The sequence below is a fragment of the Ovis canadensis genome, chromosome 5 (genome assembly GCF_042477335.2).
Source record: "Ovis canadensis isolate MfBH-ARS-UI-01 breed Bighorn chromosome 5, ARS-UI_OviCan_v2, whole genome shotgun sequence".
In the NCBI taxonomy this organism is placed as follows: Eukaryota; Metazoa; Chordata; class Mammalia; order Artiodactyla; family Bovidae; genus Ovis; species Ovis canadensis.
In genome coordinates, this window is record NC_091249.1 from 19848017 (window position 1) to 19987905 (window position 139889).

At 51.4% G+C, this 139889-nt stretch overlaps 5 protein-coding genes across 22 annotated transcripts in view; 2 read left to right on the plus strand and 3 right to left on the minus strand.

Annotated features, from left to right (window-relative positions):
• The first annotated feature begins 9437 nt into the window (after positions 1–9437).
• On the plus strand, positions 9438–26329 carry JAK3 (Janus kinase 3). The gene is made up of 24 exons (XM_069589082.1): positions 9438–9563; positions 12093–12289; positions 12752–12875; positions 13198–13309; positions 13565–13710; positions 14107–14401; positions 15003–15125; positions 15231–15388; positions 15805–15916; positions 16131–16317; positions 17113–17240; positions 17471–17602; positions 18308–18392; positions 19187–19314; positions 20023–20155; positions 20239–20390; positions 20530–20680; positions 21298–21437; positions 21509–21698; positions 22295–22419; positions 22941–23113; positions 23524–23641; positions 23961–24071; positions 25020–26329. Exons 2-24 carry the CDS (start codon positions 12106–12108, stop codon positions 25125–25127), a joined length of 3315 nt encoding a protein of 1104 aa, XP_069445183.1. The 5' UTR covers positions 9438–9563; positions 12093–12105; the 3' UTR covers positions 25128–26329.
• A 1352-nt stretch (positions 26330–27681) lies between these two features.
• On the plus strand, positions 27682–29688 carry INSL3 (insulin like 3). The gene is made up of 2 exons (XM_069589083.1): positions 27682–28329; positions 29147–29688. Exons 1-2 carry the CDS (start codon positions 28140–28142, stop codon positions 29350–29352), a joined length of 396 nt encoding a protein of 131 aa, XP_069445184.1. The 5' UTR covers positions 27682–28139; the 3' UTR covers positions 29353–29688.
• An 18440-nt stretch (positions 29689–48128) lies between these two features.
• B3GNT3 (UDP-GlcNAc:betaGal beta-1,3-N-acetylglucosaminyltransferase 3) lies at positions 48129–67225 on the minus strand. Of its 3 annotated transcripts, XM_069589086.1 has the most exons (5): positions 67065–67115; positions 54572–54822; positions 53969–54028; positions 51699–52315; positions 48129–49707 (listed from the first exon to the last, which is right to left on the minus strand). In XM_069589086.1, exons 4-5 carry the CDS (start codon positions 52263–52265, stop codon positions 49156–49158), a joined length of 1119 nt encoding a protein of 372 aa, XP_069445187.1. In that variant the 5' UTR covers positions 52266–52315; positions 53969–54028; positions 54572–54822; positions 67065–67115; the 3' UTR covers positions 48129–49155. The 3 variants fall into 3 exon arrangements, with proteins under 3 accessions (XP_069445187.1, XP_069445186.1, XP_069445185.1); XM_069589085.1 differs by lacking the exon at positions 54572–54822 and having other exon boundaries at positions 67065–67225; XM_069589084.1 differs by lacking the exons at positions 53969–54028; positions 54572–54822 and having other exon boundaries at positions 67065–67200.
• A 3753-nt stretch (positions 67226–70978) lies between these two features.
• FCHO1 (FCH and mu domain containing endocytic adaptor 1) lies at positions 70979–100825 on the minus strand. Of its 16 annotated transcripts, none has more exons than XM_069590638.1 (28): positions 99750–99842; positions 94969–95017; positions 94155–94225; positions 89915–90006; positions 88761–88835; positions 87319–87460; positions 85452–85604; positions 85113–85217; positions 84015–84113; positions 83832–83928; positions 82198–82242; positions 82004–82082; positions 80986–81010; positions 80555–80612; positions 79687–79865; positions 79559–79583; positions 79128–79179; positions 78451–78542; positions 77806–78081; positions 76018–76130; positions 75822–75909; positions 75559–75667; positions 74491–74646; positions 74066–74198; positions 73415–73614; positions 72490–72545; positions 71803–71967; positions 70979–71261 (listed from the first exon to the last, which is right to left on the minus strand). In XM_069590638.1, exons 3-28 carry the CDS (start codon positions 94179–94181, stop codon positions 71239–71241), a joined length of 2664 nt encoding a protein of 887 aa, XP_069446739.1. In that variant the 5' UTR covers positions 94182–94225; positions 94969–95017; positions 99750–99842; the 3' UTR covers positions 70979–71238. The 16 variants fall into 16 exon arrangements, with proteins under 16 accessions (XP_069446739.1, XP_069446740.1, XP_069446742.1 ...); XM_069590639.1 differs by lacking the exon at positions 99750–99842 and adding an exon at positions 96493–96585; XM_069590641.1 differs by lacking the exon at positions 99750–99842 and adding an exon at positions 96392–96524.
• A 9885-nt stretch (positions 100826–110710) lies between these two features.
• The window catches only part of MAP1S (microtubule associated protein 1S), a 31842-nt gene continuing 2663 nt past the window's right edge, over positions 110711–139889 (minus strand). The window contains exons 3-7 of the mRNA XM_069590628.1: positions 139607–139689; positions 138489–138629; positions 135486–137847; positions 111814–112049; positions 110711–110942 (exon numbers count right to left, since the gene is read on the minus strand). Coding sequence (XP_069446729.1) covers positions 110787–110942; positions 111814–112049; positions 135486–137847; positions 138489–138629; positions 139607–139689 — 2978 coding nt within the window. The 3' untranslated portion in view covers positions 110711–110786. The remainder of the gene's footprint in view (positions 110943–111813; positions 112050–135485; positions 137848–138488; positions 138630–139606; positions 139690–139889) is intronic.

Sequence of the window (139889 nt, forward strand, 5' to 3'; positions counted from 1 at the left end):
ACATATACAAACATCTCAAGAGTATAGTGGGGAGCTCTAAAAGAAAAATCCACCCAACTGTTGTCAGGCCTATTATGTTTCACTGAATATTAAGTTCTAGCTTTGTTAATTAAGGTCTGTATTTACTAAGACTCACTTCTAATATAGTTCCTTGTGGTTACGTTACATGGCTAGGAGGTTTAATTAAGTTATTAAAAAGGACACTCTTAAGTTTGTTTCTAAAGCTTATCTCAGTAACCAGTCTTTAAGTAAAGATCAGATGCTCCAGGATCTACAACCAGGAAATTAACAACAAGCTATAGTCCTTTAACAAACTAGGTCAGATGACGTAAAGATGTCACTGGACTATATTGAAGGATAGGCTCCTCCATCCATGGGATTCTGCAGGCAATAGTCCTGGAGTGGATTGCCATTTCCTTCTCCAGGGGATCTTCCCCACCCAGGGATCAAACCCAGCTCTCCCGCATTGTAGACAGACGCTTTACCGTCTGAGCCACCAGGGAAATCCACTTATGATTTGACTATTATGCTAACTGTATTGTATTCTATACTGCCTGTTTCAAAAGGTGTCGTCCCCTACATCATGTGCGTGTAGTCACAAATGTGTGACTGAGACACTGATATAATGATGGTATACAGTTCCATATAAAATCCATAGTTATAATGGATAGAACTCGTATATCTTCCTTTGGTAAGCTGTCTTCTGTACATGTGACTATTAGTAATAGATGGACCACTACTCAATCCAGTGAGACTACAAAACATGTACAAAGACATTGACACGCTTGTTTTGCTGTTATAAAACTACCAAAAACTATAAAAACTGATAATGGCCCTGTTTATGCCAGTGGAACATTCCAACAATTTCTTAAAATGTGGTCTATAAAACATTCTACTGGCATTCCCTATAATCCACAAGGACAGGCTATAGAGGATAGGGCTAATCAATCACTTAAACATATGATACAAAAAAAAGGAGGGGAGATGTCATAGGACAACAAACAATATTGAATCAAGCTTTATTCACCCTCAATTTTTTGAATATTTCAGCACAAACTATGGAAACTGCAGCCTGAAACATTTTCAGGCTACATCCACAAATACAACTAAGCCTGTGATTTGGTAGCAAGATCCACTAACGAATGCTTGGTCACCGGGGAAGTTGATTACCTGCGGAAGAAGGCTTGCTTATATCTCCCCAGGAGAAGGTCTAGAACCTATGTGGATTCCAGCTCATGGAGTAAAACTGAGCAGAAACAACCAGTGACTCCGGGCAACCTGCCCATGGCTATGTTTGCCCTGATATCACAGTGAGTATACCCCTGGCTTTGGCAGAAGCAAAGACTTATACCTATTGGGCCTATCTATGTACCAAATCCCCCACTGCCAATGCCTGTTAACTGGGGTGAGGGATCCATCCCTGTGTATGTCAGTGACTCTTGCTGGATCCCTGTTCCAGAAGACGAGCATTTGCCCACTCATAAAGAGGAAGAGGAGACTCCCTTAAATAGTACTTTGGGTTTTGACACTTGGCCTATTTGCTTGGGTGTTGGCCAGGGCTGTTTTAATCTATCAACGCAGGCTTGGCTTTCTGTAAATTCTTTAAACAGAAATCACACTAAGGTTCAACTGCATTTACTTTCTGGATTGATCTTTGGCTATCAAGAGACTAATAAATTAATCTGACCAAGCCAGATAGACCCCTGTGTGAGAACAGCATATGGGCCAACAGACAAGACCAAATACGCAGGGATAATTGTCGCGGGACGGAGGGGGTGATCTGACTTAATGGCTCCTATGGAAGTGTCTGGGATTGGTCCCCTAAGGGGTATGCAGTCTTTAATTGCTCACACCATAACTCATCCTGCAATCCTTAAAGAAGTTGCGTTGACGTGTGTCTGAATACAATCACACTAATATTACTGCACATTCAGAATATCCCATTATCTGGCATGTCTCCGCCATAGCCACAGCTCAAATTAGGTAGGGCTCAAACAGAAATATGGAAGTTGGCCATAAGCCTGAAAAAAATATAAAATTTGGGATGGAGATTATTCTCATTCCATGAATCATACTCTGTCATTCAATACATCAACAAATTGGACATTTTATACTCAAGCTGGCGTTAGGAATCCATATGTAATTATGATTGGCACTATAACTATTAATCAGACAGAAAGGAATCTGATCTGCCAGGATTGTAAGCCATATACCTGCTTGAACAGTTCATTATTTAACTCTAATCATTCCTATGTGATTTTGCGCAGACGTTTAGGAGTTTGGTTATCAGTAACTCAAAGTAGGCCTTGGGAACTCTCCCCTGCCGTGCGGTACTAAATACCATTCTGAAAAGATCCAAGCGTTTCACTGGCCATAATGAGCATTATTGCTATCACCACCGCAGTGGCAGTGGGGGGCGTAGCTCTCCATCAGACGGCACGAACTACCACTTCTGTGCAGGAGTGGCCGCTTGGGGAGCCCAAATCCATATAGATGAGGAGATTAACAACAAGTTGGTGGATTTAGAAAATGCAGTGCTACTCTTAGGAGAAGAAGTGCAAACTCTTAAATTAAAAATGCATCTAAAGTGTCACTGGAACATTACTACTTTCTGTGTGACCCCTCAGGAATATAACCAGTCTGAACACACCTGGGAAGATGGTAGACGGCGCTTGCAAGGTCACACAGCCGACAACCTTACTCTAGATACTAAACAGCTACAAGCAAGGATTATTGGCATACAGCATGCTTCTCTGAGGCTATTACCAGGTACAGATACACTTCAAGGGATGGCAGAAGGCCTTAACTCATTAAATCCTCCTGAGCGGATCAAAGGTATTGGAGGTGTTCTCATCGGAACACTAGCTATGTTTTGCTGTTTCAATATAATCTTCTGTTTAGTCCTCAGATGCATGCGAAAAGCCCTCTGAAAACTCATGAAGAAAGGATTTGTGAGATAGACACATTTTCTGCCACAAAAACAGAAAGAGGGAAATGCAGGGGTTAACAGTCAGCTGCCTGTTGCTCTGGCTAAGCCATGGGAAAAGAACAAAAGCAAAATATAGCAATACAGTATAATGTAAACAAAAGTACATCAGGTTGATTAGTTGGGGTTGTCATACCCTGCTGCTGCTGCTGCTGAGTCGCTTCAGTCGTGTCCGACTCTGTGACCCCATAGACAGCAGCCCACCAGGCTCCCCTGTCCCTGGGATTCTCCAGGCAAGAACACTGGAGTGGGTTGCCATTTCCTTCTCCAATGCATGAAAGTGAAAAGTGAAAATGAAGTCGCTCAGTCGTGTCCAACTCTTAGCAACCCCATGGACTGCATCCCACCAGGCTCCTCCGTCCATGGGATTTTCCAGGCAGGAGTACTGGAGTGGGGTGCCACTGCTTTCTCCGCATGCCCTGCTAAGTTAAGGATAAACATAGTGTGGACCTTGGAACAACGGGTCAGCACAAATTCAGAATGCTGCTTGTGCACACACCAAGATGTTTTCCCGAGGCATATGTGGGTCTATGACCTCCAGTTGGGTGATACCCCTTGTACAAGAAAATAACAAAGATAGTTCAAAGCAATCAATAGAATGGGAAACGTGACTGGGGACACAGGAGGCTGATTTTACCATAGCACAACAGATACTTTTTGTTTGCCAAGACACTAAATAAAAGTGTTGTCACTCCGAGGAACAGGGCTCTTGATCCTAGAGGTCTTGAGTCTCCTGGTCCCATCTTTAAAACTTTAATTCTGTCTCTAGTTTCTTTTTCCCAAACTGTGTGTCGACCACTTTAGATCCCTACCTGCTGCACTGGCTGTAGCATCTGGGAGGTCTTCCCACACAGTCAGCATTAAGCTACCTTATTCGTTTGCATAGCTGCATAATATCCAGTGCTGAGAATGGCAATAGGTTATTCAATGAACCCCCTGTGGCTGGACATCTAGGCGGTTTCCAACCGGTTGCTGTTATAAGAGTGCTTTAATGGCTAAATAATACTGTAAAGGTATCATTCTTGGAAGTCTCATTTGCTAGAAGGAGACTTACTGGGTCTCAGGGCAATTTCTTCACCTTTGTCTGCTCCCTTCCATAGGGCTAAGCCATTTCCACTTTTTCCTTTTTGGCCACACCACATGGCTTGTGGGATCTTAGTTCCCAACAAGGGAAATGAGGGGATTCCATGGTGGTCCAGTGGTTAGGATGCCACAATTTCATCGCCAAGAGCGTGAGTTTGATCCCTGAATATACAGCCTAAAACTATAAGACGTCTAGAGAAAAACAGAAGAAAAATTTTTGCAAAGTTGTCTTAGCTAGAAAACATCGATAAATTAGACTTCTCCGTTTTGCTCTTCAAAAGACACCACTGACAAAACAGAAAGGCAAGACACAGATTGAGAGAAAATACTTGCAATGCCAGGCTTTCATTCCCAGGTAACCCTGATCTGCTTTCCGTCACTAAGATGAGTTTGCAAGGTTCAGAATTTTATATGGAAGCTTCGTGCTCGGCTTCTTTCACTCAGCATGATAATTCAGCGATTGTTCCATGGTGTTGTGTTTATCATAGTTGATTCCCTTTTATTGCTGAGTCATATTGACCTGGATGGCTGGACCAGCTTGTTCATTCATTCACCTGCTGATGAAGTTTTTGGGTGTTTTCCGTTTAGGACTATGACAAATAAAATTGCAACGAATGCTGGTATACAAGGCCTTGCAGGGACATCCATTCTATTTTTGCTAAATACCTAGGAGTGGAGTGACTGGGTCAGATTGTAATTCTACGTTTAGCTTTAAGAAACTGCCAAACTGTTTTCCAAGGTGGCTGCATCACCTTGCGTTTTCACCAGAAGTGCACTGTCAACACCTATTACTGTCTTTTTAATTTTTCCCATTGTGTGGGTGTGAGATGGTATCTTCATGTGGTTTGGATTTGCACTTCCCAGGCTAGTTTCACACGTTTCTTGGCCACTCATATATCCTCTTTGGTGAAGTGTCTACTCAAATCTGTTGCCCAATTTCTTATTGAGTTGTGTCTTTTATTACTGAGTTGTAAGAATTATTTATATATTCTGTATGCAGGTATTTTGTTTATTTAATACATACATTGCAAATATTTTCTCCTGATCTTCGTACTGCCTTTCTGTTTTCTTGATGGTGTCTTTTGAAGAGTAAAATGATGCAGTCTAACTTATAAATTTTCTAGCTAAGACAACTTTGCTTACCAGTTTGCAAAATTTTTTTCTTCTTTTTTTTTTCTGGATGTCTTAAGAGTTTTAGGTTACACATTCAAGTCTCTGCGATCCATATTGAGTTCATTTTGTGTATGATATAAGGTAAGAGTTAATGTTATTTTTCACACGATGTCTAGTTGTTCTGATACTATTTGTTGAAAAGGATTTCCCTTTCTCCTTTAATTGCCTTAATATCTGTGTCAACAGTCAACTGGCTATATTCATACGGGTCTGTTGCTCTAGTCTATTCTGTTTTATTGATCTATCTATCTTTTCACCAATACCAAACTGTCTCATTATTCTAGCTCTATAATAAGCCTAGAAGTTAGACAGAATAATTACTCGGATTTTATCTTATTTTAAAAAATCAGCTTGACCCTTTGTAATTCTATATGAATTTTAAAGTCAGTGCCAGTTTCTAAAAAAAAAAAAATTCTGCTGAATTTAGATTGGAATTACATGGCTCTGTAGACCAGTTTCCCTGATAGCTCAGTTGGTAAAGAATCTGCCTGCAATGCAGGAGTCCCTGGTTCGACTACTGGGTCTGAAAGATCCCCTGGAGAAGGGATAGGATACCTACTCCAGTATTCTTGGGCTTCCCTTGTGGCTCAGCTGGTAAAGAATCCACCTTCAATGAGGGAGACATGGGTTCAATCCCTGGGTTGGGAAGATACCCTGGAGAAGGGAAAGGATACCCACTCCAGTATTCTGGCCTGAAGAATCCATGGACTGTATATCCATGGGGTTGCAAAGAGTTGGACACGACTGAGTGACTTTCACATAGACCAGTTTGGGGAGAACTGATATCTTAATAACACTGAGTCTTCCAATCCATGAATATGGTATTTCTTCACATTTGTTTATGTATTCATGAGTTTCTCTCAGCGATATCTTTTAGCATATCTTTTAGTATAACAGTCTTAGACTTCCTTTGTTAGATTTATTCCTAGGTATTTTATCTTTTTTGGTGCTGTTGCAAATAATATTAAAAAATTTTTTTTCATTTTCAATTGTTTCTTACTGGTATATAAAAATTCAACTGAATTTCATACATTAATTTTTTAAACTGTGAACTTTGAACTAATAAATTCATTAATAATTCCAGTAGTTGTCATAGATTTCCTTGGATTTTCAATATACACAATCATATCATCTGCAAACAGGGAAAAACTTGCCTCCTTGTTTTCAGCCTTTAAGCCTTTTATTTATTTTTCTTGCCTCATCACAATGGTTATGAACTCTAGAACAATGCTGAATAGAAAAGGTGAGAATGGACATTCTTGTCTTGTTCCCAATCTCAGAAGGACACAATTTAGTCTTTTATATTAAGTATAATATTACTTGTAGACTTTTTTGGCAGGTACTCCTTATCAGATTGAGGAAATTCCCATTTGCACACAGTTTGCTAAGACTTTTTTTTTTTTAAATCATGAGCAGGTGTTGAATTTCATCATTTCCTGAGTCCATTAAAATAAGCATGGTTTCACTATACTGTTGATCCTGAACAACTCTTAGGGGTTGGGAGTGCTGACCTCTGTGCAGTCAAAAATCCATGGATAATGTTATATACAGCCCTCCATATCTGAGGTCCCACTGATTCAACCAACCGCAGAATGTTGTCTTCTAATTGTTGCTTGTGCTTCCCAGGTGACACAAGTGGTAAAGAACCTTCCTGCCAATGGAGGAGACAAAGAGACGTGGATTTGACCCCTGGATTGGGAAGATACCCTGGAGGAGGGCATGGCAACCGACTCCAGTATTCTTGCCTGGAGAACCCCATGGACAAATGAGCCTAGTGGGTTACAAGGTTGCAAAGAACTGGCCATGCCTAATGCAACTTCCTAAAGGAGATCAGTCCTGGGTGTTCACTGGAAGGACTGATGGTAAAGCTGAAACTCCAATACTTTGGCCATCTCATGCGAAGAGTTGACTCACTGGAAAAGACCCTGATGCTGGGAGGGATTGGGGGCAGGAGGAGAAGGGGACGACAGAGGATGAGATGGCTGGATGGTATCACCGACTCGATGGACATGAGTTTGAGTGAACTCCGGGAGTTGGTGATGGACAGGGAGGCCTGGCGTGCTGCGATTCATGGGGTCGCAGAGTCGGACACGACTGAGCGACTGAACTGAACTGAACTGAATGCGACTTAGCACTCATGTATGCAGGAAAGATATTTTATCCATGACATGAGTTTACCTTTGTCTCCAGTTCCATTTGTTTATTCTTTGCATTTGTGGGCTTTATGCCAGGAGGAAATTTAGGATGTTTGCATCAACAAAATTTCCAACTTATTCATGGGCAAATTCTGGGTTGTGCCCCTTGGAATCACCTCATGGAGACCTCCCACACCCCTCTCTGGGACTGAGGGTGCCTTTGCCCTCACTCTGCTCCCCTTCTGCTCATTCTCAGTATACCACAGTGACCACCCCGCTAGAGTTGTCAGTGGCCTAGAAACTCACTCTTTGCATTCTTCTCTACTGAAGCCACCCCGGAAGTGAAAGAAAAATACTCTGGCTAAGCCCCCATGCAGCACTTCCTGCCACAAGCCTGCTCTGGCTCCCGCTGCACTGAGGACGAAACTCATGTCTCTTCCCTCTCCACCCACAAAGCCCACAAAGGCCCCACTGATGCCTCCAAACAAGGCTCAGTACACTTTTCCCCTGCCACCCTGCCCTCAGGAACACTGTGACCTTACCCAGCTTCTCAGCCTTTGCCTGGGTTGTTCTGCCAGAACTCCCCATGCCTCCGGATCACTGGTTAATCCTACTTGTCCTCGGGTTTCAGTATATCAAAGTCACTTCCTCCAGGAAACCCTCCCAGACTTAGTGTCTCTCCTAGAAGCCTGGCACCAAGGGCCACTGAAACCCTGACTGGGTACTAATTTATTTTCACCTTCCCTGTTGGCTCCACCAGGCAGAGACGAGACGGGATCTGTGCTGTACCCTGCTGTGTGGCCCAATGCCCTGTACACCAGAAGTGCCCAGTGTCTGTGGGTGACTGAACTGAAGTCAACAAAATATGTACCAAAGCCACATTTGTGCCACAGCTTGTGATGGGATTACAGAGATGAAAGTGAAGTGTTGGTTACTCAGTCGTGTCTGACTCTTTGGGACAGTAGCCCACCAGGCTCCTCTTTCCATGGAATTCTCCAGGCAAGAATACTGGAGTGGGTAGCCATTCCCTTCTCCAGAAGAGCTTCCAGATCCAGGGATCAAACCCTGGTCTCCTGTATTGCAGGCAGATTCTTTACCACCTGAGCCACCAGGGAAGCACAGAGATGAAAAGGTGCTCTAAAATTTATCCCATATCCTTCAATAAAAAATAAATTAATAAAAAAAAATTTATCCCAAAGCTCTACTTTCTGGGGTTTGTATCCTACTAAGGGCACTGCCCTGGCCTCCTGCCTTCTCCACTCATGACAGCCTCAAGTGTGTTAAAAAACCTCAATCAGACCTGGCTCTGTGAGCTGGCTCCTGATGACTGCCAAACCATCCCCCTCCCTCCCCACTGCATCCAGTCAAGCCCTCTGAGCCTTAAATAGCTCTGTTCACTCTCACCTCTGGGTCTTTGCCCCTATGGTGTTCTTGCTTCACATCCCTGCTTGATCCATCTTGTCCTTTACACAGAACCCGCCCCCTCCCATCCCCCAAGCTCCCTGCCCCTCATCCCCTCCCTTCAGCTTCAGCCTGTGCCTGTCCCATCATCTTGGTTTTCTTGGTTATCCATAATGATTAATTGCCTCCCTGCCAGACCAGACAGTGAGGTGACCCAGTCTGTCTGGTTTTCACAGATTCTAGGTCTGGGCTTGGGGCATGGAGCACAAAAAGGGACCACCATACCTTCCAGGGTCTCACTGGAAAAATACTGTAAAGGAGAACTTCACTTTCGTTTGGGGCAACTTCCCTGCCTCCTTCCTGGGCAGATTCAGCCCAGTTCTCTTCCTTAGGTGTGAAATCAGTTCCTTAGGTGCCCAACACATGAACACATGCCACAAATGGGTAAACTGAGGCCAGAAGAAGCCACAGTGTTGCCAGGGCCCCACGGAGACTGAGTCCCGGAGCCTGCTGAGACCCCCTCGGGGTGACCTGGGCCCTTCTCTCTGCTGTCACTCCTTCCCTGAGGTCCAGGGTCTTCAGCAGCTTGAGCAGGACTGCTGCTGCAGAGGCTTCCGGAACTTTCTGCCCCTCCCCGTCCCCGGCCCTCACATGGCCATGACTTTCGGTAAGTGACAGCAGCTCAGGAAGCCGAGGGGCCCACACAGGAAAGAGCAAGTGGGACTTTCCTCCGGCTGCTGCCCGGCTCTGCCCTCCTGTCGCTGGCCCAGGGCCCTCACCTCCAGGTAAGAGCTGGTGGAGCCACTTGGCTCGTCGGGTCGGAGGCGGGGGTGGGGGAACACTGTGTGGACGGCCGCCGCTGGGGACAGGAAGGCCGCCGCTGGTGACAAAGGCAAGTTTGCCTTCTAGATCTCAGAGAAAAACCTTCTGACATAAGCTGGGACAGCTGGCGGCGCGGCCTCTGGCAAAGCGCTTCCCCTCTGAGCCTCAACTTTGTCCCGCACACGAGGCTGCGAATTCCCAGCTGCCTGACCTGAAGGAATCCTTGAGTATGCGCCCGGGGCTCCACTCTCTGGGGACACACTTCACGTCTCCCACACTCCCAGGTCCCAGGCCCGAGCACTGGGTGACCAATCAACCCTCCCTTCTGGGCATGTGGAACTTTTGATGCTAAAACCGGGACGTTTCTCTGGGGGCCAAACAGACTTTCTATTTTTACTTTCGATATTTTAAAAATCATGGTTGTTTTTTTTTTAAGATTTATTTTAGACAAAAGACACTGCTTTGTGGTAACATTTACATAAACATGCAAAGATCAGGGCAACTGTTTGAAATAAGGTTTGGGGCATCTCTGTGAGAAGTGGCACAGCCGGGTGGGGTGGGGAAAGTTCCAATTCCCGGTCTGGGAGCTGGTAACACTGGAGTGTCCCTAGGGGAAAGTTCTCTCTCCCCTACGTCCTACCTCCCTGACGGTAAGCCTCAAACCACTGTCCTAAGGGACCTTCCCATTTGGTTTGGCTGACATTTGTCAAGTGCTTGCTGAGCATGTCACCAAGTGTTTGTATCATTTAGTGGGGATTAAATGTGTTGATGGGCTTTTCTGGTGTTGATGGGCTTTGAAGGTAAAGAATTCAGAAGGTAAAGAATCTGCCTGCAGTGCAGGAGACCTGGGTTCAATCCCTGAGTTCGGAAGATTCCCTTGGAGAAGGGAATGGCTACCCACTCCAGTATTTTTGCTGGAGAATTCCATGGACTGAGGAGCCTGGTGGGTTACAGTCCATGGGGTTGTGAGAGTCAGACACAACTGAACGGCCAACACTCTCACTTTTGAACGTGTTGACAGGTCGGACTGGACTCCGTAAACTACCTCACTGAAGCAGGTGGGAGTCAGTGCATTTCACAGCTGAGAAAACTGTGTCCCAGCTGTGGGAACCCTGCTGGAGTCACAAAGCCAGGATATGGTGGGGCTGGGACTTGAACCCACAGCCTGAAGTTTTCACTGATCCTCGGTCCCAGGCTTATATTCTGAGTGTGTTGAAATCTCATTTACACTCTCCGCCCCCCGCCCCCACTATTATTTTGGAACGGAGTTTTTGTTGTTGTTTTACACTTTTTGGCCACATCCAGCGGCACATGGAATCTTAGTTTTCCCACCAGGGATCAAACCCACATCCCCTGCATCGGAAGCGCAGTCTTCACCACTGGACTGCCAGGGAAGTCCCTGGAACATAGTTTTTATCCAATATTCTCTTTGTATCGTCTTCATTTGGGTCAACTGAAGTAAATCTTCTTCATCTTCCTCCTTTTCCTCTGGCATGTGAAACCCAATTCCCTCCTCTACCCAACCCAGAGTCCTGAGCTCTAGGTCCCCCAGGGCGAGAGAGATCTGTAAGGTGGCTGGTGTAGAAATAATGTGGCTGGTTTCCTCCTGGACCTAACCCAGGGAGGACTTCCCACTCTGGGGAACTAATGGAACAGAGATGCAGGGATCAGGGGAGACAGAGGCAGAGATCTCTGTTGATTGAATCTGACGATGACTGAGTCTGATGTCTGGGTCAGCCCCCGAGGCATGCATTAAACCAGCTGCTAAAGCTTCTTTTCCCAGCCTCAGAAGTGCTAGAATCCTCCAGCTTCACAAGGAGGGGTGGCCACTTCTATCTCCTCAAACACCCATGTGCACAGGCCAATGGGTTTCATAGGTGGCGCTGGCCAGTGCAGGAGCCTCAGTAGTCCTGAGTTGGATCCACAGGCCAGGAATATCCCCTGGAGGAGGGAATGGCAACCCACTCCAGTATTCTTGCCTGAAGAATCCAATGGACAGAAGAGCCTGGAGGGCTACAGTTCATGGGGTTGCAAAGAATCAGAAACAACTGAGTATGCACCCTTGCACAGGCAGATAACTATCTGCTTGCTGGTTAGCAAATCCCTATATCTGTGATTGATTGATCATGCCTGTCTGGAGAAGGGGTTGGAGAGTGGGTATATGTGGAGGCTGGAGGTTGGTTAGAGATGTTTGCCCTGGGCACCAAGAGTCTGAAGTGTGAGTTCGCACAAATTTGTTGTGAATGTCTTCCAGCTTCCCAGCACAGCCCTCACAGGGGGTGGTATGGCTCCTCACCCACCTTGCACACTCAGCTCCCTCTCTCTGCCTTTGCCCATATCTGTCCTCTTTCTGTTGCTCTCTCCTCCTTATTTCTCTGGTTTCATCCCTACCTCACTCAGTCATATTTCTTTCACCTCCCCACTCCTACCTCAGAAGATCTGCAACCTTGTCCTATGATCACAGCTGAGGGGCTACCTTTTTCTGTATTCAGGCAGGCTGCATTCATGGCACCTCCAAGTGAGGAGACACCCCTGATTTCTCAGCGGTCCTGCAGCCTCTCCTCTTCAGAGGCTGGTGCGCTGCACGTGCTGCTGCCCCCTCGGGGCCCTGGACCCCCACAGTGCCTGTCCTTCTCTTTTGGGGACCACTCAGCTGAAGACCTGTGTGTTTACGCTGCTAAGGCCAGTGGTAAGTGCATCCCTAGAAGGCTTGGTCAGAAGGAGGGTTAGGGTTGTGTGGAACACAGATTGGGAGCTGGAATAGCTGTCAAGCAGAGTCAGCACTGGATCTGGGGCTTTGAGGGATGAGTAGGAGTTTGGTAAGGGAGGAGGGTGCACAGGGAATGGCATGTCCATAGACTCAGAGGCATGATAGACTGTTAGAAGAAACAGATGGTCATCCCTCGAGGTAAGCTGTTAAGTGGAAAGAGATGCTCTGGAGAGAGGCAGGGAGCCCTGAGAAGCAGGCTGAGTCCATGACTTTTCTCCTCAGGGCACTGAGGAGCCCTGGAATGGGTGCAAGCAGGGGTGGGACATGATGTCAGAGCTGAAGGTGAGAAAGAGCCTGTGGGGCTGCATGAGGATAACATGGCAGCCCCGCAGAGGGCAGATGGGGAGATTTGAGAGGGAACTGATGCGACCGCCCCCTCAGGCATCCTGCCCGTGTACCACTCCCTCTTTGCTCTGGCTTTGGAAGACCTGTCTTGCTGGTTCCCCCCGAGTCACATCTTCTCCGTGGAGGACACGGGTACCCAGGTCCTCGTCTACAGGCTCCGGTAGGAAGTGTCTCCCCCCACCACCCCCAAATGTGCGTTAAATAATACCGGGAGGGCATGCCTTTTGCTGAGGGCTTGGAAAATGGGAGTTTAAAACCACAGTAACCCTTGGATTATCATTTCCCTGCACCTCCTGGTGGGTGCCCTGAGGGAGGGCATGAGCACTGCTCATTTCACAGATGAGAAAACTAATGTCAGAGAGGGTGGTTCACTTGTCCAACATCACACAGCGAGTCAAGGGTATAACCTGGGCTCTGTGAGGTCTTGGCACAGTCCCCCCCTCATCATATCCCCTACTCCAGGGTTCTCCCCTCCCCCACAGCTTTTACTTCCCCAACTGGTTTGGGCTAGAGAGGTGCCACCGGTTTGGGCTACGAAAGGACTTGGCCAGCGCGATCTTGGATCTGCCAGTCCTGGAGCACCTCTTTGCTCAGGTAGGTGTCTGCACGGGGATCAGCTCAGGGGTGGGGGTACCCAGGGCAATGTCAGGGCTCATGTTTGGGCAGCCTTGGCTGACTCTCCTGTGAGGAGGGCGGAGCGAGGAGGTGGGAATGAATTGGGCGTTATGAAGAAGGAGGGGCTAGTAGGGTGGGCGGGGCTCAGAGTGGCAGCCCCAAGGTGAAGATCGGCCAGGGGTGGGGGTGTTTTGACATATCAGGGCTCATGGTTTGGCTGTGACTGGCTCCTAGCACCGCCATGACCTGGTGAGCGGCCGCCTCCGGGTAGGCCTCAGCCTCAAGGAACAGGGTGAGTGTCTCAGCTTGGCTGTTCTGGACCTGGCCCGGATGGCCCTCGAGGAGGCTCAGCGGCCCGAGGAGTTGCTGAAGACGGTCAGGTGAGGGCTTCCAGGCTGTGGCGCCCAGCCTCTACCTGGGAGCGAGCCAACATGACTCCACCAGGGGATCACGAGCCCGGCTCCCCACCTACAAGCCTACAGTGTGTTCATGGGACCCAAGCCCTCCCCTTGAACCCAGCCGCCCTGAGACTCCATAGCCAGACCTCAGGCAGCTAAAAGGACTATGTCTCTGTCTCATGGACCGCAACGGCCCTTCCCATGGAGGCCCTCCCTACCCCCATGCCGATCTCCGAGTGTGTTTCTGTGTGTGCTGTGTGGCCCCCTACTGAGGCCACACTCCAACCCCTCACCTAGAGGCTCGGTTGATGTGCAGCCTCGGTCCTCCCTGGCGGAGACCCCGCCCCATACTGAGGGCCCCACTCCGCGCACTTGCAGCTACAAGGTCTGCCTGCCCCCTGGCCTACGCGACCTGATCCAGGGTTTGAGCTTCGTGACTCGGAGGCGCATCCGAAGGACAGTGCGCCGGGCCTTGCGCCGCGTGGCGGCCTGCCAGGCTGACAGGCACTCGCTCATGGTCAAGTACATTATGGACCTCGAGCGGCTGGATCCAGACAGGGCCGCCGAGACTTTCCGCGTGGGTCTCCCCGGCGCTGCTGGTGGTCAGGATACGCCGGGGCTGCTCCGTGTGGCTGGTGGCAGTGGCATCGCCTGGAGCCCAGGAGAACACGAGGTGTGTGGCGGGGGCCGCTGAGCGGGGCCAAGGGGAGGGGCAGGGTCGTGGGCGGGGACTGGGGCGGGGCCGAAGGAGAGGAGGGGCAGTGAGGGGGCTTGGGACCGAGGGGCTCGCTCCCGGCTGAGTGAGGCGTGGGTGGGGCTGAGCGAGGAAGCGGAGATGAAAAGGGTGAGACGTAGAGGGAGGGGCTAGTAGGGTGTGCGGGGCTCAGAATGGGGCTAACAGCAGGTGGAGCGAAGAGGCAGGACTCGGGGTGGGTGAGGCTCCCGACTGGACTAAGAGACACCAGGAGATAAAGTGGAGTTAAGTGAGGGAGGGGCTCGGGGCGGGGTGGGGGACCGGCCGAGAGAAGGACTCCGGGGTTGGCAGAGGTGAGGGGGCGGATATTTGGGATGAGCAGGGGAGAGAGTTGAGAGGGGCGGTGTGGACAGAAGGAGGCGGGGCTTGGTGGGGGCTTGACGGGAGAGGGATGGGACTCGGTGAGGCTGGGAGGAGCGGGTCTCGTGAGTGGGGACTGGTGGGGTCCCGGCTTCCAAAACAGGACTGGGGGCGCGGAGGGAGCGGGATCCCCAGCTTCAGCCCTCCGCCTTCTTCACAGGTCCTCCAGCCCTTCTGCGACTTTCCAGAAATCGTGGATATCAGCATCAAGCAGGCGCCGTGCATTGGCCCGGCTGCGGAGCATCGCCTGGTCACCATCACCAGGACAGACAATCAGATCCTGGTGGGTGCTGGAACCCCCTCCCCTCCTACCTTCCCCATCCCTGACGGCGGGGACGCGGGATTGTCACCCTCGGACCGCGGCGGGCCCTGACACCGGTCCTCACAGGAGGCCGAGTTCCCGGGGCTTCCCGCAGCGTTGTCCTTCGTGGCGCTCGTGGATGGCTACTTCCGGCTGACCACGGACTCGCGGCACTACTTCTGCAAGGAGGTGGCGCCGCCGCGGCTGCTGGAGGAGGTGGCTGAGCAGTGCCATGGCCCCATCACGTAAGGACTCACTGGGGACCAAATCTCTGGCACGCCCTTTCTCGGTGCCTCGGTGTCCTTGCTTCTCAGGAGCCCTTCAACAGCACCAGATGCATAGCTGGCGCTCAGTGAATCTGCAGTCTCACTTCTGCAGCCGCTTCCCTCCCTTTGGCTCCTTGAGGTCCCAGAGCCATTTCCTGGGATGCTCGAGGTGCCCAGGTGTGGAGCTTCACCTGCGGTTTCCTCTTTGATCCCCTAGGCAGAAGCCCAGCTTTTGGTTCATTTTACAAATGGGAGGGAGTGAGGGAATGTTACCTGGTGAGGTTCCCAGGGCTTCAGAGTGACCAAGATTAGAGCTCCAGTTCAGTTTGCATTCTCTGCCTCCATCTGCTTCTCACCATCTTTGACTCTCAGTTCTCTTCCACCTTTCCCCACAGCCTGGATTTTGCCATCAACAAACTCAAGACTGAGGGCTCACGTCCCGGCTCCTATGTCCTCCGCCGCAGTCCCCAGGATTTCGACAGCTACCTCCTAACTGTTTGTGTCCTGGTCAGTCTACCTCCAGGGGCCAGGAGGGCAAGGAGGGCTTCCTGGAGGAGATGATATTTGAGCCGAGCACTGAAATATGAATCAGCATGGCTTCCTGAAGAAGGGGAGGAAAAAGGCATTCCCAGTGGAGGGAATAGAATATGCAGATACTTGGAGATTTGAGGGGGAGAGTGCCTCCCACTTCTACTCAGAGACCACTCACTCCTCTTTGCAGACCCCGCTGGGCCCGGATTATAAGGGCTGCCTCATCCGGTGCGACCCCACAGGAACCTTTTCCCTGGCTGGCCTTGGCCGTTCCCACAGCAGTCTTCGAGAGCTCCTGGCAGCCTGTTGGAATGGTGGGTTGCATGTGGATGGGGTTGAGCTATACCTCACCTTCTGCTGCAACCCCAGACCTAAAGGTGAGCCTGCCTTCTCCCCCAAGCTGAATAGGCAATCTGGGACCCTGCCTTTCTGTGTCTGTTCCAGCTCTTCAGTGGCAAGTGACAAAGTCTGCTGGTCAAAGTAGTCTAGGAGGGAAAAAAGGTGATCTAGGGCTTGTGGGATAGAGGCTGCTTCCAGGGATGGCTGAATCCAGGCATAGCTGGATCTGAGTGATGTCACTAGCACTTAGCCTCTGTTCATCGCTTGCCTCTTGCTCTGGGTGAATTTTGCTCTCAGACAGACCCCTGGGATGGGACAGCTTTGAGGTGTGAGCTCTCCAGATTTTTCCAGAATCCCTAGTAGGACTTGAGACCAAACTGACCACAGCATCACCTGCTCATTTGTACCACTTGCGGGGTTCCTGCCATCTCATTCTCTCTCCCTCCCCTCACTGGGACTTCCTGGAGTTTCCTTTCAAATAAGCCACGTGCCCTGGAACCCTCATCTTAGTCCTGGCTTCTGCAGAAGACCCCACGCTGAGACAGTTTAGTGTTTGCCACTCAGCTGTGTCCGGCTCTTTGTGACTCCACGGACTGTAGCCCACCAGGCTCCTCTGTCCATTTTCCAGGCAAGAATACCAGAATGCGTTGCCATTCCCTTCTCCAGAGGATCTTTCTGACCCAGGGATCAAACCAAGATCTCCCTCACTGCAGGCAGATTCTTTGTCATCTGAGCCACCAAGGACAACCCCACACTGAGACAGGGAGTGAGCAATCCTTTGAGGACCTTTCACCTTTGACCTCTAGTTTTCTTTCTCCTTCCACTCCCCATAGAAAAGTCCAATCTGATTGTGGTCCGGAGAGGCTGCAGCCCACCCACATCATCCCCTGTTCAGCCCCAATTCCAGTGCCAGCTGAGTCAGATGACGTTTCATAAGATCCCTGCTGACAGCCTGCAGTGGGTAAGGGGCCCCAGGAAATGGGGGAAACATACTTCAGGTGGGATCCAGAGACCAGGTCTGCATCCATCTCTGCTGTGTGGCCTCAGTCATGTGATACAACCTCTTTGTGCCTCTGTTTCATCATCTGTAAAATCGATCCATTACCTGTGCCTTGCTTGGGCCAGAGCTAAGGGACAGGATCCCATGGGAGCCCTGTTACTGGCCTTTCATGTTGCCTCCTCACTTTCCAGCATGAGAACCTAGGTCACGGGTCCTTCACCAAGATTTATCGGGGCTGTCACCATGAGATTGTGGATGGGGAGGCCCGAGAGACAGAGGTGCTGCTCAAAGTGATGGATGCCAAGCACAAGAATTGCATGGAGGTGAGCAAGGTGGGACCAGACCTTCTGGGTTAGGGCCTAGCTGGAGAGGGGGTTGTGGATTCAGAGAAATTTAAAAACACACAGGGTCGGACTTCCCTGCTGGTCCAGTGGCTAAGACTCCATGCTCCCACAGCAGCAGGTGCAGATTTGATCTCTGGTTGGAGAAGATGCTGCACCCTGCAATGCAGCCAAAAAAAAAAAAACAACCAGAAAAGAAACCCAAAACCAAAACAAAGAGAATACACACAGGGTCTTAAAATAGCAGAAAGGTAGCCACAGCATCTCCATGAAATACAGAAGGGTGGAGAATTTAGATGCGAACAGGCAGAGTATAAGGGAACAGCCAGCGCAAAAGTCCTGAGGCAGGGCCAAGTCTAATAGCAAGAACAGCGGGTCAGAGAGGATGAGCAAAGGAGAAGAGAGGAATGATGTGGATGGAGGCATCTTCAGGGGCTGGGCAACACAGAGGAAGGTTTGAGCCAAAAGGTGAGTGACTCAAGGTAGACTACAGCAGGGACTTCCTGCCTCCATTAAAAAAAATCACAATACAGAGTGCTGTGTGCATTAATGGTGGACTCCAAGGCCAAGGGAAGCTGGCGGCCAGGTCTCCTGAGGCAAGTTTGTGAGCAGCAAGTTTGGGGTTCATTGGTCTGACCCAGGAGTGGAAGAAACCCATACATGTTCTCTCCATTCTTTCCTCCCCAGTCATTCCTGGAAGCAGCGAGCTTGATGAGCCAAGTGTCATACCAGCATCTCGTATTGCTCCACGGCGTGTGCATGGCTGGAGACAGTGAGAGACATTCCCCATCTCTGCCCTGCCTCACTGGGCCCACCTACAGCAGCAATAGCAGCATACACTCAGAGCCTGCCCTGGCTGGGGCTCCATTCCACCAGGGTCTATCATCTTGTACTCATGTCCTTCCATCATCACTCTTTGAATAAGCAGCTCCAGGCTCCCCCCAATACTTAAGCCCCCAGAATTATCTCAAGTCAGGCAGACCTGGGTTCTGATCTATTGTGTACCATCTCCGCAGCTTTGCAAGGTCCAGGCTGCCTCTCCAAGCCTTGTTTCCATCAGTTCAGCTCAGCAGCTGTTTATTGGGAGCCCAACATGTGCCAAGAGCTGGGTGCATGGCATAGAACATGACAGGCTGAGCAGGATGATAAGTGATTGTGTGTGGTGGGGCAGCACAGGTCATTGTGGGTGATCAGAGGCTGCTAACCCAGCTTGGAGGTCAAGCAGTGATTCTGAGTAGGTAAGGATACATTCTAAGCTGGAAAGGCAAGAATAAATAGACACTAGGGAAGTGAGAGAAGAGGGGCGTTCCAATCAGAAACACAGAACTTGCAAAGGGTAGGGAGTGAGTCATGGAGAGAGCGGACACCTTCCAGGCATTACAGGCAAATGGTTCTGAGATGGGAAATGGGGAAGCAGAGAGGTGAATAGGGTAAGGATGGAGGAATAGGGGAGAGAAAAGTCAGAGCTGAGAGTTCAAGCCGCCCTTGAAGGTGGGGTTGGGGGCAGAGCCTGTTGAATACAATATAGTCCCACCTCCCAACCCTGCCCCTTCCTACTTCCACCAGGTATCATGGTTCAGGAATTTGTACGCCTGGGAGCGCTGGACACATATCTACGCAAGTGTGGCCACCTAGTGCCAGCCAGCTGGAAGCTACAGGTGATCAAACAGCTGGCCTATGCCCTCAACTATCTGGTGAGTGCTCCTCTGCCTGCTCCATCCTCCATTCAAGAGTGGATGGGGCTTTGAGAGTGGGCTCTGTCGTGTGAATAGGAGTTTGGCAAGGGTGGAGGGCATTTGAGACTGAGGGAACAGCATACATACAAGCTCAGAGGTGTATGAGCAGAAGGAGACAGCTGATCATTCATGGAAGTTGAGGGGACTGGTGAGCCACAAGGCTGGCCCCGGGAGAGGCTTCCCCAGAAGAAAGAACATTACAGTTGGGGTCTTGGAGATTGAGTAGAAGTTCATTAAGAAAAAAAAGGAAGGAGGGCATGTTAGGCTGAGAGAAAAGCCTGGGCAAAGGCTGCAGCTTAGATGTGTTGCTTGTCCAGGAGTGTATCAGGTCTGTCCGCCTGGCAGGAGACCAGAGTGGAGATGTGGGCGAGAGAAGCCCATGGGAAGAGTGACCAAGAGTTGGATTTCAAAGGGCCTTGAGTGCCAGTCTGAGGACCTTTGACTTTATCCTGAAGGGATTAAGGAGCCATGGAATGAAGGAGCAATGTTTAAGAAGAGGAGGGACACAGGAGGTGTATTGCCTAGGTGTATTGTCTAGGAAAGATGTTGAAGTGTGGTCTGAGCAGTACCAGGTGGGCTTTGAAGGATGTGTAGGAGTTTGCCAACCAGCATATTCATTCATCCCCACCACCACCCCTGGCATTTCCCTGTGCTTGGTCCACTTAGGAAGACAAAGGTCTCCCTCATGGCAATGTCTCAGCCCGGAAGGTGCTCTTGGCTCGTGAGGGGACTGATGGGAACCTGCCTTTCATCAAGCTGAGTGACCCGGGTGTCAGCCCCACTGTGCTAAGCCTGGAGAGTAAGTGCTGAGGGGTGAAGGAGGGAGGAACCTAGTGGGGCAAGGAAGCGGATCCCTGATCCCATCCTTGCCTCCTGCACCAGTGCTCACTGACAGGATCCCCTGGGTGGCCCCTGAATGTCTCCAGGAGGCCCGAACACTTGGCTTGGAAGCTGACAAGTGGGGCTTTGGAGCCACAGTCTGGGAGGTGTTCAGTGGTATCACAGTGCCCATCAGCACCCTGGAGCCTGCCAAGGTCAGAGCACCAGCACTGGCTTCTAGAGCTCTCATTTGACACAAGGATGGAATGAAGTCCAGCTTGGGGAGGATGGACGGGTCTAGGGGGTACCTCTGAGGGTTCACTGGGGGTCACCAGCCCTTCATCCTGCCTTTAGAAGCTCCAGTTTTACCAGGAACGGCAGCAGTTGCCTGCCCCCAAGTGGACGGAGCTGGCCCTGCTGATCCAACAGTGCATGGCCTATGAGCCAGGCCAGAGGCCCTCTTTCCGCGCTGTCATCCGTGACCTGAACAGTCTCATCACTTCAGGTGCCCACCTGGGCCAGGCAGGGTGGGCAGGGCTGGGATGTCATATTGGACCCAGTAGCAGAGTAAGATTTGTATATGGAGCCTGCCCTGCGTGCCAGGCAAGGTTGGAATGATTGATGACTAACAGTCAGTATGAGTTTCGACAGCTATTGTAACAAACAAGCCCCTCAGTTCAAGGCCACACACAATGGATGTTTAGCTCTCATTCTGTGAGGGTGTCCAAGTCGCAAGAAACTCTCCCTTTGTGGTTCTACCCATCCTATGGCCTTAGGCCCCTACTGGGTCCTCTGCAAGCAGGAGAGAGAGAGTATTGAGGGTCCCACTCTAGGTTTTCATGGGCCAGGCCTAAAGGAGCTTCCAGTGCATCTCTCTCCCCTGCCACCCCCTGGCAGTGAGGTCTGGGAAAGGCCTTCCTGTCTGTGTGCAGCATGTGCACTGCATAAGAGGGCTGCCTTTGCCAAGAGGCAGCTTTTCCCAGCCCTACAAATACTTCTTGGCTTGCAGTGGCCCTACCATAATGCACAGAGAGGGTAAGCATTCAGATGGAGGTCACACAGCAAGTTAGCTTAGGAGCAGGGGGCCCAGGACACTGCTCACTCACTGCCTGTGCCCCCCAGATTATGAGCTCCTCTCAGACCCCACACCTGGCACCCTGGCGCCCCGTGATGGGCTCTGGAATGGCACCCAGCTCTACGCCTGCCAGGACCCTACCATCTTTGAAGAGAGACACCTCAAGTACATCTCACAGCTGGGCAAGGTGAGGTGGGTGAGGCTGGGGTGGGTGGGGCAGCACTCACGCATGTGAACACCAGCCCCGCTGTCCCCCAGGGCAACTTTGGCAGCGTGGAGCTGTGCCGCTATGACCCGCTGGGCGACAACACAGGGGCCCTGGTGGCCGTGAAGCAGTTGCAGCATAGTGGGCCAGAACAGCAGCGGGACTTCCAGCGGGAGATCCAGATCCTCAAAGCCCTCCACAGCGACTTCATTGTCAAGTACCGGGGTGTCAGCTATGGCCCAGGTGAACCCCTCTTCAAATTACACACCCTCACCCTTCTGCACGACCATTTTAGGTGGTCTGAGAACACCAGCAGGGGCGCTACTGACTGATCTTGTTTATCCAGATCTGCCTTGTTGTTCAGTCACTCAGTCTTGTCTGACTCATCTGTGACCCCCCTCCTAGACTGTAGCCCACCAGGCTCCTCTGTCCGTGGGATTCTCCAGGCAGCAATACCGGAGTGGGTTGCCATTTCCTACTCCAGGGGATCCTCCCCATTCAGGGATCAAACCAATATCTCCTGCAAGTCTCCTGCATTGCAGGCTGATTCTTTACTGCGGAGCCACTGGGGATGCCTAAGACTACCTCGGCATCGTCAGTTTTCCCACCTGAAAAAAACGGGTCGTTATGAGGTTAAAAAGAATTAATGTATATTATAGAAAGTACTCAAATAGATTAGCGATACGTGTCACTGTGGCCGTTCCCATTTTATAGAAAGCAATATTGAGGCCCGGAGGGGACACAAGGTCCCACTCTGATCGGGGAAGAAGAATGGGGAAGGGAAGGAGACGAAGTTAGGCCCTGTGGTGACTCCTCCCTGCCTCCCCCGCCACCCCTAGGCCGCCAGAGCCTGCGGTTGGTCATGGAGTATCTGCCCAGTGGCTGCCTGCGCGACTTCCTGCAGCGGCACCGCGCCCGCCTCGACGCTGGCCGCCTGCTCCTCTACGCCTCACAGATCTGCAAGGTGCGGGGCGGAGGAGAGCGGGGCGACCGTGGACCTGCCGTCCACAGAGCTGGCTTGATGGGCGGGGTCTGCATGGATTCGCCAGGAAGGCTGAGGGTTGAAGTTTGGGGTCCAGGTTAGGTTGGAAATGCGGTTGAGTCAGGGCTAAGGTCAGGGACTTCGCTTGTGGCTCAAACGGTAAAGAATCTGCCTGCAGTGCGGGAAACCTGGGTTCCATCCCTGGATTGGGAAGATCCCCTGGAGGAGGGCATGGCCATCCACTCCAGGATTCTTGCCTGGAGAATCCCATGGACAGAGGAGCCTGGTGGGCTACAGTCCATGGTGTCGCAGAGTCGGACACGACTGAGCGACTAACTCTTCTAGTAGGTCCAAAACAATAAGAAGGTGAGGACTGGAGTGCAAGATGGGTCAGCGGTAGGGTTAGGCTTGGGGTCTGGGTTGGGGCTGCTGCTGGATTCCATGTCAGACTTGGGGCCCCTGCGGAGTCATCCTGGGGGTCCACACCCCACGCCCGCCCATAGGGCATGGAGTACCTGGGCTCCTGCCGCTGCCTGCACCGCGACCTGGCAGCCCGGAACATCCTGGTGGAAAGCGAGACGCACGTCAAGATCGCCGACTTCGGCCTCGCCAAGCTGCTGCCTCTCGACAAAGACTACTACGTGGTCCGCGAGCCAGGCCAGAGCCCCATCTTCTGGTAGGGGCCTCCTCCCAGCCCCACCCTTCCTCCGTACTACCCAGGCAGCTCCGCCTCTCGCGCTTTTCGGTTCCGCCCTGCCTCCCGCGGGGATGGGGGCCTGCTGTGGCCACGCCCCCATAGCCCTGGCTCCTCCCCATCACGCTCCTTTTCTTGTTCTGGCTCCACCCCTCCCTGGCCCTGCTCCCCATCCCGGCTCGGCCCGCCCCGCCCCGGCCCGGCCCCGTCCCGGCACCTCACAGCTTTGGAGCACCTCCCATCCCACAGCCAGGGAAACTGAGACCTCAGAACTGGCTGGGACTGACTTTCTCATAGTCACCTACCTGGACCACCTACCCTAGTCCAGGGCTGCGCCCTTTCCTGTCCTCTGCCTTACTGTCGCATCCCAAGACCTCCCTGGCCCCCTCCAGGTATGCCCCAGAGTCCCTCTCGGACAACATCTTCTCGCGCCAGTCGGATGTCTGGAGCTTCGGGGTCGTCCTGTACGAGCTCTTCACCTACAGTGACAAGAACTGTAGCCCCTCAGCCGTGAGTTGGCACCCCTGGTTTCCCCATACCCTCTTCCCCCTCAGGTCAACCCCTGTCCTCTGTGCTGAGGGTCACCTGGTCCCAGCCTTAGATGCTCCGGGAGGACCTCTTTTTACTATGACTGATACCGCCCGCTCCTCCCCTCCAATCACAGGCAGCCCCCTTCCCCATCCATCACAGACAGCTCCTCCTCCCCAGTAGGAGGGCCCCCTTCCCTTCCTGCCTTCACTGTGGCTGACCCGCACGATAACGGGCGGCCCCACCCCTCTCCCTGCCGGATGGCTCCTCCCCCACCTCGGACCCTCCCCCTTGGCTCCAGGAGTTCCTGCGGATGATGGGATGTGAGAGAGATGTTCCAGCCCTCTGCCGCCTCCTGGAGCTGTTGGCCGAGGGCCAGAGGCTGCCCGCACCTCCTGCCTGTCCTAGTGAGGTGAGCTCTGGAGGGCCTGCCTCAGTTTCCCACTTTGTAGATTCACCATGGTGTCTCTTGGGCAAGCCTGCTGATCCCTCTGAATTACTCTCCACCGAAGATATCTCTTGGTTGAGAGCAGGGATCAAGGGAATGAGGCTGAAGGAGATTTCTGGCCTCTGCTTTGCTGCTCTCTCACTGTATGGTAAAGCACAAACACTTTCAGAGCCTCAGTTTACCTGTCTCCAAAATGGGAATAACAATGCCTTATAGGGTGGGGGAGGACCAATTTGCTAACACCTCTCCAGTGCTCATCTCAGAGTCTAGCATACAGTCGGTGCTCAGTAAATGATGATTCTTACAGTTTCTCATTAGAGCTTTTGTAGAAGTGTCTGACATATGGTTGGTCATTCACAGACATTGTGAATGGCTCAGGCCACAGACATTTATTGAGCTCTGTGTGCTGGGCTTTGTGTTGGGTGCTGGGGACCCAGTGGAGGACAGAACAGATAATACCCCTCCTTCTTATAACCACCAGAAGCTAACAAGAACATTCTGGTGGTGATCAATATCTAGAAAGAGTTGAGGGAGGTATAGTCAGGAGCAGCTTCCTAGAGGGGGTGGTGCCTGAGGGAGGAAGAGGATACCATCCAAGGGGAAAGCTGGGAGAGAGCATTTTCAGTGGAGCGCAAAACAGATGCAAAGGCCCTGAGGTGGAAATGAGTTTAGTATTTGAAAAATGAGATGGGGGCAGATGTGGCTGCATGGAACACGAGAGGAGGTGATGGAGGGGGTGGTGGAGGGAGAGAGATGGGAGGGGATGAGATTTTTTTCTAAGACCCATAGGGAGCCATGGGAAGCTTTGGAGCAAGAGGGATGGAGTCTAGTTTATACTTTAAAATTGCAAACAAGAGTCATGTCCTTTCTACCACTCCCATGTGACCCTGTTGTCTCTTCTCCACCCCTCAGGTTCATGAGCTCATGAAGCTGTGCTGGGCCCCTAACCCTCAAGACCGGCCATCGTTCAGTGCCCTGGGCCCCCAGCTGGATGCACTGTGGAGTGGAAGCCGGGGATAGTGTCCACAGGCATGAGACTCTCACCTTCCCTGCTTGCCCAGAGGGAGAACACCATTTTCTGTCATTTTTCATATCTCCTGCACACAGACCTCTAGGTTCTGGTCTCCATGGACTTGCTGTGTGACCTTGAGCAGGAACCTGCTCCTCTCTGGTCCTCCTGCTTCACAGAGACCCCTCATAGGGTAACTGACATTGCACTTGGGGGAGCAACCCTGCCTTGCAGGGCAACAGCAGCCTTGGGGCTCTTTGAACTTGGAAAGATTCAAGGCAGATGTCATGATGGGGTCTAATGAGCTCCATCCACTCCCCAGAATCAAGGGACCACATTTAAGACCCTTCCATCTTCCCAACCTCTCAGGGTCTGGCCTGCAGCTTCCTGTTCTTATTTTCAGAGGAGACTTTATGTAGCTTTAAATATGTCATCTCAGGCTGCTCCCTCTTTAGCTGGAGGAAGCCAAGGACAAGAGCAACTGTCCAGGCTGAAAATCCACTCTTTGAGGGGGAGACTGTGGGACTGTTTGGAACTGTGTAAGAGACCAGGAGAGGCTGAGGTCCCCAGCCTCTGAACCTGAGTGTCCCAGGGCTTTTGTACACTGGGGCCCTTTCTGTCTGGACAAGAGGATCATACAATTGATGACAATGGAGCCTAACAGGAGCTTTTCATTAATTGAAGGGAGGAAAGGCATTCTTGGCAGAGGAAACGGCATGGTGAGAGGAAAAGGCTCAGAGTACAGGGGTTAGGAGCACGGGGGTTGGAGCCCACGGTTCTGCCACTTACTTGCTGTGTGATGGTGGGCGAGTTGCTTCCTTTCTCTGGCTTCAGTGCCACCCTCTGTATAATGGGCAATAGTGTTGGCCCTTGGGCTCCACAAAGTCAACTTCTGGAAGTTTGTGGGAAGGCATCTAGTGCAGGCCAGCCCCTGCCACTCCTTCATAGCTGCCTGCAAGGTTTTTCTGCCACTTTTCCTCCCTGGAAAACTCTTACTCAACTCTCAAAAGCCCAGCTATCACCTCCTTGCAGCCTTCCCTGGGATTTTCCCACTACTCCCATTCAGCCCTATACTTCCAGCTCTAGGGCTGGGGTACGTCTATATCCAGCTCTGTCTCCTCTGACCTGGAGGCTCCTTAGGGAGCTGGGCTGGGGTGGGCACAAAGAGGACTCTGGGAGTGTTCATTGAATGAATAAAGACGTTCAGTGGAAAGGATGGTTTGTTGCTGGACTTGGGCAATGGGAATTCTTGGGGATGTGTGATCCAGGGAGGAATGTGATCAGAGTTCGGGGATAGGGACCCCTGGGGCCTACAGTGGGAGGCTTAGGACATGCTGGGGGCGCAGGGACAGGAGGGTGAGGCCCTCAAGGCCAGAAGCCCTCCCCCAAACCCCAGCTGCTGGCCTTGGCTCTGTCCTGGGGAGCTGATTACAGGCTCTTGGGGGTGGAGGGAACAGGCTGCTCTAGGGGAGATCAGAGGGCAAGGCCCTCTTGGGAGGGTTAGGCTATGGAGATGGGTCCCACATTACTGGGGGCCAAGGCAGCCCTCTGTTTGCTCCTCAGGACTGATGGAAAGATTTGGAGAGTGACGGAGACAGAGAGACATAGAAAGAGACTCAGAGAAGGACACAGAGAGCATGGGAGAGACAGACAGAGATCTCTGTACCTACTGTCATAGGCTGCTTTGGTGAAAAGTGGTAGAGGGCTGCAACACAGGGTTTTCAGCTCAGGGTCTCCCTTGCACTGGATTGAGTAACCTTTATGCCTTAATTTCCCTCCTGGGTAAAACTGACACCCAGTAGAGGCCTCGAGCCCCTGTCCAACCCAAAGAGACCCTGATATGGAGGCAGAACCAACAAACACCCCCAGCCCTGGGGCCTGCCCTCTTGTGACCTTGGGCAAGTATGGGGTCCCCTCTCTGAGCCTCAGTTTCCTTACCTGTACAGTAACAAGGATAACAAGATTCTGAATGTCCTTGGTCTCGGTTGATTGGATGCTCACCAGCACCATCCCAGGGAATTATTATATCTAAGTTTATTTCTCCTCTTTAAAAGAGTTTAAAAAAAATAGACTCTTCAGTGGTCCCCCTGGGAAAGATATACCCAGGAAGACAGACCATGGCCATTTTGTGTGGGTCTCAGCCTATCAATGGGTTTCCCAGGTGATGCTAGTGGTAAAGAACCCACCTGCCAATGCAGGACATATGAGACATGGGTTCCATCCCTGGGTCAGGAAGATCCCTTGGAGAAGGGCATGGCAACCCACTCCAGTATTCTTGCCTGAAGAATCCCGTAGACAGAGGAGCCTGGTGGGCTATAGTCCATGGGATCACAAAGAGTTGGTCATGACTGAAGCGACGTAGCATGCACACACACAGCCTATCAATAATCAATGTTGTGGTTAGACTGGCCCGGGGAGTTCTTACTACGATTCCAAGATTCCTTTCAGCAATAACCATCAGGAAAGTTTGCAAAAATAAAGGTTTATTACCTATAAATTACACGGCACACCTGGAAATGACACAGCACACCCAGGGCCGGGCTCTTGTAGAGGAAGCAGGGTTGGCCTGGGTTCCTGCTTTTGTTGGGGTCAAGCATGGGAGCCTGGAGGTTCGTGGGCTCATTCTTATTGGTGAATTTAACATGGGTTGGAGTTTGAAGCATAAGAGAAGAACAAATGAAACAAAAACAAAGCAAAAAAGCTCAAGTGGCCCCAAAGGTAAGATATTGAAGTCAAGATGTCCATAACAGATGTGGGAAGAGGTGGTCGGGCTCTGGAGTCACATTTATCAGACAGCCATGGTTGAAGCTGATGCCTGGGCAATCAAAGGATGTCAGGCACTCACATCATAAAAATAAGAAAACTCAACTATCAGAGGTTCCACGAGGCTTGCCCTGACCCTGCCCTTGACCTCCCTGGGCCGTCCGTTGGGAAGGCTCTGTCCCCGCTCCAAGGCTCCCAGCTGGGGCAGGCCGGGCGCCTATAAGGCGGATCCCCGCTGGGGCCCGGTGCCTCTCACCGCCATGGACCGTCATCCGCTCACCTGGGCTCTGGTGCTGCTGGGCCCGGCCCTTGCGATCGCCCTCGGTCCTGCAGCCGCGCAGGAGGCGCCGGAGAAACTGTGTGGCCACCACTTCGTGCGCGCGCTCGTGCGGCTGTGCGGCGGCCCGCGCTGGTCTTCCGAGGACGGGCGACCTGCGGCTGGCGGCGACCGTGAGTGGGGGCGGGCGAGGACTGTGCGCTGGGGTCTCTGGGGCGGGGTAGGGGTGCAGGTGTCTGCAGACGGATTTGCATGCATGTTCTGGCTTCCTGCTCTGGCCTGCGCGAGTCTGCGGGGAGGAGCCCCTGCCTGGCAAGGGAATCAGTGCGAAGCGAGGTAGAGTCTTAAAAAGTGCAAGATCAGATCTGATCCTATCTTTATTTACAACTTCAATATTTTGATCTTCAGGAATTTTTGCGTTAATTTTACTAGTAAAATATTCAGTTATAATAGGAGTGATCTTGACTGTTGAGTGTTCCTGGCGCCCCTTAAATTGCTTGCTCTGGGTCAGCGCCTAGCTCTCTTCACCGCAGACCCGACCCTGGGGCAGAGGGTATTATACACAACATCTGTCACAGGTGTCCTATGAGTGTGAATCTGTGTGACCTGGGTCCAGAGGGGTGTGCCGAGATGCACGTGGTGGGGTCGGGGAACTGGAGGGGCTACAAGGGCCAGTGGCTGGGTCCGGTGTGTACATACATGCACGTATCACAGGCCACCCTTACTGTCTTCTGCTCTGTGAAGCCTCTGTGCCTTCTTACTGTAGGTGGCACATGGGAGTGTGCACGGCTGGGGACTTGAGTGTGGGCGTGGGTCGAGAGTGTACATGTCTGGACGGGGTGATTCAGTCTGGGCCTGGTATAGAGTAGGCACTTAATAAATGCTTACTTTCTATTTGTGTGCATGATGCATGTCTGGCTGCCATGCCCACAGTGTGGGTGGGGTCCTCTGGCGTTCCTCCCTCTTTGCTGAATTCCTCCCTGTTCCCAGGTGAGCTCCTACGGTGGCTGGAAGGACAACATCTCCTCCATGGGCTGATGGCCAGTGGGGACCCCGTGCTGGTACTGGCCCCACAGCCCCTGCCCCAGGCTTCTCGCCATCACCACCACCGCCGTGCAACTGCAGTCAACCCTGCCCGCCACTGCTGCCTCAGCGGCTGCACCCGGCAAGACCTGCTGACCCTCTGTCCCCACTGAATCCTCCTGGGGCGTGGCCTTGGGGGAGCCTGAGACCCACAGGAGTCCAGTCTGGTGAACTCCTGATGCCACACAGCACCATGAAACCGCACATCTAGGGGGATGTTGTTGATTACCTTCTAGGACAAGGTGCTCACCACCTCACCCAGGCCACCTGTCCTCTAGGGGACCAACTAGGGATACCACCAAATCTGGCTTGGAGGATCCTTGGTTTTGCAGAGATGCCAGACACTCTTCTCAAATGTGCTCACCTCAGAGGAGCCCCAGGTGCCCCGCTCCCTGCCTTTGACACCCTTCTTGTTGTCTCCTCAATAGTAAATAAATAAGATGCCTGCAGAATCTGAAGCAATGTTGCATTTTCTCACAAGAAAAAGGGGTAAGCCAAGGTCAATCCTCATTTGGAATTTTTCCCTGACAGCTGCAGACACACCAACACTTCTAGAAACTTAATAACAGTTGGACAGTCATCACAATACACAGTGGGGAAACTAAGGCCAAGGGAGCTGGCTGCTTGCTTAGTTCAGACAGGGAGGGAGCAGCCAAGTTCAAGATTCAAATCCAGGTCTGTGTCATGTCTCAAGCCTTAAACTCATGTAAGGTCCACTTATCAGTGAACACAACGCATGAGTGTGTGAATGAGTCACAGTGGATTTTTTTTTTTTGGCCATGCTGCATGGCACATGGGACCTTAACTCCCCAACTAGAGATTGAAACTGTGCCCCCGCAGTGGAAGCATGGAGTCTTAGGCACTGGACTACCAGGGAAGTCCCCTCACGGTGGATATATTAAAAAAAAATTCAGGGTGTAGTTGCTTTACAATGTTGTGTTAATTTCTGTTGAACAGCCAAGTGACTCAGCTATATGTATATCCCCTCTTTTTTGGATTTCCTTCCCCTTTAGGTCACCACGGAGCACTGAGTAGAGTTCCCTGCGCTATTCAGTAGGTTCTTGTTAGTTATCTATTTTATACATAAATGTATGTATATGTCGATCCCAACTTCCCAGTTCATCCTACCCACTCTTCCCTCTTTGGTACCCATACATTTGGCGTCTACATCTGTGTCTCTATTTCTGTTTTGTGGAGAAGTTCATCGGCATCATTTTTCTAGATTCCACATATAAGCGATATTATACAATATTTGTTTTTCTCTCTCTGACTTACTTAACTCTGTATGACAGTCTCTAGGTCCATCCACTTCTCTACAAATTGCACAATTTCATTTCTTTGTGTAGCTCAGTAATATTCCATTGTATATATGTAGCACAGCTTCTTTATCCATTCTCCTGTTGATGGACATTTAGGTTGCTTTCGTATCCTGAGTATTGTAAACAGTTCTACAATGAACATTGGGGTGCCTGTATCTTTTCGATTTATGGTTTTCTCCATGTATCACAGTGGGTACTTATTGGTCCAGCCCTCACCATTCTTTTCACTTGCCTCCTCCCTTAATCCTGAGATGGAAATTATAATATGATTTGACTCTCTTGGGGAAAAAAAATGGTATTTGACTATGTGATCTGTTCACATGTATATTCGTTTCCTAAGGCTGCTGTAATGGCCGCAGATTGGATGGCTTAAAATAGTAGATATATGTCCTGCCAGTTCTACAGGCCAGAAATCAAGGTATTGGCAAGGTTGGTTCTTTTTGAAAGGCCCTCAGGAAGATTCTGTCCCCTGCCTCTCTCAATTTTTGGTGGCTACTGGCTAATTTTTTTTTTTTTTTTTGGCTGCACCAGGCCTTAGTTGCAGCATATGGGATCTAGTTCCCTGACCAGGGATCAAACACCCAGGCCCCCTGCATTGGGAGCTTGAAGTCTTAGCCACTGGACCATCAGGGAAGTCAATCCCAGCTACTGGCAATCTTGGCTTGTAGGTGCATCTCTCCAAGCTCTGCTCCCATCTTCACTTCATCCTTCTTCCCCGTGACCCTCTGGGTTTTCAATCTAGTCTCTTATAAAAATGCTCTCGTTGGATTCAGAGCTCACCCTAATCCCACACAATCTTGATTTCGGACGTGCACAGCACTCAACAGCAGCTTGCAGCAAACAGCAGCGAGGTGTAACTGGAAGCAAGGTCTTAGTTCCCCAGACCGGGAGTCCTAACCACTGGGCCACAGGAGCCAGCAGTTAGGGCTAGAATCCCTAGTCCTTGCCTGCTAGTCAGAACGGGTTCAGGCGAGGAGGCAGAAGGTAAAGTAAGAAATTTATTGAAAAGTACATGCGAAAAGGCACACAGTGAGTTCAGAGAGAGTTGCACTTTCGGGAAGTTTAAATCCTTAATAAGGAGGAAGTTATTAGGCTCTTTGTCTTCGGTCAGGCCAGTCTCTTGCTTTGTCCCTCCCCTGGTTATTTGTCTCAGGACCTCCCCCGCCCCACCCCTCCCCACCCGCCGCCGCCCCCCCCCCGCCCCCCCGGGATGAGCATGCACCCCTTAGCCAAGACGGATGTCTAAGTGAATGCTTCTGGGAGGAGCAAGATTCATTACAACTTGGAATTATCCTCTGACTTTTGACCCCAAGGAGCCCTTCTGTGCATGCGTAGTGTCTCCCTTATCCTAAAAAGGAGGTGGAGATTCCTTAATCCTTTACTCCCTTATCCCTCAATCTCTTTACAAAGAGAGGCAGGCTTTTGCCTCTCTCTGTCCTTTGCTGTTGCAGTTCAGTGTCTCCGGCTCTTTGCGACCCCATGGACTGCAGCGCAGCAGGCTTCCCTGTCCTTCACCATCTCCCAGAGTTTGCTCAAACCCATGTCCATCAAGTCGGTGATGCCATCCAACCATTTCATCCTCTGCCGTCCCCTTCTCCTGCCTTCAATCTTTCCCAGCATCACAGTCTTTTCCAATGAGTTGGCTCTTGGCATTGATCGATAGCTTATGGTGAACGATGTCGGATTCGTGATCTCTGAAGAAAAAGATTTAGCTTCGGGACCAGGGACCAGGTTTGATCACTCAAGAGCTTTTGTGTAGCAATAGTTTTATTAAAGTGAAAAATAGACAGAGAAAGCTTCCGACACAGACATCAGAAGGGGGATGAAGAGTACTCCGTCCCCTAGTCTTAGCAAGGGAATTATATACTTTTTAATTGGTTATTACAATAAGTCAAAAGGATGTCCCAAGACTGTGAAGATCTTACTAGACCCGCTCCCATAAAATACATTTTAAGATAACAGGATTAGTCAGAAGGTTTTCAGGAAGGAGAAACATGTCCTCAAGCAGGGTACATTATTGTTCAGTTGAGTTCAGTTCAGTCGCTCAGTCGTGTCCGACTCTTTGCGACCCCATGAATTGCAGCACGCCAGGCCTCCCTGTCCATCACCAACTCCCGGAGTCTTCCAATGAATATTCATGGTTGATTTCCTTTAGGATGGACTAGTTTGATCTCCCTGCAGTCCAAGGGACTCTCAAGTCTTCTTCGGCACCACAGTTCAAAGGCATCAATTCTTCGGCATCAGTCTTTTTGATGATCCAGTTCTCACATCTGTACATGAGTACTGGAAAAACAATAGCTTTGACTATTCATACTTCTGTAGACAAAGTAATATTTCTGCTTTTTAATATGCTGTCTAGGTTTGTCATAGCTTTTCTTCCAAGGAGCAAGTGTCTTTTAATTTCACGGCTGCAGTCACCATCTGCAGTGATTTTGGAGCCCGAGAAAATAAAGTCTGTCACTGTTTCCATTGTTTCCCCATCTATTTGCCATAAAGTGATGGGACCAGATGCCATGATCATAGTTTATTGAATGTTGAGCTTTAAGCCAAATTTTTCACTCTCCTCTTTCACTTTCATCAAGAGGCTCTGTAATTCCTCTTCACTTTCTGCCATTAAGGTGACGTCATCTGCTTACCTGAGGTTATTGATATAACCTGTTGGTTATTGTCAAGGTTATTGTCCTTGCCATGGTTATTTACTTGAGATGTTTACAAGAGACAAAGACTGGCTCTGTTTCTGTTGTTACTTCTATTTTGGAGAGCAAACAGGCGGCTGATTGTAAATTCTTCAGCTGGAGTGCATCTGTCTCTTGCCTCAGGAAATGCAAACAGAAAGATGGCTGATTGTAAATGCTCAACCTGGAGTCTGTCTCCTACCTCAGTCTTCTCTGAGCCTTACCTTAATGACACCTGCAAAGACTATGTTCAGATAAGACCATATTCTGAGTTTCTAGGTGGATGGGAAATTTTGTGAGACACTGTTCAATCCAATGTAGCAGGATTTTGTGGCTTTCCCAAGGGCAGTGGGGAACCACAGAAGGTGTTTGAGCAGTGGCAGGATGAGGTCAGATCTAGCTGGTAGAAACCCCTGCAACCCCTGACTTACCTCCTCTGGCTTGGATGCTGTCTCGGCCTCCGCCTTCAACAGTCTCCACAGCGGCCACAGTGCTTCTTAAAACTTAAAGCCAATCATGCCACAAGCTTCCCTGGTGGTCCAATGGTTAAGAATCCGCCTGCCAATGCAGGGGACACGAGTTTGATCCTTGCTCTGGGAAGGAACCAAGTGGGGCAACTAAGCCCGTGCACTGCAACTACTGAGCGCATGTGATGTAGAGCCCGTGCTCCAAAACAAGAGAGGCCATGGCCACAAGAAGTCTGCACACCGCAACTAGAGAAAGGCCATGCGCAGCAACAAAGACCTAACACAGCCCACTCCCTGCAAAAAAACCTCAGTTGTGTAATTTCCTTGCTCCAAAGGCACCATAACCCTCAAAACTACCCTCTCCTCAGCCCACAAGGTCCCATGTGACTTGTCTCTATGATCTATTCCATCTCCTCCTTACTCACCCAGCTCAAACCACAGCTTCCTGGCTGCAATTGAAATGCTCCTGTTGTAGCCATGCATTCCGGGAAACAAACTTACTCAGAAGGACAATGCATATAGTGGAGTGCAGTTTATTACACTGGTGGGCCCAAGGCAGAGTCTCCTCTTAGCCCAGGACCCAGACCAGTTTTTGTGAAAACCTTATATACCCTAACCAGTGATGCCGAAGAAGCTGAAGTTGAACGGTTCTATGAAGACCTACAAGACCTTTTAGAACTAACACCCCCAAAAGATGTCCTTTTCGTTATAGGGGACTGGAATGCAAAAGTAGGAAGTCAAGAAACACCTGGAGTAACAGGCAAATTTGGCCTTGGAAAGCAGAATGAAGCAGGGCAAAGACTAATAGAGTTTTGCCAAGAAAATGCACTGGTCATAGCAAACACCCTCTTTCAACAAAACAAGAGAAGACTCTACACATGGACATCACCAGATGGTCAACATCGAAATCAGACTGATTATATTCTATGCAGCCAAAGATGGAGACGCTCTATACAGTCAACAAAAACAAGACCAGGAGCTGACTGTGGCTCACATCAGGAACTCTCTATTGCCAAATTCAGACTTAAATTGAAGAAAGTAGGGAAAACCGCTAGACCGTTCAGGTATGACCTAAATCAAATCCCCTATGATTATACAGTGGAAGTGAGACATAGATTTAAGGGACTAGAACTGATAGATAGAGTGCCTGATGAACTATGGAATGAAGTTCATGACATTGTGCTGGAGACAGGGATCAAGACCATCCCCATGGAAAAGAAATGCAAAAAAACCACAATGGCTGTCTGGGGAGGCCTTACAAATAGCTGTGCAGAGAAAAGAGGCAAAAAGCAAAGGAGAAAAGGAAAGATATAGGCATCTAAAGGCAGAGTTCCAAAGAATAGCAAGAGATAAGAAAGCCTTCTTCAGTGATCAATGCAAAGAAATAGAGGAAAACAACAGAATGGGAAAGACTAGAGATCTCTTCAAGAAAATTAGAGATACCAAGGGAACATTTCATGCAAAGATGGGCTCGATAAAGGACAGAAATGGCATGGACCTAACAGAAGCAGAAGATATTAAGAAGAGGTGGCAAGAATACACAGAAGAACTGTACAAAAAAGATCTTCACGACCCAGATAATCATGATGATGTGATCACTAATCTAGAGCCAGACATCTTGGAATGTGAAGTCAAGTGGGCCTTAGAAAGCATCACTACGAACAAAGCTAGTAGAGGTGATGGAATTCCAGTTGAGCTGTTTCAAATCCTGAAAGATGATGCTGTGAAAGTGCTGCACTCAATATGCCAGCAAGTTTGGAAAACTCAGCAGTGGCCACAGGACTGGAAAAGGTCAGTTTTCATTCCAATTCCAAAGAAAGGCAATGCCAAAGAATGCTCAAACTACCGCACAATTGCACTCATCTCACATGCTAGTAAAGTGATGCTCAAAATTCTCCAAGCCAGGCTTCAGCAATACGTGAACCGTGAACTCCTTGACGTTCAAGCTGGTTTTAGAAAAGGCAGAGGAACAAGAGATCAAATTGCCAACATCCGCTGGATCATAGAAAAAGCAAGAGAGTTCCAGAAAAAGCAAGAGAGTTCCAGAAAAGCATCTATTTCTGCTTTATGGACTATGCCAAAGCCTTTGACTGTGTGGATCACAATAAACTGTGGAAAATTCTTCAAGAGATGGGAATACCAGACTACCTAACCTGCCTGTTGAGAAATCTGTATGCAGGTCAGGAAGCAACAGTTAGAACTGGACATGAAACAACAGACCGGTTCCAAATAGGAAAAGGAGTACGTCAAGGCTGTATATTGTCACTCTGCTTATTTAATTTATATGCAGAGTACATCATGAGAAATGCTGGACTGGAAGAAACACAAGCTGGAATCAAGATTGCCAGGAGAAATATCAATAACCTCAGATATGCAGATGACACCACCCTTATGGCAGAAAGTGAAGAGGAACAAAAAAGCCTCTTGATGAAAGTGAAAGAGGAGAGTGAAAAAGTTGGCCTAAAGCTCAACATTCAGAAAACTAAGATCATGGCATCTGGTCCCATCACTTCATGGGAAATAGATGGGGAAACAGTGGAAACAGTGTCAGACTTTATTTTTTTGGGCTCCAGAATCACTGCAGATGGTGACTGCAGCCATGAAATTAAAAGACGCTTACTCCTTGGAAGAAAAGTTATGACCAACCTAGATAGCATATTCAAAAGCAGAGACATTACTTTGCCAACTAAGGTCTGTCTAGTCAAGGCTATGGTTTTTCCTGTGGTCAAGTATGGATGTGAGAGTTGGACTGTGAAGAAGGCTGAGTGCTGAAGAATTGATGCTTTTGAACTGTGGTGTTGGAGAAGACTCTTGAGGGTCCCTTAAACTGCAAGGAGATCCAACCAGTCCATTCTGAAGGAGATCAGCCCTGGGATTTCTCTGGAAGGAATGATGCTAAAGCTGAAACTCCAGTACTTCGGCCACCTCATGCAAAGAGTTGACTCCTTGGAATTCTGGGAGGGATTGGGGACAGGAGGAGAAGGGGATGACAGAGGATGAGATTGCTGGATGGCGTCACTGACTCGATAGACGTGAGTCTGAGTGAACTCTGGGAGTTGGTGATGGACAGGGAGTCCTGGCGTGCTGCGATTCATGGGGTCTCAAAGAGTCGGACACGACTGAGCGACTGAACTGAACTTATATACCCTAAGTGTATAAGGTTCCCTGAATCTAGTCTGAACAAAGGAAAAAGAAAGATACAATCAAAGTTAACCCGTGATTCATATGCGTTAAGCCTATGAAGTTAACAGTGGACAATTATTAATAGGCCTGTGGTCATACCCCAATAAGCGTAATAGAATGTATAATTCTGTTTGGTTACACAGATAATTAAGGCATTCTTTTAGGTGATGGAGAGCCCTGGGACTCTTCCTTCTGGGAACCTGGTTTTCCAGTTGGGCCTGGTTTTCCAGTTGGGCCTGGTTTTCCAGCTGGTATGTCATTTCTGTAGATACTGGGCATATAGCTCAAAGTCCACAGTCCGGCCCAAGATGGAGTCCTACTTTGTTTCCTCCTTCACTCCAAGATCATCTCATTTTTGGGCCTTGGTATATGCTGTGCCTTCTGCCTGGAACATCCATCCTCCCAATTCTCCCCATAGCTTCTGCCTTCAGCCCCCATCTTTGCAGATCCAGCCCTCTGACCTCCTGACCCATTACTGTGTGTCCAGTTGAAACTGTTAACCACAGACTGGGATTGAACTCATGTGCTGGGACTCAAACCCGGCCAAAACCCAGTTTAGGACTTGAACTCCTGTGGCTGGGACTCAAACATAGCCAAAATCCTGCTTGATACTTGAACCCACATGGTTCAACCCAGCCAAAACCCATGGTACCTGGTTTCAGAACCTAATGAAGTTCAGGTTCTTGATGTCTCATCACAGAAAGAATCCAATGAGAGACAAAGTGAAAGGTAAGAAGTGGATTTATTCAGATAGAAGGAAGCACACTCTGGAGTGTGGGCCATTGCAGAGGGTGAGCACAGCCCTGAAATTTGGCATGGGTGGTTTTTATAGGCTGGGTAATTTCATATGCTAATCAGTGGGAGGATTATTCCAACTATTTTGGGGAAAGGGTGGAGATTTCCAGGATTTCAGCCACCTCCCACTCCTTGGTCTTTTAACAGTGCCTTGGAACAGTATGAAAGGCAAAATGATAGGATACTGAAAGAGGAACTCCCCAGGTCAGTAGGTGCCCAATATGCTACTGGAGATCAGTGGAGAAATAACTCCAGAAAGAATGAAGGGATGAAGCCAAAGCAAAAACAATACCCAGCTGTGGATGTGACTGGTGATAGAAGCAAGGTCCGATGCTGCAAAGAGCAATATTGCATAGGAACCTGGAATGTCAGATCCATGAATCAAGGCAAATTGGAAGTGGTCAAACAAGAGATGGCAAGAGTGAACGTCGACATTCTAGGAATCCGCGAACTAAAATGGACTGGAATGGGTGAATTTAACTCAGATGACCATTATATCGACTACTGTGGGCAGGAATCCCTTAGAAGAAATGGAGTAGCCATCATGGTCAACAAAAGAGTCTGAAATGCAGTACTTGGATGCAATCTCAAAAACGACAGAATGATCTCTGTTCGTTTCCAAGGAAAACCATTGAATATCACAGTTATCCAAGTCTATGTCCCAAGCAGTAATGCTGAAGAAGCTGAAGTTGAATGGTTTTATGAAGACCTACAAGACCTTTAGAACTAACACTCAAAAAAGATGTCCTTTTCATTATAGGGGACTGGAATGCAAAAGTAGGAAGTTAAGAAACACCTGGAGTAACAGGCAAATTTGGCCTTAGAATGTGGAATGAAGCAGGGCAAAGACTAATAGAGTTTTGCCAAGAAAATGCACTGGTCATAGCAAACACCCTCTTTCAACAAAACAAGAGAAGACTCTACACATGGACATCATCAGATGGTCAACATTGAAATCAGATTGATTATATTCTTTGCAGCCAAAGATGGAGAAGCTCTATACAGTCAGCAAAAACAAGACTGGCCTGTGGCTCAGATCATGAACTCCTTATTGGCAAATTCAGACTTAAATTGAAGAAAGTAGGGAAAACCGCTAGACCATTCAAGTATGACCTAAATCAAATCCCCTATGATTATACAGTGGAAGTGAGAAATATATTTAAGGGACTAGATCTGATAGATAGAGTGCTTGATGAACTATGGAATGAGGTTCGTGACATTGTACAGGAGACAGGGATCAAGACCGTCCCCATGGAAAAGAAATGCAAAAAAGCAAAATGGCTGTCTGGGGAGGCCTTACAAATAGCTGTGAAAAGAAGGCAAGCAAAAAGCAAAGGAGAAAAGGAAAGAAATAAGCAACTGAATGCAGAGTTCCAGAGAATAGCAAGAAGAGATAAGAAAGCCTTCCTCAGTGATCAATGCAAAGAAATAGAGGAAAACAACAGAATGGGAAAGACTAGAGATCTCTTCAAGAAAATTAGAGATACCAAGGGAACATTTCATGCAAAGATGGGCTCAATAAAGGACAGAAATGGTATGGACCTAACAGAAGCAGAAGATATTAAGAAGAGGTGGCAAGAATACACAGAAGAACTGTGCAAAGAAAATCTTCATGACCCAGATAGTCATGATGATGTGATCACTAATCTAGAGCCAGACATCTTGGAATGTGAAGTCAAGTGGGCCTTAGAAAGCATCACTATGAACAAAGCTAATGGCGGTGATGGAATTCCAGTTGAGCTGTTTCAAATCCTGAAAGATGATGCTGTGAAAGTGCTGCACTCAATATGCCAGCCAATTTGGAATACTCAGCAGTGGCCACAGGACTGGAAAAGGTCAGTTTTCATTCCAATCCCAAAGAAAGGCAACGCCAAAGAATGCTCAAAGTACCGCACAATTGCACTCATCTCACATGCTAGTAAAGTAATGCTCAAAATTCTCCAAACCAGGCTTCAGAAATATGTGAACCATGAACTTCCAGATGTTCAAGCTGGTTTTAGAAAAGGCAGAGGAACCAGATATCAAATTGCCAACATCTGCTGGATCATGAAAAAAGCAAGAGAGTTCCAGAAAATCATCTATTTCTGCTTTATTGACTATGCCAAAGCCTTTGTCTGCGTGGATTACAATAAACTTGGAAAATTCTGAAAGAGATGGGAATATCAGACCACCTGACCTGCCTCTAGAGAAATCTGTATGCAGGTCAGGAAGTAACAGTTAGAACTGGACATAGAACAACAGACTGGTTCCAAATAGGAAAAGGAGTACGTCAAGGCTGTATACTGTCACCCTGCTTATTTAACTTCTATGCAGAGTACATCATGAGAAACTCTGGGCTGGAAGAAGCACAGGCTGGAATCAAGATTGCTGGGAGAAATATCAATAACCTCAGATATGCAGATGACACCACCCTTATTGCAGAAAGTGAAGAGGAACAAAAAAGCCTCTTGATGAAAGTGAAAGAGGAGAGTGAAAAAGTTGGCTTAAAGCTCAACATTCAGAAAACGAAGATCATGGCATCTGGTCCCATCACTTCATGGCACATAGATGGGGAAACAGTGGAAACAGTGTCAGACTTTATTTTGGGGGGCTCCAAAATCACTGCAGATGGTGCTTGCAGCCATGAAATTAAAAGACACTTACGCCTTGGAAGGAAAGTTATGACCAACCTAGATAGTATATTCAAAAGCAGAGACATTACTTTGCCGACTAAGGTCCGTCTAGTCAAGGCTATGGTTTTCCAGTGGTCATGTATGGATGTGAGAGTTGGACTATAAAGAAAGCTGAGCACTGAAGAATTGATGCTTTTGAACTGTGGTGTTGGAGAAGACTCTTGAGAGTCCCTTGGACTGCAAGGAGATCCAACCAGTCCATCGTAAAGGAGATCAGTCCTGGGTGTTCTTTGGAAGGAATGATGGTAAAGCTGAAACTCCAATACTCTGGCCACCTCATTTGAAGAGTTGACTCATTGGAAAAAAGTCTGATGCTGGGAGAAATTGAGGGCAGGAGGAGAAGGAGATGACAGAGGATGAGATGGCTGGATGGCATCACCGACTCAATGGACAAGAGTTTGGGTGAACTCTGGGAGTTGGTGATGGATGGGAGGCCTGGTGTGCTGCAATTCACAGGGTCGCAAAGACTCAGACATGACTGAGCTACTGAACTGAACTGAACTGACCCTCTATTAAACAGTTAATTGTGTGATCCTGTCTATCTCTATCCATAGGCTTCAGCTTGTAATTCCAGCTTGCCTCCAGGACAGCATCATTTCCCACCTGTGCACTGCGTGGCTCTGTCGGGCTCGGGCTGCCAGCTCGTCTGCACGGGCTCTGCCTGCCACTATTATACCCTGCTTTTTCTCAAAGCTGTGATTTTTCCAGTAGTCATGTATGGATGTGAGAGTTGGACTGTAAAGAAAACTGAGTGCCGAAGGATTGATGCTTTTCAACGGTGGTGTTGGAGAAGACTCTTGAGAGACCCTTGGACTGCAAGGAGATCCAACCAGTCAATCCTAAAGGATATCAGTCCTGAATATTCATTGGAAGGACTGATGCTGAAGCTGAAACTCCAGTACTTTGGCCATCTGATGCGAAGAGCTGACTCATTCTGTTGTAGCCATGCGTTCTGGAAAACAAACTCACTCAGAAGGACAATGCAGATAGCGGAGTGCAGTTTATTACACCGGCGGGCCCAAGGCAGAGTCTCCTCTTAGCCAAGGACCCCGACCAGTTTTTGTGAAAACCTTATGTACCCTAAGTATACTTGCTCAAACCCACCTCCCCAAATTCCTTGAAACTAGTCTGGACCAGGTAAAAGAGAGATATGATCAAAGTTAACCCATGATTCATGTGTCTCAAGACTAGATAAACAGTGGACATTTATCAATAGGATTGTGGTCATATCCCGATAAACATAATGGAATTTACGACTTTGTTCTGTTACAGAGATAATTGGCATATTCTTTTAGGCAACAGAGAGCCCAAGTACAAATCCTGAGGCTCTTTTATCCAGGGGGTCTGGTTTCCCATTGGTGTGCCATCTCTATAGACACTGGGCACAAAGCTCAGAGTCCATTGGGAGGGTGACCATACATGTAGCCTAATGTTCGCAGCCTGGCCTAAAATGGAGTCCAGCTCTGTCTGTTTCCTCCTTCAAGTTGAAAAGACCCTGATGCTGGGAAAGACTGAAGGCAGAGGAGAAGGGGACAACAGAGGATGAGATGGCTGGATGGCATCACCAACTCGATGGACATGAGTTTGAGTGAGCTCCGGGAGTTGGTGATGGACAAGAAGGCCTGGCGTGCTGCAGTCCAAGGGGTCACAAAGAGTCGGATATGACTGAGCGACTGAACTGAACTGATTTCCTCAGGGGTGCAGCAATGGGATAGTAAGATCTATAAGTCCTCCCAGGTGAGGTCAAAAGATCTCACTAGTCGAGCATACTCTTTTGTCAAATGTTTAGGATCCTCGGAAAAGCTTCCCAACTTGTCCTCTGCCATACTTAGACCAGACATTGAGAAAGGTATGTAGACTCATTGTTTCTCAATTTCCACCAGGAACTTCTTTCAGAGGCAAAACTGTAGGGACAGCTGGTTGGTAACTTATATCATTGCCAGGCTAGCTGAGCTAAGGATGGGCCCCGTGGGAAACTCAGGGTTCCAAGAAGAGGTTTCAGAATATGGGTGGGGCCTCTTTTCTTCCCTAGCTGTGTCTTCCCCTGAGACAGTGGTTCCTCACTGTAGGTGAGGAGTAGCTCTGGCACTCTCTTGCAGATGATTTAACCTTTGGATGGCTCCATAGGGTAGGTCAGTTAAAATGTCTTTTGTCTCCTTACTAGAATTATCCCTCGGAGCTAGACACATCTTAAATTCCTTTTGGGTCTCATTGTCTAAATACAAGGCCATGAAAATTTGAATATATGGAAAAAAATTTTTTTTGAACATATGGAAGCTCACTCCATTTAAATTTCCTTCTACAATATAAATCTAACTGCAATGTAGTATCATAACTCAAGGACCCATTTAATGGCCATTTGGCTTGGCTTCCTAGCTCATACTCTGGCCAAACATGATTACACAGCCTAATGAGTTTCTTTGTTTTTAATCTCAGTAGCCTGAATCTTTCCCAATCCTGGAAGATAAGACCCAGAGGGTTATTGGTTGGGATAGATGCTGCCTGACCCATTTTCACACCCAAACCAGAGATGATGTCTCTAACTCCCGTTCTATCCAAAATTTTACCCTTAAGTCAAAATCCACCACACAGTTTGGTCAAGATTTGCATTTACAATTTCAGATGCTATCCCTTCCAAAGGAGTCTCCCAACCGGTTGTTAGTGCCCAAAAGTTGTCGCAAAGAAATGGCATGAAGACCTCCCCAGTGGTGTTGATGATGAGCTGGAGGTGCTTTAGCTATAAGTTGGGAATAAAGGGTCAACACTTGTAAGGGTTAGAGGGAGGGGAATAAATGCAATCTGGGGTTAACAGAAGAAACAGAGCAGAAATGAGCAGGAACAAAAAAATATAGGAGAAAAACCTCAGAGAAAACAGTGCGATTCTGTTTTGGACCTGCTGCTGGATATGCATAAGCATACAGGACTGACCTGCCAGTCGCAAATAAGCAGACGACAGCAGAGCGCTTTCCTCAGTATACCTGGCCAGGCTTGGTATCCTGGGACCTCTTTAGGACCAAGACCTGACTCTAAACGTTTTCTTACATTATCACCGTCCTATCTAGAGTGCTAGCTGAAACCGTTAACCACAGATTGGGCCTTGAACCCATGTGCTGGGACTCAGACCCAGCCAACACCCAGGTTTGGACTCAAACCCACATGGCTGGGACTCAAACCCAACATAACCCTGCTTGGGACTTGGACCCACATGGTTGGGACTCAGTCAGTTCAGTCGCTCAGTCGTGTCCGACTCTTTGTAACCCCAGGGACTGCAGCATGCCAGGCCTCCCTGTCCATCACCAACTCCCGGAGCTCACTCAAACTCAAGTCCACTGAGTTGGTGATGCCATCCAACCATTTCATCCTCTGTCGACCCCTTCTTCTCTGCCTTCAATCTTTCCCAGCATTAGAGTCTTTTCAAATGAGTCAGCTCTTCGCATCAGGTGGCCAAAGTATTGGAGTTTCAGCTTTACCATCAGTCCTACCAATGAACACCCAGGACTGATCTCCTTTACGATGGACTGGTTGGATCTCCTTGCAGTCCAAGGGACTCTCAAGAGTCTTCTCCAACACCACAGTGCAAAAGCATTAATTCTTCAGTGCTCAGCTTTCTTTATAGTCCAACTCTCACATCCATACATGACCACTGGAAAAACCATAGCCTTGACTAGACGGACCTTTGTTGACAAAGCAATGTCTCTGCTTTTTAATATGCTGTCTAGGTTGGTCATAACTTTCTTTCCAGGGAGTAAACGTCTTTTAACTTCATGGCTGCAATCACCATCTGCAGTGATTTTGGAGCCCCCCAAAATAAAGTCTGACACTTTTTCCCCATCTATGTGCCATGAAGTGATGGGACCAGATGCCATGATCTTCGTTTTCTGAATGTTGAGCTTTAAGCCAACTTTTTCACTCTCCTCTTTCACTTTCATCAAGAGGTTCTTTAGTTCTTCACTTTCTGCCTTAAGGGCGGTGTCATCAGCATATCTGAGGTTATTGATATTTCTCCCAGCAATTTTGACTCCAGCTTGTGCTTCTTCCAGCCCAGAGTTTCTCATGATGTACTCTGCATAGAAGTTAAATAAGCAGGGTGACAACATACAGCCTTGACGTACTCCTTTTCCTATTTAGAACCAGTCTGTTGTTCCATGTGCCGTTCTAACTGTTGCTTCCTGACCTGCATACAGATTTCTCAAGAGGCAGGTCAGGTGGTTTGATATTCCCATCTCTTTCAGAATTTTCCACAGTTTATTGTGATCCACACAGTCAAAGGCTTTGGCATAGTCAATAAGCAGAAATAGATGCTTTTCTGGAATTCTCTTGCATTCTCCATGATCCAGCAGATGCTGGCAATTTGATCTCTGGTTCCTCTGCCTTTTCTAAAACCAGCTTGAACATCTGGGAGTTCACAGTTCACATATTTCTGAAGCCTGGTTTGGAGAATTTTGAGCATTACTTTACTAGCATGTGAGATGAGTGCAATTGTGCGGTAGTTTGAGCATTCTTTGGCATTGCCTTTCTTTGGGATTGGAATGAAAACTGACCTTTTCCAGTCCTGTGGCCACTGCTGAGTATTCCAAATTTGCTGGCATATTGAGTGCAGCACTTTCACAGCATCATCTTTCAGGATTTGAAATAGCTCAACTGGAATTCCATCACCTCCACTAGCTTTGTTCCTAGTGATATTTTCTAAGGCCCACTTGACTTCACATTTCAGGATGTCTGGCTCTAGGTGAGTGATCACACCATCGTGATTATCTTGGCTGTGAAGATCTTTTTTGTACAGTTCTGCGTATTCTTGCCACCTCTTCTTAATATCTTCTGCTTCTGCTAGGTCCATACCATTTCTGTCCTTTATTGAGCCCATCTTTGCATAAAATGTTCCCTTGGTATCTCTAATTCTCTTGAAGAGATCTCTAGTCTTTCCCATTCTGTGTTTTCCTCTATTTCTTTGCATTGATTGCTGAGGAAGGCTTTCTTATCTCTTCTTGCTATTCTTTGGAACTCTGCACTCAGATGCTTATATCTTTCCTTTTCTCCTCTGTTTTTCACTTGCGTTCTCTTCACAGCTATTTGTAAGGCCTCCCCAGACAACCATTTTGCTTTTTTGCATTTCTTTTCCATAGGGATGGTCTTGATCCCTGTCTCCTGTACAATGTCACGAACCTCCATCCATAGTTCATCAGGTACTCTATCTATCAGATCTAGACCCTTAAACCTATTTCTCACTTCCACTGTATAATCATTAGGGATTTGGTTTAGGTCATACCTGAATGGTCTAGTGGTTTTCCCTACTTTGTTCAATTTAAATCTGAATTTGGCAATAAGGAGTTCATGATCTGAGCCACAGTCAGCTCCTGGTCTTGTTTTTGTTGACTGTATAGAGCTTCTCCATCTTTGGCTCCAAAGAATCTAATAATCTGATTTCGGTGTTGACCATCTGGTGATGTCCATGTGTAGAGTCTTCTCTTGTGTTGTTGGAAGAGGGTGATTGCTATGACCAGTGCGTTCTCTTGGCAGAACGCTATTAGTCTTTGCCCTGCTTCATTCCGCATTCTAAGGCCAAATTTGCCTGTTATTCCAGGTGTTTCTTGACTTCCTACTTTTGCATTCCAGTCCCCTATCATGAAAAGGACTCTTTTTTTGGATGTTAATTCTAGAAGGTCTTGTAGGTCTTCATAAAACCATTTAACTTCAGCTTTTTCTGCATTAGTGGTTGGGGCATAGACTTGGATTACCGTGATATTGAATGGTTTGCCTTGGAAACAAACAGAGATCATTCTGTCTGCTGAGACTCAAACCCAGTCAAAACCCTGCTTGGGACTTGGACCCATGTGACTGGCACTTAAACACAGCCAAAACCCACGGTACCTGGTTTCAGAAACTAAGGAAGCTCAGGTTCTTAATATCTCATCACAGAAAGAATTCAGTGAGAGACAAAGGGATTTTAAGAAGTGGATTTAATCGTATACAGAAAGAAGCACACTCCAGATAGAGAGTGGGCTGTTGCAAAGGGTGAGGGCAGCCCCGAAATTTGGCGTGTTTGGTTTTTGCAGGCTGGGTAATTTCATATGCTAATCAGTGGGAGTATTATTCCAACTATTTTTGGGAGTTCAGTTCAGTTCAGTCGCTCGGTCGTGTCCGACTCTGCGACCTCATGGACTGAAGCACGCCAGGCTTCCCTGTCCATCACCAACTCCCAGAGCTCACTCAAACTCGTGTCCATTGAGTTGGTGATGCCACCCAACCATCTTATTCTGTTTTCCTCTTCTCCTCTGCCCTCAATCTTTCCCAGCTTCAGGGTCTTTCCCAATGACAGTTCTTTGCATCAGGTGGCCAAAGTATTGGAGTTTCAGCTTCAGCATCAGTCCTTCCAAAGAATATTCAGGACTGATTTCCTTTGCCTCATTTTAATTCTCCTCAAAGTTCTTACCACTTCTGGTAAGTTCCTGTTTCATTGTTCAGAGGTTTGTTTTCTCATTATAAAGTGGGTCAGTGCCCACTGACCTTTCCCAGGGGGCCGGAGGAGGAGTACAGGGCAAGGTGCTCAGGATACAGTCTGACAGGAGGGGAACCTCCTGGGTGGTCCAGTGGTTATGAACCTGCCTGCCAGTGCAGTGGACATGGGTTTGATCCCTGGTCCAGGAAGAGCTCACATGCCGTGGAGCAACTGAGCCTGTGTGCGCCAACTACTGAGCAGGCACGCCGTCACTACCGAGCCCTTGCAGGGCAACGACTGAAGCCCGAGCGCCTAAAGCCTGGGCTCCACAATGAAGAGGAGCCCCTGCTCGCCACCACTAGAGAAAGCTCTTGTGCAGTAACAAAGACCCAGTGCAGCCAAAAATAAATGAAATTGGAAAAAAAAAAAAGAGACACAAGGAAGGGAACAGAGGAAGGGGACAGGACTGTAGTCCCAGTGGGAGGAGGTGAACCCAGTGAAGAGAGGGAGGGTGGGTGGTGGAATTCCCAAGGAGCCTGGGTGGGTCCAGTGTCCCATGCAGCCAGGAGCAGTCTCTCCATTGTGTCTCTTTCCCGAGCCTGCCACTAAACTGGCAGTGAGAATCAGGCTGGGGAGGTAATATTGTTAGGGGAAAGCACACTGACTGAAGCAGCCCACCCTGGCCAGGCACCATAGTAACCATTTGCATGAGTTATTTTATGACGGGAGGTCCTGGTAAGGAATGCAGAACTAATAAGCCACCACCAATCAGAAGAATTTGGAAAAGGTCATAAGAAGACATCACGTGTCCAACCACCTCCCAGAATCCTCGCTGGCATCCACCTTGGCTGAGCAATGCGTGCACCACCAGGAAGGACTCTGAGTCAGAATGATTGGTCAAAGACAGCCTCAATTCATGGGGAACCAACCCCCTCACCATCAAACTTGAGACTGTGAGCCACGCGGCACAGCAGTTCTCCAGCATTCCCTTACCCTGCTGCTCTCCACCCGGGTGCCCTTTCCCAATAAAGTCTTTTGCTTTATTAGCATGTGTGTCTCCTCAGACAGTTCGTTTCCAAATGTTAGACAAGAGCGCACTCTCAGGCCCTGGAAGGCGTCCCTCTTCCTGCAACAATATGAGCTGAAGCCAATAGGGAGCCATGGAGGGTGTGTGAGCAGGTGGGGGGATGATGTGAGATCTACCTGATGGAAGCTCTATAGCTTCTTCTTTATCCATGCCCTATTTTTACTGTGTATATTTGCTTCTGGAAATAAGATTTTAAGGATGAATGTCGACTGATCTAAAACTTGTAAATCACTGTGGAAAAAAAAAGACCTCAAATTCTTCTGCAAAACATTTTATTCCCTGAGGATCTGCTCTCTGTAGTGAGACCCCACCCCCCTTGCCACCGTCCCAATCCCTGCGAAGCCCATTTCAGACACCTGTTTGAGGGTAGCAGGGCGTGGGGGGAGGTCACCAGTTCACTTGGATCTCCCCAATGGGAGAGACACACCGGGGTGAGGGCCAGTCTGAGAACTTAGGCACCCAAAATACCTGAATATCCCCCTTCTCTGGGCACAAAAGAGTGCGTATGCAGGACCTGGACCCAGTGAGAACCCCTCTGGCCCCATTATTCTTCCCTGAAATCTTGGGGAGCACAGATGTGGGTGCTGGGCCCTGCCAGGGACACCAGAAACTCTGAGCTCCCATAACCTGAGACAGATAGCCGCCTCCCTCCTCTGCTCAGTGTTCCCACCTTTAGAGCGATTGACGCCAGGAGCAGGGAGGAGGCAGTCACACACATTCACAGCGTTTCTGGCCCCTCCCACCATCTGAGGGGTCCAAGATCTGGAGAGGGATGGAGAACAATAACCCTCTCTCCCCAGCTGAAAAATCCTTCTCCCTTCAGCTATGTGTGGACCCAGAAGTTCTCAGTTGGCCTTGAACCATGGCCAGAACTCACCTACCACAGCAGGCTCATGACCGAGAAGCGGCTGGCCACTGCTTAGGGTTCAGCCCATGATGAAAGTCAGGGCTAGGAGGCGGGACACTGAAAACGAATGGGTGTAGCAGCGGTAGCTGGGACCTGAGCAGAAGTGCTTCTGCCCTTAGCAGCCATGGAGAGAGACGGTCCCTCCAGCTGAGAATCTAGGGAGGAAGATGGAACGTGGTCTAGGCAGTACCAGGTAGGTTTTGAAGGATGTGTAGGAGTTCACTGGGCAGATGATTCACTCATCAAGCCCTCCCTGGTACCCTCCTAGCTCTGCCTACTTAGGAGGACAAAGGTCTCAGCTTCCTGGATGGAAGCTGCTGCCTTTTCCATAGGGATGGAGACAGTAGCCTCAAGGCTGGGGGCATTGACACCGCCTCAGTAGACCTGACTCTGCCTGCCACAGGTGAGGTTGGGCTGGTTCAGTGCATCCCACATGAGCAGCATCTCATAGGGCAAGAAGCGGTGCACCAGCAGCAGCTCTCGGTAGAAGCAGGGGTCAAAGGAGGACAGGCGGCTGGAAGGGGACCGAACGCCAGCCGTGCGGATACCACTGTGTGAGGCGGGCTCCAGGCCCTCCTGCTTCAGGCACATGCCCAGGAAGACATCATCGATGGGGAAGAGGTCCAGGGCGTGGGAGGCGTGGCGCAGGGCAGCGGCCGTGAATCGGGACAGTAGGAAGCCACCGCCTCCGCAGTAGGGCGGGTAGTGTTCCTCCTCCATGACCACCTTCGGCACGTAGTACTTGCTCCACGGAATCCGGATGGGGCCCACATTGTGGATCAGGTGGCCCACAAAGAGGTGCTGGTCAGGGTTGTGGCTCTGCAGGTAGGCGACCATGTTGTCTGTGTGGGCGAAGACGTCATCATCCCCGTTGAGCAAAAAGCTGGCATTGGTGCACCGTGTCTTCTGCCACTGTAGGAAGAGCACCTGCAAGGGCGGGCCGGTGGGTAGACAGGGCATGCAGGCTTGATGCCTGGGCCATCGGCTTTGGGTCCCTATTGGCCACCCCAGTAACCCCCAGTCAGGCTAACCTGGGTTCAGTAATTCACTCTGTGGGGTGATCTTTGCAACCAAGAGCCCCTCTCGCTGCCTCAGTTTCCAACTTCCCAGACAGGACTTGTCATAGGACCTACCTCCTGGAGTGCTGGGGATCTTCAGGGACGATGCTCTGTAATGTACAAGAAGTGCTCGAAAATCGTCTCATTTATGCTTATTGCTATTCTTTCTGACTCTGCCTTGCCAAGCACTGCCATCACAGAATTACTCGTATGATTCTTATATAACATCTACTTCCCCTACCATGGCTCAGACGGTAAAGAATCTGCCTGCAATGCAGAAGACCCAGGTTCAATCCCTGGGTCTGGAAGATCCCCTGGAGAAGTTAATGACTACCTACCTCAGTAACCTTGCATGGAGAATTCCATGGACAGAGGAGCCTGGCAGGCTTCAGTCCATGGAGTTGCAAAGAGTCAGACATGACCGAATAACTAACACTTCAGTACTTCCCCCACCAGGCTCTGGACTCCCCCTGGGTGGGAGCAGTGTCTCTCCTATATGCCATCATCACCCAGGATGGGGTCAACACTTCGTAGACACCGGATTCGTGTTTGTCAAGTTGCCGCTCATCACAGGCTTTTATGTTTTGCATTAAGAATGTGGCATATTAAGAAGTTCCGGGTCCTCTGCCCACCTTGGCTTTAGTTATCTTCATAACAACTATTGCTGCATGCCAGTGCTTGCTCAGTGTCTGCCCTACCTTGAATTCTTAACACAATTTTAGGAAGCAGGTGTGGTCTTCAACCCCATTTACAGATGAGAAAATAGAGGCTCTCCCGAGAAAGTGCCTTGAGTAAGGTCACACAACAGAGATGGTCTATTGTTCAAGGTCTTGAACTCAGGCCTTTCTGTGCTTACTATGAGCAGGGGGCCCCTTTCAACTTGGTTCTCTACTCAGCTTGCTCCACCCCTCCCACCCCTCAAGCTGGTTGGGTCCCTGGAGCCTTCAATTCCTCCTCGGAGCATGGGCAAGATAGCCTCTACTTCTCACCGTTTCTCTTCATCAGAAAGGTTTTTGTTGAGTATCTACTGCACAGACCTGAGCCTCAGAGGGAGACAGACCAGAACAAAGAAACAAAACGTGCTCTGTCCAGTGTTTCCCTCCGTGCGAAGTCGCTTCAGTCGTGTCCAACTCTTTGCGACCCCATGGACTACAGCCCACCAGGCTCCTTAGTCCATGGGATTTCTCTGGCAAGAATACTGGAGTGGGTTGCCATGCCCTCCTCCAAGGGATCTTCCTGACCCAGGGATCGAAGCCAGGTCTCTTACATTTCCTGCATTGGCAGGCGAGTTCTTTACCACTAGCTCCATCTGGGAAACCCTACCTGTCACTGGCCCAGGTACTTTATAAATATAATATCATCTCAGGGACTTCCCTGGCAGTCCAGTGGTTAAGACTCTGAGGGGCACAGGTTTGATCCCAGATGGAGGAAATTAAGATCCTGCATGCTGTACCACTGAATATAAATAAAACCTCATATAATCTTCACTGTAGCCCTCAGAGGTGAATGAGTTCAATGAATATCCCATTTCCTTGATGAAGAAACTGAGGCAGAGAGAAATGAATGATCACTAGGGCAAATAGCAAATAAGACGTTTGAACCCAGGTCATCAAGGCTTGGAGAGGCAGGCTTGCAAGCTCACACCACCCTGTCCTTTCTCCCTGCCTTTCCTGGATGAAGAAGACTTCAGATCACTATGAGGACAGTAGCGGGGGTGGGGTGAGGGGGCTTCTGGTCTCCAGGACCCCTAAGAGGAGATGGTAGCAACTTTGGGCAGGAAGGACGGTGGCTCCAAGCAGGTGGCACCCCGCCCACCCCCCACCCCGCGCCGCCCCTTCCCCCGCCCCACCCCCAGGCAACCTGCTTGAGGGTGAGGTTGAAGAATGTGTCGTAGAAATCCCACTGCAGGATGTCCCCGTGCGTCTGCGCCTCCATGGCCAACAGCCGGTTGACCTTGCGTGCCTCCAGCGGTTTGGAGTCGGTGCCCACCAGGAAGAGGCGGCGCAGCTGGACGCCGAGAATCTGGCGCTCACGACCCCACGTGCGCCGCACCAGCTCCCGGCGCTCGTAATTGCTGGGCGAGGACTTGATCACCAACAGCAGGAAGACAGGGTCCGCACACTTGTCGGGCGGCACTTCCTGGAGCAACGCGAAGTCGCGGCAGTGTTTGTACAGCAGGAAGTCGCGGATGTGCCGCGGCTGCCCTGCGAAGTCAGGCAGGGTCGTCATGGAGGTGTTGGGCCGGCAAGGGGCCGGCGGGGGGCGGAAGTGCGGTGAGGGCCAGTCCGGAGCCTTGGGGGCGCGCGGCTGCTCCTTCAGGGGGGGGCAGGTGGGCGGTGACCGGTGCAGACTTAAGAGGAGGAGGGTGAAGGTGGCTAGAAGCAGAGCCAGGCCCGCCTCTTTCCGCAGGGGATGGGAGCACCTCATTGTGGTCCACCGGAGTTCCGGAGTGGCCGGAGGAGGCCCCTGGGCAGCCCCTGCTGACAGTAACACTCGCTGAAGGTGCCAGATGGGCCAAGCGCTTTCCCCGCCCTGCCTGTGGACCCCAGCGCCTGGTTGCAGCGTTACAGTTGCTCACGTCCCTAAAATGCTGAAACCTACCCCCAGAGATTCCCCTGTCCCCACCCCTTCCAGTACCTCATTTGGCTCTGACTCTTGCCCAGGGCCTACTGGGGATCAATATTTACAGAGAAAACAGGCATGGAGATGCCAAGGGGAGCCTCCCAGATTCAGTGTGCCCAGAATCCTCGACATCCAACCTGGACCTCTTTATGTTCCAGCCTCAGAGATGGCTCAGGAGCCTCCCAGAGAAAGAGACAGAGAACTCCCCTTTTAGTAGTTGAGAGCTGCTGGGATCCTTCCTGCTTCCCTTTTCACTTGCCCCTCCAGGAAGCTCTGAGCTTCTGATATAACTATCACTCACTCTACATTTTGGTGGCAGGGCACTGTATGTGGGATCTTAGTTCCCCCACCAGGGGTTGAACCTGCGCCCCACTGTGGTGGAAGCACAGAGTCTTAGCTCCTGGCCCACCAGGGAAGTCCCATGACTATTTTTAATGGTCCTGTGAGCTGAGCATGGCCTTTCTTGATGGCGCAGTTGATAAGGAATCTCCTGCAAAGCAGGAAACCCAGGTTCGATCCCTGGGTCAGGGAGATCTCCTGGAGAACGGAATGGCAATCCACTCCAGCATTCTTGCCTGGAGAATCTCATGATCAGCGGAGCCTGGTGGGCTGCAGTTCATGGGGTCACAAAGAGTTAGACACGACTGAGGGACAAACACACACTGAGCTGAACATGGGCCCTGGCTCTTCACAGACTGCTCAAGCTCAGCATGTCTCAAACAATGCTCTCTGCTTTGGCAAACTCCTGTTTCTGCTCTAAAGCCCATCTCAAATGATCCATTCTCCAGGAAGCCCCTTTTGACCCCTCAGGAAGAGTCCTGGTTCCCTATTCACCACCTCTAGTCCCATGGCACTCTCTGGCTCGGTCATGGTCCCATGAGGATGTCTGTATCCGACTTTGATTTCTTAAGGCTGAGGGCTTCTTGAGGGTCCTGGCATTGCCCAGCATGAGGCAGACGCACAGGGGAAGCAAGGAGTGTCTGAATGAATAATTTATGAATAAAAGTAAGTTCACTTAGTTTCTCTCTGGCAAACTCTTGTTCATCCGTCAAAACCCCTCCTCCTAGAGGATTTCCTTTCCCATATCTATGCAGAGCCCTTGGTTTCCTGTTCAGATCCTTTTCCCAGGCTTCCCTGGACTCCCTTGGTGTCCTTTTGTCTGAAAAGGTGGTATCTGTGCTGTGTCCCAGCCCTCAACGTGAAGATGAACAGCATGAAAATGCTAAATTAGACCCAAGGCAGGACCTACCGATCCATTAAACGCTTACTGGCTTATCTCAGAAAGGTGCCCCCTGGAGCCACATTCCTGGGTTTCAACCCCAATTCCATCACTCCCTGGCTGCGTGCCCTTCATACCTAGGGCCTTAGTATCCTCAGCGATAAAGGGGACATGTGAGCAACCCCCAAGTCACTGGGTTGTGCAGGTGTGAAGGGAGTTCCTGGCACCTGGTACCTAGTGGCCATTTGACCAGTGTTTGTTGAATGAATAAGTGAACCTCAACGTTTACCTCAGATTGCTTCAGGAAGTCCGTGCTGCTCTGGGGTCTCCTCCTTCTCCCCTTTGGCACCTGAAACATCGTAGGGCAGTCAGTGGATTCTCCTAGGCCCCTCCAGCTCTAAGCAACCTCAACCAGCTCTTCCCTAAGAGCAAGAGTCTCCCATTTTATCTAGAGCTACAAAAGGGCGCTGGTGCTGGGCACAGGGCTTCCTTCCCTGATCCATGAGGTCGTTCCCCAGTGTGCCCGTCATCATCTCTGCACACTGCCTAGCCAAGGACTGTCTGACCAGGTATGTCCCCAAGAAAGGGCTCAGACTCCACTCTACAGGTTCTACTGTGTGACTCTGGGAAAGAAGCTTGACCTCTCTGAGCTTCAGCGTTAAATGGGAATTAACCCTATGTAAGAATGTGATTGGGATTTTAACCTCAAACATGCTGAGGACCTCAAAAATGGTCCTGCCTCAGGACCTCTGCACAGGCTGTCTCCTCTGCCTGATTCCCCAGATTTCCACACATTCCCTCCTTCACCCCCTTCCCGTCTTTGCTCAGATGTCCCCATCTCAGGAACACCTCCTCAGGAAACATCATCTCACTGGCAGCCCTGATCCTCCACCTTAGCCCACTTTTTCTGTCTTTCATAGCACTTTTCGTCTTCTGAAGTGAAGTGAAAGTTGCTCAGTCGTGTCCCGTTCTTTGTGACCCCATGGATTATACAGTCTGTGGAATTCTCCGGGCCAGAATACTGGAGTGGGTAGCCATTCCCTTGTCCAGGGGATCTTCCCAACCCAGGGATCAAACCCAGGTTTCCCGTATTGCAGGCAGATTCTTCACCAGCTGAGCCACCAGGGAAGCCCCTTTCATCTCCTAAAATACATGATCAAACTTTAAAAAGGTACTGCTTTTCATCCATCTTCTCCACCAGAACACGAGCTCCGTGAAATGTCTTATTCACCACTTTATCCCCAGCCCCCAGAACCGTGCTTCGTGCACAGTGGGTGTTCGGTAAATGAGTATTGGATGAATGAATGAATGAATGCTCAAATGCCGGAGATTCTGAAAAAACATGGACTCTTGGGACTTCCCTGGTGGTCCAGTGGTTGGGACTACTCGCTTCCACTGTAAAGCGCACAAGCCCAGCTGGAGAACTAAGATCCTGGAAGTCCCACAGTGTGGCCAAACATACAAACGTATATGCAGACTCTCAGAATGACTTTATAAATTCATTCAAGCCAATATTTACTGTGCTTCTCCTCTGTGCCAGGCACCTCCTGGGAGCTGAGGACCCAGTGATGGACAGGCATGGGATGCCTAAACATCTCTGCCACTCTGGGACCCACACTCTCCAGGGGGAATAAACACTAACTAAAAACGCCAATGAAATGATATGGGAGGAAAAGGGGTCTAGTGTGTGTGGGAGTGTGGCTCTCGAGGTCTAGATGACATTTAAGCGGGATGTGAATGGCACAGAGGAGCCAGCATGGCTGATGTCGCTGTGTGCGGAGGGGAGGGTAGGGGGAGAGGATACCAGGGAAGGCAACAGCAAGTGCAAAGGCCCGGAGGAGGGGATGAGTCAGTGGAGTCTGAGTAGCTAGGGACCCTGTCTGCTCGTGGCACAGAGCCTGTCTTATTGCTGTGTGCCCCCGGCTTGGCTGCCAGCCTGAGAAGGGGTGGTTTCACCATCTGGAGGGCAGGTCTGTGAGTCCTAAAAGGACATATCACAATCTTGTGAACCAACAAATGTGATGCAAGAATGAACAAATCCAAGAAGGACGTTTTCCTGAGCTGAAGAGGAGCCTGAGTTCAGAGTGGACCACAAGGAAGGAGTGTTTCAGGCAAACCTGGCAGATGCCTGAGCTCCAAGGATGGGGAAAAAACCTCCGGAGCTGCCGTAGAAAGCCCAAGTCACCAAAAGTCAGGGGAGAGATGTCACAGTGTTCTCTTTGGCGACACTGGTGGGCAGAGACCCACAGATGCTGGAAGACATGGGACCCCAACTTCTAACTCAGACACCCTCATTCAGAGGGTGGATTCACTTACAGTCTAAATCAGTTTTCAACCAGGGATTATTCTGCTCCCAGGGGATACTTACCGGGCAACGTCTGGGGACATTTCTGGTTGTCATGATTGGGGGAGGGTAGAGATACGGGGCTGCTAATAGCATGGAGTGGGTGGAGGCCAGAGATGCTGCTTAAATGAACATCCTACAGGTCACAGGACAGCCCCCATGACAGAGAATGGTCCAGTTCCAAATGTCAACATTGTCAGGATTGAGAAATCCTGGTCTTATTTAAATAAACATAGAAACGGAATAGAGAATTGAAAAGGAGGAAGGATTCAAAGAGGGGAATGAGGGCTGGACACAGAACCTTGAAATAGGTTTAGATAAATTCCCTGGATGGAGTATTTGGGATTTATTAGTGTTTATTTCTGGAGAAGGCAATGGCACCCCACTCCAGTTACTCTTGCCTGGAAAATCCCATGGATGGAGGAGCCTGGTAGGCTGCAGTCCATGGGGTCGCTAAGAGTTGGGCACGACTGAGCGACTTCACTTTCACGCATTGGAGAAGGAAATGGCAACCCACTCCGGTGTTCTTGCTTGGAGAATCCCAGAGACAGTGGGCCCCCGTCTATGGGGTCACACAGAGTCGGATACAACTGAAGCGACTTAGCAGCAGCAGCAGCAGTGTTTATTTCTATTTAAATAGAAAATCAAACCTAAATGGCCAAGGGTCCCTTAGCTGGGAATGTGTTTAGTTCCCATAACAAAAAAAAAATAATTCCGCAAAATAGGAATACCTACAACTCAGCAGGCTTCCCTGGTGGCTCAATGATAAAGAATCCACCTGCCAATGCAGGAGAAAGGGGTTCAACCCTTGGGTCAGGAAGAGCCCCTGGAGAAGAAAATGGCAACCCAGTCCAGTATTCTTGCCTGGGAAATTGCATGGACAGAAGAGCCTGACAGGCTACTGTCTATGGGGTCAGAAAAGAGTCAGACACAACATAGCCACAAAACAACAATTCAGCCAAACCTGGGCATTGGGAAGGGGGAAGGAGAAGGGATCAAATGACTAAATGGCTCATATTACAGGGATCAGTGTCTGGGCAAAAGAGACCCTCTTGAAGGTGGTCATTTGCTTCTAATTAATTCCATTAATGCGTGTTCTTTTCCTTGCACTTTCCTTCTTTGCATATGAAACATTCACTCTTTGCTGGCTACCTGCATTCCCAACTTTTTCTTGCCAGGTATCTTCTTAAAATGGAGGGAGCTTACAGAGACTCCATCCTCCCAGGCTCTGTGAGTCTCCTGACTGGGATCTGAAAGTTCAAGCTGGGGTCAGTGGAGGGGATGGAGCTTCATTCCCCTTCTCCCTGCACTAGACCTCTATGAATGCACCTCAGTTCCACTTCCCTTTTCCATCCACCAAGGTCACCCTCAAATAACTCATGGCCCCTTGAAACTTCAAGCAGGAAGTACTTCCAAACTCACAACATCCCGCATCCAGATTGGCATAAAAAAGAATCCCTGGGGCTCCCTTTCAGTCAGGCTGAGAGCGTTGGGGATTCACTGATCCAGAATACCCTGCTGGGTGACTCACTGGGCGATACCCCAGGTGGTCCCCAGTCTCCCCTTATAGGCCTTACTTTCTAAAGAGGTAATGACCTCACACCTACCATTGGAAAGACTGGGTCTTAGGGGCCCAGTGTTGTCAAAGTTGGGGAAGCCCTTAGTATTACTTCCTCCAAGCAGCTATGCAGCAACTCTGGGACCTTTGTTGGTAGGCTGGGTGGTTGGTGAGAAGTTCCTCTCAGGCCTGCTTTCAATTCTCTGACCCTCCACCCCACCCACCCCCAAATTCTGCTGTGTACCCCCTCCAGACTGGCAAGGACTGGACTTGTGGAAACTGAAATTGCTGCTCACTCTGAAGTCTGTGGGGTCTGAATAACTCTGGGAGAATCCCCACCCTCACTCCATAGCTGGGGAAGTGCAGCTCAGTCATCCTAAGGTGGCCCAGTGGGTGACTTGCATTGCCACAGCAACCCACTTTGTCTCCAAGTTCTTCAGTCCCAAGAAGGGTGTTGTAGTCTCTTACCCCAAAGCACACTTATGAAACATTCATTCATTCAACAAACAGATTCTAGAGGAACTAAGAAGCCTCAGCCCTGGGCCTGGCCCTCCAGAAGCTCTCAGACTTGGGGAGACAAATCCAGGCACCTGTGGCTTCAGGTCTGGGCCAGAAGAATGGATTGGGGTATTGAGGCTGAGGTTTTGAAGGATGCATATGAGTTCACCAAGGGCATTCAGACCGGAGGCTGAATGCAAAAGCGAAGAAGAGAAAGAAAACAAAGACTATTCAAGGAATCACGTGGTTTATTTTGTTGAAAAGCAGAATTTGGAGAAGGGTTGATTTCTGAGGCTAAGAGGTGGGGCCAGACCCCATAAAGACCTTGAATGCCAAGCTGAGTAGTGGGGTTCTTTCCTGGGGGTATGGGAGAGTCATGAAAGGTATGTGAGCAGAGAGGCCCGATTCCTTGTTGAAGGGTCCCTCTTTGCTCAGAGTTGACCTTGGTGAGGCACTTCCTCTGGGGCATCTATTTCCTTGTTAGCATATGGAAGTTCTGAGAACACTCATTGCCCTATAAACACACAAGGGTCACTTTCCATATTAAGTAGCAGAGGGCTTGGCATACACTGACTATGTCGTGACAACCTCAGTGACCTTGCCTCATGGTCCTGGGTCCTTTAATGCCCCCAGAACCCCTACTTACAGATGGGGATAATGAGGCTCAGCACAATGCAGGATTGGAACACAGAATCTGGATGGGTGGGAACCCTGCAGTTCCCACCTGGACGTCCCTCCAGAATCTGTCACAAGGAACCCATGTGCTAAACATCTGATGTAGGACTGAGAACCTGGTGAGCAGATGGGCCATGCTGGGGGGAGGGAGAAGGGAGCAGGGGGCGGGGGGGCTGGTGAGTGAACCTAGGAACAGGCAGTAATCCAGCTGCTTTACTTGTTGCACTGACTTGTGGGCCACAGAGTATTGACTGTGTACCTACTATGCGCAAGGTGCTGGGGCCACAGCCATGCCCAAGTCAGCCCGTCTCTTACGATATCCACACACGAGGTGGTTCTTTTAGTTGCAACCGTGTTAAATGCTGTCAAAGACAAAGGGATCCGTGGCAGGGAAGGGACCTGACCCGCCTGCGGATCCCCTTAAGGATGAAGGGAAATCACGTGGGCAGAGCCCTGGGAGAAGGGCGTCCTAGGCAGAGGGCACAGCAAGTGCCAAGGCCCTGCGGTAGGCACAACTTTAGGTTGTTGAAGGAAGAGGCAGGAAGTGGTGTGGCTGAAGCCAAGGAGGAGGAGGAGGGAGATGAAGGCAGGGTTGCCGAGGACAGCCGGGGGAGGAGCAGGAAATGGGGCCTGGAGGGTGTGTGAGCAGGGGAGGGACGAGACTGAGTTATACTTTGAAGATGTTCCCTGTGGCTGCTGAGCGGGGAAGTGCAATCAGGGCCCGAGTTAGAGGTCAGGGCAGCAAGAATTTGGGGGCCTGGATAGGAGCTGGCTGGTGGGGTACAGGGATGTGGGTGAGCTCAGCAAACAGGATGAAGGGAGTACTCAAAATTTGGAACCTGAGTCTTCCCGCGAGATGTAGCGGTTCAGAGGCTGCGCTTCCACGGCAGGGGGCCTGGGTTCAATCCCTGGTCAGGGAATTAAGATCCTGTATGCAGCGCAGCATAGCCAAAAAAAGAAAACAAATTGAAACCTGGATGTGGGGGAAAGAGAAGGATGGGCCAGGCAGAAGAAAATGTGAGAAGTCTCTGAGCCTTTCACAAGGGGATATTATGGGGCAGCAGGTGGCCCAGGCGCAGTGTCTGGGCAAGAGCATTTGGCACGCGATGGCAGGTACGCCAGGAAGACCCATCAGGTATCTGATGGATGAACCCATCAGTCTACTGCCCGCACTTGGCAGGGCCTCCTCCCGCTAGCTCATAGTGCCACTATGTAGAGAGGGATTGCAGTGATGTCCAGACTGATTCTCAAGGCCCATCACCCAACTCCGCACCGCAATACCAGCCAATCCTGCTGGGGGCTGTTTGCCTTCCATGCACCACTGCAAGTTCACCATCACCCAGAGCCTGCTTCTTCCACTGCACACAGCAAAGCCTCTTGTTTCCACTGACTGAGACCCACAGCCTCTGCCTCTTGCTGTGCAGTTGCTCAGCCGTGTCTAGATTCTTGTGACCCCATGGACTGCAGCACACCAGGGTTCCCTGTCCTTCACCATCTCCCGGAGTTTGCTCAAATTCACGTCCACTGAATCGATAACGCTCCCCACTTTGGGTGTTCTCAATCCCCTTCTCCCCCCGCCCCATGACCTCTGCCCCCTCTCCTCCATTCCAGCTATACACAACCTCTGGTGGCTCAGATGGTAAAGAATCTGCCTGCTGTGCAGGAGACGGAGGTTCGATCCCTGCTTGGGAAGATGCCCTGGAGAAGGAAATGGCAACCCACTCCAGTATTCTTGCCTAGAGGTTCCATGGACAGAGGAGCCTGTGGGCTACAGTCCATGGGGTCACAAAGAGCGGGACACAACTGAGCGACTAAGCACACACACACTCACACACCCAGGCTGGACCCTGCCACAGGGCCTTTGCACCTTCCACTTCAGACGCCCTTCCCTCCTGCTCTTCCCCCTCGTTCTCCTTGATCTTCAGGCCTCCATCCAACATTATCTCCTTAGAGATAAGGAGAGGCCCCGGCCTCCCAACCAAACCACCCCACCTCGGCCCCACCTTCCTCTGCTCCTCTCTCCACCACTGGACAAATCTACTCGCTTCTTCCCTGTTTATTTCCCCAGCCAACATGGAGCCCCAGAAATGGGGCCCAGCGTCTTGGCACTCGCAGCTTAGTCCCCAGGTGACACTCGCTGCTGTTTGTTGTACGGGCAAAAATACTAACGATAATTCTCGTATTGGCTATTTCCTTGCGTGTCATTTCAGCCTAACCCCATGGCAGACAACAGCTGTCACCATTCCCTACTCGGGACCCTAGAGGATGCAGGTGATTCAGTCCTGGTAAATCAGCAAGCCCAACCGTGGAGCCAAGGGGGCAGGACCAAGAAGCACTGAATGTCCCTGACTCCTTCTTAATATGTGAAAGGGCCAAATATTCCTGGCACTGAAATATATTCACGATGTATTTAATGAGCAAGAAGTGCTAAATATGAATGACCCGCTAACTATACAGACACTCAGTACTTATAATACATGAAATAGTTATAAGGCAACAATTAAGAGTTGCAAGGTGCATTTGTGATGCATTAATGAATATGCATATTATCACAATCGTATTCGACTGTTTGCGATCCTAAGGACTGCAGCCCATCAGGCTCCTCTGTCCATGGGATTCTCCAAGCAAGAATACTGGAGTGGGCTGCCATTTCCTTCTCCAGGGGATCTTTCCTACCCAGGGACCAAACCTTGGGTCTCCTGCATTGCCGGTGGGTTCTTTACCAACTGAGTCACCAGAGGTTGTGGAATATGCATGTTATCATAATGAATATAATATGGACCAGCCACTAAACAGCCCCGAGGCACCAAGAGACATGTTCACTGAACAGTCTTGATTCATTGCATATATACACACAGTACTTCTTGTTAATAACTCACTGAATATTCATGAGATACTAGATGTGCAGAAGAGGCTAATCACTCAGCAGAATTAATTAGGAACCCCCACTGGTGAAAGGTTTGTTGTTGAACCATGAAAAGACGCTGGGATTTTTGGCCTCCGGAGGAGAATTTAATCCGGGGCCAGAGAGAGGCTTGATTGCTCAGAGCTTTTGTGTAATAAAGTTTTATTAAAGTATAAAGGAGATAGAGAAAGCCTCTGACATAGGCATCAGAAGGGGGCAGAAAGAGTACCCCCCTGCTAGTCTTCAGCTGGATGTTATATAGTTACTAGCAGTCTGTTAATAAAAGAAAGTCTTAAAACTCAGAATGGCACCAGGCCCCTCATCCACAAGATGTATTTTGGGATAATCTTGGCAACAGACGAGTCATCGGGCCATAAAACGATTGACTTGAACCTCGTAGAAGGGTAGATTACCATACAAATAGTTTCCTTTACATAGATTAGGGGAACAATGTCTAACATACTGGTTTGTCAAGTAGGTTTTGAGCCATTAGGCGAACCGGCTTGAGAGTCTGGGGTAAATGCATAGTACATTAACATAGCTTAAGACAAACATTTTATGCATTGGTTATCTCAAGGCTTGAAAATAGTTAACTTCGGGTGAAACCAGGTGTCATTATGGCAACACAGTATTTTAAGAGACTGCTAAGTCACTTCAGTCGTGTCCGACTCTGTGCGACCCCAGAGACGGCAGCCCACCAGGCTCCCCCATCCCTGGGATTCTCCAGGCAAGAACACTGGAGTGGGTTGCCATTTCCTTCTCCAATGCATGAAAGTGAAAAGTGAAAGTGAAGTGGCTCAGTCACGTCTGACTTAGCGACCCCATGGACTGCAGCCTACCAGGCTCCTCCATCCATGGGATTTTCCAGGCAAGAGTACTGGAGTGGGCTGCCATTAAATTTGTATAGAGAAGGAAAAAAATATCGCTACTTTGTTTCCTGCTGCCACTTAAGAGAGACAAAAATGTCTGACATGTGCAGCCTATTTCCTCCGTATTTTGGAGACCCCTGGCCTTCCTGCCTGTTACCCTCTCACTGGGAGCAGTGCTATAGTCCCCCATCCTCTGTCTACACCCTCAAGCAACAGCCAAGGTCTGGCAAGGTCCGGGCCTGTGTGGGTCCAGGCACCTCTATTCTCCTCACCTGTTCTTGTCACTGTCCCTTGGGAGGCCAGGAAGACAGAGAGGCTGAGACATGTGTGCTTAGTCGCTCAGTTGGGTCTCACTCTTTGCCACCCCATGGACTGTGGCCTGCCAGGCTCCTCTGTCCATGAAGATTCTCCAGGTAAGAATACTGGAGTGGGTAGCCATGCCCTGCTCCAGGGGATCTTCCCCACCCAGGGATTGAAACCAGGTATCCCACACTGCAGGCAGATCCTTAACCTTCTAAGCCACCAGCGAAGCCCAGAGACACGTGGGGAAGTGAGAATGCCACACAGTTAGTTAGCACCCTTGGGGATCTGGGCCAGCCCCGCATCCCCACCTGGCACTATTTCACACATGGTGAGGGCATGCCTGATGCCAGCTTGGAGGTCATGTCAAGGGGATTTCCCACATGAGACTCCTAGCTTCCAGAGGGTGAATCCTGGGTCCTTCTCCAGACCTGTCAGACACACAGCCACCTGCCCCACTTCCTACCCTCCAGTCCAGGGTGCTCCCAAACAGACCATTCCCTCAGCTCGGTTTTTAAGTCAGGAACATGAGGGCTTGTTTCCCTCTCACCCAGCAGCTGTGAGGACCAAGAAAGCTGATGCTTCTAAAGCTGCCATGGTGGCCCCTGGGGGTAGGAAGGCCTGCCCCAGCTGCTACTGGCCATCTGCAGGCTCGGGGCAAGTAGCTGTCCCTTCCCACTCCAGGCCTCAGCATCCCCTCTCCAAAGCTGCCTGGTGTCAGCTGACCACTCACAGGTTACCCTCAGCATGTGCTAAATACCAGCCACTGGGGCTTTCCTTGCTTCTCTTCTCCCCACTGACCCTCAGCTGGCATCTGGATGGGGATGGGGACCTGAAACATTCTGGGGTGACAGGAGAACCTCATTTGTATTTATAACCCCTCAAGCCCTGGGAGAGGCTAGAGGACCAAGCGGTGAGTTTTCCTCCAAGTCACACACACATTTATGAAGTGTCAGCATAATGCCAACAGGAACAACGTTAGTAGCAGCACCAGCTGTTGATATGACTTGCACACTGGTCAGTGCTCTGAGCTGAACACCCAGTGTATACCACGCCCTGCTCTAGGTTCTGGGAAACAAACCACCATTACTGTTATCAGGGAGGCGATGGGCTAATAGGGGACAGAAGTAGCGAATGAGACAGTTTTCTAGGAAAGCCCAAGGATGGGAGTCGGGGGTGCTTGCAGGAAAGGGGGTGACTCATTGGCCTGTGGATGGGCCTCTGTAGCTCTCAATGAGCCTCCCAAGGAGGTCCCAGGTCCCAATTCCTGGGGGTGGGGGTCAGGTGGGCACAGAGAGGGCACCCACCTACCAGAGGCCAGGCTGCTGGAATTTGAACACTGACCACCTGGACTGTGGGTGACCCCTCACTGGTTCATACCAGTTTGCCCTTCCAGCAATGATAGGCTGGTTCCTTTTTACAAGAACCATGGGTTGCTTTTGTAAACAGGAATAAAAAGGAGCAAAAGCCCAGTAAAGATAATTTCTAAGAATGGCTCATTATGAGCTGACATTGCTTACCAGGTGTATGAGTGGGTTTTATGCAAATATACGCCCAACATTCACTCTGGTGAACCCCTGGGTGTGGATGAAAGGGTGGGAGGGGGCTGGGCGACACTCGCCCTTTAGACCCTTGAGTCCTGTTTCTAGGTCCCAGGGCTCCTAATGGATGACTCATTGAATGAGCCAGCCCTCACCTACTGCAGGAATTGCCCGGGGTATCTGGGATCAGTGCAGGAAGGATTCTGAGGCTGGTCATAGGCCCCTGATTAAATGCCAGCCCTGCCCCCGGATGAGCCACAAAGGGCATCTCTGGGCTCATTTCTTCAATGGGGAAACTGAGGCTGGGGGAGGCAGGCCATGCATCGCAGATCAAGGCTTCAACTCTTCCCATGATCCAGGGAAGAGGAATGTGGAAACTGAACCCCTGGGAACCTTCTGAATGACCCCCAAACTAGGTCAGGGCCCTTTTCCAGGCCTTGTTAATTTCTCACAAGCAACGATCAATAAATGTCATGAGTGAGAACATAATCAAAGATAGAGTTAACCTGCAGGCCTTGTAGGCAGCCTTTCCACCTACATTGCGTACTTGCACTGGGGTAGGGCTATGTTAGCCTCCTCTTGTTTCCTAGGGGAACTGAAACACAGAGGGGTCAAGGAACTCATTCAAGGGAGGTTAAGTGGTAGCCCATTTCCTGCCTTTAACCGCCACCTGGTGGGATCTCCTTTAGTTTGCGATGTTGGTAGTGAGTTTCCCTATCATGGGGGTCAATCAAGCTGAACCAGATTCCCATCAGGTGGAGGGACCACAGTGTGCACCCTCCTGGGGTCATGGGGGTTGGAGGGCAAGCTATTGTCCCACTCTGAGCCTCAGAGGCCATTGGCAGGAAAAGAAGACTCAGGACATCTTATCTCCTCCCCTTGGGCTAACCCAGCCCAGCCCGAGGGTCCCTGGGCCAAGCCGGCTTGTCTGGATTCCCCAAGGTCTGGCTTGGAGGAGAGAAGCTCCAAGGCCCCTCCTCAGAGGTGTGCGGCCCCTCCCCCACACCCAGAGGATCAATCTTCACACTCTGTTGTTAGGGATCAATCTTCACACTCTGGGGTGAGGGAGAGGGGAAGGGAGGGTGTCTGGGCTGGGCTGTGCAAACATGAGCTGCTCACACAGGCAGCTAAGAGGTGGGGGCCCAGTAGCCTGACGCAGGGCCACACCTCTTCCTCTGGACTCTTCGGGCCTGTCTGGCATGGCGGCCACCTGGGAAGACAGCTATACTCACCATTATACCACCAGTGCTGGTGGTCACCTTGGGGACAGACGGGGCTGTGGGGGAAAGCTGCGGCCCCAGTTGGAAGTGTGTGGCTAATCGCTCAGTGTCCGACTCTTTGCGACCCCATGGACTGTAGCCCACCCAGGCTCCTCTGTCCATGGGATTCTCCAGGCAAGAATCCTGGAGTGGGTAGCCATTCCCTTCTCCAGGGGATCTTCCCGACCCAGGGATCAAAACAAGTCTCCTACATTGCAGACGGATCCTTGACCATCCGAGCCACCAGGGGAAGCCCTTGTGGCCCCAGGGCCAGTCCCAAATCCAGCAACCTTCCTCTGGGTCCTGAATTCCAGATTTGGACAAGGAGGCCCTGGCCCAAGGGATAGGGGATAAGGGTAGGGGTAGGGAGAGGGGGCAGGAGAGGTCGGGGTAGAGGGCTAGGGGGAAGGGGAACAGGTCCTCAGTTCCTGTATCTGCAAAGTGGCCATTAAAAAAACAAAAATTCTGGCCCAGAGGGAAAGTTGGTGGAGAAGCCATAAAGATGGCTAATGGTGCAATATAATAACTATAATTACTAATATGCTCATGGGGATGGCTGGCTTTCTGTGGCCCCACAGTTCGGCTGTCGCACTTATTTCACCTTCGCCACAGTTCCATATCATGAGCCCCACTTGACAGAAAGGGAAGCCAAGGCTCAGAGACATACAGTCACTTGCTTGAGGTCTTTCAGTGGCCAGAAGCGCCCCCACCATAAAAGTTTTTGCAGGCTAACCGCTCAGGCATCCTCGTGGAAGCTGGGTCATTTTGCTGCCCCCACAGAGGGGACACTGAGGTGCATTCGGAGAGCAGGAGCAATCAGAAGCAAGCTATATAGCCAGGCACTGGCTGACCTGAATGAATCAGGCCTGAATGACTCCCAAAGGCAACTGTGAGCTGGGGTCCCGCGCGGGAACCTGGTGCAGCGCCTGGCAAGGCTGTTGCTGTTCCTGCCCAGACCCTCCCAATCAGCGTGCTAACAATCTCAACAGTAACGATAACAGTAATAGTAATGGTCAGCGGGTACAAAGCGCACTCCACTCTTCGTTCGGTTCCCACTCTATCCTAGGAGGAAGGCTGGAGGCGGGGGTGTGCACCACGGCTGCAACGGAACAGTTACAGGATCAGGAGCCTCGGTGTCCCCCTATTCCCCAGGCGTGAGTGAGGCTTCCTTCGGGGTCAGGACTGAGTCTGCCGTGGGAGGCAGGCGACTACTATTACCGATGGGTGAGGGACCCGGGGCTCCAGATCTCCCCCCATGGGATCCGCCCCCACGGGATCGCAAGAGTTGGTCACGACTTAGCGACTAAACCACCACCAAACTTCAGGGTACACGCAGCAGGATACCGCGACCCCAGGGACCAGTCCAGGTTCCCTAGAGCCCCGACTCCCCCCCTCCACCAGAGTTCCACCAGATCCTCAGGGGCCCCAGTACTTACCCCCAGACAACCGTCCAGCCTCCGACCCCATCTCCTGCTCCGGAGCAGGAGGAGGAGTTTCATTTACGCCGAGGCCCCGCCCTTCCAGGCTTCAAGCCTTCCTGCCAGCCTCCGGCGGGACCCCACACCCTAGCTGAGGCGCTTTCCTGGAGGGCCGGGTCTAAGTTTTCTGGCCGGCCCCGCCCTTCCTTCCCTCCCCGGCCGCGCCCCTGCCCCTCCACTGGCCGGATCGCCCAACCCCGCGGCTTCTCGCCTCCTCCGACCCTACCCCGGCTCCAGACCCCATTTGGGGGAGTCTGGAGCCAGAGAGAGAGAGGCCGGAGATGTGCGAGAGGCGCCTTCCTACCTCTGGCAAAGGGCCCCAGGATTGGTCCAGCGTGTGTTCGATAAGAAATTATTAAGAGGGTGTGTGTGTGTCCAGGGGGTGGGGGGGAGCAAGGAGGCGAGTTGATCCCAGTGGCTCTTCAAGGGGTTACAATATTTCAGAACCCCATAATCTATCCGGAGCTCCCAGACGTCCAGGTGCCGCTGGCTGGCATTCGCAAAGCTGCAAGTCAGATTGGAAGATTCTTGAGGTTGGGGCTAGCCAAGATGCGAACCCTACCTGTGCTGCGTTTGAGTGTCTAGAACTTTCTGGTGTTGGCACATTAGATGGGTTGGGTTGTGGAGGAGAGCTCCAGTCCACAGGTGTAAGCCAGGTGGTGATTCAAGCCATCCTCTACTTCCTGCCCCATCGCGATTTCCTCCCTAGGAGGAAGAGGAACCGGTCCTGGCTGCACTTCAGTTTTCTCATCTGTAAAGTGGAGGAGCTACACCCGGGCTCGTCCAGCTGGGACGGGTCTGGGGAGCAAGGTCAGCACAGAGCAACCGCATGAGCTACTCTGCGGGTGTTGAAGAGCGATGACATTAAATGTCTGCCTCAAATGGGGGCATTTCAGGCCTCAGATCCCCGGGTCGGGAAGATCTCCTGCAGAAGGGAAAGGCTACCTACTCCGGTATTCTTGCCTGGAGAAGTCCTTGGACAGAGGAGCCTGAAGGGCTTCGGTCCCTGGGGTCGCAGAGAGTAGGACACGACTGAGTGACTAACACTTTTGGGCCACAGAGACCCTGGCTCTTGCACTTTCTCGCGATGACAAACCTTTAAACTATGGAACCCGTTGAGGTTTCCTGGTTTAAAGTTCCTCTAAAGAATGGGGCCCCCTCGGGTTTCCTGTGTTCACAAGCCCCATGTGTGTGTGCACGCGCGTGCTCCGTCGCTTTAGCTTTAGTTCTGTCCGACTCTGCGACCCCCTGGACAGTAGTCCCCCATGCCCCTCAGTCCATGAGACTGTCCAGGCAAGAATACTAGAGTGGGTTGCCATTTCCTTCTGCACAAGAGCCCGGTAGGAGAGCTTAATCAGACAACAGATCTGGGGGGTGTGCCTCTGCCCATCCCTCTCGGTATCAGGCAAGGGCCCCCTTCCTGTGTCATCCCTCCCCCCAACCCACCCTCCTCGAATGTGTGGGCCTGGGAGCTGACCAGGCTCGCCCAGCCCGGCTGGCCTGCCGGGTAGGAAGCTGGAGTCACCTATTACAGCCAGGGTGGCTTCAAAAGCTTTCAGGGTAGAACTGGGGGGCTGGAGGGCTTGGGTTCAAATACAGACTGGAATTATCATATGACCCAGGAATTTAATTCCACTCCTAGGTATCCACCCCGCTAAAAATAAAAAACAGGTGTTCAAACAGGTGTGCACCGTGTTTATAGTAGAACAAGGCAATCACCAAAAGGTGGAGACAATCCGTGTCCATCAAAGGATGAGTGGATGGAAACAACCTGGAATATTATTCAGCCACGACAAAGAAGAAAGCAGTGACGCACGCTGCAATGAATGCTATGCTGAGTGAAAGAAGCCAGGCTAGAAAGACCACCTCGTGTGTGAGATGTCCAGAACAGGCACATCTCTAGAGTCAGACAGCAGATTAGTAGGTACCAGGGCCTGGAGGGAATGGGGAGTGGCAGCTAATGGGAATGGATTTCCTTTTGGGGTGATCAGAATGTTCTAGAACTAGAGGGGACAACATTGTGGTTGTGCTATATGGCACTAAATTCTTTTGTATTTAAAAAAATATGTTTTACTTATTTGGCTGCAGGAGGGATCTTTTCACTGTGGCATGTGGGATCTAGTTCTCTGACCCAGGCCCCTGCATTGGGAGCGCTGTGTTTTAGCCACTGGACCACCAGGAAAGTCCCTGAATTGTTTAAATCATTAATTTTCTATTATGTGAATGTCACCTCAATTAAAAAAAAAATTTCTCAGGCCATTCACCTACCAGGGGTGGCTTCTGGCTGATCACCTAATAGCTTTGTGTTTGGAGGCCTCCAAGGTGTAGGAGACCAGGGCATTGTAAAAACCACCAGACAGGGCTGCCTGCCTGGGGTTGGCCAGTTCAACGGGGATCTCACCTTCCCCCTGGGACTCACCCTCCCACATAGACACCTGTCACACCAGTTCTGGATGACCGAGCACTTAAGAGGCCGCACCCAGAAATGCCTGATGTGATTTAAAGGTTGCCCAGCCTCACTTGTGACCCAGGAAAGCAAATGAAAGCCACCAGGAGGTAGCATTTTCCTGCTTCTTATCAGATGGGCCAGAACCCAAACCCAGATAATGCTCAGAGCTGTGATAAACGTGTCTCCTCATGCTCTGGTCCACAGTGTGGACGTGGCACTCCAGCCTTTCAGCCATACAGGACTACATACAGGGACGGTTTTGGAGGGGTCAAAGCCACTGAGAATACGCCTACGCATGTACGCACGTGTGCGAAAACTTGGAGGGCGGGGACAATCCCGTAGGCTCTGACATTTGATTCTAGCATCTTTTTGGGGCTCATGAACTCAGGGAACCTGGGGTGAGTGTGGGCTATGAACCTGCAGCTGAGGAGCCGAGGGCCTGTGAGGCGAAGCACCCACCTGCGCTCTAAAGTCCTGTTGGAGGCAGCAAAGTATGTGCGCTGGTGCCGTCCCTGGGATCTCCATGGCCTTCAGGGTCAGGCACCCAGGATCCCCACATGTCCACCAGGACCCAGGACTTTCCATCAAGCTCAGACCTGCTCCCCACCGCAGTATGCTGGCTACCTCACTTGTCCTGGCCCTCCCTCAGGCCACCCCATGCCCACCTGCACTTAGGTCCCCACCTTCCGCCCGGGGACCCCCAGTAAATAAGAGAATACCAGGACTTCTGGAGTGCTTACTCTGTGCCAGGCATTCTTCAAAGTATGTGACCTCCTCACAAGCACCTAGTGAGCTGGCTTACAGATGAGGCCTGGGGAGCTCAAGTTACTGGCTCAGTCACACAGCCACTGGCTCTAAACCCTGTCTTTTCAGCTTCACAGCCTCACGGCTTCCAAGAGTTCTGTCTTGCTCACAGCTGTAGGTGGCTGCAAGTCCTCAGTCAGTGTTTGTGAGCTATTCGCTTTCTTACACTAGTTGCTTTTTGCACCATTTCCTTTGGTCCCACAGGGCTGTGTGTGGTTTGCAAAGGAATCCTGCCTCAAGGTCTTTGCACCTCCTGTGCCCACTGCCTGGGATGCCAACTGATATTATTCTGCTTGGCATGTCCACGCCAGCCTGAAAACTTCTACTCAAACCTCAAAGCCCCATTTATAATGCCCTCTGCTTAGGAAGTCTTTCTGGCATCCCCCTCTAGGTTCCTCTAGTCCGTGTTCTCTTTCACCAGCCCACGGGACTGGAGGTATTCATGGGGTTGGGGGTGTTCATATTTGGCTTTTTTTGCCTCAATATCACCCTGCACTGGCTAGGTAAGGGTGGAGGAGTGGAGGTAAGATCATTAGGAATTTTAGCTCTCTCCTACCCATCCGTCTTTTCTTCCTCTCCTCTCTGGAAACGTGAAGGAAACTTCCTGGTGCAGGAAAAGTCTTGTTATTTATTTTATTAGAAAATAGAGTGTTTATGTAAAGAACATCAAAAGGTCGAGGACCTGCACGGGAGTCGGCGTGAGCAGGAGTGATCTCAGGCTCAGCCAAATTGAGTACGGGGATCCTCTCCATGGAATCAGGGCCTCAGGGGAGGCCAGGTGGGGAGCCCCCGGGTCCAGCAGGAGGGCAGGAAGCAGTCAGCGAGCACCACGATGCAGGGCGGAGCTGGGGCCAGCAATGCTGGTCAGCTTCTGTGGGCTTAACAGCTCACCAGGTACTTCCCTGTGGAGACAGGGTGGTGAGGGGAGAAGGGATCCCCTAAGCTCTCCCAAACACCCCTGTAACTCACTGTTCCACTGTCCCATGGACCCCAGCAGCCGCTCATGAGGACAGAAGCATGGGATGGGGGTGGGGGTGGATGCACCAGTGGGGCCTCCGGCTCCCTGCCTTGGGTTCTCGCAAGGACGCCAGCCAGCCAGGGGACACTTCTTTTTTTCTTTCTTTTTTGGCTGCACTGTGCATGTGTTCTCCGACTAGGGCTTGAATCCATGCCCCTTGTAGTGGAAGCATGGCGTCTTAACCACTGGCTGGTCAGGGAAGTCCCATAGAGGATACGTCTTGATCCCTTTCACTGGGGCTCTGACCACCCATCTCTCCACCCGTACCCGCCACCTTGGGTCTCCAGGCCCCAACACCCACCTATCTCTTCCAAACACCCTAAATGTCTCCCCTCCCCCTGCATCCTAGAAGAAGCAATGAGTGGGACTCAGAGCCCGGCCTGGTCTTGGCTCCGGGGATGTGCAGTGGCAGGGCAAGGGCGTACCTGTGGCGAACCTCCTCTTTACCAGCGACATGCGGTAGCCACTCCCCACCAGCTCCACGTCCACGCCGGACAGAGTGGCCCCCTCACTGGTGAACTGAGCAGCCACAGGGCTGGGCGTGCTGGGCCCAGAGCATGGCTCCCAGCTGGCAGACAGGCGGCCAGAGCCTGGGGAGGTCTGAGGTCAGCCGTGCCCTTTTCCTCACCCCAGCCCTCCAGTGACCTGGGCTCCTCCTCAGCCCTGCACCCAAGCCCTTTGACCTGTGGCTCTGTTCCCTTTGACGACTTCTTTTGTCCTGCACCCTTTTCCTTTGGTCTTGCTGGGGTTGTGTGTGGTTTCCAAAGGAATTCTGCCTCAGGGCCTTTGCACCTCCTGTGTGCACCTCCTGCGCCCACCCCCTGGGATGCCCTCTCTTCCGCATTGTCAAAGCCCTTTTAAGCTTTCCTTGATGCCTACATTTCCCTGCTCCAGCACATCCCTAGTTCTCCCCTAGTTTATTTACAAAACATTTTTAGCCACGTCCCATGGCTTACTGGATCTTAGTTCCCTGCCCAGGAATCGAATCCCCGCCCTCTGCAGTGAAAGCGTGGAGTCTAGCCACTAGTCTGCCAGGGAATTCCCTCTTCCATAGTTTAAATAAGCCTATCCCATTTGAGACCTCCAAGCCCTTATGTACGACCATAACTCACCCCCTGCCTCAGACACATCTGGAAGCTTCCATAGGAGCCGCTTCTCCTCCAGGTTCCTGGCATCAAGAGATCAGGTCAGGTCTTTCCCAGAAAAGATATTCGGAGCCCAGGGTCCCAGCTCAGTTGCCTCTTGGCTACATGACCCAAGAAAGCCATGTCCCCTCCCTGGCCTCAGTTTCCCCATGTGTGAAAATGGGGGCGGGGGTGTGGAGCAGCTGTTTCCTGAAGGCTCCTCAGCCTCATAGCACTTGTAGGTGATGCATTTGGTCCTATAAATTCGGTTTCTTGGTTGTTGGTTCTACCTTCTGCACAAAACAAAGTTGTGCAGTGACTAAAAGCCCGGGGCCACGAGTGGGTGGCTGGTTCACATCCTGGTGTGACCTCCGGTCAACGACTTTGCTTCTGTATACCTCAGCTCCCCCTCGGTAAGTGGGGATGATGGTGATCCACCCCTCAAGGGATTGCTAAAAGCCCCGAGCCAGTCAGTGTATGCAGAGATGTAGGACACGCCTAACAGGTAGGAAGCTTTTGGTGTCAGACATTACTTTTGTTAATGATATTGCCCTTAGCTCCAAGCAAGGCACGTGCAAGCGCGCTCAGTCACTCCAGTCCTCTCTGACTGTTTGCGGCCCCCTGGACTGTAGCCCGCAGGCTGCTCTGTCCGTGGGGATTCTCCAGGCAAGAATATTGGAGTGGGCTGCCATCTCCTCCTCCCAGGGACCTTCCTGACCCAGGGACTGAATCCACATCTCCTGCGTCTCCTTGCACTGGTGGATGGGTTCTTTAACACCAAGCTTCTTTGGGAAGCCTCTGAGCAAGGTGAGCCCACAGTGAATGGTCAGGCCTACAGTGGACCCATCAGTTACTGCATCAGAGGGCGGTCTACTAGGTTCTGAGCCTCTCCCGGCTTCCCGCTCGCCCTCACCAGGTGGCAGCCGGCTGCAGGCGGACATTGGTCACAGGTTCCCCCACGGGCAGCAGGATCTGGACATTGGTGAGTGGCGTGGGCACGACTGTGGCACCGGGTTGGTAGCTGTACTCCACCGAGACCTGAGTGAGGGTCGGCCCACACTGCCAGTGGGCGCTCAGCTGCAGAGGCATGGACTGGGGACCGGGGCGGGAGAACTAGGGGGAGCAAGAACAGGAGAGAGGATGTGGCTTGAGCTGCCCTGTCCTGCCACACCACACACTGTCCAGCCATGCTGCCCCTGCCATGTCACCCAGCATTCAAATGGCCTGATTCTGCACTGCCTGTGACACCCGAGGGGCTCCTGATACCCCAAGGGAGCTCTTTGTTGATGAGAGATTGTACTACATGACATGTCCAGCAGAGGGCAATAGAGTGCCTCATTCTAACACAGTCTTGGGGACAGGCCCTGGGAAAAGGCCCCTTCTAATTTGCATAATGCAGCCGTCTGCCCCAGCAGAGTCCTGGCCCCCTTACACTGCCCACCCTGCCTACCTCCCACAGCTCCCCCCACTCCCACTGCTCTTCCCAGTGAGAGCTGCCTGCTCACCCTGCCCCTGCCCACCATCCTCCATGCCCGCTCTGCCCCACCCCATCCACCCGGCCCACCTGGTACCGCAGGAGTACTACGTTGTAGTAGGAGGCAGCTGGATTCTGCTCTGCCTGGCGCTGCAGAGTCTCAGTCAGAGTCGTCATGTTGAGCCAGAAGTCTTTGGTCTCTGGGTCACTCTGGGAAGGGTCACTGCAGAGACCAAGAAGAGTCACCCCAACCCTTGGGAGATGCCTACACCAAAGGCCTCCTGAAGATGCAGATTCCCAGGCTAACCCTGGGACCAGGAAAGTGTAACTCCCAGGAAAGGAGGGTGGTGGGAAGCAAAAGAGGGAAGGAAAGTGAGTTTCAGAGAGGGAGAGTGACTTGCCCAAGGTCACACAGCAAATCCCAGGAGGCAGAACAGAAATTCAGGGCCGGGGAGCGCCTGGCCTCCTCCAGCCCCTGGTACCACCCAACTATGCACCCCTTCTTCTAATGGTACCTGAAGAGCAGGTCAGCATTGGGCTGGAAGTGCTCAATGGGGGCCGTATGCACGAGGCGGAAGCTGAGGACGGGAGGGGGTGGGGTCCCGCTGAACACGCGCACGATGCCGGCAGGGAAGGTCATGGTCAGCTCCCCAGTTACTCGAGCCAGGCAGCTGGTGGGGGGAGTTGAAGAAACTGGGCATTGGCTTAGGGCTCTACCAAGCTCCTCTTCCTCCCCTCGCTACTAGCTCCACTGTAGCCTGTGGCTCACCAGGTCCATCAGAATCAGCAAGGCCCTGACCCAGGCAGCATCCCAGCCCCAGCTACCTCCCCTTGTCTCCCTGCCTGGACAGCAATCTAGACACCAGGAAGAATCCACAATGAGCTGAAGGAGACAGGGACACTCCCTTCCCCACTTCCCTTTTCCCCTAGGCCACCAGGAAGCTCAAAGCAAACCATTCAGTCCTCAGCTTGGGTTTTGGGTCTGATACTCTTTGTGGCTTCATCTTACAGTGTCTTTCAGCTGGGCGCTGTCCCCAGATTATTCCTGGTCCCTCGAGTCACCTTTCCCTTTCCCGCTCTGTGGGCTGGCCTCTGGTCTTGCTCCTGCAGTGTGATGCCCACAGCAGCCTCGGAGGAGCTCCGCTCCACCATGGAAACATCAGTGCCCTGTCTGCCTGCCTGTGTGTGTGTGCACACCCGCTCAGTCACTAAGTCATGTCCAACTCTTTGCCTCCCCGTGGACTGTAGCCTGCCAGGCACCTCTGTTCGTGGGATTTTCCAGGCAAGAATACTGGAGCGAGCTGCCATTTCCTTCTCCAGGGGATCTTCCCGACACGGGGAACCTGAATCTCCTGCGTGGCAGGCAGATTCTCTGCCACTGAGCCCCCTGGGAAGCCCACCTCACTGCCTTAGCCTGTTCAAATGCCCCTTATGGCTCCTATTGCTCTCAGGATGGGCCTAGAGGCCGTTCCGTGGTAAAGCAGATCAGGAAACCCCCCTGAACGCTGGCCCTGCTGGAACCCAGATGCACAGCTCCCAGGAAGCCCTGTTTGCTTGTCACCATCTGCCCCACCACTGTGTACCTGGGGCTGGGGCCACGGAAGTAGGCGTGGACGTACTCAGTGAAGGCAGTGGCCACGGGCAGGGCATCCTGGGAGCCCAGGACCACAGGGCTGGGACCCCGAGAGACTCCTGGGGGTGGCAGGGAGGGAATGGGGGACAGACAGAGTGAGCACAGGTCCCAGGCTCCCGAACCCCCGCCCTCTGCGACAAAGCCTCTGTTGTATCTTGGCCACCCACCCGGACTGGAGAAGGTGACCCTGAAGCCCAGAGAGGACCCACATACCATGTCCGGTCTGGGATGCGAAGCTGGGCCGTTCAGGGATGGAGCTGGGAGCTGAAGAGCCCAGTGGGGAGGGGCTCAGGGAACGAGACTGGAAGGGAAGAGGAGAAGCCGGCCTGTGAACACCCTGGCAGAAGTGCCCCGAGGCTGATCCTGGAGGCGACCCCCGCAGCCCAGCTCCTGCTGCCCCCGACCCTACCAGGTCTCCATTGCTGCGCATGAGGGGACAGGATGCCTTCCTGGAGCGCGGTCTCCGGGATGGGGCTGCCAGACCCTCCCTGACAGCAAAGTCAGCAGGTACAGGCATCAAGTCTGGGGAACAAGCGTAAGCACAGACATGGCTCAGCTGCTGTCTGGGCCTCTCGGGGAAGAATTCAGCCCCAATCCGAGAATCGGGCTCACAGGGGGAAACCGCCTGATGGTCAGAAGTCCTCAGGCTGCAGAGAAGGTGCTGGACAGGACTGGAGACACCACATGCAACCTTGAGTCTCCCAGACACTAGACTGGCGGCTCAGGAAGGGGTGAGCTCCCGATCGCTGGAGGTACGCAAACAAGGGCTGGATGTTCAGAAGGCAGGCACACTGTTGCAGGGGGGCGGATTTGGCAGAGACCTTTTATCCAACATTTGGCAATTCTACGACCTTCATCCTCTCTGAGAGGGTCTCCCACCCTGGCCAGTGTCAGAGTCACACCTTCTAATTTAACTAATCTCGGTGTTAACACCTCAGTTCCCCTTGCTCTCCTGCTTCCCTGGTATTCCTGCTTTGCTCCGTCTACAAGCGCTTACTTGCCCACCTACACCCCACACGACGCTGTCTGTCCCAAGGTTCTCAGCCGGGTCAGATCCCTTGCTGTGGTGGGGCTGTCTTCCTCCCTGGCCTCCATTCCGCAAACGTCAGGCGTACCCTGCCCCCAAGTGGTGACAGTCAAGTACCAGTGATCCTGTTGCCAAGTGTGCCGGAGAATAAAGGGGCAGAACCGGCCCAGTTGAGAACCTTAATTCTGCGATACACCTCTGGTAACTTCATCTGTCTACACTTGTGGTCTGCACTCACTCCTCTGAGCCCTGAGCCCTCCCTTGAACCAGTTCCAACCGGGCTCTTTCTTTACACCAAGGATGGTACCCTCTGCCCCCAGTGCTGGGGATCTCACGTGGCCACAGCCTGCAGCCCCTCTAACTCAGGGCCCAGAAGCCAGCCCACACCCAATCCCCTCCTCCCTCCCGGCCTTGCACACGCCCACCCCAGCTTCTTCCGCCCCATCCTTCCTGCTCTTTCTGCCCCTCCCTCTCCTCTCAGTTGCTCTCAGACCCTCCGCCCTGACTCCTCTTTTCGCTGGGCCCCATGTCTACCAGCGGCTTCTCCCCACTGTCACCCCATCACCACTTACCTGGACTCACTTCCCTGGTCTCCAGCTCCTATCCTCACCGATCAAGTGGTCAGAGAGCCGGTAACCCCAGCAGGTTTCACCCCTCTCTGCTCACAGCCCCTCCCTGCTGTGGCTCTGACCTTGTTAGGGGTAAAACTCACGATTCTCCCTGGGATCCCTGGGCCCCATCTGGTCCCATCTCCCTGTCCACATCTGCCCCTCCACTCCCTTCTTCTCCCTGTCATTATTCTGTTTCAGTCACGCTGGCCTCCTTGCTCGTTGTTCTTCAAAGGGCCTAGCCCCCTTCTACCCCAGGGCCTTTGCACATTCCTCTGCTGAGAATTCCATTCCTGGAGTCCACATGGCTTCATCCTCACCTCCATCAAATCTCAGTTCCGCCTCTTCAGGAGGCCCTACGCTTCGGAGCCGTCACCAGGCACCAGTCACCTCCTGCCTTGTTAAACATTCATCTCATTAATGTCCCTGCAAGGATTAGGGTTTCTGCCTGCCTGGGTCCCAGCTGTGTCCCTCAACACCCTGTTCAGGCCCTGGCCACATTAGGAACTCTCTCATCGCCCAGGGCTCAGAAAACTCTCAGACCAGGGGTAGAGGGACTCACCTCCTCCAGCCACAGCCTCCGGCCCCCAGGGGCTCGGGGATGCTGCAAGGGGCTGTGGCGAATCTGATGGCAGCAGGGACTGTGTGCCCCTCGACTCCGGGGGTGACACCCTACAAGTAGGTGGGCTCTGTGGGGTGCCGGGGCGTGGGACCCAGGAATCCGGGGAGGGACCCGGTGCCGCGTGGGATGGTGAGTCCAGTCCGGAGTCCTCCACGTTCTCGGGAGACGAGGAGGAGAAAGGCGAGGGGCTGGAGGTGAAGCCGAGGCTGCTAGAGCCTGGGGGAGGGAAGGGGAGCAGCCAGCTCCAGACGCCACTCCTACGGAGTCCTGTCAATCCTCTCGCAGGCCACGCCCATGCTGAGGATGGTCCGCCCCCATTCAATGTCTTGCCCTCCTCAGCAGGCCTTGTCCATCTCTACTGATGCCCCGCCCACCCGCTATTGTCATCCCACTCCCACAAACGCCGTACCTTCTCTCCAGCTCCGCCCATTCCTGCTGTGGCCTCGCCCACCCTCACTTTGACCCACAAAGGATCCCCATCTCCTCCCTCCAACTCATCCCGCCTATCCGAGCCTCCTATTCTGGTAGTGGCCCCACCCACCCTCCTGTAGCCACGCCCATGCCCCGAGGCCCCACCCCCATCACCTGTAAAATCTTCGTGGTCCAAGGCGGACTCTAGGGTAGGCCCAAAGAGGTTCTTGGAAACCTGCTCATCCGATTGCAGCTTCTCCGCACAGCTGGGGACACGGATTGGACAGGCGGGGTGCGTTCTATTACTTCCACGCTTCCTCCCTTCCACTTCAGGACCTTGGCATACTCTGTTTTTGGTCTTGAGCTCTGTTCCCCCCAAATCTCCCTATGGCCACGTCCTGCTTCTCTTCAGGAGTCAGCTCCAGGCCCTCCCCACATCTGCGACCCCTCCACCACGGCCCCACCTAAAGTCACTCACTCCTATTTTCCATCGTGGTCCCTGCTTTCATTTCTTCACAGCACTTAGAAGCATCAAATATGCTCTAATCTACTTACTATTTAACAAATCCGAGCCACTAGAATGTGACTCTGAGAAGGAGGATCTATCTAGATCATTTATCTTTGGAACCCAGAACCGCAAGAGTACACACAAAGCACTCAATAAATGTTCATCAAATGAATGACTAAGTGGTCCCTCAAATGGCACGTCCTTAACTCCCTGCCAGGGTAAAAGAAGGGGAGTCAGAGACTCGGGGAGGCAGCAGGGGAGGAGGAGGAAGAGGTGGTGTCGGGGACCGGCCACCCACCTGCCCACTCACGTGGGCCCAATGCCCCACCCCCATGGAACCCACCTGCTGGCCCTTGGGGCGGATTGAGGCCTCTGTGGTCTCCCGACAGTGTCCCCTGTGAGAGATGGACCTCCTGAGCCTTCCCGTCGCCAGGCCTGCACGGCTTCCCAGTCCACAGACCAGGAGACCGAGGCTTGGGGCTGTCCAGTCAGCCACCCAAAGTGACCAGCAAATCAGGCAGAGAGCGATCTGAACCTGAGCCAACTTGTCTCCAGCTTTTGGCTTCTCTCCCGGCCTCAGTGATCCCTTTTGGCTCTCATTTAATTCTCATAAGGAATGACCCCATGTCATTAAAGGAGACAGATCAGAGTGGGCAAGCAGCTTGCCCCAAGTCACACAGCAGAGCTGACATTCAAACCCACACCCGCATTCCAGGCCCAGTCTCCCTTTCACGGGCCTCTTGTCAACTGAAGAGCCCTCAACAGACTACTCACGTGAAGAATGGCGTTTCATGGTGCCCTGCGGACAGAAGGGTGGCATCAGGTTGGGGGGGCGTTTGGCTGGAGCCCCCGCCCCACGCAGGGCATCTCCCCATGCCTCACCCCGGGGCCAGGCGCCTCACCCCGGGGCCGGGAGGAAGAATGAGGCTGCCCGCTGTGGCCTTGAGCTGGGCTGCAGCTGCCTTGGGACTGCAGGTTGGGGCCCGGGCTGAGGCAGGCTTGATGTGCACGTAGATTTTGCGGGGTTCCTCATCATCAAAATCGGAGTCGCTGGATGAGAAGTGGGTGGACTCTGCTGTGCGTGCACTGCAGTCAAGGCACCAACACTGGCTCCCCCCAGGCAGCCCTCACACCCGTCCCTTCCTGCTCATACCCCTTTGGGGTGCAGCCCCATCTCCGCTCTCATCACTTGCCCCCCTCGCCTTGACACCACGCATCTGCCACCATGCTCCTCTCCCCACAAGCCTTCATACAAGAATGCGTGCATGCTCACTCAGCCGTGTCTGACTCTTTACAGCCCCACGGACTGCAGCCCACCAGGCTCCTCTGCCCATGGGATTTCCCAGGTAAAAATACTGGAGTGGGTAGCCATTTCCTCCTCCAGGGGACCTTCCTGATCCAGGGATCAAACCCGTGTCTTCTCCATTGGCAGGCATTTCTTTACCACTAGTGCCACCTGGGAAGCCCCTTATATAAGCATTCCCTGACCTAATCAGTAAACTATTCAGCTGCTAAACCCCAACACGTGACCACCTCTTCCAGGAAGCCCCTTTTGCTCCCCCCTCTGGGATAACCAAGCCCTCCTCTCTCTCTGTTGCTCAGCTCTGACCCCACAGGGTGAGTGTCTGTATTTGAATCTGCTTGCTTCACAACTGGAGGCTCCACCAAGCGTGTAGGCAGAGAGGGTTGCTAATGGTGGGTGGATCCCTGTGGATGGAGCTTTGTCCTTGCTGTGCCAACAACTGCCCCCAGAGGGCACCAGGAGGATATTGTTCTGGGTGACATCAGGCCTGATGGTGAAACCTTCCTCATCCACCTCTGGACAAGTCTGGGGAGGGACAAGCAAGCAGTGCGTTAGGCTCTCCAGTACCAAACTTCCCATCTCACCCTGCCATGCCTGCCTCCCACCTCTGGGCCCTGACTCAGATCAAAAAAGAACCCCAATGGCAATAACTATCTTCCCGCGGTGTGTGGGCAGGTTCTTAAAGGAAGAGAACACGCCACTACCTGTCCTGAGGGGCAAACTGAAGCGAAAGGAGGATATTGGTCCCTCCCACATCATCCATGGGGGTTTGTAGCCAATGTGGGACTGGAACCTGGTCCCTAAGCCGTGTGACCTCTAGCCCCTTGAGCTCCAGGCGTGATTTCCAGACATGGGAGTGCGGAGCAAGGCAGGACTGGGCCCCTCCCATGGCACTTACCCCTAAATCAGGTTCCAGGGAATCTCTGCGGATGGAGAAGCAGATGTCAGTGTCTGCTCTGCCACCTCCACTGGCCCTCCCCTCCACCCCCAACACCAGATGCAGAACCTGCAGGCAGTCCCCTGGGCGGCTCTGTGGTCCTGGGCCAGCCCTGCAGGTGGGGCAACCTTGGGGCTAGCTTGGGGCTGGGGCCAGTGAGTCTGAGCTAGCTGAGTATGGGGCATTCTCAAACAGCTTGGAAGGGGAGGGACTTGGAAATCAGTTTGAATGTAGGGCTCACCTTGGCAGGAAAATAACAGGGCCAGCCTTGGCAAAGAGAAGAATTCTGGGCTAGCCTGGGCAAGGCTAACCCTGGTCTAGCCAGGGAGACCACGGGTATAGGGAAGAATTTGGTACTAGTTTGGGCAGAGAGACTCGTGGGCTCATCTTGACAATGGTAGAATTACCAGGCTAGATGAGATGAGGGAAACAGCAAGTCTAGCCCTGCCAGGGAGAAATCCCAGGCCAGCCAGGGCAGGGGTAATCCTGGATGGGTCTGCAACAGGCCGCCCCTGGTCTAGTCTTGGCAAAAGGAGAATTCTGGATGACCTTGTGTGTGTGCTAAGTCACTTCACTCGTGTCCAACTCTGTGTGGCCCTATGGACTGTAGCCTGCCAGGCTCCTCTGTCCATGGGATTCTCCAGGCAAGAATACTAGAGTGGGTTGCCATGCCTTCCTCCAGGGGATCTTCCCCACCCAGGGGTTGAGCCCATATCTCTTAAGTCTCCTGCATTGGCAGGTGGGTTCTTTGCCACTAGTACCATCTGGGTTGCCCCCTGGACTAGTTTGGGCACTGGTAATACTGAGCTAGCCTGGACAGAAGTGCTTCTGGGCTGGCCTGGGTAGAAGGGATCCTGGGCTAGCCTGGAACAGAAATTCTCTTGGGCTACCCTAAGCAGGGGACTTCCAGGAAAGCCTAGGAATGAGGAGGGATCCTGGGTTAGCCTGGGCCAGGGCTGGGGCTGGGATGCTTCCTCACACAGCTGTAGGTGGCTCCCGCTCCCGCCGGCTCAGTCCTGGGAGGCGAAAGGCCTTGGCTCCACGCAAACGTTTCATTGCTGAGAACAGATGAAGGGGTGCAGATGAGCCCTGGGTGGGGGTCCCCTTCCCATTCAGATCTGCCTCCCTCATCCCCATGGTCCAGCCTGGGCATCCAGGCCCAGACGTACTTGCCTTCCTGCAGGGTAGCCGCTCTGTACGCCTCAAAGTCCAAAGGCCCTGGGACAGAAAAAATTGAGAAACTCAGCCAGGCAGGGGGACTGGGCCTGGGAAGGGTAGCAATATACCTTTGGTCACACAATGGCACCTGGGTCTGAGCTTAAGGTGAGTCAGGGTCCAAGGCGTGAGCCAAGATGCTGAACCAGTCTCGGAGATAGTCATGCGTGGGATGGGCCAAGGGTTCTTGGTCTTGCCTTGGATGGTGCCACCTTGGGATGGACTGGAGGGACTGCCTGAGTTACTTCTACTTCCAGAATTTCTGGGTAGAACTTGGGTGGGTCAGAGGATGGATCATAAATGTCAGTACAATGGGCTGAGCCTTAAGTCCCAGGATGAGGACCTGGGACTCTCTCCCAAGGGTGATGGGAAACCACAGAGGTTATGTGAGCAGGAGCAGGGCATGAGAAATCTGGAGCCAGTGAAAAACAAGAATGGAGGTTCACACAATGAGAGGTACCCTGAGCTGGTGCTGAGCTATAGAGACGGGAGGGAGACAAGACAGACCCTAGTGGTTGTCTAGACCTAAGGATGTAAACAGCATTTACTAAAGTACCTACTGTGTGCCAAGCACACATTTTGTCCTTTATTTGCATCAAATTAGTGAACCCTGAATATTCATTGGAAGGGCTGATGCTGAAGCTCCAATACTTTGGCCCCCTGATGCAAAGAGCTGACCCACTGGAATAGACCCTGATGCTGGGAAAGACTGAGGGCAAGCGAAGGAGCCAACAGAGGATGAGATGGTTGGATGGCATCTCTGACTCAATGATGTCCATTGAGTTTGAGCAAACTCAGTGAAGGACAGGGAAGCCTGGCGTGCTGCAGTTCATTGGGTTGCAAAGAGTCAGACAAAACTTAGTGACTAAACAACAGTAACAGTGAACTTTCACAACACCATTAGTTGGGCGCTATCATCCCTACTTTACAGAAAAGGAAACTAAAACTCAGAGAAGGCGAGACAGATGCCCAAGGTGATACAATGAGTAACAAGGGAAAGATGCAAACCCAGACATGACCCTAAAACTTGGGCTCTCAATTCTTCCTTGACCCTGTAATCTGGGACATTTTCAAATGGGCCTTTTGCTCAATAATCCTCAGTGGCTCCCTTGAGCCCTCAGGGAAACAGTTGAAAGGCTGACCCTGGCATTCAAGACCTCTCTGGTATCTAGTGGTAAGAGATTTATCTGTAAGATTAGGCATCAAGTTCTCTTCCTCTGTAGGTTGCTGAGTTAGATTTGTCTTCAGTCCGTTTTTTAAAAAGATTATTTTTAAAAATGTGGACTACTTTAACAGTCTTTTATTGAATTTGTTGCAATACTATTTCTGTTTTCTGTTTTGGTTTTTTGGCTGCAAGGCATGTGGGAGTTCCCTGACCAGGAACTGAATCTGCACCCCCTGCACGGGAAGAAGCCAACCCCTGGACCACCAGGGAAGTTTCATCCATCCATTTTGCTATTCCTTTTTTTAACCCCATTTTTCTGGTGAGGAAAATGAAGCCCAGGGAGGTTCATTCTCTAGGCTCTTGAATCCTGTTCCTTCCCCATAGCTGTGGCTCCACAGCCCAACTCCCATGGATGCCCCGGACTCACCAGGCTTCTCCTGGCCTGTGCCTTTGCTCTCTGCAAACTTCCTCAGCAGCATCTCCACGCTGACGTTTTCTACGTTCTGCTTAAACTCCTCATGCACCTGGGCCAGGAGGACGGAGTCTGTAACCAGGCAGGGCCTTCTTGCCCAGCACCTCAACCTCATTCCCCACTCCCAGCCCCACTCACCTGCCCAATCTGCACATGGGTGTCCTCCACTGAGTGGGCATAAGAGCCCATTAGTGCCTTCATTTGCCGCAAGTGGGTCTCTTCCATGGCTTGGAAGCGCTGAGGCAGGAGGGGAGGAGCAAAATGGGAAGGTGTGGCTAGTGACCCCACCTGACCAATCAGAATGTTCCAACCCCCTGGCCTCAGTGATTGATTTGGGTAAGAGCTCTGGGACTTTTGCTGGAATCATAGAAAAAACACTTATCCTGACTCAATGAGCTGGTAGGTAAATGGGGCCGCTGCTGGTGGCTACTTTGTTACACACACACACACACACACACACACACACTGAGACACTGAGGAGGGTATGTCTGCCTGGGAATGAAGCCCTCAGGGAGAAAACCAGATTTGAGAAGCAAAGAGGCACAACTTCCTGCCAACACCATTTGGGCACCTGGATCCAGCCAGGCCTGAAGCTCTGCCCCACCCTGAACTTTTCAGTTCCCTGAGCCTGTAAGTCTCCTTGTCAGTTTGAACAAAGATTTCTATTGCTTGCAACTTTCTATCACTACAAAATCGAAGGAAAAAAAAATCTAATTCTTAATCCTGAGCTCCCAATCTGCTTTTTAAACCTTTGAGTAGACAGAGACCCAGAGAGGTGCAGTGCCTGGCCAAAGGTTGCACAGCTGGTGATGGACAGAGGCTAGACCAGGAATCCAGGCTTTTCAGTCACCATGACGTCAGGAGACTCTTGGCTTCTAAATCCTGCCCCATCTTGTTGAAACACCTCATCAATAATAATAATAATACATCATATAGAGTGGTTTCTATGCACCTGGTACTAGTCTGAAAATTTCATATATGGTGACTCATTTAATCTTCACAAGTCTATGAGGCAGGTAGTATTACTGTCCCCATTTTACAAATGGTGAAATTAAGGCACAGAACTGATTTGGTCTTTGAAATAATAATAACATCGACAACAACAACAAGAGCTAACTGGCTCAGTTTGGGCCTGTGATTCTAAGGCTTCTGGGAGTCGAGGGTTTGGAAGGCTCTGGACTTCTGAGGCCCATAGCATCCTGGGCCCAGAAATGTGTAGATCTCCAAGGCTCCTACCAGAGCTGAGTCCAGCATTTTCTGCTCAAAGTCAGAACGGGCTGAGTTGTATTTCTCCACCAAACGCCGCAGGCTCTCTGCTGCCTTCCTGGTCTTGGTCTCTGCCTAGGAGACACAGGGAGGGGACGGGGTTGGGAAAGGGACACTCGGGGCACTCTCCCTGGCCCCATCCCCAGCACGTAGACTCCCAGGGTGCCCAGGGTGTGGTCATGCAGGTTCAACGACCATGGCTCTGTGCTACGCTTTCACGCTCCCATCAGGCAGCCCCGCCACCTCTCGGCAAACCCCTCGGGTCTGTGTGGGCCAGTGGTGGCTGGGGACCCGCAGCTGAGCACCCACCTTGTCCATCTCCTTCTGGCTGGTGCTCTCCCTCCGCAGCCGCTCCTGGTCCATGCAACGGTTCAGGTAGTTCTCGCGAGACTTGGGCAGGAGCTGGCTGACCCCCGTGAGGACCTGTATGGCATCTAGGGTGCCCACCGCTTCCTCTTTGCACTGTGGGGGTGGGGAAGAACATGAGGACCCCCTGAAGGCCCTGCTGGGGTGCAGGACCTGAGCAGACCCTGGTACACACCATGAAATTCCCAGCCTCCCAAATCTGTGGGGTTCCAGTCCTACAGAATACTTTTTTCCTGAGAATTCTATGAATTTCAAAAATTTTAACTCTTTAAGTAGGTAATATTTACACATATTCCACATTTCAGAAAGTTTTAAGGAGTGAGCTCAGGTAAACCTCACCCCCCCCAACCTTTTTTTTTTTACTACGAAGTCTTTTTTTTTTTTTTCCTTTAGCCCCACTGCAAGGCAGATATGTGGGATCTTAGTTCCCTGACCAGGGATCGAACCCACACCCCCTGCAGTAGAAACACGGAGTCTTAACCACTGGACCACCAAGGAAATCCCAAACCTCCTATTATTACCATGATACATTTCCTGAAATAACTGGCATGCAGATCAGTGAATATGCCCATTTTTTATGACAAATGGTGACAGGCCATACTGTTTAACTGACTGCTTTTTCCACTTAATAATTCATTCTCAAGATTGTTCCATATCAGTCCAGAGAAAACTTCCTTGTTCTTTAATTTTTTAAAGAAAGTTGTGGTAAAATACACATAACGTAAAATTTGCCACCTTAACCATTTTTAAGTGTATGAAGTACTACAACTCTCTTCCTTAATGGGGGTTAAAAACTGCAGATTCTAGGGCTCTGTAAATGCAAACCCTCTATGACTCTAGGTAAGCTTCAAATATTTTGGAATCTTGTGAGTCTAAGGTCTGGTTCTTCCAGGATTTTAGTTTTGTCAAGAGTCTAGAAGCCTGGCACTCTGTGATGACACAGAGGAGCGGGATGGGATGGGTGAGGGAGGGAGATCCAAGAAGGAGGGAATATATGTATGTGTGTTAGTCACTCAGTTGTGTCTGACTCTTTGTGATCCCATGGAGTTAGGGTCCTCTGTCCGTGGAATTCTCCAGATGAGAATACTGGAGTGGGTAGCCATTCTCTTCTCCAGGGGATCTTCCTGACCCAGGGATGGAACCCAGTCTCCTGCATTGTAGGTGGATTTTTTACCATCTGAGCCACCTGGAAAGCCCCATGTTATTGTATGGGAGAAACCAACACGACATTGCAAAGCAACTTCATCTAAAAAATAAAGTTTATGCCAAAAAAAAAAAGAGTCTAGAAATGTCAAATAACAAGAGCTATAGTTTCTAACACTCTAGCTCAGGGGTCAGCAGACTTGCTGTGAAGGATTAGGTGGTAAATCTGACATTGAACTCAGCCACTGCAGTTCATAAGCCAGCCGCAGAAGATCTGAACGTGAATGGGCATGGCTGTGGCCTGCACAACTTCATTTACTGGCATTAAAATCTAAATGTCCCATAATAGTCACACACCATAATATATCCTTTTTTAAAAAAATTTTTCCCCCAATCCCTTAAAAGTAGAAAAATTACTCATAGCTCGAGGTGATGGTCTAGCCATCGTCTGCTGGCTGTAGTTTGCAGACCCTGTGCTCTTAGAATTTTGAGAGTCTGAAATTCAACAATGCTCAGGTCTGTGAGATTCTGAGTTTGATGTCATGGAATTAACAGAACCCTCAGGGGCACACACCAGGAGCTGGGGTTCCAAGGCCCAGAAGTCCTGGGATCCTAGGAGCCACAGCCGTTCCCCACCCACCGGCCCAGCGGCAACCAAGGCAGAGACCTTCTTGTGTGCCTTGAGCTGTTCCTCCCCGTGGCGGAGCACATCCTTGATGAGATCCTGAAGCTTCCGCGTCAGCTCCAGGTGGCAGAGCGCCAGCTTGTCTGAGGAGACTCGGAAGACCTCCCAGAGCGGGGCAAAGGTCCTGGAAACAGAGATGTGGGGGTCACACCCAGGGCCCAGCAGGCCCAACCCCAACCCCTCGGCAAGGGACCCCTCACCCAGCACGGCCGGCTTTGGCTCAGACACCTCATGTGTTCTGGGCCCTGCTAAACATGAACATACATGAACTCACTTAATCCTCATTGCAATCACATAAGGTGGGCCCGCAGCAGACAGGGAAACTGAGGCATGGAAGGCCCCGTCCCTCACCCAAGGCCCCTCAGCAAATGAACGTCCGAGCAGGAGTTTCAACCTAGGCTGACGCCCGCCGTCCTCTGTCTGGACTCCAGGCCCAGCCCGATACTCCCCTTCCCACCTCTTTCCCCCACCTCATCTCCACTGTGCCCAGGCCCTGCAGCCACACCTGCCTCTTTGCTCCTCCCTGAAATGCACAAGTGTGCGGCTGCCTCAGGGCCTTTGCACTAGCTGAGCCACCTCCCTGGGTCTCTGCCCCTCGGATACCCCCACGCCTGATTCTTCCTCATTACTGAGATCTCAGCTCCAGATATAGTGCCCACCTTCTAATGCTCCTATTTCATCCCCTTCCTAGCACTGTTCTCTCTGGGAAAGGAGTTTGTTCGTGTTTGTGGTTAACATCTGTCACAGATCCCAGACGCACACCCTACAAACAGGGCATGTAGGTGGCTGGAGGCTTGATCTGTTTTGATTGCCCCTGGGGTCCCTGGTGCCTCGAACAATGTCTGGCACACTGTATGGGTTCAGTAAATATCCACTGAATGAATGAATGAATTATAGCCCGCCAGGCTCCTCTGTCCGTGGGATTTCCCAGGCAAGAATACTGCAGTGGGTAGCCATTCCCTTCTCCAGGGGATCTTCCTGACCTAGGGATCAAACCTGTGTCTCCTGCATTGGCAGGCAGGTTCTTTACCACTGTACGTGCGGGCTCAGTTGTGTCCAGCTTTTGTGATCCCATAGACTGCAGTCCACCAGGCTCCTCTGTCCATGGGATTTCCCAGGCAAGAATACTGGAATGGGTTGCCATTTCCTTCTTCAGGGGATCTTCCCCACCCAGGGACTGAACCCAAGTTTCCTGCACTGCAGGCAGATTCTTTACCACTAGTGACAGCTGGGAAGCCTCTTTATCACTGAGCCACCTATATATACATTTATATTCCTCTGTCCAATTAGCCCATAAGCAGGGGGATGACTCCACACCCCACATATCACAAGTGTGAAGGGATGTACAGCCAAGGGCAGCCTCCTGCTGCCCCCAGGGACCCCCATACCCTTGGCGACTCCTGCCTCACCCACAGCCCACTCACCCCATGGGGGTCCCGTTGCTGGCCAGCTTGGAAAGTTTTGCCATCGCCTTCGAGTAGGTCTCCTCGATGGTGGCCCTGGATAGGAGGACAGGGAAAGGATGGGGAAGGTCCTAGGCACCTTGGGATAGGCCCCATACCCCTGGGCCTCAGTTTCCCCATCTCAAACATCTGAGCAGGGGCCTCCAAAAGAATGATATAGCCCCCCGGCAGGGGAAGATGTTTGGGAAATTCACGGGAGAGGTTTTCATCCTTAAATAAAATTTTACTAACAGCAGTAGCAGCAGCAGCAGCAGCAAGAGCAAGTAAACAAAATTTTGAGCACATAGTATGTTTCATGTGCTTTGTCTCATTTAATTGCAGAAGATAAACTCAGATTTCTTTATTCCCTCTAGACAGACACTGCTAAATGCTTACCTAATATCCACTCACATTTTCATCCTGATAGAATTTCAGTTTTATTTGGGGTAGCCATGTGCCCAGTTTAAACTAGTTACCCACTGGGGTATTTTTTTTCCCACTGGGGTATTTTTTGACAGAGGCACCCATGGGGTGCCACAGACAATAGTGGATGGATCCAGGGTCTGAAGCCTCATGAAACGGAGCGTGGCTGTGACAGTTCCTGTGTGACAGCCTCAGAGAGGAAAAACCTGGTTAATAATCCTCTGGACTCTCTGCCCGGATTTAACAGGCATTCAGCTGCTGAGTGGCTGGGGAGCAGAGATTGCCTTGCAATTTGAGTTTATTGTGTTTTCTGGGACGTTGGAGCATTTACAAGCTGAAATGTAGATTATTTCATAGAACATGTATTTTCTTTTATCGTACTCAGGGCCCGAGATTGAGTTTTCAAATTTCTCCTTGTAAGTAGGTCATATTATCATCTCTACAAGAGGAGGCCTTAGAAGTCTGGTGATTATTGTTTGAAATGGGGCATAGGGCTGACAGTGTTGAGAACTGTCAGTCAGGAGGATCTTCAAGCTCATTTGGTTCCTGGAGACCCCAGGGATCAGGACCCTTTCTGGCAGAATGTGGTGCCCTGTCAGGGTGGGATGGGCACGGGAAAAAGGGGGCAGAGCCTGGGTGGAAGTACAAGATGGGCATGGCAGTGCGGACTTCATCCCTGGCCCCGAGGATGGATAGGGCTTGGGGAACCTCACCTCTCCCGGATGAAGTCTGCCAGCTCCTTGGTGGAGATGGGCCCCTGCTTCACGCTGTGGTACAGGACCTCAAAGCCATGGTTTTTCTCTCCCTGCAGGGGGTGAGGATGGAGATTGAGAAAGGGGATGGAGAGGACGTCAAGGATGCCTAGCAACAGGGGCCCAGGCTGAAGAGCTAACTGGCAGAAGTCCATACTCTTGGCATAGGCATTGGTTCTGGCCTGAGCCAGTCACCTGTTGCATTTCCCCTGGTCCTAAGGATTGGCTTACGGACCTTAATTTGGTCTAATTAGAAAAGACGCCGGGATTCTTGTACCATAGCTGAGAGAGAGGCAGTCTCATTCACTCTTATCTTCCTCTCTCGCTATCTTTCTGTCTTTCTGTGCGAATGTGTACGTATCTCTCTACCTCTGTTTGCTCCTTTCTCTTTGGTCTCTTCCCCTCTGTTTTTCTCTTTGTATCTTTCCATAAATGAGAGATTATGTGGTCACAGGAGATCCTGGAAACCAAATGGAAACCATGAATTTTGGAAAGATGCTGAACTTGAGGGTCTGAATTAAGAGCGTGTTGAGGGACTTTCCTGGGGGTCCAATGGTTAAGAATCCACCTTCCAATGCAACGGATGAGGGTTCAATCCCTGGTCAGGGACCTAAGATCCCACATGTCGTGGCGAAACGAAGCCCACGAGCCACAGCTACAGAGCCCAGGCACTCTTGAGCCTGTGTGCTGCAACAAAGGTCTTGGTTATGAAGTCTTTTAAAAAAAAGCATCTTGAGCAGAGAGGTGCTGGACCAAACCAACCCTGAAAGCCACACTATTGCACAACTCTTCAAGTTTATGAATTAATACAACCCCTGTTGCTTAAGTCGCCGTAGCCTTATTTTTTGTTATCTTCAACATGAAAATCCCCTCTGAGGACTCCACAAAGCAAGATGTGGGCCTGATACTCTCTCAGGAGTGCAGTGCAGGGCGGGGCGCAGAAGGGGCATTTGAGTTTGTTGAATAGAGGGACAAGCTATTTTGCTGTTGCCTGGTGCTGGTGGGGACAGAGCCTCTACCCTGGTGTCTGCTGATGTCTTGCACAGAACCCCTTTTCTCCCACCTCTGGGGTCACCACGGTTTGAGGCGGGGCTAGGGCTACACTGTGTGATCCAGACCAGTCATGTCTCTCGCCGAGCCTACAGTGACTCCTCATTAAGATGGGCCAGGGAGTCATCTACCTCTCATATGCGCTGATCCACATCATGGTCCTCTAAAGTCCCAAAGGCAGCACTCCTCATTGAATAAGCCACTAGGTTAGTCACTATCATGTCCCACTCTTTGCAACCCCATGGACTGTAGTCCACCAGGCTCCTCTGTCCATGGGATTCTCCAGGCAAGAATACTGGAGTGGGTTGCCATGCCCTCCTCCAGGGGATCTTCCGGACCCAGGGATCGAACCCACATCTCTTGTGCCTAGCGCCACCTGGGAAGTACAGTGGGGAGGCCTCAGCAAACAACCCCAGCAGCCCCCTGCCTACCCCACCCAGGGGATCCTCGGGTAAGGCTGCACCAGGCACTGCTGCCCAGGCCAGCATCTGGAGCTGACTCAGAGCCAACTGCTGGCCTGTTTCCCAGACCTGGCAAACCCCCAGCAGTGTCTGACCCCCTTGGGCTGGGCTGGCAGCCGAGGGTCCTGGGAGGGGCTGTCTTGAGCCTATGTCTCCTATCAGAACCTCTGGACACCAGTCTTGCTCTCCAGCCAGGCCCAGAGAGATGTTTCTCTCTCTCTCTTTCTAGATTTACTTGTTTGTTTCGGGCTGTGCTGCATCGTTGGTGTGCAAGCTCCTCGCTAGTTGCAGTGTGCAGGCTGCTCACTGCAGCAGCTTCTCTTGTCGGGAAGAACGGGCTTTAGGGCGTGAGGGCTCTGACTGTTGCAGGATATGGTCTCAACAGCTGCGGCTCCCGGGCTCTGGAGCACAGGCCCAGAAGCTGTGGCTCCCGGGCTCTGGAGCACAGGCCCAGAAGCTGCGGCTCCCGGGCTCTGGAGCACAGGCCCAGAAGCTGCGGCTCCCAGGCTCTGGAGCACAGGCCCAGTAGTTGCGGCTCCCGGGCTCTGGAGCACAGGCTCAATAGCTGTGGTGCATGGGCTTAGTTGCTCTGCAGTATGTGGGCCTTTCCTGAATCAGGGATCGAACGTGTGTCTCCCGTATTGGCAGGCGGATTCTTTACCACTGAGCCACCAAGGAAACCCAAGAGATCTTTCTAATACAGCTTGATCATGTCCTTCTCCTGCTCACACTTCCCCCGAGTGCCCTCCCTGCCTCCAGCCCTGCCTTGGCCCAACAAGACTGGGGCATCCTTGTCTGGCTTGGTCTCTCCCACGTGGAGCCTCCTTCAGATCAGTCAGGGCCCAGCATCATCCAGCAAAGAGCCAGCAATACTAACAATAGACAAAAAGAAACATTAAGTAAAAGAAATAGACAGGGGACTTCCCTCACAGTGGTTAAGAATCTGCCTTGCAGTGCGGGGGACGCAGGTTCGATTCCTGGGCAGGGAACTAAGATCCCACGTGTGTCTGAGCAAATAAGCCTGCCACAACTACTAAAGCCCCGTCCTGGAGCCTGTGCGGCGCAATTACTGAGCCGACAGCCAGACAGGCCGTGCGAAACAGTGGAAGATCCCACACGCTGCAACTAAGACCAGACACAGCCGATAAACAGATAAATAAATAAGCAAATAAAAGAGAAACGGACATTCTGGGGTGCTCCCCGAGCCCTGGGGAGGTAGGAGCCTCATTCCCCTTTCCCACATGGAGAAACTTAGTCTTCAGGATGCAAAGTCACTTGCCCAAGCGCTCCCAGAAGAGCCCAATTCAAATCCCAAACTCAAAGCTCTTATCCGCTCTGTACCAGGGTATCTTTGGAGGGAGGGGTTAGGGGGTGGCTACTATTTTCTCTTTGCTAGTCTCAATTTTCTGCAGTGAACTTGCCTGCCTCACACAATTAGAAAGAATTTAAAATACATGTAGATGCCCCGGTCAGGACTGCAAAATGTGGGAAACAACTGATCCTCAAAAGGTCAAACCCCCTTACACAAAGTGCCACTGGGGTCTCAGAGAGGGGCAGCCCTTGGATGAGGTCACACAGCCATTCAAAGGCAAATCCAGGGATTGTGACCCTTGGAAAGAAGGTGGAGGTCCAGCCCTCCCATCCCTCCCACCCCTCTACCCACCGCCCGCAGGTGGCAAGGGGGTGCTGCCCCTTTAAGAAAGCAAATGCTAGTAAGAGGAGCCCCAGCTGGGGAGGGAGAAAGGCCTGTTGCCAGGGGTAACTAGTTGCCTAGCAACGGGCTTCCTCTCTGCAAGCTCTGAGCTTGCAACCAAGGAAGGGGCTTTCTGCCCTGGGTCCTACCCTATTCTCCTGTTCACATCTCCTCTGTGTCTCCCCATTAGCCTAGCTCTGCAAGAGGAGTCCTTGTGCCCTCCACTGGCCACCCCGTGTCACACCTCTTTATTTTTGCCCAGGTGGCTCCCCCTGCCCAGAATGCCTTTCTGGCATCCTTCAAAGCCCATGGCAAACACAGCTCTGCATCCTGCTCCTTCTCTGGCACACCCAAGGTTGGGCTCTGTCCTGACTCAGTAGGACTAGAGGTGTCTTACTAGCTCTGTGTCCCCCAGACTGAGGGTTCCTCAGGGTCAGGGTTGGGAGGCAGTCTCCTGGGGGCTCCAACATCTCCCAGAGTGGGCTGGGTGGGTGGTGGTGGTGACAGGGAGGAAGAGAGTGAACGGGTAAAAACAAATCTGTCTCACTTGGCTCCTTGAGTCACACTGTGTGGTCCCCAGTCTGGAGAGCAGACAGGTGAGCAGGTCCCTGGGGGTCAAGTCAAGAAAACCCCCCAACTCTCCAGCATGGGGAAGACGAGGAAATTCCCTGGCTGGAATGATCCTGGAAGCTCGGTCCGGCCCTGGGTTTGAGATCTGACTGTATACTTTCTCACTGGGCAACTTCAGGTAAGAGATTCCTACTTTGGGCCTCAGTCACCCTGTTCAAGCTGTGATGTGCCCAAGGCCACAAGGCCTATGACATCTGCGGCTATAGATTCAAACCCAGCCTGACTCCTCCCACTTTAACTTCTACCCCCTGCAAACCGTCCATCTGCCCAAGACTCTGCCCACAAGCCACCAGGTTTCTCCATCTCCATTAAAGCCCCCACAGCCCTTCCAGGACACCCCACCAAAATAAGAGTGAATCTTACTTACCCAAAAATACTCCCCAAAATACGACATTTTGATGGCCTCTGTGGAGACCCCTGAAGGTTCCTATCTTGTGCCTGTACAAAGAGAGAGGCAAATTTGAGTTGTAGTCACAGCCGGCTCGGGCCTAAGGAGGGGAAATTCCAACTTCTCTCCTTGTGGAGGAAGGAGAAAGAGGATGGAGGAGGAACCCAAAGCCCCAAAGTTGGGAGTATGCCAGGGCCCCTGGAGTGATTCAGCTTGGGGCATGGTCCCCAAATAGCTCCCAGCCTAGGGGGACAGAGTTGGATACAGATACCCCCAGCCCTGTGGGGTCAGAGCTAAACTAAATGAAGGGATAGGGGCTGGGGGAGCCTAGACTAGAGGAGGGGGCTTGGGGGTGGGGTTTTTAAGCATGAAGAGGAGTTCAGGGTGGGGGATGGGTAGAAAAGCTCTGGGCCATTTCAGAGACAGAAAAACTGAGTCCCCTCAAGCTACTTGCCAAGGTAACAAAGCCAGGAAATGACAGCAGATTTGTACTTGGGTCAGCTGAGTCCCGTGAGCACTCAGCTCTGCACTGGGCAGCTCCTGTCGGAAGAGGTAAGCTCTTACCAGCTCCTGTCTGGTAAGAGGTGGACACTGGGACTGTGATTGGCCACATGGGAGTTGGGGTCCTTCAAGTGGCCCTAAGGTTCCCTCAGGGTCTCCTGAATCCCTTTACAACAGTCCCCATGCCATGCACACTCCTGGGGTGGAAAGTTCAACCCTCGCCACGGTGACCCAGCTGACACTGGTGCGTCCATGAGTCCTGACCCTGCCCCCTGGAAGCCAGTGTGTTCACCTGGTAGGTATCTGAGTCACTGTCCAGCTCCGTGCCTCAGTTTCCCCATCTGCAAAACATGAGGAAATGCCTAGACGGGATCTTACTGGAGGACCCCAGGCCTCCCAGGAGAAGGGGATGAGCCAAGCCACCAGGCGAGGAAGGGACACTTGGTGTCCTTGGCATGTTGTCGAGGTTGGGCTTGTCACTGGAGCCCACAAGCCTCATCCATAATTCATGACCCCGAGGGCAGTTCAGCAGCAGCTGGGAGCCCAAGAGGCACAGTAGCAGCAGAGACGGGGCTGATGACCGCAGGGATGGGAAAGTTACCTGGGCCTCACTAGAAAGGACTGAGCAAGGACCTTGGGCAAGGCTGCTCCTCTCTAAGCCACAGTTTTCTAATCTTGAGTTTAATTTGACCCATTATCAGCTATTCTCCGGTTACATGACTTCCATAAGTCACCTAGCACTCACCATGTGCCTACCTGGCCAGGACAATACCAGGGTCCATGAGATGATTCGGCTGGGGGACTTGAACTAAAGGAGAGGGCATGGGAGTTGGGGTTTTAAAGCATGAATAGGAGTTCACCAAGCAAACAATTATTTTATTCAACAAATATTCCCAACCACCACCCTGTGTTGGGTGGCACTGGGACCCCTGAGAAACTCCAGCCCCCAGTGTAGCCCATAAGGAAACCTAGTCTAACTGGGGACATACAAAGCTGACATCCAAAGAGGGAAAAGCCCTAAATTCCCATCTCATTTCTTAGATTTTGGCCGTGACCTAGACCCTGAGCATTTCCAAATCCCTTGGAGCTATGCTAACTGATAATGGGAACCGCTAGCCCCCATGTAGCAACTTAATTTTAAACTAAATAAAATCAAATACAATTAACCTCCTACTTCTTCAGCTGTGCCAGCCTCATTTCCAGGGCTCAGTAGCCACACAAGGCTGGTGGCCACTGTACTAGACAGCACAGATGAAGTCCTGCTAGACAGCACAGGTCTAGGAGATCCTAGGAGCCAGAGGGCCTAAGTTCCCCCCAAACCAAGAATCTTTGCTACTGTTTTCACAGCTCCCATTAGATTGCCCCTCCCCGTTACACACACACTGAACACCAGTGTGAGTGCGACACTGGGTCCAGCTCCTTTCAGGCAATGCACACTCATTCAACCTTCACAAGCACAACGCGGGGCTCAATATCAACTTTACAGATGAGGAAACTGAACCACAGAGAGGTCACCGACTGTCCCCAGGTCACTATGGCTTTGTCCCTGACCTGTCTGCTGAAGAACCCCTGTTCGAAACTACCACATGTGGCTCTGGTTCGCCATATTTCCGCGACCGCCCTGCCATCCATCCTGCCGCTCAGGGTTGTAAAGTCGGGGAGCACAGCGGCAGAGCAAAGGGTGACCCTGAGTAGGCCCAGGAAGCGACACCTACTGTTTCTCTCGAAACCCGGGCCAGGTAGGAGGGTCTCCCTTCTGTCCCTGAGACAGGAAAGGAGGAGCAATGGGGGCCTCCTGGCCTGAGCTCAAACTCACCGGACAGCGAGTGGGAACAGAGCCCCTGAGACAGGACGGGTACCAGGAGATAACCACGTGGCTCCTGCCGCTTCCGTTAGCTGAGGCCCCTGTGCCTGGGGGACAGGAAGCTCACCCCGCCCCGCCCATGGCCCAACCGCCAGCTCACCTCCCCGGCCAGACCAGCACCCCTGGGACCTCCCTAGAACTGAGCAGGTGCTGGGTGGGAAAGCTGAGGCCCCCACCTTGGGGCTATCATTAGCGAGCAAATACAATCTTGATAACAATTGTCAAATAATAGGACCCACAAATTTGAGCACCAACCATGTAGATGAAACATTCCACATCTCACCATTCTTAGGTGGGCCAGTGATGCCTGCTTCAGTGGGTAGGGGTGGGAAACCCAAGACTCAGAGAGGGGAGTCGATGTGCCCAAGGTTGCACAGCCTGTGAATGGGAGCACCAAGACTCAAACCCAGGGTGGCATGAGGCCTTCCACAGGCCTGAGGCGCTTTTGCTTTTAGAGTCCCTTCCTCCACTTAAAAAAAGAGTTTACCCTATTTTTACAACTACATTTGACATAGAGACAAATATATTAATACCATATATTAAATGTTTTCTTTGACCCCAAAGCCTGGGGTTTTTTCCCCCTTCTGATTTTAAAAGAAGTTAAAAACATCTTTACGGACTCCAAGGTTGTGCCTAGACATGGTGGTCACTGTGTCTGATGGAGAAGTCAGCCCTGTGTGAACCCAGGTCTCCCAGCCTCCTCAGTGCCAGGGCAAAGCCCAGAGATGGACAGGTCCTTGCCCAAGGTCACAAAGCAGGCTGTCAGCTGACCCGGATGCCCCCATCCTCTGGCTGCCGGAAGTGGGGAACAGAGTCCTTCCCAGAGATGGCTGACATAAGCTCTGGGCGCTGCCTGGAGATCCAGCCTCCCCAGCATCAATTCCCAAAACCCTGGGGTTTCTCGCCAGTTCAGCATTTGAGCAGGTCTGGGAGCAGATAAAACAAGACAGGAACCAAGTCAGCAAAGAAGGCAGGGCTCCTGTTCCTGTCGGGTTGTCTGGAACTCCTGACCTCTCAGTAGGTGGCCTTGGGCTGCCCCTGACCTCTCTGGGCCTCTAGGCTTCTGCAAAACAGGATCTATCATTTTGCTCTCCCTCGGACTCCAGTTTGGGGTCCTTTTCTTCTTTTCCTGTGACCGGCCTCTTGGCTATGCTGCTTCAAGGACCAACTCTGTCATGCACTTGCTCCCCTCTAGGGCTGGCCACCAGGGTTGTGCCCATTTACACAGTCTGGCTTGATTCTCACAGTAGCACTTGCAGGCGGGGTCTCAACTCAGCCATCACCCCCAGTGAGGCAACTGAGGCAGTGGCCCCATGTCATACAGTAACTGGGTGGTGAACAGCCTCTGAGCTTCTGCTCAGGAGTTTTTCAGTCTTCCCTGCTGTCTCCCCTCTCTCCATCACTTTCCTTGGCCAACACCTATTGAGCACCAACTGACTACTGAGCTCTGGAGACACAGCAGGCAATACCCTTGCAGGTTTCCTCCTTTCCTATCCTGCCCTGACCTGAATCAGCTGTTGACCCTGTTTATACTCACTAATATTGCAATTAGTATTATAATTACAATATGGTAATGATTATAATACGATAATGACTATAGTATTACAATGTCTGCATTTACAGCACTCCCGTTCTGCCAGTCTGCTCTGATCTTCCAAGGGGAATTCAGCCCATTTCATAGAGGGACACACCAAGGTGCCAAGGGGCAAAGCCACTCACAGGAAAGCTGGATTTGAACCTGGGAACTCTGGACTTGCACCCCCACCACAGGGACAGAGCCCCAAGGGACAGGGGATAGACTGCCCCAGCACCTCCCACCTCGTCCTGCCCAGGATCCTATCTAGGTACTGGCTTGCCCCTGGCGTGGGTGAAGGTATGTGGGTCAGGATATGCCCCGGGCAGTCCCGCCAGCGTGACGAGGGTGGAGGAGCCCCTGTTCTGATGATAGCAGCTTGGTAATACGTTTTATTGTCTGGCAAAGCAACTCTTCTGGCAATGCCAGAGTGTGACCATCAGCCCATTTTACAGTGCAGTAAACTGAGGCTCTGAGGCCAGCAAGGCATATGGAGGGATCTCCAAACCTATCTCTCTCTCTCCTCTGACCATCATCTTTAGCAAAAGGGTGGAGTCACAATTTAGCAAAAGATGGAGTGGGTGGATTTCAGAATCAGTAGAGTACAAGCTTTGAAGCCTCAATCCCACTTTCAAATTAAAAATAATAATAATACAGGCTCAGGGAGGTCTGTCATCTGTCCAAGGTCACCAGTGAGGCAGGTCCATCCGAAGCTACCTGCTGGTACCTACTGCAGATGAGGCAGGCGAATTCTGGGATCTGAAGCAGATGGAGGGGCTGCCCACCCCCAACCCTCCTCCGCACCCCACTTTCAGTCAGCCTCCAGCAAGATCCTAATTTACCTCGATTTATTTTAATCCCTGGGAACAGATGCTCACTGCCCATCTCCCACTGAAGCAGGGACCACCACTGAGTCCATGCTCCAGGTCTTTCCAAGCCTGGCCAGGCCTGGACCTTCCAGGCAAGGGACTCCATCTGACCCTCCCCAGAATTCCAATCTTGGGGTCCCTGCAGAGGATGCCAGTGAAATGTCCCTCCATTATCCCATCCTTGTGGTAGGGAGCTAGAAAAAGACACTCTAGAGGAGGGACCAGGGGACCCCCAGCTCCTTAGCCAGGCCTAGATAGGGGTTCACAGAGGAGGGGTTCACAGAGGAAGGGGTTCCTCATGTTGGTCTCAGGGCCGGGGGTGGGGTGGGGTGGGGCGACCTACAGGCCAGAGCTGGGAAGAGGGAAATTGGGGGTGGTCTCCATTTCATCTGTCTTGGGTCCCAGGCTCGAGGGAGAGCGATAAGCTCATCTTTGCAGCTCTGGAACCTAGACCCAGATCCAGGCTTAGAATAAAGGGATTTTGGGGAGGGGTCTCGATTCATAGCAGCCCCCCTGCACGCTCCAGTTCTAGGCCAGGAGATGGAGGATTTAGGAGGGGTCTCTATCTCCCTCCGCGGATCCCCGGTTATCACGCGGGAGGAGGAGGAAGGACCGGGTACCCACCGCGCAGCCCCCCACCCTCTGTTCTCTGTCCCTCACATCCCGCCGCGCCTTCGACCCTGGAGCCTCCGGGCTGCCACGCGCGGTGCGCACGGGGTGCTGCGCGGGCCAGGGGGGTTCGGGGTGTTTCAGGGAACAGCACTCACCTCCCGAGCTCGGGCCGAGCCCCGCGCCCGCCGCCACCTGCGGCTCGGTAGCTGATACCCGAGCCCGCCCCGCTCCGCCCCGCCCCTCCCCTCTCCTCCCCTCCCCTCCCCTCCCCTCCCCTCCCCTCCCTCGGCGGCTGCGGCGCTGCCGCCGGATGGCCCCGCCTCCGGGGCGTGGCCGGGAGAGTCCCCACCTCCGCGGCGGCCTGGGAGGAGGGGCGGGCTGCGAGGCAGGGGCGGGCTGCGAGGCAGGGGCGGGCTGCGAGCGCGCGCGGCCAGCCATTGGGCAATTTAGGCGGCCAGTTCCACCAGCCCTGCGCGCTGATTGTCTGGGGGGGTGCGGCTCCATTTTTTAATCTCCCCGCCCCGCTACCCGCATTTATTTGCATAATTTAAAGCAATAGATCCGGTTCCTTCTACCTGAGACTCGGTGGGAAGAGTCTCCAAGTGTGTGACAAGCACTGAGAAGGACTCTTCTGATTCCTCCCCTACAAGCCTGTGAGCGGCACATATTGATTCTCATTTTACAGATGGGAAAACTGAGGCTCAGAGAAGGCTCCTGCAGGCCACACAGCAGGTCTACAGCCTGATGCAGGCAACCTCAGGATCTGGTCCCAGGGGTTGGGGAGAGCCATCCTTCAGAATGTTGTCATGTCATAAACCTGAGAGGCTCCAGTCGCCCTCAAGTGAGTGCTCTTAAAATGAGATTCATACAGCGCCTGTGGGTCCTCCCACAGAGATTCAAATCTCTGTTCCTGGCTGATCTGCTTGCCTCCAGGCCTACTCCTCCACCAGGCTCCCCAGCTTAGAAAGGCCGCCCAGGAACCTGGCCAGAGGCCTGGGAGTCTCTGAGATCCTTCTCTTCCCTTCATCATCCACACTGGTCACAGTTTGCTTGTTTCCTGTACCCTGCAGTGGCCTGGGCCCAGGGTGCAGCCTGGATGCTGCCTCGGCTCCCTATTGGTACGTGTGCCTCTTCTTGCCTTTACCCCTTCCTCCTGACAATCGCTGTTCCACATGGCAACTATAGGGCTCCCCCCCCAGCAAAGATTTACTTACCTTGTTTTTGGCTGCTCTGGGTCTTTGTTGCTGTACAAAGCCTTTCTCTAGTTGCAGCGAGCAGGGATTACTCTCTAGCGATGGCACATGGGCTTCTCATTGCGGCGGCTTCTCGTGTTCTGGAGCACAGGCTTCACTGGTTGCAGTGTGTAGCCTCAGTCGTCGTGGCACACAGGTCTAGCTGCCATGTGGCATGTAGGCTCTTCCCAGACCAGGGATTGAACCTGTGTCCCCTGCATTGCAAGGCAGATTCTTAACCACTGGACCACCGGAGAAACCCTATAGAGGTTTTTAAAAATACATTTTAAATTTTAGAGCAGTTTTCAATTTACAGAATTCCTATGAAGATATTACAGAGAGTTCCTGTATATCCCACATCCAATTTCTCCTGTTAACACTCAATATTAACACTTGACATAATATGGTACATTTATCACATGAGTTGTTATTATTAACTAAAATGCATACATTATTCAGATTTCCTCAGTTTTCCCTAATTTTCTTTTTCCGTCCCAGGACCCCGGGAAATAAAGTCATCATATGTCTTAGGCTTTTCTGAATTAAGCAGTTTTCTCAGACATTTTTGATATTAATGACCTTGACAGTTTTGAGAACTGGTTAGGTATTTTGTAGGATGTCCCTCAATGGGGATTAAAAAATTTTTTTAAAATTTGTGTTTGACATATAATATTGTGTGAATTTCCTGTGTAGTACATGTTGATTTGATATGTTTATATACTGTTATATGATTGCCACAATGGAAATTTGCCTGATGTTTTTCTCTGGGTTTGACTGGGGTGATGGATTAGAAGATCACAGAGGTGAAACCTCCCCTCATCACACTGTGTCCGGGGCACACGCCTTCAACATGAAATTTCAGTGATGTTCAGATTGCCTGGCTAAGGTAGAGTCTGGCAGGGGTTTCCATTATCAGGTTAGTCTCTGCCGCCTTTCCAAGCTCTACCCTTAGGAAGGAAGTCACTATTTACAGTCCACATCCAAGGGATAAGGAATCACTCTCTCCTACCTCAAGGGCAAAAAATTACTTGGAATTCCTCTGATGGGAAATAAGTTTCTTCTCCCATATCGGTATGGAATCATGGATATTTATTCTATACTTTGGGTTATAACCCAATACTACTTTATTGATTTTCTTGTTCAAATTGTTCCAGCTTTGGCCATTGGAAGCTCATTCAATTGACTCTCATGTTGCTTTGGCACACCCCCGTCTTTTGCTTTTTTTGTCTTTTTGTCTTGTCTTTTTTTCTCTTTTAGCACTTCCCTTTCTTTGTCACTACAACATGCTTCAAGCTCATCTGATATACTTCCTCCCCTAGTCCTAAAATCAGCCTTTCTCCAAGGAGCAGCCCTGGTATCCTTCATTGGAAAATACTTTTAGAAAACCAGCATTTGGGCAGTAAGTGTGCTCATCACTACTGGAGTATAGTTGCTTCTAGGCCCTCTCAGTGGACAGAGCAAGGACATATATGTGTGTATATTAACTTGTATATATACCCAGATCTATATATATTCCCATACGTAACTGTATCTATAGGAATTAAACATGAATTCATACAGATACCTTTACATTTACTAAACTGATCCTCCTAAACTTCTACTTTGCCTGTCTATAATCTCCTGCTCCAATAGGGAGAAACCTGGCTCCTACCATCCCCTCTCCATTTGCTGAATTATTCCATTCAGGGCTACAGATATAGAGGCTCAGGATGTTAACTTGTACCCACAGGGAGCAGGTTTCAAATAGAAAGTGATCACCTGCTTCTCTAGCTCCAAACCCTGCCCCAGTGCCCAGGACCCTCAGTAAAGACCCTACACCCCGGGCCTCCCCATCCCTAAGCCCTCCAGGCCCGCACAGTCTGGCCTTGCTCCTCTCATGGCAGTTCCGCAAAGCTGGTCTCACCTCAGAGCCTTTGCTTCTGCTGTCCCCTCCTCCGGGAGTTCTCTCAGTTCCCCATCTGGCTGGTAGCTTGGCTCTCAGTTCCTGCGTGGTAGCTCTGGTCTGGCTTTCTTTCAGCTCAGAGATAACCCCTCAGGGCTGGGGCAGTTAGGCTTGGCGCCCTCCCCATCAGAAGCTGGGAGGTCCGTGGGGGCTCTGGCACCACCCACGCTAGCTAGGTGGTGTCTGAACTTCATTCATACCCCCATACGTGGCTTCCTCAAGCCTGGGCCAGGGGCAAGGTGGGGAGAGGGCTTTGATTCTTGTCTTACAGGTGCAGGGACTAAGGCTGATAGACAAGAGGCCGCTCTCTGAAGTCACACACGAAGACATGTCAGAGGCAGGGCTTGGCCCAGGTGCACTGAGGCCTGAGCTCTCACCGGTCCTGACCTTGGATCACAGAAGATGTGAGCATGGGGAGGACAGGATGCAGAACAGGCCTGTCTGGGGATAGGGAAGGGATCTCAGGTGTCTGGTCACCACCAATACAGTTCGAGGGTACCCGAAGGTTCATGCCAATCTTCTGTGACTGGGTGTGGGATGAAGGTGTGGGGTCCAGAGAGCTTAAGTAATATTCCCCAGGCCACGGTCCCAGTGCCGCCAAGCTGGAACACAACCAACATTGCCCGAGCACCTACTGTAAGTCAGGAAGGGAAAAGGCACATGCTATACAGGTAGGGTGCCAGCCATGTCCTGTCCCAGCAGCAACGCTGGTTGCAGCCCAGAAGGCAGCACAAGAGTGACTTGCTGGTGGACAGGGTGGTGTTTTAAAGTGATCTGGTTTTGATCGTGCTGGCTCTGCATTGCTGTACACGGGCTCTCTCTCGTTGAGCTGGGCGGGGGCTCTCTCTCTGGTTGAGGTGGGCGGGGGGCTCTCTCTGGTTGAGGTGAGCGGGCGGGGGGGGGCTCTCTGTGGTTGAGGTGAGGGGGGGCTCTCTGTGGTTGAGGTGGGGGGGCTCTCTCTGGTTGAGGTGGGGGGGCTCTCTCTGGTTGAGGTGGGCGGGGGCTCTCTCTGGTTGAGGTGAGGGGGGCTCTCTGTGGTTGAGGTGGGGGGTCTCTCTCTGGTTGAGGTGGGGGGGCTCTCTCTGGTTGAGGTGGGCGGGGGCTTTCTCTGGTTGAGGTGGGGGGTCTCTCTCTGGTTGAGGTGAGGGGGGCTCTCTGTGGTTGAGGTGGGCGGGGGCTCTCTCTCTGGTTGAGGTGGGGGGTGCTCTCTGTGGTTGAGGTGGGCGGGGGCTCTCTCTGGTTGAGGTGCGAGGGTTTCTCACTGCTGTGGCTTCTCTTGGGGCAGAGAGAGGGCTCCAGTAGTTGTGGCCTGGGCTTAGCTGCCCCTTGCCATGTGGGATCTTCCCAGACCAGGGATCGAACCCATGTCCCTTGCATTGGCAGACAGACTCTTAACTACTGGAGCGCCGGGGAAATCCAGGGTGGCGTTTAAAAGGGAGTGGGTCAGGAACAGCCAGAGGAGGCCCTGGGCTGGGGGTGGGGGCCAGAAAGAGAGCAGGGAGGGCTTCCTGGAGAAGGATCCCTAGGTGGTGGGTTTGGAAGATGAGAGGTTTTATGTCGCTCTCTCGGAGAAAGGCTACCCCTCCCCCTTCCATCTTGGCCTTCCAAGAGTCCACATCTTTCCAGATAAGTGCCCTGGCTAGCCCCACCAGGGACCAGGTCCCCTTGGCCCCGCCCCAAGCCCCTCTGGAAAGACTGCCAACTCTACATGCCAATCCTGGTGTGCTCACGGCTCCCCAGCTTAGCTGGTCTCTTCCAACACCGGGTCCTTTGAAGGGCAAGTTCCATCTGCTCAGTGGGGTGTCCATGAAGCTGTAGGGATGGCTCCACCCCCAGCCTCCCAGTGTTCTTGAGGCTTCAATTTTATGTCTCCTCTCGGTTCCTCAAAAAGACCAAGCCTCTGCTTCTGCGGGTCCCGCTGCCACCCTTGCTCTCGGCCGTCCCCTAATTCTGGCTTAATCCTTTGCATCCTCAGTTTTTCCCACCCCCAGGTGTGGTGGATTCCTCTGGCACCCAGTGGCACCCAACATGCCCGGCCTCGCGGGGTGTTGGCCCCTCCTATATGTCTGGCTCCCCTACTTGACACTGCTCCCCGACAGGGCAGCAGCCAGTATGTGTTGACTGATGCAAGGCTGGACGGTGGCATTCCAGGGAGGGGACACCTTGGGTGCAAAGGCCTGGAGGCGTGATCCAGACGTTGGAGCAACACCAAGAAATCAGGGGGTGGTTGTTGCTCAGGCTCTGGGCAAGTATCGGGGAGGGGCTGCCGATGAGCAGGTGGCGCCCACAGTGGGTGCGCAGGACAAGGTCACACGTGGGTCACACATCTGGCTCCTGCCAGGGCTCCAGGGCCCCTGGTGCTCAGGCTGCTGCTGGGGTATTTTTAGTGCATGCTCTGTAGAAGCTGGGCCAGACAGCTGTCAGCAGAGACTGGGGTGGGGAGGGAAGAAGCAGAGAGGAGAGAGAGGAGAAGGGGTGGGGAACTCCAGGTCCCTAACTGCTCTAAGAGGTAAGATGGGAAGTCAGAGTAATGCCTGACACCAGGTGTTGGTAAACCACAGCCCTTTGTAATCCAGCCCACTGGTTTCTTTCTGTAAACAAGATTTTATTGGAATGCAGCTATTTATTTCCATTTGTTCAGCTATAACAGCAGAATTGAGGTCTGGACAGACTCTATGGCCTGCAACACCAAAAAAAAAAAAAAGAAAAAATTATTTATTAGAACAAGCTTGCCAAACCTCCTGCTTGCCAGAATGAAACTATCTCTTTGGGGGGACTTGTCAGTGGCTATTCATTGATTTCCATCACTATTTGATTCTCTTCCTTCTGGGTACAAGAGAGGAGTATATACCTTCCAGCTCCTGTATTGGGCAGAGTCATGTGGCTTGCTTTGGCCAATGAGACGTGAGTGCAGGTGCCACATGGCTTCCTGCTGGAAATCCTTAGGCGCTGGTGCCGGATTTGTCACGTCCCCTTCCTGTCTGGCCACCCGATGTTCTAGGTGGTGGACGCTCTGTCATGCTGGGCTGCTGGGTGAGGGTGAAATACAGCAGCATGGGAAATCTGAAGGGCAGGGAAAGATCCGCCAAGTGTTGAGGGCAAAAGCCCAGCACCCTCCCTGCTCCCCACAACACACACACAACTTACTGAAATAAAAATATAATAAAAGAAATATAATCCAGGTGTTCTTCTTTCTAGGAACGTAAAGACAGATCAATATTAGAAAACCTACTAATAGATTAAAAAAATTTTTTTTTGGCCCTGCTGCGTGGCATGTGGGATCTTAGTTCCCCAACCAGGGATTGAACCTGCACCCCCTATGGTGAAGCTTGAAGTCTTAAACAGTTTTAACCACTGGACCCAGAGAAGCCCCTAGATTTTCCTTTTAAAGATAAACTCACTCCCTCTGGTGGTTCATAACTTTGAGGCCCTGTTATTAGACACATACAAATTTGGAACTGTTACATCTTTTTGGTGAGTTAAAAGCTTTCATTTCATAGTTCTTATTTCTAGGGTGTCTGTGCTGTCCCTTCAGTCGTGTCCAACTCTTTGTGACCCTACGGACTGTGGCCTGCCAGGCTCCTCCGTCCATGAGGATTCTCCAGGAAAGAATACTGGAGTGGGTTGCCACGCCCTCCTCCAGGGGATCTTCCCAACCCAGGGGATCCAGCCCATGTCTCCTGCATTGGCAAGCGTGTTCTTTACCCACTGAGCCACCCAGGAAATCCCTTATTTCTAGTAATACACCAAAAATAAAACTTTATTAATATGGATATATCAGCTTTAATTTTTTTCTTTAGTATTTTCCAGGTTTATTCTTTTCTTTTTCCCCCATCATTTACTTTCAAAAGTTCAGCATCTTCATGTTTAGATGTTTCTTGCAAGTAGCACAAAAACTAGACTAAAAAATACAGTTTGAAAAAAAATCTATCTTTTAACTGGAGTTTTCTGCCTGTCTGCATTTACTTAATAACTGGCAAATTTTTATGTATGCATTTTCATTATCTTGTGCTTTCTGTTTGTACCTGTTTCCTTATGGAAGAATTTGGGATTTTCTTTTCCAGTCTAGTTTCTCCCCTCTACTAATCTGGAAGTTATAGACTAGTTCTGTTCACCCAGTATTTACTGTAACTATTAATACTGCTACTCTGCTCAACTAAGCAGTTATGTTACTCTCCCCTCAAACAATGTCAAGATTTTATTTTTTTTTTCTTTTCAATGTCAAGATTTTAAAAGCTTACTCCACTAAGTGTTTACTTATTTGCCACTGTTGCCTAATGCAATTTTTCATCCTACATATTGGATACTATAATTCTTGTTAACTAGGGTGACACTTCAGCTGTTATTCAAACTTCTTTGCTGTTTCCTTGCGCAAGTCAGCTCTTCCACTTGGATAATTTTCTACCTAAAAAAATTCCCTCAGGATTTCACTCAACAAGGGTCTTCATTTCTCTCACCCTCCAAAGATGCTTCTGTTGAATGAGAACTTCTGGGTTGCTTAAGACGGTGCCCGGCTGTGTCCTGAGTTTCATGTGTGGGGCTGAGGAGCTCTCCGCGTCTACTATTCTTGCTTTCCTTGTTGACTTTGGTTTTCTGCACTGTTCTTCAGTTGCTCAGTCGTGTCTGACTCTGCGACCCCGTGGACTGCAGCACCCCAGGCTCCCCTGTCCTTCACTATCTCCCTGAGTTTGCGCGAACTCATGTCCATTGAGTCGATGATGCCATCCAACCATCTCATCCTCTGTCATCCCCTTCTCCTCCTGCCCTCAGTCTTTCCCAGCATCAGAGTCTTTCTCCAATGAATCCGCTCTTCACATCGGGTGGCCAAAGTATAGGAGCTTCAGCTTCAGCATCCGTCCTTCCAATGAATATTCAGGGTTGATTTCCTTTAGTATTGACTGGTTTGATGTCCTTACAGTCCAAGGGACTCTCCAGAGTCTTCCCCAACACCACAATTCGAAATCATCAATTCTTTGGCGCTCAGCTTTCCTTATGGTCCAACTCTCACATCCGTACATGACTACTGGAAAAACCATAGCTTTGATTAGATGGGCCTTTGTCAACAAAGTGCTGTCTCTGCTTTTTAATACGCTGTCTAGGTTTGCCAAGCTGTCTTTTTATATATCCTGCTTGGGATTAGGCTGGCTTTCTGAATGCAAGGGAATTGACACCTCTCGTTACTTCTGAAAAGTTCTCCACCGTTATCCCCTTCAGACTTTGCCTCTGCCTCCTCATCCCCCTTTTCCCTTCCCCTGTTTAGGAAACTCATTCAGTTCCATCTTTCAGTTCACCTATTTTCTCTTCAGCTACCTACAGTTCACTGTTGATCCAACCCAATTATTTGCTTTTTCATTTCTCTTGGTCCTATTTGGCTCTTTTACAAATATTACTGTCTCTTGCACTTTGTTCATTTTCAGGATTAAACATAGCCAAAACACCAGGATTACACACACCAGGTCTTCGCCACTGGCATTGACAGGCTGTGAATTTTGGTGCTGGCTCACTCTTTAAGATTAGTTGAAAGTTCCCCCAGGGTCTCCAGCGTCCTGGACTGCTTTAAACCATGTCATTCACCTAAGGTTGCTTTCCACCTTTGGGAAGATCTTATTTTGATGTCTGCTTCATGCTTTGAGGTCTCTACTTATCAGACACACCATCTTGAAGGTCCATGAAAAGAAGATGAAGAGTGCCTTGTGTAACAGAAAAGCTGCTTCCTTTTTCCTTCCTGGGGTTTCTGTCTGCACCGTTCTGGCCTCTGACTGTTCCTCATTTTTTGGGTGCTCACTGATACATTAACCAACACTTAACTCATTTTCACCCAGCAATTTTAGTTGTTTTTATTGGGACTCTAGCCCACGATCTGGTCAGAAGCAGAAGTTGACAGCTTTTCTGAAGCATATGTTTGGGCCCCCTCTGTGGAGATTCTAGAGCTCCAAGAGGAATGAGAATGTAAAAACAACCTTTTATGAAGGGAAAAAGTAAAACTGAGGAGAAAGAACCTGCCTGATGACTTATTGAGGCACAGAAATCTATACCAGAGAAAGCAAGGAGATGGCCAGAAAAGTTGGCGATGGATTAGTATAGATTTGGAAATAAACAGTAACACATTTGGGATCTTTTTCAGGGAGGAAGGCGTGTTTTGAATCTGTACATCGCATTGAAAATGGAACTGTCCAGGTTGGGGCAATCCCTACCTCTCCCTTCATCCCAAAATAAGCCCTACGTGGGTAAAAATAGACAGGAAAAAGAAAACAAACACACACCAAGCTTGGGAGAATTTGTGCCAACTGTGAAAGGACCTCTAAAAGCACAAAGGAGAGACATTTAAAGAACTGAGGTTTGAAAATCATAAAAATAAAATGTTTACAGCAAAACTGCTCCTAAACAAAACTGAAAGGCAAATTTGGGAAAAAAAATTTACAATGCAAGAGTTTATTAGTGGTTAAAACGGCAGATTTTATGTTATGCACTTTTTTACAATTAAAAATTTTAACAAGTTTATTGTGCCTATTTAGAAAAAAAGATTATGATATGTGGATGAGACAAAGACAAATGTCTAAATAAAAAAATTGAACTAATTAAAAATAAATATAAGCAAATGTCCCTGGAAAGAAATGAAATGAGAACAGGAGGCAGCACCTGCACTCAAGATGAAAAATCAGGGTGACACGGCCTCGTGGATAAACAGTAACCCTTCTTCAGACCCCAGACTAAGGAGTCTCTCCTTACAGGAAAACGAGGAAGGTACTGAGGGGCTAGCACTTGTCACATTTTTTAGGTCGCCATCCAATCCAGTGAGATGGCATCTTACTGAAAATTACATCTAGCTGTTCCTATACATGCAGAACAGAGAGATCAGGGAGTGGGTCCATCAGGAGATTGTGTTTTGTAGCTTGTAGGGTTCAGACTGCGTTTTAAACACATTGCCGACGGAAGACATACGAATGCATCTTTTGTTACCTGAACAGTATTGACCAAAGACGCATCAATATTTAGACAGTAACACAGCTGACAACACCAGGCAAAGTTGTCAGAGCTTAAAACTGATCAAGGGTTCTCCACACAATTCTCGATTGTCGCTATCATTCACGTTTCCCTCCGTCAGTTCCAACCTTGTGTATTTTATAAACACAAGTTACCATACATTCCTCAAAAACGATGCATTGCTAAATTTTGAGGGGAGAACTTTTCAGTGAATTTTATCGCAGATACCTGCTCCGACTGTCCGAGTGAAATACACAGTAGTGTCTCCAAAGGTGGCAGCTCTTCAGAAGATAGTTCCGGTTCAGACAATGTGAATGTTAGACCAACGGGAAGACAAGAAACTTTAGTGACTGATTCCGACACAGAAGTGAAAATGAAACTCACGGCGCTGGAGAAGACTTCACAGGTGTGTCAGGTGCAACTACTGAATGTAATAGCCCACACAGTGTTAGTGAAATAACAGAATAAAATCTTGCCCGGCCAAAATAAAAACGCTGGCCACGGGCATTAGTGTCTGCAAAAATTTCCCGGACGATAATGAGTTGAGAGCTTGCTGTAGAGTGTAAGACTGTCCTGCCATGAGCGTCAATTATCTCTAGGAATAGAGGGTCATTTCTGTTGAAATGGCTCGGGAGCAGAGTCAGGGCTCAGATCTCACCTTGGTTTGTGCGGCTGGGGTTTGGCAGCTGCCTTCCTGTCTATAAACTGGGGGACCCACGGGCACAGGTGCTGGGCTGGAGGGCTGATGTAGGCAGCCAGCTCCACTGGCCTGGAAGGTACTGCCTCCCCAGGCCTGCGTTTTCCACCTGTGACACGGGGGCCAGAGCACAGCTGACCTGGAGGCTGCTGGGGGTTCCGCAGAGGCTGTCCCTCCCCACACTGGGGACCACCCCATGGCAGCAGTGACGTCTGGAGTGCGGCCGCGTCTCCTGCCGGCAGAAGGAACTGAGGCCACAGCTGAGTTGCACCCGGTTTATTTCTGACGCGGCGCATCCCAGGACAGTGGCAGGCGCCGGGGGTGCCGGGGCGGGGGGCTAGAACTCCACCTTGCAGGCGGGGAAGGCCTCGTCCTGCATAGACACGGTGCTGTTGCTGCCCAGCACGGTGATGCCCAGCGCCTGGTGCCGGGTGTGTGTCTCCTCGTACCACTCGTGCATCGCCGCCGAATCGAAGGTGGGGATCAGGGTCACCTGCGGGGGGGACAGACGGACCGGTGGTGAGGGGCGCACCCTCTGCCCTTCCGGCCCAGCCCCAAGGCATCGGAGGCCCCTCTTCTCTGACCACATCTGCGCTGCCTCCATTCTCCAGCCGAGGTGTCTGCAGCCAGCGGCCGGCCTGTCCCTGAAGTGCCTTTTCTTTCCCATGGCACCCTGAGCGCCCTTTCACAGCCCGGAGACCAGATCACTCCTCTGCCAATTCCTCTCCATTCTTCCCTCCCCAACTACTCCCCTGCTATGTCCCCGCTTCCCTCACCCAGACCTCCCGCCAGCTCCCTGAATACGGCATGCTCCTGCCTCTGCTCGGAACACTCCCTCCCAGCCGCTCTGTAACCTGTGTGCCTGACCAGGTGTCAGCACACTCGGACTGTGTGGGTGGCCAGGTACTGGAGGCTCCTTCTACCCAAATTTACCTTGTGCTTGGAGGCTCTATTTCAAGGGTTCTCATGGGGACAACGCCAGCCTTCAAGGGTCAACTGTCAGCATGCGTGGACACCATACACCCCACCCCTTCCTCCTGGCTGATCCTCATAATACTGGGGAGACTCAATGCCAGGGCTCAGGTGAGGTGATCAAACCAGCCCCACCCTGCAACCTCACCCAGGGGCGCTGTAGACAAGAAGTGGCGTAACAGGAACAGAGCCCGCGAGCGGGGTGAGTCCTGCACTGGCCCTCATAGCTACACGGCCTTGGGGACAGGGATTAGCTCCTCTGAGCCCCACTCCCTCTTTGGATGTGGGTGAAGGTCACACCAGCCTCATAGGACTGTGTGGGTTTGGCAGGAAGACACCGGGAAGTGCTGCCCCGCCCAGCGCCAGGAGCCGACGCGCCGGTCATCACACACCTGCAGCGGCCGGTCCCACTGCTGCTTGCCAGCCAGAAGCGCGTCCAGGACGGCCCGCATGCCCTCTTCCTTGTGCTGGTCCTGGCCGCTGATGACGTAGCAGAGCGCACGCACCCGCCGGAAGAACTCCTCATCCACCAGGCGGGCACTGCCCCCGCTGGGCAGGTAAGCCAGGTCAAGGTAGACAGGGGAGCCCGGTGGGGCCGCTGACCCTCCTGACCGACTGCCAGCTGACCCTGTGGGTAAGAGGGATGAGATCAGTGGTGAGCTCCGGGGAACAAGGAGACCCAGGGCCCAGGATGAGCCTCCCAGCTCTATCTGCACCTCTCAGTGGCTCCCTCCCTGGCAGGAGGCCTGATCTCACCATTTCATGGTAGACAAGTCCTTCCTGGCAGGTTTAGTAACTGGATGAATCCTGCATACACCCCAGTCAACCCCTCAAGAACACTCCCTGGACATAAACGTCCCCAGCACCTTCAGGGAGTTCCTGAAAGAGGGGGTTTTGGAGCTTGAGCCCCTGAAGCAGCAGTATCTGGAACGCTCTGCAGCAGCATCCATCTGTTTTTATTATTCATGGGGAGTTTATCTGTTGTTTTTCAATTACTCCTGGGCACCGCAGCCATCCTAGGGACAGAGCAGTGACCAGAACAAATAACAGTCCCTGCCTTCAGGGTTGATGGGGAGCCAGAGTGGGTGTGGGCAGGAGAGAGTCGAGAAAGGGAGATGCAGGCTGGGGCAGCTGCACCAGGGCCTTGTCTGCACCCTGGACCCAGAGCCCGGTGCGAGGGGGACAGGGCCACCACTCCTGGGCCAGTGAACCCGTCAGCTGCTTGAGCATGTGGCCGGCTCTTGGGCAGGAAGTCTGCCAGATGTCTGATCATCTGAAGATCCTAAACACTGCCCAGACCAGGGCGTGCAACCAGAGGGCTGCTGCACGGTGCGGGGGTGAGGTGGGGGAGCATTTGCAGGATGAATGAAATCCCCCAGCTTTCAGTAAGTAGCATCCCTCACTTATGACTGGGGACAGTGGGGCGCCAGGAAGGGAAAGCCACCAGAGCTGTGGAAGGCGAGAGGCAGACGGGAACAGGAAAGGCGGAATGGCAAAGAGAAGACAAGGGGAATGAGGACAGAAGCCAGGGGGCAGGAGGGCGAGGGTAGGGCAGAGGCCAGCAAGCTACAGCCTGGGGCCCAATACAGCAACTGCCTGCTTCGGCAAACAGTTCTACTAGAACACCTGTCTGGGTACTCACTGAGCTGCTTCTGTGCTATAACACCTAGTTGAGCTGCTGGGAAGAGACCCTCTGGCCTGCGAAGGTAAGAACCCTCTGGCCCTTTAAGACAGGCTTGGCTGGCGCTGGTGTGGGCTGCTGGTTTGTTAGAAGCAGTGGAAGCAGGAGCCCCCAAGTGGCTAAGACGTGTGGTCTCTGAAAGAGGCCAAATACCCCAGCAGAGAGGACCTCAGATGACCCCCAGTCTCTGGTGCCAGCCTTGTTCATACCCTGAGGGCCACCCTCTCTCCTCTTGCCACTGTACTCTTGACTTGCCAAAGGTCACAGGAGCCCACCAGGTGCTTCTCTTGTAATCTACCCACGAAAGACATGAGGTGGTGGCTCAGCGAGGCAGTGAGGCTAGAGGCAAATCAAGAGACCAAGGTGGCCAGGAACCCAGGGCAGGCCATATGGGGAGAGAAGCTGGAGATGTTTCTCAGCTCCTGGAGGGCAGGGCCACCCCCAAGCAACTAGCACACTGCCCAGCCCACAGCAAGCTGGATTCAGAAAAGTCAGAGGAACCAGAGATCAAACTACCAACAATTGTTAGATCATAGAGAGGGCAAGGGAATTTCAGAAAACAATTTTTGCTTCATAGACTACACTAAAGCCTTTGACTGTGTGGATCACAACAAACCGTGGAAAATACTTAAAAGAGATGGGAATACCAGACCACCTTATCTGCTTCCTGAGAAATCTGTATGCAGGTCAAGAAGCAACAGTTAGAGCTGGACATGGAACAACAGACTGGTTTAAAATTGGGAAAGAAGTACATCAGGGCTGTATACTGTCACCCTGCTTATTTAATTTCTATGCAGAGTACATCATGTGAAACGCCAGGCTGGATGAAGCACAAGCAGGAATCAAGACTGCCAGGAGAAATATCAATAACCTCAGGTATGCAGATGATACCATTCTAATGACAGAAAGCGAAATAAAAAGCTTCTTGATGAGGATAAAAGAGGAGAGTGAAAAAGCTGGCTTGCAACTCAACATCCAAAAAGCTAAGATCATGGTGTCTGGTCCCATCACTTAATTGCAAGTTGAAGTGAAAAAGCGGAAACAGTGACAGACTATTTTCTTGGGCTCAAAAATCACTGCGGACGAGGACTGCAGCCATGAAATTAAAAGACGCCTGCTCCTTGGAAGGAAAGCTACGACAAACCTAGACAGCATATTAAAAAGCAGAGACATCACTTTGCTGACAAAGGTCCATATACTCAAAGCCATGGCTTCTCCAGTAGTCATACATAGATGAGACAGCTGGACCATAAGGAAACATCGAGAAGTAATGCTTTCAAATTATGGTGCTGGAGAAGACTCTTTGAGAATCCCTTGGACATCAAGGAGGTCAAACAAGACAATCCTAAAGGAAATCAACCCTGAATATTCGTGGGAAGGACTGATGCTAAAGCTGACACTGCAATACTTTAGACCCTGATGCTGCAGGGGGAGAGGTGGGGAACAGAGGATCAGATGGTTGGACAGCATCACTGACTCAAGGAACATGAGTCTGGACTAACTCTGGGATATAGTAAAGGACAGGGAAGCCTGGTGTGCTGCAGTCCATGGGGTCGCAGAGAGTTGGACACGACTTAGGGACTAAATAACAACAACAGAGAAAGCACTCAGTGAGATGAGCTGGAGCTACTGTTTCTGCCATTGCTGCGGCTGCTTTCTCGCCAGCCTTCCGGGTAGCTGCAGGCCTGCTCTGACTGACGCGCCGGCCACTGAGCACTGGAGCACGGTGTGCCCCGAGCTGCGCTGGGGGTGCAAAGCGCGCACTAGGCGCCCAAGACGCGGCATGGAGAGGGGAACTGCCTAGTGGTGCTCAATGCTGGTCATGCGCAGCACCATCACTGCGAGACAGCAGTGTGCAGGCAAGGACGGACACAGCAGGATTCTGGGACGGTGGCGGGGCAGGAAGCTCCAGGGATCTGTCTCCCCTTCTAGGCAGCTGTTCTGGCAGCCTCGCCCTGTAGGTTTGGAGCTACTTGAAGAAGACAACGAGAAGTCGCTCAGTCATGTCCGACTCTTTGCAACCCCATGGACTGGAGCCCACCGGGCTCCTTGGTCCATGGGATTTTCCAGGCATGAATACCGGAGTGGGTTGCCATTTCCTGCTCCAGGGGATCTTCCAGACCCAGGGATCGAAGCTGGGTCTCCTGCATTATAGGCAGACACTTTACCGCCCAAGCTACCAGGAAAGCCCCTGGAGCTACTTATATGGGATTTAAGAACTGCAAATTTTAAATTCTTCTTTTCTTCCCCCTTCATTTTTTTTTTTTTCTCTTTTTCCCCTTTTGGGAGCCAGACAGTCAAGGACTAGGACACTCAAAAGCAGATACAGGGGAATTTAAAAAGGAACCAGACACTCAGGGAGAGGTACAGGATCAGAAAAGGCTGCTGCTGCTGCTGCTGCTGCTGCTGCTGCTGCTGCTTCTGCTGCTGCTGCTGCTGCTTCTGAGTCGCTTCAGCCGTGTCCGACTCTGTGCGACCCCAGGGACGGCAGCCCACCAGGCTCCGCTGTCCCTGGGATTCTCCAGGCAAGAACACTGCAGTGGGTTGCCATTTCCTTCTCCAAGAAAAGGCATAAGAACACCTTGAGTTTATACCTCAGACTGATCTCCAGCACAGAGACAGCCCACAATAACCAAACAAAAGAGCCACAGCAAACCCTGGGGAAGAGGAAACTTTGGCTCTCTCGAGTCATCACATTTGTTAGACTCAAGTGTACAGTTTTCAATCATAAAAGATCACAAGCCACACAAAGAAGCAGGAAAGTATGGCCCAGTCAAAGGGAGAAAAGGTGAACAGAAGCCGCCCTCAAGGAAGACGAAACGGCAGACCGCCAGACAAGACTTTACAAGACTGGCCGAAAGATACTCAAAGGACTGAAGGAAGATGCGGAAAAAGTCAAGAGAAACAATGTGCGGACAGAGCACAAACGCCAATAAGGAGACAGAAAGCATGAGAGTGAGCGAAGAGAGTCCAGAGCTGGGAGTGTGGCAGCTGAAACGGAAAGGCCACCAGAGAGCCACTCAAGGCTCAGACAAGCAGAAGAATCAGTGGACTTGATAACAGAACAATGGAAACGATCGGGTCCGAGGAACAGAAAGAAAAATAATCAAAGTCAGTGAACAGAGTCTAAGGGGCCTATCAGATACTCTCAAGACGACCAACATACACCTTATGGAAATCTCAGAAGAAAAAGAAAGAGAAAGGGGCAGAGAGATTATTTCAAGAGATAATGGCCAAAATCTTCCCATATCTAATGAAAGACATGAATAGGAACATCTGAGAAACTCGATGAACTCCAAATAGGATAAACTCAAAGAGAACCACACTGAGACACAACATAATCAAACTGCCCAGCAACAAAGATACAGTGGTACAGAGATTAAGGGATGTTTACAGGTATAAATGCTGTTATTAATATCTCAGATTAACAACCTAACTTTACGACTGAACCCAAAGCCAGCAAAGGAAGGAAATAATAAAGATTAGAGCAGAGATTTTAAGAACAGGGAATAGGAAAACATCACAGAAGAAAAAAAGCAAAACCAAAAGTTGGTTCTTTGAAAAGATCAACAAAATTGACAAATCTTCAGCTCCACTGACTAAGAAAGGAAAAGAAGACTCAAATTAGTAACACCAGATATGAAAGGGGACGTTTCTGCCAATCCTATAGAAATAAACAGTATAAAAAAAAAAAAAAGGTAAAGAAATAAAAAGCATTGTTTGAGAAAACTATGAACAATTATATACCAAGAAACTGCATAACTTAGAAGAGATGCATAAATTCCTAGAAACACAAAACCTGCCTAGACGGACTCACAAAATGTGAACAGAATTAAAACTAGTAAAGAAACTGGATCAGTAATCAAAAACCTCCTGGGCTTCACTGAGTTTCTACCAAACATTCAAAGACGAACCAATCTTCCAACTTTCCCCAAACACTGAAGAGCAGGAAATACTTTCCAATTCATTCTGACAACATTCGGAGGCCAACACTGCCCTGATACCAAGGTCACACAAAGATATTATGAGGAAAGAAAACTGCTGACCAACACCTCTCATAAACACCGATGCAAAGCCCCTCAACAAGACACTAGCAAGTGGAATTCAGCAGCATATTAAAAGGATTATACACCATGACCGAGGGCGAGCTATTCCTGGGATGCAGGAATAACTAGCCTGACACATAAAAGTCAGCCTAACACATCAACGGAAGGAAGGAAAGAACCCGCACGATCATCGCAGTTAGTGCAGAACAGGTATCGGACAAAATCCAGCACTTTCATGATAAACATGCTCAACAAACTAGGATTAAAAGGAAACCATCTTAACATAATAAAAGCCACATAATGAAAACCCCACAGTTCACAGATACTCAGCACAGAAAGACTGAAAGGTTTTCCTTTAAGATCAGGAACAAGGCCAGAATGTCTGCTTTCGCCACTTTTGCTTCATACAGCCGGCAAAAACAAGACCAGGAGCTGGTGACTATGGCTCAGACATGAACTCCATATTGCCAAATGGAGATTTAAATTGAAGAAAAGTACGGAAAACCACCAGGCCATTCAAGTTATGACCGAAATCAAATCTCTTATGATTATACAGTGGAAGTGACAAATAGATTCAAGGGATTCAATCTGATAGAGTGCCTGAAAAACTACCCAAGGAGGTTTGTAATACTGTACAGGAGGCGGTGATCAAAACCATCCCTAAGAAAAAGAAATGCAAAAAGGCAAAGTGGTCGTCTGAGGGGGTCTTATAAATAGCTGAGAAAAGAAGTGAAAGGCAAAGGAGAAAAGGAAAGATATACCCATTTGAATGCAGAGTTCCAAAGAAGAGCAAGAAGAGATAAGAAAGCCTTCCTCAGCGTTCAATGCAAAGAAATAGAGGAAAACAACAGAATGGGAAAGACTAGAGATTTCTTCAAGAAAATTAGAGACACCAAGGGAACATTTCATGCAAAGATGGGCTCGATAAAGGACAGAAATGGTACAGACCTAACAGAAGCAGAAGATATTAAGAGGTGACAAGAATACACAGAGGAACTGTACAAAAAAGATCTTCACGACCCAGATAATCATGATGGTATGATCACTCACCTAGAGCCAGACATTCTGGAGTGTGAAGTCAAGTGGGCCTTAAGAAGCATCACTACTACAAAGCTAGTGGAGGTGATGGAATTCCAGTTGAGCTATTCCAAATCCTAGAAGATGATGCTGTGAAAGTGCTGCACTCAATATGCCAGCAAATTTGGAAAACTCAGCAGTGGCTGCAGGACTGAAAAAAGGTCAGTTTTCATTCCAATCCCAAAGAAGGGCAATGCCAAAGAATGTTCAAACTACCGCACAATTGTACTCATTTCACATGCTACCAAAGTAATGCTCAAAATTCTCCAAGCCAGGCTTGGAGAATAGTACGTGAACCAAGAACTTCCAGATGTTCAAGCTGGATTTAGAAAAAGGCAGAGGAACCAGAGATCAAATTGCCAGCATCCGTTGGATCATAGAAAAAGCAAGAGAGTTCCAGAAAAACATCTACTTCTACGCTAAGCCTTTGAATGTATGGATCACAACAAACTGTGGAAATTTTTTACAGAGATGGGAATACCAGACCACCTTATCTGCCTCCTGAGAAATCTCTGTGCAGGTCAAGAAGCAAGAGTTAGAACCAGACTTGGAACAACAGACTGGTTCCAAATTGGGAGAGAAGTACATCAAGGTTGTATACTGTCACCGTGCTTATTTAAACTTAGATGAAGGGTATATCATGTGAAATGCAGGGCTGCATGAAGCACAACTGGAATCAAGATTGCTGGGAGAAATACCAATAACCTCAGAGATGCAGATGACACCACCCTTATGGCAGAAAGTGAAGAGGAACTAAACAGCATCTTGATGAAGGTGAAAGAGGAGAGTGAAAACACTGGCTTAAAGCTCAACATTCAAAAGATGAAGATCATGGCACCCAGTCCCATCATTTCATGGCAAATAGGTGGAGAAACAATGAAAATAGTGACAGACTTTATTTTTGGGGGGCTCCAAAATCACTGCAGATGGTGACTGCAGCCATGAAACTAAAATATGTTTGCTCCTTGACTGACCTAGGCAGCATATTAAAAAGCAAAGACATTACTTTGCCAACAAAGGTCTGTACAGTCAACGCTATGGTTTTTCCAGTAGTAGTGTATGGATGTGAGAGCTGGACCATAAAGTAGGCTGAATTGATGCTCCTGAGCTGTGGTGTTGATGAAGACTCTTGAGTCCCTTGGACTGCAAGGAGATCAAACCAGTCCATCCTAAAGGAAATCAATCCTGACTATTCATCAGAAGGACTGATGCTGAAGCTGAAACTCCAATACTTTGGCCACCTGAAGAGCTGACTCATTAGAAAAGACCCTCATGCTGGGAAAGATTGAGGGCAGGAGAAGGGGATGACAGAGGGCGAGATGGTTGGATGGCATCACCAACTCTATGGACATGTGTTTGACCAAGCTCCAAGAGATGGTGAAGGACAGGGAAGCCTGGTGTGTTGCAGTCCATGGGGTCGCCAGGAGTCGGACACGACTGAGCGACTGAACGACAGCAAGCCACTCCGAGTCAACACAGTGCTAGGAATTCTAGCCAGAACAATTAGGCTAGAAAAAGAATTAAAAGGTAACCACATTAGAATGGAAAAAATAAAGTTGTCTCTGTTCACATGTGATATAATGCTATGGGTAGAAAATCCTAAAGATTTCACACACAAAAAAGAAACCTGTTAGCGCGCCAATGCAGGAGACATGAATTCAATCCCTGATCCGGGAAGATCCCACATGCCTTGGAGCAACTAAGCCCGTGTGCCACAACTACTGATCCTGTGCTCTAGGTCCCAGACATGCAAGTGCTGAGCCCAGGTGCCACAACCACTGAAGTCTGGGCATCCGAAACAAGAGACGCCACTGCAATGAGGAGCGTGTCCGCCACAAAGGGAGGCAGCCCCTGCTTGCCACAGCGCCACCAGAGAAAAGCCCGCGCAGCAACGACTACCTAGCACAGTCAAAGAGAAACAAACAGTTTTAAGAAAGAAGATTCCTGTTAGATGACTTTAGAAAATAGCTGTATACAAAATTAACACACAAAAAGCAACTGCATTTCCATACACTACCAAAGAACAATTCAAAAAGAACATGAAGAGAACAGTAACCCTGACGATAGATAGCATAAAAAGAATGAAATAATTGGGAATTAACTTAAAAAGAAGGTAAAATATTTGTACACGAAAACTACAAGACGGTACTGAAAGAAACTAAAGAGAACATGAATTAACGGAAAGACGCCCCATGTTCACGGACTGGACGATAATACTGTTAGGATGCCAACACTACAGGATTTTTTTTTTTTTGGTAGACATAAAAATTTACATTCTAAAATTCAGATGGACTCTCATAGGATCCCAAATAGGCAAGATAACCTTGAAAAGGAAGAACAAAATTGGAGGACTCACATTTCATGATTTCTAAAATTACTATGAAGCTATAGTAATCAAGGCAATATGGTAAGACTATTAAGACAGACCTATAGATAAATGGAACAGAATAGATAATGAACTGTCACATATATGCTCAAATGATTTGTGACAGGGGTGCCAAGAACGTTCAGTGGGAAAGGACAGTCTTTTCAGCAAATGGTCCTGGGAAACTGGATATCAACATGCAGAAGAATGCAGTTCACTGTTTATTTAGCACTATATCTAAAAACTGGGACTTCCCTGTAGCTCAAACGGTAAAACACCTGCCTGCCGTGCAGGGGACCCGTGGTCTATCTCTGGGTGAGGGATCTATCTCTGAGGTGGGGTCTAGCCTCTGGAGAAGGGAATGGCAATCCATTCCAGTCCTCCTGCCTGGAGAATCCCATGGACAGAGAAGCCTAGCAGGCTACAGTCTGTGGGGTTGCAGCGTTGGACACGACTGAGTGATTAACACACACACACACACGTGCATCCAAAAATTAACTCAAAACTGATCCAACAGCAAAACATAAGAGTTGAAACTATAAAATTCTTAGAAGAAAACACAAGGCAAAAGATTCATGACACTGGGCTTGGCAATGATACCTACGGCACCGATAACAAAAGAGAGAACAGAAAAACTGGGCTTTATGAAAATTAAAAATTTTGTGCATCAAAGAACACTAGCAACAGAGTAAAAAGGCCACCCACAGAATGGAAGAAAATATTCACAAATCATGTATCTGATAAGGGATGAATATCAGAACACACAGAGAACTCACAACCTAACCACAAAAAGACAACCTGATTCAAAAATGGGCAAAGGATGTTTCCACAAAGATATACACATGTCCCCCAGGCACATAAAACATCGCTAATCATTAGGGAAATGCAAATCAAAACCACCACCAGAGACCACCTCACACCCATTAGGATGGCTACCATCAAGAAGCTGTGAAACAAGGAGCCACAGTGAGGACGTGGAGAGACTGGAACCCTGGTGCGTTGTTGGCGGAGTCTAAACCGGTACAGCCGCTGTGGAAAACCAGGATGGCAGTTCCTTGAGAACACAGAAACCGACTCTCCTAAGATCCTGCAGCCCCACTTCCGAGTATGTGCTCCAAAGGATCGAAACCAGGGGCCCCAGAGAGGTATCTGTACATCCAGCTTCACAGCAGCCAAAAGGCAGAAGCAACTCGAGGGCCCATCAATGGATGAACGGGTATGTGGCCCATCCACATGATGGAATATTTTTCCGTCTGAAAAAGAAAAGTTCTGACATACGCTACAACATGGATAAAGCATGAGGACAACATGCCAAGTGGAAGAAACCAAAGAACTCCGATACTATATGACCCCCTTGCACGAGGTCCCCTGAGGCGCAGAGTAGCGGGGCAGTTGCCGTGGGCTGGGGGCAGGGGGGAGCGGGGGGTTAGTATCTCGTGGGGACAGAGCTTCCGGTTTCACTGGAGACGGATGGTGGCGATGGTCACACAACAACAGGAGTCTACTACACTTCATGCTACTGAGCTGTGCGCTTAAAAATGGCTTACGGTGGTTACTTCTATGTTAATTTTATCACAATTTTCAAAAACTGAAAAGAAAAAGTTAGTACACGAAGCCTGAGACTGCTGTCCTTAGAGAGCTGACAAGAGGGCGCTTGGCTACCTTCTGGGAACTTGAATTTCGGAAGGGTTCCCACCGCTTCCCACATGGTGAAAGTGGCTCACTGCCTACACTGCTTGTACAGCAAGGCAGTCTATGCTGCACACCTGCTCGCTCCCTCCTGGTGTGTGTGCGCGGGGTGTCTGAAACTTTGGTGTATACAATGTTGTGATTTATTATATATATATAATTTGATCATTTGCAGATGTATCTGGTCTTTATCCACAGTTCTGCCTCTTAAAGCCCTTGAAATTTTCTGATTTGTAAGAGCAATGTCAGTTATCTGTCACAATAGTTGGTTTCTTGTCCTCAGTCCCTGAAACCACTTCAGGGTAGTAACAGTGAAGTGAGTGTCTTGTTATTCAAAACAAACCCTTTCCATCACAACTGGGTTTCTGCTGATGAAGGTGACTTCGGGCCCCACCCCAGGGTTGGGGCTGGCTCCCAGGAGAGCCAAGCGTGTGATTAAGAAGCTGAAACTTTCAGTCTTGCCCTTTGATTTCGATGGAAGGGAGAGGGACTTGAGGTTGAATCAATGCCATTGGCCAGTGATTTCGTCACTCACGACTGTGTGTAATGAAGCCTCCATAAAAGCTCCAAAGGACAGCTTTCTGGCCCTTTCCCACATCAGGGAACCCGAAGGCTTCGGCAGGCTGCTTTGTGAGCCCCAAGCTCCACAAGGACATCAGATCCCTTGTCTGGGACCTCATTCTACGTATCTCTTCATCTGGTGGTTGATTTGTATCCTTTAATAGCCTCATATATATAATAAGTTGGTAATCTAGTGGGTAAACCTGTCTTTCCCTGTGTTCTGTGAGCTGTGCTACCGAATTAACCAAACCCAAGGAGGGGCCATGGGAACCTCTTATAGCTAGTCAGTCAGAAGCACACGTAACAAACCAGACTTGCAACTGCATCTTGAACTGCACAGGGTCATCAGAACCTCCAGTCGGCACCAGCTGGTCGAAGCACACGTAGAAACCTGGGCTTGGGACTGGCATCCGAAATGGAGAGTGGCCTTGTGAGACTGAATGGAATGCGATTCCATCTCTGGGGAGATGGTGGCAGGATTGAGTCGAATTCCTGGACAGCCTGCTGGCACCCAAGCTTGTTAGTGTGGGGCAACCTACACACTGGACCTGGGTACAGCAACCCTCTTAGGTTGGTGTCAGTAGCGGGATTTACTAGAATGGCCCCGGCTAACCGAAACGTGTTTTTTCAAGAGTAAGGATAAAAAGATGGGGAATGAAGAAACTCTGGTCCCTGGATGGCTACCTAGGCAACCACAATGAAACTGCAGCTGCACTGCAGTCAGTCACTGAAGGTGACTGTTACCAGTGGAACCTAGACACGACAGCGGAGCCAGCTTCCAAGCAGGTGGCTCACAGAATATATAAAGAGATGCAAAATTACAAGCAGCACACACAATATACAGTGTCCCCGACGACTGCTGCAGTGGAAGGGGCAAAAGAGGAATGCAGTCTTCCTTCTTGAGAACACAGACGATAAGAAGATCAGTGAGCAGGCTTGACCACTCCTAGTTTTCACTGTAACTGCTCCTCGTCTGCAGTGTGTAAGTTTGCTTTTCTGCCCCCTCACTTGGCGTGAGCTACATTTTGCACCTTGTCATCCTTTGACTCTCTGCTAATCACATCTTGTATCCAGTGCTCGCCTTTACAGCGCCCTCTTCACAGACTACCCCTTGTGCTGCTTCTCTTTCTGCATTACAGAAAGAAGGCCGCAGCACGATACACAGAAGACAACAACCCAGCTACCGGGTTACCTGACGCCAGCCTACGGCTGTTTTTGAAACAATGCAAGAGAAAGAAGACAAGATCCTTGCACCTTTGTTCCTCGTCACCCACCCAACTGCGCACTCTCATCTTGTATAACCCCCCAGATTCCTCACGGAAGGGGGGCCGCAGCTGGAGGCACGAGCCTACTGCACTCTCCCACTCAGCAGGCCGAGGAGTAAACCACCTTTCTATTTCCTCCAAACCCTGTCTCTGAATTTTTTTTTTTTTTAATTTGGCTTCAGTGGGCAGAAAAAGCCAAGATTTTAACAGCAACATTATCTGTAATAGCCTAAATGAAATTTTTTATAAGTGCTCACTCAGGCCTTGATCCTGCACCAAGTTCAGATTTACACAGAGCCAAGCTTTGGCCATTAGCCTCAAAGCTGCCCCAAATTATGCAGGGGCAACAGGAAGTACCTCTAAGGTCTCTGTCTGGTCACCAAGAAGGTAGTTAATGTCGGAGGCGGGGGTGGCGGGGGGAGCGGGCAAAACCAAGAAACAGCTAAAATCAAGGGATGGAGTGTGAAGAAACTGACTCACTTTGCGGACTGGTATCGCCGGTTTCCCGGAGCAGCTGTGTCTTTGGTTTTGAAGGCTTCAGAGTGGAAGAACACATGTGGGTGGATGCAGGACCCGCAGCTCACTGCTCAACAGTCCAGAGACTACCCCAGACACACCGGAGGTTATTCCCGAAGGAACAGCCAGCCTGGTCAACTGAATAAAAGACACTGAAGAGGGTGTTTATCCTGAGAACGGGGACTGCCCAACTGGCCCTATACATGCCGAGTGGGACACTCCAGATGAAGCAGCTGAGATGCTTCCTGTGAAAGCCACACAGGACTGGTTTTAGAAGTGGGACATTCACCCACTGACGATGCCTGTTACCCAGTTTTGGTCGATGCTGTGATTAAGGGACCCTTACTGCATGGGCACCCCATGGAACATTACTTCCCAGTTTACAAAACTGTTCTAGAAGCCTTATCAGATCTGCTATCTCAGCTTCCCTATGGCACCAAGAATATTCAAGTAATTTAGAAAACGGGGAGAGACAAAGGAGAGTCGAGGGACTCAACCAGGCGGAGTGGGAGTCTTCAGATGGCTACTGAAATGAGGAGTGAGTGAAGCACGGGTGGAGCTGAAACAGGGGTCTATGTGAAACCAAGCGGGACCCTTGGGGCTCCTAGGTACAGAAGCCACTCTGCGCCCCTCCTTATTCATAGGGAACAGACTCCATCCTCCAAGGCAGACGCTCCCTGAGATCCAAAGGGCAGACTCAAGCAGGTGCTAAATCAAGGATGGGAGGGGAGGCAGAGGAAAAGAGGAGCAGCCAAGAAACCTGGTTCTACCTCACGGGCTACTCGGAGCTCTTTACAGAACGAAAACCAACAAACGGAAGACGCCAGCATTCTTCACTCCAGAGACCACCACCAGATTAAAGGAATTAAAGGATGCTCATCAGGAGATCACCTGAAGGACTTCCCTGGCGGTCCAGTGGTTAAGAATCTGCCTGCCAATGCAGGGACACAGGATTGATTCCTGCTCCGGGAAGACTCCGCGTGCCCCAGAGCAACGAAGCCCCTGCGTCACCACTCTGGAGCCTGCGCTCTAGAGCTCGCCAGCTCCAACTACTATGTTCATGCACCGCAACCACTAAAGCCCACACACCCCAGGGCCTGCAAGCCACAGCTACTGAGCCCGAGTGTGGCAGCTACTGAAGCCCACAAGCCTAGCGCCCGTGCTCCCCACCCAGAGAAGCCACTGCAATCAGAAGCCTGCGCACGGAAAGAAGCCCGCGCGCAGCAACCAAGACCCGGCACAGCCAGAAACATAAATTTCAAAAAAAAGGAGAGAGAGGTACCTGAGACCAGATTACAGGTGTGCAGGCCCGGCACACACCCTAATCTTATCAGCAACTGTGCCCTGGAACCGCGGCTATAAAACTCATCATATCCCCCCGGGTTGGGGGACGGTTTTTCAGGGGCACAAACCCACACATCCCCTTTGGCCTGGCAAAGCAGTAACAGTCCTCTTGCCTACTTCATCCAAGACTCTGACTCCAAGATTCAATTTGGCACCGGGGCCCAGAGGCCGAGTTTTCAGCAACTGCTGCGGCACTCCCAGACGGAGTGGCCCAGCGTGGGCCCCGACACTAAAGGGCCCCAAGGAAGCCCGTGATTTACTCCAGTTTGGAAGAGTTTCAAAAGCTGGAAACAAAAAATTAAATAAGAAACCTGACTAGGGATCCCTGGGTGTTCACTGATTAATCAAGATCAAGACTGAAGCCGGGGCCAGGGTCTCCCGGTCCCACGCCTGGGCAGGAACCCAAGGCCTCATGCAAATGCGTGTGCGCTGTGTCACCCGGTCGTGTCCGACTCCTTGAGACCCCACGGACTGTAGTCCGTCAGGCTCCTCTGTCCACAGGATTCTCCAGGAAGACAACACTGGAGTGGGTTGCCATTTCCTCCTCCAGGGGACCCTCCCCGCCCAGGGGCTGAACCCAGGTGTCTCAGGCCTCCTGCACTGGCAGGCGGGGTCTTCACCACTAGTGCCCCCTGGGGAGCCCGCATGCATAGGCAGGGGTGGATGAAACCGCCAGGAGAGGAGAGGCTTCCCCAGGAGCCCAGCACACTGTGATTCCAGGAGAGGAGAGGCTTCCCCAGGAGCCCAGCACACTGTGATTCCAGGAGAGGAGAGAGGCCTTCCCCAGGAGCCCAGCACACTGTGATTCCAGGAGAGGAGAGAGGCCTTCCCCAGGAGCCCAGCACACTGTGATTCCAGGAGAGGAGAGAAGCCTTCCCCAGGACCCCGAGGCACAGGAGCCCAGCACACTGTGATTCCAACCCTTGTTGGTGAAGTCTTAGCGGGCAGCTTAGCTTAGACTCGGATGAATGCAGATGAATGGAGGTGAAACATTGATGGGATTAAGGTGAACATTTGAATGACAACTAGGGTGTATGAACAGATTTTGTGTGAGGTGGTCACATTGCCTTTACATGACTATGTAACTACAATGGAGATTACGTCTTCCCTAGTTAACACTGTACAGCAGAGGCCTGTTAAGTCTGCCCTCTGGCCAGTTTTAACCGGGGACACTAGATGGGAGCCTGGGGAGTGCACACAGGTGGCTAACGCAGAATGATCTAGAGTGCCTGGGAAGCAAGAAGACTTGGCTACTTTACTTCGTCACAGACTAGAAGCTGGAGTGCCGGCACCACAGAATTCATTGTACCATACAGCCCTGTGTGGCCTGAAAAAGGCAGATGGTTTGCGGAAGCAAACTGCAGACTATTGAGGCTTAAAGCAAGCTGTGCTGCCCACCGGCTCAGCGGTTTGGACACGGTCTCAACCACACAGAAAACGCCAGGAGGCTGCTACTCAGCAACTCATGCTGCGGATGCTCTTCTCTGTCTTGATCTCAGAAGAGGGCCAGCAGCAACTGGCCGTCATGTGGGAAGGATCCCACCATTCTTTTTCAGCACTGCTAAGGGATCCCGGGACTCAGTCAGGATCTGCTCAGAGGTGGCGTGGCCTCGAGGCAGATCCCCGGTGTACTCACACACGCTGTTGAGGCGCTTGGTGGTCATGGAAACCAAACAGCAGGCGAGGGCTGATCTGAATGCAGTGGGACACACGTGACCAACCTGTTCAGTCGCTCAGTCGTGTCTGACTCCCTGCGACCCCATGGACTGCAGCACACCAGGCTTCCCTGTCCTTCACCATCTCCTGGAGTTTGCTCAAACTCATGTCCACTGACCAACTAGGGTGTGTTAATAAACCCAACACCAGTCCCCAGGCCGGCCCAAACAGTCAAATTTTCAGGGAGAACCTGGGCAGGAGCTGCCTGGATAAGCCCCCAAAGACTAAAAATAGACTGCGTCACTACCGTCCCCGGGACTGCACAAGAATCCCAGCATCTGGCCGGTTGCTTTGGGTTTTCATTTGGGAACCGTGCTAGCTCTCATCTGTAAGACCACCTGAAAGGCAGGTCTATCTGAATTGGGGAACCAAACAAGAGCAGGTTGTGTCTGAATTACAAATAGCGGCAGCCCTCTCAACTTGGCCTTTGGGCCCTGCTGACCCCCCAACTCAGATATGATTTGGGGAACCTCTGCCACCATACTCTGAAGACCGGCGCTTCGGGCAAAAGGCCACAAGTGCCTTCCAGCAACGACCGTTTGGATTCTGGACCACAGAATTCCCAGATGCTGCTGTCTGAACAAGGTACTTGAGAGGCAGCTAGTAACCTGTGACTGGGCATTCACTGAGATAGCCTTGATGACTGACAGACATGAAGAATCATGAACCCGAGGTGCCCATCACGTCTCGGGCGATGTCAGAGAAACACTGAGGAGGAGGACAGTGCCCAGAAGGGTTCCAGAACACTTTATTTTATTGCCACACTGCACAGCCTGCAGGATCTTAGTTTCCTGACCAGAGAGCAAACCCGGGTCCCCTGCAGTAGAACTGCAAAGTCCTAACCACTGGACCACCAGGCAAGTCCTAAGAGCTCCGTCATAACACGCAACTGGTTCAGAGGGCTGCGGGCTGCTAGGGGCAAGCAGGGAGGCACCCACTGAATCCTGAGCACACAGCCTCTTTTCCTCCAGGACCGACTTTGGAGCCAACCGAGGAGCTGCTGGAACCAACTGGCACGAGGACAAGCCCCGTGGACAGCTCTCCAATGAACCACAGAGCGCGCTTGCTTTATGGGTGGCAGTTTAAAGATGAATGGATAATGCCCTGTTTGGCAAGTGACTGGATTAAGACCAGGAGATGGCGAGACTGTGATTGAAGGCAGCAAGAACAAATTGGCTCCACGGGCTGAAGCACATGCTGCTTTCCCAGCAGTGGAGGAAGATTTGAGCAATGGTGAAAGCCCCTTCGTGTTTTTACTGACTCCTGGCCGTGTGGTCAGGCAGATGGGCAATGGAAACCTGGGCTATAAAAGGGATGTCTGCAAGGGGCACAGCCCTGTGGAAAGCACTCTGAGAATTTAAAGGATATGGTCAAGCAGGACATGTCAACGTCCAACAGAAGAACCCCTTCCATATCTGGAAGGTCGCTGAACCATAAAGCAGATGTTTTGGGGGTCCAAGAATGAGTCAGCGTGGGGGGGTGCGCTGCAGCAGTTCAGTAGTGAAAGTGTTAGCTGTTCAACTATGTCCGACTCTGTGACCCAAGGACTGTAGCCTGCCAGGCTCCTCTATCCACGGGATTCTCCAGGCAAGAATACTGGAGTGGGTAGCTGTTCCCTTCTCCAGGGGATCTTCCTGACCCAGGGATCGAACTCAGGTCCCCCTCACTGCAGGCAGACTCTCAGCAATGAGGAGGAAGGAGCCAAATCCAGACCTAGATCTAGCCGTCTGGCGCCCTTCGAGGCACAACAATGCAGGTGAGAACACTGTCAGCAAGAGAAACTGCAGGTGGCTCCGGGGGAAATGCCCCGGGGGATGGAGCTGGCCAGCGGGTTACAGTGGACCAAGGCCAGTAACCCTGGGGGTATAAGTGAGTCCCAACAGGAACAGACCCTCTAGGTTTGCATACCTGAAGGTCAAACGCAAATGCTCAAAATACTATTGAAGGACTGGAACAGAAAATACTGCAACAGTTTGAGCAACCGAGTTACATTCCTTCAGACAGACAAAGAGATGTACTTTTTCAGCCCATATTGTCCAACAGTGGGGCAAGAGATTTCACATCAGAGGTGTTGCGTATCATCCTCTGAGTAATGGTTTAATTGAAAATTCGCCTGAGTGGCTGGAACATTTGCTGTCTAAAACCAGGGGAGATGATAAAGGCTCGAGAGGCTGGCTTACCCGCCTTCCTGAGTGTGTGCTCACACTCAGCAAGAGGGGGCTAAGGGAGGGTCCCCACTGAACAGCTCCCTCCGCTTTTCTGGAGGGTACAGGGAAGCAGGCGTGGATGCTGGTCATCCTCCCCACACCAGTAGCAGCCCACCCCTGCCCCGCCCCTAGCTACTTGCTGCAGTGGCCCCAGAACCAGGCATGCAAACTACGGGCGCCAGCAGCGCAGCCAAGTCCCAAACAGGCAACTGTAACTACACCTTTAAGTCTTTGTCAGAATTTCTAAGGGCCTGATGGGGTGAAATGTGCCCTCATCCCCTCTGGCAACGTTGGGGCTGACAGTGAATGCTGTTGTCTAGAGGTTGTGAAAGCCCGCCAGTTCTGTACTGTGCAACCCTGGGGGTGGGGAGGAGGCGGGGAGGAGGTTTGGGTTTGCTTCCTGGCAGCAAGAGGGACCAGTGCAGTGGCCAAACTAATGTCCCTTCCAAGGGTGCAGAAGCGTGAGCGAAAGAGAAATGACGAATGGGAAGGAGAAAGGAAAAATAACCTCTGAGGGTAAAGGGATGAATAAGCAGGCTATGCAATGAGGGAAGCCCAACATTTTATTAATACCTGGAGGGAGGCTTAGAGCAGAATAATCTCTCTTAGCAGAAGCATGCCAGATGCCTGGCAGGCTGAAGCTAGTTTGCTGAGACCAGCCCTGATCTGGGGACCTGACAAGATGGAGCAGCAGCCGGTAAACCTGAATGGTGTCACTCTGGGAGACATTCTGATCCTAAGATACATTAATGAACAGGAAAACTGTTCATGACTAAATGGAATTCAAGCGATGTTCCTGTATCTCGGACTCCTATTTTTAGGCTGCATCTATTACACAAAGGACAACACTTGGGAACCATTTCCTCTGGGACTGCAAACCGTGTGGTGTACGGCTCCCAGCAGGCTGGCCTATGTAGTCACTGTGTAACTGCAAATCTTGATCAACTGCTTAGAAAGTCCCTGGTTATGATGGTCAAAATATAACGGCAGCATGCCCAACACGGGGCTTCCCCAGGTGGCACCAGCGGTAAAGGCCTGCCTGCCAGGGCAGCAGACTTAGGAGACACGGGTTCCATCCCGAGTCAGGAAGACCGCCTGGGGGAGGGCATGGCAACCCACTCCAGCACTCTTGCCCGGAGAATCCCATGGACAGAGGAGTCTGGTGCGCTACACGGTCCATGGGGTCACAGACTCGGATACAACTGAAATGACGTAGCACGCACGCACACCTGAGGGTGTGCCATGCCCAAGCACGTGGCATCCTGTTTCCGCAGACAGAAAACTACTCATCAAAAAGAGGGAAAAACAGTGGGTCCCTGATGGGATTAAAGCAGAGGGCATCACTTGGTGGCTCAAGTTCCTTGGGGAAACGATCCCACCAGAGACAAGGCAGGCTGTGCGAAGTCTTGTGGCAGGCTCCAGCTAGATTAAACCACATTTAGGTGACTTCCCTGATGGCTCAGATGGTAAAGCATCTGCCTACAATGTGGGAGACCTGGGTTCAATCCCTGGGTTGGGAAGATCCCCTGGAGAAGGAAATGGCAACCTGCTCCAGTATTCTTGCCTGGGAAATCCCACGGACAGAGAAACCTGGTAGGCTACAGTCCATGGGGTTGCAGAGAGTCGGACATGACTGAGCGACTTCACTTTCTTTCTTTCTAGGTGTGCTTACCATGCATCTAACTCTAGTCTGGGGGATCCAAAATTTTGGGGTGCAAAACACGCATCCTAAGTGCACCTAGGCCACTAATATGCAGTGGCATCAATGTCCCTGGTGGATTCAATAATGCTGGCCCACAAGCCAGAGTCTGAGGGTGAACAGGTGCTAATGGGGATCTGAGGACAAGTGGAATTTGCTTTTAATGAGGAGCAGCATTCAGAGGAAAAAGATAAACTAGAATAGGCAGATCAAGGGGAGTTCTCTTCCAGGTGGAAGGCGAAGGATGGGAGCCAGCCTGGGGGGAGAGAGAGTCAGTCTGTGTTTGCTCAGTTGTATTCAATGCTTTGTGATCCCGTGGACTGTGGCCCGCCAGGCTCCTCTGTCCATGGGATTTTCCAGGCAAGACTACCAGAGCAGGTTGCCATTTTCTACCCCAGGGGATCTTTCTGGACCAGGGGAAGAGAATAAGGCAGAAGCAGAGTGGGTCAGGCAGATTCAGCCAGTAATGCTGGATATGCTAGAACCCAGCGCTGGGAAGGGGGCTGTATCCTGATCTAACAAGCCCAAGGCCTCTTAACTGTTTCAATATGAACAGAGGCTGAAGTGGCCAGTGGGCAAGTGGCCCTCTGTTCTAGCTACTGAGGCTTGGGGTACACACACTTATGGCAATGCTACGGCTCTTCAAGCTTAGAGAAGCTCTCTAGAGGCATTAACGATCTACACAGATGCACCCAGGCTGCTCTCGCCTCCAGGAAAGCTAGAAATAAAATATACCCCGCGGCACAGCCAGTAGGGACAGGAATAACCTAAATGCCACTTATGTTCTCCTTATAGGAGAGGTGGGCCCTGCTGTAAAACACAGACTCAGTACAAGCCTGCGAGTTTGTCCCTGGTTACCTTGGAATTCAGAGCTAAGTGAATCATGGTCAAATGCTACCACCTCTATCCTTAATAACATTTGGTACACGGGCAAAGGCAGATGTTGCTGGGAAGGCAAAGTGAATACCTCCATAGTTCTCACTGATCTGTTCTGTAATGAAACAGAATTGTACCCTGGCCATATTTTGATATGGTATAACCCTGGCATTGGTAAGTTTCAACTGCTTCAGTGCCCTGCATGTGTGTGTGTTCACTCAGCACGTCTGACTCTTTTCACCTCTATGCACACACAGACTGTAGCCCCCCAGGCTCCTCCGTCCACAGGATTGTCCGGGCAAGAATACTGGAGCAGGTTGCCATTTCCTCCTCCAGGGGGTCTTCCCAAAGCAGGGACAGAACCCTTACCTCCTGTGCCCCCTGCACTTCAGGCAGATTCTTTACTGCTGAGCCAGCGTGAGAGCCAGCGGCTTCCCCAGTAACGTATTGATCAAACGTATTGAGGGCCTGAGTTAAGTCTCCTGAGGATGCAACAGTTGTGGAAAATGACTGGGCTGAGGAGGAAGAGGATTTAGCTAATCACCAGCTTATTTCTGTGCCAAATAGTTCTGTACAAATTAACTGTAAGGTACAAGCAGCAATGACGTTTCTTTAAATCAACCCTTATCCCACACTGATTTCTGCAAATGTCAGGCCTATTGGTGTTGGTACTATTGTTGTATCTGTTCTATAAATGTGACCCCAAATCTAAGTCTGTAACAGGGACCCATGGTTTTCCGCTACTTTTGATTAATCATTTTCCATCCACAAAAACAGGGTGTCATTTGCCTTAAGGGATCTGTTCCACCAGGGGGTAGACTGCAATACTGTGATTTATGAGAAATACATACATTTGGTCATTCTCAGGCATCAGTACAGTTGCTGTCATGTCTGACTCTTTGCAACCCCATGGACTGCAGCACTCCAGGCTTCCCTGTCCATCACCAACTCCTGGAGCTTGCTCAGATACACTCGGTCTTTATCCACAGTTCCTAACTCACAGCTCTCAAACTCTTGGAATTTTCTGATCAATAAGAGCAATGGGAGCATCTTTTGCTATATTTCCTCTCTGGTCTTCAGTTCCAAAAAATATTTTCGGGCCGGAGAGGTAAAATGGGTGTCTTGTTATTCCTCAGAAACTCTCTTCCATCACAACCGGGTCTGGCTAAGGAAGATGACTTTGGACCCCAGCCCAGGGTGGGGCTGGTTGTTAGGAGAACCAATCACTTGATTGGAGGGTCAGAACTTTCAGTCCTGCCCCTGATTTTTGAGGAGGGGCGTGGCTGGAGGCTGAACCAACAGCCACTGACCAATGATTCAGTCAATCGTTACTATGTAATAAAGCCTCCATAAAACCCTCAAGTTTTCTAGCCCTTTTTCAGAGCTTCCCACCTCAGGGAACCAGAACCACACAGGGCCCCAAGGCTTGTGCGAAAAGAGAATCCCTTGTGCGGTATCTCCCCCTAGGTATCTCTTCATCTGCTTGTTGATCTGTATTCTTTAGGAGCCTTTTATAATATAATGGTCATCTAGTAAGTACACTGGAGAAGGCAATGGCACCCCACTCCAATACTCTTGCCTGGGAAATCCCACGGACAGAGGAACCTCGTAGGCTACAGTCCATGGGGTCGCTAAGAGTCGGACCCGACTGAGAGACTTCACTTTCACTTTTCACTTTCATACATTGGAGAAGGAAATGGCAACCCACTCCAGTGTTCTTGCCTGGAGAATCCCAGGGACACAGGAGCCTGGTAGGCTGCCGTCTATGGGGTCGCACAGAGTTGGACACGGCTGACGCGACTTAGCAGCAGCAGCAGTAAGTACACGGGTTTTCCTGAGTTCTGTCAGCTGCTCTGGCATATTAACAAATGGAAGAAAGGGGTCGCGGGAGCCCCTGATTTGCAGCCAGTGAGAAGCACAGGCAACAGTCTGCACTGGGCCTGGCGCCTGGAGTGGAGGGTGCTTGTGGGACTGAGCCTTTTGCCTGTGGAATGGGATTCTCTCTCCAGGCAGAGGTGTCAACACGCAGGGGAATGTTGGGCCCCCCAGCTGGTGTCCAAGATTTGGACCCAGGAAGCCTTTTCAGTGCGTGTGTGAGGCAGGTGCCTGCACGGCCAGCACCAGTAGAAACCCCGGGCCCTCAAGTCTCTAAGCTGCCCTGGAAGGCGGCACATCACACATGCCGTCCCAGCTCGGAGATCAGGGACTCCAGCACGTGATGCGTAATTCCACCAGGGTTCGAACTATGTGCTGGAGAAGACTCTTGAGAGTCCCTTGGATAATAAGGAGATCAAACCAGTCAACTCTAAAGGAAATCAGTCCTGAATATTCATTGGAAGGACTGATGCTGAAACTAAAGCTCCAATACTTTGGCCACTGGATATGAAGAGCCTACTCATTAGAAAAGACCTTGATGCTGGGAAAGATTGAGAGGAGAAGAGGGCGACAGAGGGTGAGATGGCTGGATGGCATCACCGACAAAATGGACTTAAGTTTGAGCAAATTCCACGATAGTGAAGGACAGAGAAGCCTGGCGTGCTGCAGTTCCTAAGCTCCTACAAAGAGTCAGACATGGCTTAGCAACTGAACTTAGAAGCTTATGCCTGGTTTCCCAGACTTCCCCAGGCCGCATCCCTTTGCTGGTCCTCCTCTGTATCCTTTTGTTGTGATACATTTACAAGTATGACCACATACTGAATCTTCCTACCCAATCATCAAACCTGGAGGTGGTTTTGGAACCCTGGACACAAAGGAGTTTCATAAAAATGTACCATTAAAATTAATTTCACTGGTTTCTGTTTCAAGTGGCTACTGGAAACATCACCACCACAGATGTACTCACTGGGATGATGTTTCCACTGACGATACTGCTCAAGCACCTTAGAGCTGTAAGTGCTTAAGACAGCTAGGGCAAAGCTTCCATTTTATAGGAGAAACAGAGGCCAGAGAGGGTGGTGGGTGTGGCTGAGACCACACTGCCAACAGGAAACCCACTGCAGGATTCTGGCCCACAGGTACTTACCGGATGGACCTCGAGTGGTTGTCTTGGGGACCGAGGGCTTTCTGGACAGGGGTGCCCGATTTCCTTTATCACTGGGCTCGCTGCGGGCACTGAGTGGCCGACTGGCCCTGTCCCCACCGGCCAGTCCCTTGGTTTTGGCAGCAGTCACTGGAGTGGCTTTGGGGGTAGTAGTGCCAGAGCTGGGGCGGGTAAGGGGCTTCCCGGTACGGCTGCCACCTCTTTTCAGCCGGGCCTGTTCAGGAGGCAGCATCTCCGGGTCCACCATGCAGATACTAGGTGGGGTGGGCAGCGGTGGGGGGATCTTGAGGGGGTCAGGCAGCGGGTCACGGCGGGGGACCCCGAAGCCCTCCGTGTCCTCGTCTGAGTCAGCAGTGCCAGGGGCAGCTGGCAGGGGGTCCGAGTCAGACAGGGTGGGCAGGGACTCGCTGACGGATGTGGGCGGTGTCTCCTCGGCACCTCCCGGAGCGCCCGCCCGCTCCTGCGACCGGGCGCTGCTGTCATTGGAGCTGCCGGGGGACACGGGGGCCGGCGCCATGGGCACGGCCTTGCGGTGCTCGAACTCACAGGGCGACACCAGGCACAGGTCCACGTCATGCGGGGAGGCCGAGCGCCGCACCCGAGGGCCGCAGAGCGGGAGGCTGAGCCCAGCTTCACTTGCGGCTGCAGCTGGCGGCGGGAGCACCTGCTCAAAGGAGACGGACAGGGACTCGTCCACCTCCGTGGAGTGTGGGGAGCCCACCTCCGCGGGCAGCGAGGGCGTGGTCACTGTAGGGGAGGCATCCGGCCCAGGCTCCCCACCCCGCAGGGGGCTCAGCGACAGAGGCCCACTGCTCTCTGTTGGGCCCTGCTGGGTCCCAGCGGGCGAGGGTGTGCATGGCTGGGGGGTGCTGGCGGCCAACAGCAGCTCCAGGGTTTTCTCCTCTAAGCTGCCACCTTCCTCCCCTGCCGGGCTGAGCCCCAGATCCAGGCTGCTCTCTTGGCTGGGCGTGGCCACGAGCTGGGGGGCCGGGGAGCTGCAGGCCTCTGTCGGGGGGCTGGCCTCTCCGCTCCGGAAGCTGGGGGGGCTGCGGGGCCCATTCTCAGCTGGTGGGACCCCTGGGCGGGGTGTGTTGGGTGCTCTGCGGGGCTTGGGAGCCACCTGGGCACCCACATTCTTGCCACTAACGGCGGCGGAGGATGCCCGGCGCACCTCCCGGGGTTGGGTGCGAGGGGCACTGGGTCTGGGGTCCTTCTTCACCTCCCGGGAGGGCCTGGCTTCTTTCTCAGCCCTCCGAGGGGCCTCAGTCCGTGGGGAGTCCTTCCGGGCCACCCCAGGGCGCTCCTGGGTGGGCCTGGAGGGCACTGTCACGCGGCCCTCTCTCCTCAAGCTGTCCCGGGAGGCCACGCTCTCCTTGCTCTCAGCTCGCCGAGGCCCCGCCAGGTCCTGGGGCGTCACCACCGGCTCCCGCAGGAACCCCAGGTGCTGCAGGCGGACCAGGCCATCCAGGAGGCGGGCAGGGGGTGTGCAGCCAGGGAACAGCACACGCACCACCTTCTCGGAGGGGCCCGCAGGGTGCCACACCAGCAGGGCACACACGGAGGCCAGGGTGTGGTCGGTGGTGGTGGTGGAGGGCGGGTGCAGCACGTACATGTCCAGCCGGCCCACGCCCATCTTCTGGAAGAGCACGGTGGGCTCGGCAGGCAGCGGCCCTCGGTTCAGGGGCATAGGGGCGATGCCCAGCCGGCTCAGGAGGCTCAAGGCCAGTTCAGCCTCATCCTCACCACGCACCAGCCGCGAGGCAGCCGCGCGGGCATTGAGAAACACGACGCCCAGGTTGGGGGAGATCAGCCGGCGAAGCCGGTCGTCCCCGGAGCCCCCGCCAGCAGCGGCCTCGTCGCGCTCCGCCAGCTTGCGCCGCAGCAGACTGTTGAGGCCTGGGAGGCTGTCGGCGCCCGCGTGGGTCACCAGCACAGCATCCACCCGGTCCAGGTGCCGCACCAGCTTCCAGAAGCTCGACTTGGGGTTGGAGCCGCCGTTGACCAGCACGGTGAAGCCATTGACAGCGAAGAAGGCGGCATCACCGAGGCCACCGGGGAAGATGTAGCAGCAGGGCCGGGCGAGCCTGAGGAAGCCCACAGAGGCCGGAGGCTCAAGCAGCTCGAAGGGGGAGGGCGGCTCCAATGACTCGGCCACGTACTCCAGGAACTCGCGCAGGCCCTCAGAAGCCGGCAGCTGCACCGGAGGGTTCAACCGCAGCTGGAGCACGCCCTGCAGGCCGGGCACTTCGGGGGCCAGCCGGGCCCAGTCACCGAAGGTCGGGCAGGTGATGGTGAGCTTGGGCGGCTCTGCAGGCAGGGGTGTGGAGGCCAGGAGATCCCGGATCTGAACAAGGGGAAATGGTTAAGGGGTTACCTGGAGCCAGGAAACACCCAGCCCCTTGGGAAAGCTAAGCCCCTTTGCCTGCCCTTGTCACCCTCGGGACAAAACCAAGCTCTCCCCACAGCCCAGCAGGGCCCATGGTCCTGTCTCACCACCTGTTCCCCTCCTGCCCTCCCCCACCTTCTCACGCTCCCTGCCCCTGGGCTTTTGCACATGCTGTTCTCACACCCTAGAGCACACTTCCCTCCAGGGAGACTTTCTATACACACCCCCACCCCCACCTCCGTCTACTGGCCTTATCTTACCATCACTACATCACTCACTACAGTACGAAAACATGGTTTCCCAGGGTTTTCTGCTCATTTGCCCTGCTCAGACAAGGGGTCAGAACGGGCCCCATCCAGTTGTGTCCCAGACAGGACCTAAAATCTGGGGTGCCACTTGGAGCCTTTGCACCATCTGATCTAAAGGCCCTCACCTTGCAGTGGGCCATGGGGCTGAGCCTGACAGTACATGCTGTCACCATCACCCTACACAGCAAGAAGGGACAGAGCTCGGGGAGGGGGGCAGTAGGTCACCTGGGCGGCTCAGCCCAGTGGGGATGAGCCAGGCTTCAGACCCAGGGTGGCAAGGGTGCAGCTCACCTCTTTGTCCCCCAGGACCTGGAGGAAGTGGCGGGGTGAGAAGCCCCCGGTCTGGAGCAGCAGCTCCCCTGTCTCCTCCAGGCAGGGCCCCGCCAGCACCAGCAGCTTGTGAGAGGCAGGGTCTAGCAGAAGGTTCCGGAGCTGAGGGATGGGGAGAGTGTTCAAAGCCCTACTCCAGGCAGTGAGATGGCCAGCACCCCTCTTTGGGGTGGTCCCCAGCCCCAGATCTATGTATAACCACCCCTACCAGGGCTGGCGGCCTGCTAATGCAGGAGACACAGGTTTGATCCCTGGGTCGGGAAGATCCCCTGGGGAAGGACAGGGTAACCCACTCCAATATTCTTGCCTGGGAAAACCCATGGACAGAGGAGCCTGGTGGGCTACAGTCCATGGGGTCACCAAAGAGTTGGACACAACTTAGTGACCAAAACACAACAATCTGTCCCCCAAGTGGCCTGGCTAGTACTAGACTGGAAGCCAGGATGGTAGCCTGTGGGCCTCCGGCTGGAGCTGGCCCCCATCCTCCCTGCCCACTCCTGCCCATTCAAAGCCCAGCTCCAGTGCCCCCTCCAAGTCTGTCTGGGCCCCCAAGCCCACATTTCCCTCTGGCCCAGCCCAGGTGCCATAGGGAAGAGGGGACTGTGTCTGGCTGTTTCCACCAGAGCCTCCTCAGGGAGCAAAACAGGGCATTTTTGATCAAAGGCATCAACCTGTACAAGGATCTCTAGAGGGCTCTATCTCATAGGAAACTGAAAGAAGAGTGCCGATGTCCACAGCTAAAATTATTAAAAAGTCAGTTCAGACAACTAGCAGGGCCCAGCCCAAGGGAACACACGAGACCCAAAAACACCGGTTGGGTTCTGCCCTCCCACACTCCAGCCCTTCCCTATCCCATTCAATATGCCCATGCTCCAGCCTTTTCTGACTCCCCCTACTCCCATCAGCAGCTCTGAGGAGGGACTAAATCGAGGCTGGAGTCATCAGGGGAGACTTTGTTGCTGCTGGGTGGCAGGAAGAGAATTTCAGGCAGACGAAGTCAGGGGCCCCTGGAGATTGGGGCCAGGGGATGGCGCCGGTCCCAGCAGCCCAGTTCCCCCCAGAAGCCTTCCCTTTCCTACCTCATCACACAGGGATTTGTCTGACGGATTCAGGAGGACCAGTGTCTCCAGGGTGTCACCACGGTGGTGCAGGCTCCGCTGGCCTGTGGGAGAACCAGGCCCTTTGAGTTTAGGGCTGAGCCACATGCGCCAGGGTCAAATCCCACCTCACTGGGTGATCCTAGGTGGCCGGGAGTCCCTTCAGGACTCTTGTTTCCCAGGACCTCCAGCCAGGGGGTCATCCAGAGATTAACAGACATGAGATAGAGCTGCAGGTCAGGATGAGGCAAGAACAGGAAACCGC

Excerpts from the sequence above, each read along its gene's own strand:
- JAK3 (XM_069589082.1), top strand. The coding sequence starts at position 12,106 with ATGGCACCTCCAAGTGAGGAGACACCCCTGATTTCTCAGCGGTCCTGC. Across the intron at positions 20,156-20,238 it reads CACTGTGCTAAGCCTGGAGA|TGCTCACTGACAGGATCCCC; the intron begins GTAAGTGCTGAG and ends CTCCTGCACCAG. Across the intron at positions 20,391-20,529 it reads GCACCCTGGAGCCTGCCAAG|AAGCTCCAGTTTTACCAGGA; the intron begins GTCAGAGCACCA and ends TCCTGCCTTTAG.
- INSL3 (XM_069589083.1), top strand. The coding sequence starts at position 28,140 with ATGGACCGTCATCCGCTCACCTGGGCTCTGGTGCTGCTGGGCCCGGCC. Across the intron at positions 28,330-29,146 it reads ACCTGCGGCTGGCGGCGACC|GTGAGCTCCTACGGTGGCTG; the intron begins GTGAGTGGGGGC and ends CCCTGTTCCCAG.
- B3GNT3 (XM_069589084.1), bottom strand. The coding sequence starts at position 67,095 with ATGGGGTCGGAGGCTGGACGGTTGTCTGGGG. Across the intron at positions 52,316-67,064 it reads GGCTGGACGGTTGTCTGGGG|GGGCTGCCCAGGGGCCTCCT; the intron begins GTAAGTACTGGG and ends TACTGTCAGCAG. Across the intron at positions 49,708-51,698 it reads TCAACCTCACCCTCAAGCAG|GTGCTCTTCCTACAGTGGCA; the intron begins GTTGCCTGGGGG and ends CCGCCCTTGCAG.
- FCHO1 (XM_069590634.1), bottom strand. The coding sequence starts at position 94,181 with ATGTCGTATTTTGGGGAGTATTTTTGG. Across the intron at positions 80,613-80,985 it reads CCCTGGAACCTGATTTAGGG|ACTTGTCCAGAGGTGGATGA; the intron begins GTAAGTGCCATG and ends GTCCCTCCCCAG. Across the intron at positions 74,647-75,558 it reads TTCCGTGGCCCCAGCCCCAG|CTGCCTGGCTCGAGTAACTG; the intron begins GTACACAGTGGT and ends TCCCCCCACCAG.